Genomic DNA, 144,179 nt, shown 5'->3' with positions numbered 1-144,179 from the left:
TCCCTAAACTACCTAATACACGATCAAATCTCTCCCTGACACAGCAGCAGCTCTCCCTACACTGTCTGATCCGGAGTGAATGTGACAAGCATGGCAGCGCCAGGTCTGATATAGACCTGATGACGCTGTGCGGCCAGCCAATCACCGTAATGCCCACAACCAACATGGCTACGGCATTACAGTGCATGGCAGGCAATCCCTGCATGTTCATTGGCTCTCTAAAGAGCGCCAAACATGCAGGGAGGGGACCCAAGTTCCCACCCGAGCAACCCGGAAATACTCGGCGAGCGCTGAGCATCTCGAGCAGTGAGATGCTCGGGCGAGCACCGAGCAGTAGCGAGCATGCTCGCTCATCACTAATTATAATTGTATGACAAGAGCTGTGCAGTCATCATCATTATCTGTGATAAAAGTATGTGGCCCTTCAGTGGAGAACTTGAGTTTATGTAATTTCATCATGCAGGAAATTCTGGTAACTGAGATGGTGATCCCTGGCCATGAGACCATATGACATAAAGATAAATAGCAGAAATGCTAGCACAATTATGTACAGTACAGACCAAAAGTTTGGACACACCTTCTCATTTAAAGATTTTTCTGTATTTTCATGACTATGAAAATTGCACATTCACACTGAAGGCATCAAAACTATGAATTAACACATGTGGAATTATATACTTAACAAAAAAGTGTGAAACAACTGAAAATATGTCTTATATTCTAGGTTCTTCAAAGTAGCCACCATTTGCTTTGATGACTGCTTTGCACACTCTTGGCATTCTCTTGATGAGCTTCAAGAGGTAGTCACCGGAAATGGTTTTCACTTCACAGGTGTGCCCTGTCAGGTTTAATGAGTGGGATTTCTTGCCTTATAAATGGGGTTGGGACAACCAGTTGTGTTGTGCAGAAGTCTGGTGGATAAACAGCTGATAGTCCTACTGAATAGACTGTTAGAATTTGTATTATGGCAAGAAAAAAGCAGCTTGTAACATACCTGGTGGCGTCCTTGCATAGTGGTCCATCTCCCACTGTGCAAGAGCGCGCACTTGATCTCCAGTCCAGACTGCCACTCTGGTTTCTTTCCATGTTGTCTGCTTTGCTTTGCTCTTGCTGTTTAGGGCGACGCCCGCCGAACTTCCTGATTCTTGTAGCTGCTGCAGACACACCCCTAATGCGTCCTCAGCCTATTGCTGTCTGTCACCTGGTATTTAAACCAGCTGCTTCTTGGAATCCATGCCTGAGCATCTTGTTCTGTCAGTTGGCTTCTGTCGCTGACATGCCAGGTCCTGTCTATGTTTCCTGCCTTACGGTATCAGTTCCCATGTCTGAACTGTGTCCTGTCTGTGCACACTAGCCAGCTGTCTCTCTGCCTTCCTGGAGGCTGTATTTCCAGGCCTGTCTGAACACGCTCCTAGCCTGTTTGTCCCGCCCTCTGGGGCCGCATACCCAGATTCGCTCCTGTATTTGTTGCAGTACAGTTCCTGTCTGAACTGTCTCCTAGCTTCCTACCTGTTTTGTCTTTATGTCCATTTGTTCCCTTTTTCTGCAGTGTCTGAACCAGCTCTTGGCTTTACCTAGGCTCGTTCCTGCATTTTGTTGCAGTAACTGTTCTTGTCTGAACTGTCTCCTAGCTTCTTACCTGTTTTGTCTTTATGTCCATTTGCTCCCTTTTTCTGTAGAGTCTGAACCTGCGCCTAACTTCTGCTCGTTGTCATTGTACTTCCGTTTGTGAGTTGGAGTCTTTTCGCTGCTTGTTTGCCAGTGCCTTGTGTGTATCTGGTTCTGCCTTTCTTTTCCTGTCTGTTCCGTGTGAACAGAGCTCTGTCCCCTTTGCTTTGTCTTTGTTTACCTCTTCGGCGATTTATCTCAGCCCTGTCCACCGCGTCTGCAGTTTCCCACTGCTCTGCCTTGTCCACCGCGTCTGCGGTTTCGCTTTGCTCAGCCTTGTCCACCGCGTCTGCGGTTTCGCTTTGCTCAGCCTTGTCCACCGCGTTTGCGGTTTCGCTTTGCTCAGCCCTGTCCACCGCGTCTGCGGTTTCGCTTTGCTCAGCCCTGTCCACCGCGTCTGCGGTTTCGCTTTGCTCAGCCCTGTCCACCGCGTCTGCGGTTTCGCTTTGCTCAGCCCTGCCCACCGCGTCTGCAGTTTCGCTTTGCTCAGCCCTGCCCACCGCGTCTGCGGTTTCGCTCTGCTCGGCCCTGGCTGCCGCGTCTGCGGTTTCGCTCTGCTCAGCCTTGTCTACCGCACCTGCGGTTTCGCTTTACTCTGTTTGATTATCGTATCTGCGGCTCTGAACTCGTCTCCCAGTCTGTACTGGACCCTACCCAGCCTGCGCTCTAGCCTGCCTGTTCCTGTATTCCCCAGTGTGGGTCAACAGCCGTGTCCGGAGTCTGACCTGGAGTAGACCCTGGTCCCTCTGCTCGGTTCCTCCCTGGTGCACTGGCGTCGTATGCCGTCGTGCGACCTTGGTCGGATCGAGCAGATACTTAGTTACGCCCCTCCAGGCACTCTCCGGTTCATGGCACAGTGGAACCACTAAACACGCACACGCCAGTCAGTCCGGGCGTGTGCATTACACAGCTGAGTAAAGAGAAACGAGTGGCCATCATTATTTTAAGAAATGAAGGTCAGTCAGTCCGAAAAATTGGGAAAACTTTGAAAGTGTCCCCAAGTGCAGTTGCAAGCACCATCAAGCGCTACAAAGAAACTGGCTCACATGAGGACCGCCCCAGGAAAGGAAGACCAAGAGTCACCACTGCTTCAGAGGATAAGTTTATCCGAGTCACCAGCCTCAGAAATCGCTGGTTAAGAGCAGCTCAGATTAGAGACCAGGTCAATGCCACACAGAGTTCTAGCAGCAGACACATCTCTACAACAACTGTTAAGAGGAGACTTTGTGCAGCAGGCCTTCATGGTAAAATAGCTGCTAGGAAACCACTGCTAAGGACAGGCAACAAGCAGAAGAGACTTGTTTGGGCTAAAGAACACAAGGAATGGACATTAGACCAGTAGAAATCTGTGCTTTGGTCTCATGAGTCCAAATTTGAGATCTTTGTTTCCAACCTTCGTGTCTTTGTGCGATGCAGAAAAGGTGAACGGATGGATTCTACATGCCTGGTTCCCACCGTGAAGCATGGAGGAGGAGGTGTGATGGTGTGGGGGTGCTTGGCTGGTGACACTGTTGGGGATTTATTCAAAATTGAAGGCATACTGAACAAGCATGGCTACCACAGCATCTTGCAGCGGCATGCTATTCCATCCGGTTTGCGTTTAGTTGGACCATCATTTATTTTTCAACAGGACCATGACCCCAAACACACCTCCAGGCTGTGTAAGGGCTATTTGACTTAGAGGGAGAGTGATGGGGTGCTACGCCAGATGACCTGGCCTCCACAGTCACCAGACCTGAACCCAATCGAGATGGTTTGGGGTGAGCTGGACCGCAGAGTGAAGGCAAAAGGGCCAACAAGTGTTAATCATCTCTGGGAACTCCTTCAAGATTGTTGGAAGACCATTTCCGGTGACTACCTCTTGAAGCTCATCAAGAGAATGCCAAGAGTGTGCAAAGCAGTCATCAAAGCAAAAGGTGGCTACTTTGAAGAACCTAGAATATAAGACATATTTTCAGTTGTTTCACACTTTTTTGTTAAGTATATAATTCCACATGTGTTAATTCATAGTTTTGATGCCTTCAGTGTGAATGTACAATTTTCATAGTCATGAAAATACAGAAAAATCTTTAAATGAGAAGGTGTGTCCAAACTTTTGGTCTGTACTGTATATTGGGGGACTTGAGACAGAAATTATTTAAAAAAATTATGAACTGCTATTTTACTGTCTTCTTGTTACGAGTCCAGGTGGTGGAACCTCTGTGCTTCGGTGCAAGGAGGGACCAGAGGGACGTGACTAAGTGCCTACTTGGCCTGACCAAGGTCGCACGGCGGCTCAATCGATTCCGTGAACCAGGGAGGGACCAGGCAGGTGGACCAGGTGCCACTCTGGGACCGACCTTCTGTGAGAGCAGGTGACTCCCACTGGTCAGATGGCAGGAACTGACTGGTACAGCGGATGAACATGGCAGGAAGGCTGATGGGTGGTCCGGGTAGTTAAGCAGGCTGGTTCGGCATATAGCCAGACGGGTGGTCCGGGTAAGCAGGCTGGTGGGCACGGCAGGAAACAAGCAGGTGCTCCAGGTAGGCAGGCTGGTGGGCACGGCAGGTAACTGACAGGTGTTTCTAAGTAAGCAAGCTGGCGGGCAGGACTGTAGACAGACTGGCGGGCAGGACTGTAGACAGACTGGTGGGCGGGACTGTAGACAGCGGGACCTGAGGGCTGAAGCAAGTGTTAGCACATGGAACAACAACCTTGCACAGGCACCTCCATTTTGGAGGAGGTGCCTCATATAGGGGCAGTTCTCCGGTCATTGGCCGGGGACTCTATAGGACGGCTCGCGCTGCCCCTTTAAGAGGGAGCGCGCGCGCCCTAAACACAGGACCCGGGAAGCTGCGCGCCGTGCGCGCCACAGCAGCAGGGGAGCGGGAGGACGCCGGACCTGGACCGGCAGAGAAGCCGATGCTACACTTCTTACATGTAGATGTATATTGTTCATTATGCCTTTGTTGCCAGACTACCCAGGTCACAACACTCAATGGCAATATACCGATGCCATAACTAACCGCAGAAATTACAGTCTTATTGGACATCAGTATGAGTTAACTGTGCGATATGCGCAGTGGTGCCAATGCATTGCTCATAACACTGAGGAGGAGTAGCTCGAAGGAGATACAAGGGGCAGTGGCGGATATAAGCTTAACGGGGCCCCTGTGCAAGTACAGTACATTGGTCCCTTAAGCATCTGTAAGAGAAGGAGTTGGAAGGGGGCCACTTTATTTCTTGGGCCCTTGTGCAGCTACACAGGCTGCACTAATGATTTGTCCACCCATAACAAGGGCAGATGGGTACCCATAAATGAGAGTGTGGATGTTCCATGTGCAGTGAATATTAAAGCTATAGTTGACCTGTGAAGTAGAATATCTATCACCAGTCAGGGGCTGCCCTTTTTTCAAGAAAAGTCTAGTCAGCCTCAGACTGGTGATTTTTCTAAATTTCATCTATTAGCAAAAATTGTGTCAAGGGTCCCTAATGGCTCCTTAAAGGACCTGACTTTCATGCAAAAGTCAGGTCCAAACTTTTGTGTTGTGAAATTCTGACATGTAGAGCCAGATCCCACAACCTTCTCCAGCTCTCCTTGGTATACCAACACAAGTTCTTGCATATTAACATAATCTCTTGTTTTTTGCACTAATATAGCATGTATATTATGTACTAAGCGATTATCAAATGGTAACAGTGTAAGAAGGTGTGCCATAAGAAATGAGAATTCCCAGAGCAGTGAGGCATTTGTTCAAGAAGACTGTCATCTACTGTCCAAGCAAGACCCTGCTGAACCAACCAGAAGAGGGAGAGTTTCAGGAAGGAAGAGTTTGGATGGAGCACTGGGTCAGGTGACCTTGATAACGCAGTTCCCCAATATAAAAGGCCAGCCCACCAAAACTGGAGCAGATTGGGCACCAAGTAAAGGGATGGACAGGACTTGTGTCAGGGAAGACACTGAGACCGAGGTGACAGACCGTGACGGGAGGCCTGAGGCAGTGGGTTGTGACGCACCTGAAAGCAGAACCCAGGCGATGCCAGATGAGTCCCAGAATCCAGACAATGCTGATCTAGGCCCAAAGACCCGATTCATGCCAGGCAAGTTCCAGAGCCCAGACTAGACTGGTCACGGCCTGAAAACCAGACATGCACAGGTCAGGACCTGGAGTCCAAACTACGCCAGTCAAGAGCTGAGTCCCAGCCCTCATCTAACCGGGTATGAGAGATATCCGCCGTTGTTCAAGCACCAAAGATCCCTGAGGAGACTCCGCTCGGGGGTGGACGCCTGCGGTGACGAATGTGAGGTGTGAGTGAGCTGGGCTGTTGTTTCCAACACTAACATACAGTAGAGTGATCAGTCTAGGCTAGTACAGCAGATAGGGTGGTGGCCGGTTGAAGCGAAGACGGGCCAGCGAGTTTTGCTAGACTTTGTGAGGAGGACTTGTGGCCTAGCGGGAAAAAACAGAAACCCCCCCTAGGGCCTGTGTAAGAAGAAGAGATAATCCTGGCACCATAAAAGACACCGTACTATCACCCCTGTCAGAAGCTATGAAAACCTATAAAAACATATAACAAGAGACTGTTATAATAGTTAGAGTAAACCTGAGGATTCATTGTACTGTATATGTGACTTTGTATATTTCATGTTGTAATTACCCTGTTTTGGATTATTCACTGTTGCTATAGTTACTACAATTTCCCGCCACATCAGGGGAATAAATTGTTTAATCGGTTACTGCTGCTTTGTGTATGTCTGTGCGTTGCATCCGGTCACCTGCTTATAACCGCTCTAATGATGTTACCGCTTTGTAACCATTTAGTAAAAAATGCTGCAGCACTGGGTTTGTGCAAACAGTAAGATCTCGTGATAACACGGGCATCGCCGAGAGCTGTTTTTGATTAACTGAGCTGGCGGGTCATCTGGGCGTCATGCTGCAAAGATGACATTGCACCACCCGGCTAACCAATGCCACACAGGGGATCCTAGAAGGCAAGAAATTCACGAGCCTCCTGTCCAGCAGCCAGCCCCGTACATCGATCCGCACCAAAGGTTTTAATGGGACAAGAGGGATTTGCCAAGCCTTTCAGGAGTCTGGAAGTTCTCTTGTTTTCCGTAAGCCACCTTGATGTTCTGAGAGTAGACAGGTATTACTTGCAATATCTTTTTTGCACATACCCTAACATTTACAATCACATACTTATTTAATCCCAACTCATTGCAACTGCCATATAGCACACAGCCTTGTAAAGATAATGTAAGATGAATGTGCGTTTCTCTAATATGATCACACTAAATCTAATTTCTAGGAATAAAAAAAATAGCTGTAACAATTAAAGGAAATAGATTCTACATGACTAAAATTAACAGCATCTGGCGCACTCATTTGTGTCAAAATTAATCACATACAGTTGCAGAAAAAGGTGTAAATCTGTATTTTTGGCAGTCCACATACAGCCATCTAACTTTAAAAAAAGATGAATTAATTTAGGCTCTTTTGGAAGCAAATGATTAAAAAGTCATTAAATTATAACTGTTTCACCCTTGATCTACGTTATCTAAATCTAGACTATTCTGCTGTTTGCAGAAAATGTTCAGGTTCATATTCATCATGACTCTCAGATGTATCATCGGAAAGACAAATATTCCTGTATCCGAGCGCGCACCTGGAATACAATGCATAACCATTTTATAATCTGTGTGTTTAATAGAGATGGACCGCACTCATAGTATGAACATGTCTGAATGGTAATCCCAGCATCATAAAAATGAGACATGAGGGTAATAATTTTGGCTTTGTCTGCCTCATAAGATTAACTTTTAATAAGCTATGATTAATGGTGGAGATGCAGGTGCCCTATATAAGACACAAGGTTGGAGAAGGCAATGGTTATTTAGGGCATATAAATGTATGGCTAGGGGCCAAGAGCAGTTGTTTTAAATGGAGCTTGTTCATTGATGATAAGTCCCGGATCTCCTCGTGGGCATGTTTTTGTTAATTAAAGCAGGATTATCTTTTATCAGGAAATAGCTGGAAATTTTAGATAAAGTTTTGATTAAACCTTTTCAATATCCGTATACAGCGCTTTATCACGCCTGGACAAATAGTCTGACATTTGGCATCAGGCAAGGGACTATTACAAATGGCGCCTGATATGCTGTTACTGTTCTTACTATAGATAGAACCAAGAAAAGCAGGAAACATTGTACAATTATTAGCAGTGGCAACACTGGATGTCATCAAGGTGAAGGTTCAGGAGCATAGATGACTCGCCCCCTGGGCCGTGGGGTACTCGGTGCCGGGCCGGTCGTTGCTAGGGGAGATGTCACAGTGGCGGTGACCCGGTCCGTGACCCAGGGCGGTCAATAAAAGGGGATATTTACAGGGGATTTATACTTTTATTATACAGATCGTTACGCCACCTGTGGTATGCGGCTAAAGGGAGCCGCTGCTGCGGAGCAGGTCCTCTGGAGCTGTTGTTAATGCAGCAGAGTTGGTTCGGCTCTCCACAGGTAGAGCTTAGCTCCAGGGCAGTGTAGATGTTGCTGTTATGGAAGTAGCACTCGTGATGCAGTGTAGTGCAGAGGATGGCGCAGTTAATATTTAGTCCACAACTTAATGGCGGTTTCCTCTTATCTTTACTTGCGGTGGTTAGGCAGACCGGGGCACGGATACTAGCTGGTAGTAGAGGTCCGGGCGAAGCAAGTTGGGGGATCCACCTAGCCAGGTGGAGTTGTAGGCCTTCCCTTTGCGCTACCTCTTTGGCCCTGCTGTGTATAGCTATTCTGCGGCCCTCGTCCCTGAGTAAAACGTCTTTGTGCTCACCCGTATGGCAGGCAGCTCGGGCCTTCCTGAAGTGTCGCTCCCACGTGGCGGTGCTTGGCCCTATTGTGCTTGACCCTCCGAGTGTCTGATGGGGCCAGGAGACCTGCAGTCTCCTGCCCTCCGGTTTCTGCTGCTGGGCTTTCGGTGCCCCACAACCTCGGACTCTGGTGTCCGATTCTTCTGCGCTTCTCTCCTCTGGGGTGAACTGCCGTGCAGCTCCACTCCCTAGGTCTTTCCTCGTCGACGTCCTGACCTCAACTCTCTGCTCTCCTCACACTAACTAACCCCGCCTCCAGATCCCAGTTGCTAAGGGGAGGAGCTCCCCTTGCTGGTCTGGAGCCAGGAAGTGTTGCATGCTAGTGTAGCACCCTGAGGATTCGGCTGCTACAGGGGTATTGCACCTCAACCCAGAGGTGTGATATTCCACTCCCGGGTAAGGATGGAGTGTGGAACTGAGCTCGGTAGGCTGCATGCACTACACACATCCCATTTCCGAGGAGCAGGCCGACGGTACTCCCACTTAGAAATGTGCAGGTACGACCGAGTCTGTTCCTGGCTGGAGTGGGAGGGGGGTGGAACATCCCAAGTAGTGTAGGGGCAGATAGGGGGAGCAGCCTGGGTAAAGATAGGAGCTCATTGGGTGCTGGTCACCTGAGCTCACACATAGAGGGTGTATATAAGGTGGGCACCATCAGAGATCAGGGTCAGTCTGTCAGCCTTTGCAGAGGAGTCACAGGAAGAGGAGCAGAGCAGATCCAGAGAGAGAGAGGAGGAAGAAGGAAAGACCCAGAGGGGGAAGCAGAAGAGAGGACTCTAAGACCCCAAATTCAAGCTACGGGTGAAGAGTCGGCATTAGGGTACCGGAACCCAAGCTGGTGGGGGCAAAAACACACCCCAGCCAGAGACCGGAGGCCGTGGGCAGCGTCTGCCACGGCCACCCACCACATCCACCACGAAGGCATACCGCGTGGAGGGTCAGGGAACCCAAGGCCAAGGGTCACCCAACAGAAGGCCCGAGGGAGCTGGACCTGGGTGGATCACTAGTGGGGACGGCCAGAGAAAGGACAGAAGGAGAGCTCAGGGTCACGCTCCGGACTCGCTTGGGGGTTGGCTGGATCCAGAACCTGGTGGACGCAGCACGGCTCGGGAGGTCACTTGAAGCTGGAGTGACCGGAACATCAGCAGTGAGTAAATACCCTAAACTGCACAACCCGACTCTGTCTTCCTTTAACACCTATGCTGCACCACCACAACCCCCATCCTCTGCACCTGACCCCCTGAGGCTATACCCCACCCGTTGGGGGTTATACCATCACAAGCTGCACCTACACCATCAGCCTCAGCGGACCCTGCTGCAGCGGCGGCCATAGTGACCGCAATACAACGGGTGGCGTAGTCGACAATAAAGAACTTATAACATCTGTAGGACTGCCACATACAACTGAGTTTGACACCCTGGGCACGGACCGGGTCACAGCCACTCGGAAGACTACAACTCCCATCTGATCCGGCTCCGGATATTCCCCCTAAAGAATATGGCCCAGGGGGCGCGTCAACTTTGGCGTAGTCGGCAGGATTACGTGCCCACAACAACCGGGTACTGCGTGCCTGAAGAAAAGTGCAAGTTTACCTCAAAAAGAAGTCTCCTGCCGGTTCCGGAGGGTCCCTGCCATCGGACTCCATCACAGGTCGATTCCCGCCGGTTGTCCGCCATTAACAGCTTTTTCCCGCCATCTGCAGAGTTTCCCGCCACTGGGAAGCGATTCCCGCCATTTCCAAAGGTTTCCCGCCTTGGAAGAGCGGACGCCATTATGGGCGTGCCAGAGGGTGGCGAGAGGCCGCCTCCCATCGTGGGCCAGGACCGAAAATGGCGCCAAAAGTGGAAACCGCCCCCACCAACAGAGACTGTGATGCTAGAGGTGTCTGTCAGCGTGAAAGAACAGCCCCTGGAGCTGACAGTCACCAAGTGGCCCCGGGACCGCCCTCGAAGTGGGAGGACTGAGAAGGAGAGAACAAAGATGGGTGCCGCCTGGAGCAGTCTAGAGCGAGCGCACCCGGAGGCAAGAAGCCGGGAGAAGAATATCGGAGGAGCTTACCCGGAGATGGCCAGAAAGCAGAGCAGCACCGGCCCGTTGGCCAGGAGCCTGCTAGAAACAGAAGAGGGAGAGCAGAGCAGCACCGGCCCGCTGGCCAGGAGCCTGCTGGAGACAACTGAAGGAGAGCAGAGCAGCACCGACCCGTTGGTCAGGAGCCTGCTGGAAACAACGACCCCACTAGGCCTAGTGGAGGTCCTAGCACAGCTCCCCCGAGACCGGGAGTGTGCGCAGACCGCTCTGGAGGGCCTCGCAAGGAGGATGGCCCGGGTGCAGCGAGAGACGTTGGCGGAGTGGAGCCGAGAGATGGCCCAGCAGACCGAGACCCGTCAGCGGAGCACGCCACCCAAGACGAGGAGACCGACCGCCTCTGAGGATGGCGCGGGAGGACTCAAGGCCGGAGACGGCGCCGAGAAGGGAGCCGAACGAGTGGAGGCAGGTAAAGGGGACGTCTATACACCAAACCGGGAAACCGCGTACCTGCCCCAGCTCCCCGTCGCAGAGCCCGAAGTCTATCCTGCCGTGCCCGTCGCTGCAACGTCACCGCCGCAGACTAGGCCTCAAACGGGAGCCGCGACCCCTGTGACGTCACACGCCTCGACCCCGGGCGTGACCAAGCAGGAAGTACCACCAGCCTGGTCGCAAGGCCTAGTACCCCCGGGCGCCGCAATACCAACAGCGCCCCCTACCTCCGCGGAGCCCCCGGCCTGGTCGCAGGGCCAAGTAGCCCAGGGCGCCGCCGTCCTTACGGTGCCCTTTACCTTCCAGATACCCCAGGCCTGGCCGCAAGGCCCGGGCAACCCGGGCGCTAACACCACCGCGCCCATAAGACCAAGAGTGCCGCATCTGGGAGAGGACCTGTACGCCCAGCATACGTGCCCGGATGGGCAGCCATTTATATGGCCACCGGAGTTCCACCATCCCCGACTCCGGAGAGAGAGACCCTTGGATGAACCCCTGATCCCGGCTCCAAAGCCCGTAAAGAGGATCTCGCCCCCGCTAGCAGAAGCACAGTTCGAGTGGGACCCCACCGGAGAAGATCTCATGGGGTTCACTCAAGAGACTCGGGCAGCTGCAGCGGAGCGTGCTGAGTGCTGCCGCCAACAGCTCGAGGACTTTGAGAGGGAGCGGAGAGAGAGGCGGGTCCGGGAACAGCAAGCTCAAGTAAGGAGCGCGGAGCAGAAGAGCCGGGCCAGGAGAGACCCCCGTGCAGCGCATAGTCCCCGCACCACCGGGACTGTGATAAAGTTTAATATGCAGCATGGGTGGGGCTTCATCCGAGACCACCGCACCCTAGGCGACGTCTTCGTGACCAGGAGAGACGTTGAGTCCCACCTACCGGAGGGACACAGAGGTCGTGACCTTTACATCGGGGACGAGGTCACCTTCATCCGGCACAAGTGTGCCAAAGGACCCTACGCCCTCCATGTGCATCGCCTGACGGAGGAAGAGCTGCGGTGTGAGGAGGAAGAACAAGAGGACCCGGACGGGTCTGAAGCTAGAGCCAAAGGTAACAATAAAGAAAGAGCAGGAGGACGCCGTCGTTAAGTACAGCGAAGCAGGAGCTGTATATAGTTGCCCGTCGGGGCACCATAAACTGAAACTGTTACTGTTGCTAAATAGTCCCCGTTGGGACCAGCAAGTGTGAACTGTTACCTGTTTAACCCCTAAATCCCACTGACCGAGGACTGAGAGCGGTCATTCCTCCCCAATACCTGGCCGAGGACTGAGAGCGGCCACTTCCCCTGTATATAGTTGCGCGTCCTAAAGCGCCCCCTACCGGTTTTATAGGAAAACCAGTTTTCTAGAGAGACTGTCGCACTTTACCCGGTCACACGTTGCACAGTGACCGGAGGAGGAGCCAGAGGCGACGAGAATGTTTTATCTGCTAGGATATGTTGTTTAATATGTTTTATATGTCTATGAAAAAAAAATGTATGTTTGGTGTTGTTTTTATCTTACAGCCCGAGGACGTGCTGTGATTTACCAGGGGGGAATGTAGCACCCTGAGGATTCGGCTGCTACAGGGGTATTGCACCTCAACCCAGAGGTGTGATATTCCACTCCCGGGTAAGGATGGAGTGTGGAACTGAGCTCGGTAGGCTGCATGCACTACACACATCCCATTTCCGAGGAGCAGGCCGACGGTACTCCCACTTAGAAATGTGCAGGTACGACCGAGTCTGTTCCTGGCTGGAGTGGGAGGGGGGTGGAACATCCCAAGTAGTGTAGGGGCAGATAGGGGGAGCAGCCTGGGTAAAGATAGGAGCTCATTGGGTGCTGGTCACCTGAGCTCACACATAGAGGGTGTATATAAGGTGGGCACCATCAGAGATCAGGGTCAGTCTGTCAGCCTTTGCAGAGGAGTCACAGGAAGAGGAGCAGAGCAGATCCAGAGAGAGAGAGGAGGAAGAAGGAAAGACCCAGAGGGGGAAGCAGAAGAGAGGATTCTAAGACCCCAAATTCAAGCTACGGGTGAAGAGTCGGCATTAGGGTACCGGAACCCAAGCTGGTGGGGGCAAAAACACACCCCAGCCAGAGACCGGAGGCCGTGGGCAGCGTCTGCCACGGCCACCCACCACATCCACCACGAAGGCATACCGCGTGGAGGGTCAGGGAACCCAAGGCCAAGGGTCACCCAACAGAAGGCCCGAGGGAGCTGGACCTGGGTGGATCACTAGTGGGGACGGCCAGAGAAAGGACAGAAGGAGAGCTCAGGGTCACGCTCCGGACTCGCTTGGGGGTTGGCTGGATCCAGAACCTGGTGGACGCAGCACGGCTCGGGAGGTCACTTGAAGCTGGAGTGACCGGAACATCAGCAGTGAGTAAATACCCTAAACTGCACAACCCGACTCTGTCTTCCTTTAACACCTATGCTGCACCACCACAACCCCCATCCTCTGCACCTGACCCCCTGAGGCTATACCCCACCCGTTGGGGGTTATACCATCACAAGCTGCACCTACACCATCAGCCTCAGCGGACCCTGCTGCAGCGGCGGCCATAGTGACCGCAATACAACGGGTGGCGTAGTCGACAATAAAGAACTTATAACATCTGTAGGACTGCCACATACAACTGAGTTTGACACCCTGGGCACGGACCGGGTCACAGCCACTCGGAAGACTACAACTCCCATCTGATCCGGCTCCGGATATTCCCCCTAAAGAATATGGCCCAGGGGGCGCGTCACTAGCAAAACCTGATTAGGGGACCCCTCCTTGCTTCCAGGCATGGCATCACCCCTTGTGAGGGAGGCAATGCCACTGTGGCAACCGGACTCCTGGGGTGCCACATAGACATGGATTAACACTCATTGGAAATGGAGCGTCGCGTACACTAGACAGCCTCAGTCACTGCCTCTATAATATAGCCCTGATAGCGGGGAAATTCATCAAGCCTAAAGCACCACTCCAGTGGGGTTTTTTTATTGCAGAGCTGGAGTGGTACCACTAATCTAAGTTCCCTGCGCCTAGTATCATACTTACCAGCTGCTGTCTTCTTCTGTTATCAGCGCTACTCCGGTTGTCTTCTGCAGGTTGTGACCTGTCAGATCTCTCCAGTGTTTGCTGGGCGAGCCGGAAGTCACAACTCAATGTAAGTCTATGAGAGCCAGAACGAGGCTCTCTGTCACGCTGTCTCTGTATACTGGAGGTAGGAGGCCTAAGCTGACCCTAAGCTGGGGCCCTGACTAATCCCTCAACCTGGAGGTACTGTTAAAGGTACAGAGGTCCAGGCCGCCAGCGTAACCCCTACCTCCTGAAGATCCCTGCACCTCAGTAATCTAGTCCTGAGAAGGACCCCGATCACAACCAAAGGGAACAAGAAATAATATGCCCAAACACAGTATTTAGACGAATGAGACAGTACAAGGGAAAAACCAAAACCACCTTGCATACAAACAACTTCTCAACTACAACAGAGGGAAAACCAACGGGAAAGGAGATAAATGATAAAGCGAGGAAAGGGAAAAAACACTTCCAAATACACTTATCTCAGCAACTCCAAACACCACGATCCGCTCTGTCAGTCTGAATGAAATGCTTTCACCGACACCTCCCAAACAGACCAGCAGGTATATGAAGGAGTCTAACTACAGAAGTATTGATTGCAGCTGGGCGAGGCTGGACCTCATCTAGCCCAGAGAGAGAGAGAGAATTAACTCCCTCACTGCCGATAAACACAAAGCACCAACAAGTCAGCTGCGAGAAGTCAGGCTGTGTACTCGTGACGATCTTCGTGGCAACACACCCGTGACAGTACCCCCCCTTCTACGAGGGGCCTCCGGACCCTCAGGGCCAGGTTTATCCGGGTGAGTCGTGTGGAAGGCCCGAACTAATCGGTCAGCGTTAATATCCGACGCAGGAACCCACATCCTCTCCTCAGGACCATACCCCTTCCAATGAACCAGGTACTGAAGGGACCGGCGATTAAAGCGTGAATCAATGACCCTCGATACCTGGAACTCCAAGTTACCATTGACAACCACTGGAGGGGGAGGTAAAAGTGACGGTACCACCGGCGCCACATACCTCTTAAGTAATGATCTGTGAAACACGTTGTGAATTTTAAACGTAGGGGGGAGGTCAAGACGGAATGCCACCGGATTAATAATAGAACTGATTCTGTACGGCCCGATGAACCTGGGACCCAGTTTCCAGGAGGGAACCTTAAGTTTTATATTCCTGGTAGACAACCATACCCGATCGTTCACACTTAGGTCCGGACCAGACACTCTCCTCCTATCAGCCATACGTTTGTATCGGTTCCCCATAGTATTCAGACTCTTCAGCACCCCTCTCCATACTGAAGCGAGTGATGAGGAAAATCGTTCCTCCTCAGGAACCCCCGAAGAGCCCCCCCCACTGAAAGTACAAAACTGGGGGTGAAAACCATATGCCCCAAAAAACGGGGACTTACCAGTGGACTCGCTCCGCCTATTATTAAGAGCAAACTCTGCCAGAGGTAAGAAAGAAGCCCAGTCCTCCTGGTTCTCTGACACAAAACACCGGAGATATGTCTCCAAGCTCTGGTTCATACGTTCCGTCTGACCATTGGTCTGAGGATGAAAAGCCGATGAGAATGACAACTGCATCCCCCGCCGTGCACAAAACGCCTTCCAGAACTTAGACACAAACTGAGACCCCCGATCAGACACCACCTCGGAGGGTACCCCGTGAAGCCTCACAATCTCCCCAATGAACACCTGCGCAAGAGTTTTAGCATTAGAGAGAGCCGGAAGAGCGATAAAATGTGCCATCTTGCTGAACCTGTCCACTACAACGAGTATGACCGTTTTACCCGAAGACGGAGGGAGGTCCGTAATAAAGTCCATAGACAGATGAGTCCAAGGACGCCCTGGGATCTTCAAAGGTAAGAGGGCCCCAGACGGACGGGTATGTGAGGTCTTAGAGCGCGCACAAACCCCACAGGACGCGACAAAAGTTACCACCTCCTTATGTAAGTTAGGCCACCAAAACCGACGCGAGAGGAGATCCACAGTTGCTTTACTCCCCGGGTGTCCTGCAAAAACTGAGTTATGGTGTGCCTCGATCACCTTCTGTCGCAACTGATCTGGAACAAACAGTCTCCCTGGAGGTCCAACAGGGGCGTCCCCCTGAGCCTCCAATACCTCCTCCTCCAGCTCAGAGCATACTGCCGAGACCACCACCCCCTCCTGAAGGATAGGAATCGGGTCGTCCGTATTCCCGGCCCCAGGGAAACTACGAGATAAGGCATCCGCCTTTACATTTTTTGACCCAGGACGATATGTAACGACAAAATTAAACCTGGTAAAAAACAATGACCACCTAGCTTGTCTGGGATTCAGACGTTTCGCGGACTCCAGATATAGCAGGTTCTTGTGATCGGTGATGACGGTGACCGGATGAACTGCCCCCTCCAAAAAATGGCGCCACTCCTCAAAAGCTAACTTAATGGCCAAGAGTTCCCTGTTGCCGACATCGTAATTCCTCTCAGCGGACGACAATTTTTTAGAGAAAAAGGCGCACGGATGCCACTTACCAGGGGACGAACCCTGTGACAATACTGCTCCCACCCCTACCTCGGAAGCGTCTACCTCTACAATGAATGGCAGAGACGCATCAGGTTGAATGAGTATGGGCGCCGAGGCAAAACATTTTTTCAAAGAGGAGAATGCTTGACAAGCCTTGTCAGACCACCTAGAAAAATCCGTCCCCTTTTTAGTCATGTCAGTGAGAGGCTTAACCATGGACGAGAAATTACGAATGAACTTTCGGTAATAATTAGCAAACCCCAGGAAACGTTGTAGTGCCTTAAGATTCTCTGGCCGATCCCACTCAAGAACTGCCCGCACTTTCCCAGGGTCCATACGAAAACCGGACGCTGAAACCAGGAAGCCTAAAAACTGGAGTTCCTGTACGGCGAACACACACTTTTCCCACTTGGCATACAGTTTATTATCCCGCAAAATCTGTAACACCTGCCTAACGTGCTCCTGATGAGACACCAGATCCGGCGAGTAAATTAGGATATCATCCAGATATATGACAACAAACTGTCCCACCAAGCGGCAAAAAATGTCATTAACAAAGTGTTGGAACACCGCCGGGGCATTAGTCAGACCGAATGGCATGACAAGGTTCTCATAATGCCCCTCCGGAGTGTTAAACGCCGTCTTCCACTCATCCCCCTCCTTCATCCTAATCAGATTGTACGCCCCCCTGAGATCCAACTTAGAGAACCATTTGGCGCCCACGATCTGATTAAAGAGATCGGGAATAAGTGGGAGCGGATACGGATCTCGGACCGTAATCCGATTAAGTTCACGGAAATCCAGGCAAGGGCGTAGGCCTCCATCTTTCTTCTTAACAAAGAAGAACCCCGCAGCCACCGGTGAAGATGAAGGTCTAATATGCCCCTTAGCCAGACTTTCTGAGATATAATCCTTCATGGCCTGCCTCTCAGGACCAGAAAGGTTATACAACCTAGCTTTAGGTAACTTGGCCTCAGGGAGCAGTTTTACAGAACAGTCATACACGCGATGAGGAGGTAGTTCCTGACACCCATTCTCCGAGAATACATCCTCAAAGTCCGCCAGAAATGGAGGTAAAACCCAAGGAGTAACCGCACCAATGACCGTGTTCATGCAGTTTTTATTACAGAATTTACTCCATTGGCTTATCTCCCTGGTTTGCCAATTAATAACCGGGTTATGCTTAGCTAACCAAGGAAGGCCCAACACAATAGGAGTGGGAAGACCCTCCAACACGTAGCAAGACAACAGTTCTTTATGTATTGCCCCCATTTGAAGTTTAACGTCATGCACAGCTTGCAAAAAACTTCCCTGCCCGAGAGGCCTGGCATCGATCGAGAATATGGGAATGGGTTTAGCCAACTCACTCAACCGCATACCTTGAACCCGGGCAAACCGAGCATCAACCAGATTAGCCCCGGCCCCACTATCCAGAAGAACAGATATCCTCTCAGTTCTCGTACCCACCACCACCTCCGCCGGTACGAGAAACTGAGACGAACCTAGGGACGAAATACCTACTCCCAGATTGCCGTCCACCACACAACCTGGGATCAACAGTTTTCCGACGACTCTTCACTCTGCAAGGGACGGGATGGACACCCCCCAATAAAATGTCCCTTTCTCCCGCAGAAGAAACACCTTCCTGCCTTATGGCGCACCACCGGTCCCCTCCCCCGAAATGATGTCCCTCCTAATTGCATAGGCTCCTCAGGACTGACCAGGGGAACCACCATATGAGGGGACCTTGTAGGAGGTGGAGTCATAACAGGGGGTAGAGTTATCCCGCACCTCTCCCGAAGCCGCCTGTCCACGCGAATAGCAAGGGCCATAGCGGCTTCCAGAGACACGGGAGAGTCATACTGTGCCAACACATCCTGCAATTTGTCGGATAAACCATGACAAAACTGGCTCCTAAGAGCCGGGTCATTCCACTGGGTGTCCGTGGCCCACCTACGGAACTCCGAACAGAATTCCTCCGCCGGACGATCTCCCTGCTGGATCCTACGTAACTTAGACTCAGCAAGGGAGATCCGATCTGGGTCATCATATACGAGTCCCAGGGCAGCGAAAAACCTATCCACTGACTGGAGAGCCGGGGAACCCGGGGGAAGAGAGAACGCCCAAGATTGTGGGTCCCCTTGTAGGAGCGAGATGACAATTCCCACCCTTTGTTCTTCACTCCCCGATGACCGAGGCCGCAGCCGAAAGTACAATTTACATGCCTCCCGGAAAACAAAAAACTTGTCCCGCCCCCCAGTGAACCTATCAGGGAGAGCTACTTTAGGTTCTGGTCCGGCTTGCTCCTGAGGATGCCAAACCTTGGACCTAACGTCCGCCAGCTCCATGGACAAACTCTGCAATTGCCGAGCTAGACCGGCTACTGAATCCATGGTAGCTGGAGAAAAACTAAGCGGGTCGGTGAAAATGTCACGCTGTCTCTGTATACTGGAGGTAGGAGGCCTAAGCTGACCCTAAGCTGGGGCCCTGACTAATCCCTCAACCTGGAGGTACTGTTAAAGGTACAGAGGTCCAGGCCGCCAGCGTAACCCCTACCTCCTGAAGATCCCTGCACCTCAGTAATCTAGTCCTGAGAAGGACCCCGATCACAACCAAAGGGAACAAGAAATAATATGCCCAAACACAGTATTTAGACGAACGAGACAGTACAAGGGAAAAACCAAAACCACCTTGCATACAAACAACTTCTCAACTACAACAGAGGGAAAACCAACGGGAAAGGAGATAAATGATAAAGCGAGGAAAGGGAAAAAACACTTCCAAATACACTTATCTCAGCAACTCCAAACACCACGATCCGCTCTGTCAGTCTGAATGAAATGCTTTCACCGACACCTCCCAAACAGACCAGCAGGTATATGAAGGAGTCTAACTACAGAAGTATTGATTGCAGCTGGGCGAGGCTGGACCTCATCTAGCCCAGAGAGAGAGAGAATTAACTCCCTCACTGCCGATAAACACAAAGCACCAACAAGTCAGCTGCGAGAAGTCAGGCTGTGTACTCGTGACGATCTTCGTGGCAACACACCCGTGACACTCTCATAGACTTACAGTTGAAACCAGAAGTTTACTATATAAAAAGAGACACATACATGTTTTTCTCAAAATCTGACATGAAATCAGAATAAACCTTTCCCGTTTTACGTCAATTAGGATTACCATAATTTTTAATATTTGCCAGAATAATGAGAGAGATAGAATGTTTTAAGGCATTTTTATTACTTACTGCAAAGTCAAAAGTTTACATACATTTCATTAGTATTTGGTACCATTGCCATTAAACTGAATGACTTGGGTCAAGCGTTTGGGATATCCTTCCACAAGCTTCTCACAATAGTTGGTCGGAATTTGGGCCCATTCCTCCTGACAAAACTGGTGTAACTGATCCAGGTTTGTAGGTTGCCTTGCTTGCACCTGCCTTTTCAGGTTTGCCTATAAATTGGGATTGAGATCAGAGCTTTGTGATGGCCACTCCAAAACATTGATTTTGTTATCCTTAAGCCACTTTGTCACCATTTTGACAGTATGCTTCGGGTCATTGTCCAATTGAAAGACCCATTTCCGCCCAAGATTTAACTTCCTGGCTGATGTCTTGAGATGTTGCTTCAGTATTGCCACATTATCTTCTTTTCTCATGATGCCATCTATTTTGTGAAGTTCACCAGTCCCTCCTGCAGCAAAACAACCCCACAACATGATGCTGCCACCCCCATGTTTCACAGTTGGGATGGTGTTCTTAGGCTTCCAAGCTTCTCCCTTTTTCCTCCAAACGTAACGATGGTCATTATGCCCAAAAAGTTCAATTTTAGTTTCATCAGACCACAGGACATGTCTCCAAAAATTAAGGTCTTTGTGTTAGAACCCTTCTGTTAGTTCTTTTTCTATTTTGTTGGTCACATGACTTTCTGCCTATATAATCCAGCTCCGCCCTTCTGGCCTGGCTGGACTTACTGTTATGAACTGCTACAAGCACTAAGGAAAGAAAGGAAAACTATCCCTACAATAGGACTAAGCTGATTCCCTACGATGCAGCGGGGGACCTGTTCCTTGTGAACAGACCCGCCTAAGTCCTCGGCTAGTCTGAACGCAGACCTATAGATATAAGGGAGGGGTCCCTACAAGAACTAAGGACTGGGATATTGATGGACACCTCCTAGCAGAAATTGTAGCAGAGCAAAGACAAACAAACAAAAGTACTAGTGGTCCAAGGACCAAGCAAACTACTGAGTTAGGTACAAGGCACCTGGCCTTGCTGGACTTCAGTGTTTCATTTACTCTTAAGCTAGACAGGTGCCTTGTACCTAGCTCAGTAGTTTGCTTGGTCCTTGGACCACTAGTACTTTTGTTTGTTTGTCTTTGCTCTGCTACAATTTCTGCTAGGAGGTGTCCATCAATATCCCAGTCCTTAGTTCTTGTAGGGACCCCTCCCTTAAATCTATAGGTCTGCGTTCAGACTAGCCGAGGACTTAGGCGGGTCTGTTCACAAGGAACAGGTCCCCCGCTGCATCGTAGGGAATCAGCTTAGTCCTATTTTAGGGACAGTTTTCCTTTCTTTCCTTAGTACTTGTAGCAGTTCAAAACACTTTGTTCCTGAGTGCATTTGCAAACATTAATCTGGCTTTTTTTATGTTTCTTTTGGAATAATGGCTTCTTCTTGGCAGAGTGGCCTTTCAGCCCATGTTGATACAGTATTCGTTTCACTGTGGATATTGACACAATCTTACCAGCTTCCGCCATCATCTTCACAAGGTCTTTTGCTTTTGTCTTTGGGTTGATATGCACATGTCGGACCAAAGCACGTTAATCTCTGGGACACAGAACCCATCTCCTTCCTGAGCGGTATGATGGCTGGACATTCCCGTCTTGTTTGTACCTGCGTATAATAATTTGTACAGATGATGGAGGCACCTGCAGGTATCTTAAAATTGTAACCATGGATGAGCCAGACTTGTGCAAGTTCACAATTCTCTTCCTGATATCTTGGCTGATTTCTTTAGACTTTACCATGATGCTACACAAAGAAGCAGTGTGTTTCAGGTGTGCATTAAAATATATCCACAGGTGTGTCTCTAATTAACTCAGATGTTACCAAAAAAACAACCAAACAAATGACATCATCATATGGGCAGTCCAGAATTGTTTAAAGGCATAGTAATCTTAATGTATGTAAACTTTTGCCTTTGCAGTAAGTAATAAAAATGCCTTAAAACATTCTCTCTCTCTTATTATTCTGACATTTGGCAAATATTAAAAATTATGGTAATCCTAATTGACCTAAAACGGGAAAGGTTTGTTCTGATTTCATGTCAGATATTGAGAAAAATATGCATGTGTGTCTTTTTATATAGTGTATGTAAACTTCTGGTTTCAACTGTACATTGAGACCTTGTGACTGTTACTTCTGGTCAGTCAGAAGTTGTGGTCACAAGATGGCGGCGCCAGGACTGGAGTGGCACCAGGGGAACTTACATTAGTGGCTCTACTCCAACGCTGAAATAAAAAAAAATGCTGGAGTGGTGCTTTAATGGGCCAGATTTAATGTGCAATTTTTCTCAAGAATTGTCTTTTATGACTTGAACCATGTTCAGTATGGCTTTTAGACACTTTCTGTGTCTTGTCTGACAAGGGGGCATGGTCTAGTTAAAAGAGGTGTGACAGCATACAACACATGAGCAAAGTAATGCACCAAAATTCTGGTGCAAACTTCAGGAAAAAAGTAAGCCACTTTGATTAATCTTGAACATTTTAAGACTTTTTGTGGACCCCCGTTAACGGGAATCTTTCACCCCCCTGGGACTTTTCAGACCTCTAATATGGACATACAGGTGATAGAAATGTAAATCTATACATACATATATGACCCATATTAAAGGTCTGCTTGCTGTGATATATCTTTTTATAAAATCCGTTTTCCTAGGCTTAACGACAGGGGGACGCCAAGAAATTCCGGCCTACCTACTTAATTTAAAGATTCCCCCTGCCCTCCCCTGCACGTCACATGGCCCTGTGATGTGCACTCTAGATCTGCACATCCCGCGCATGCACAATGCGCCTATAACTTAAGCCGCGTTTTTTTTTCTCCCTGCCGTATTTTACTGCTGTGCTCTAGTGCGCAGGCGCCGGGGAGTCACTGTGACTTCCGCTGCAGTGACCTCTGGCGTGTGCAACAATAACGTTTGGGCCCTACTTCCTCCAAGATAGTTCCTAACTATCAGGATGTGGAGACCAAACCTTATTGTTGTGCATGCCGGAAGTCACAGTGACTCCCGGCGCCTGCGTACTAGAGCACAGAAGTAAAATAGGGCAGGGAGTAAAAAAACGAGCCTTAAGTTATAGGCGTATTGCGCATGCGGGGGATGTGCAGATCTAGAGGGCCCTGTGACGTGCAGGAGAGGGGGGGGAATATTTAAATTAAATAGTTAGGCGTCCCCCGGTTGCCAAGCCTAGGAAAACGGATTTTATAAAAAGATATATCAAAGAAAGCAGACCTCTAATATGGGCCATACAGGTATGTATAGATTTACATTTCTATCACCTGTATGCCCATATTAGAGGTCCGAAAAGTCCCAGGGGTGACAGATTCCCTTTACGTATGCATTGTACTGCAGAGATCTTGTACGCAGGCGCCGGGAAGTCAGAGTGACTCGTCGCCACCTGCGCACAAGATCCCTGCTCTACAATGGACATAGACGGCAGGAAGAAGTATGCACGGTGTAAAAGGTGAAGTACGCAGGTGCGGGATTTGGCCTTCACAACTGCACGTTGCAGGGCACTATGACGTGCAGGGGAGGGGGTAAACATTATAATTCACACAGTAGGGGGGATTTCTTGTGGGCCCCGGGACGGGAACGCATCAGAAACTTATAGGAATAAAAAGACATTTCACAGAAACAAGACCTCTAATATGAGGTATAGGTAGGTAGGTGTAAATTTACATTTCTATCACCTGTATGCCCATATTAGAGGTCAGATAAGTGCCAGTGGGTGACAGATTCCCTTTAAGACCATCCTTTATTACATGGACCCTGTAACAAAATCACTGGCAAAGTACTGGAGAGGAGATATGTAGCATTGAGATTGTTAGCTCCAGTAATATAAACATAGGAAAAATGCTCCCGCACACGAAGTGTAGATAGGGGGTTAATCAGCCATGTTTAGTGTTAGGGTGATTAAACACCTGTAGAGAGGGAGGAGGTCAGAAGATGACTCCAATGTCAGCTGATGATTTCTCTGTCTGGAAGGCGGTGAGCAGAGCCTTGCAAAAAATGACCCCGGGAGACGACGTAGAGGCCTTTTTAACCATTTTTGAAAGGGTCACCGATAGGGAGAAACTCCCGCCAGAGCAGTGGGTGGAAGTCCAGGCACCATACTTAATGGGGGAGCCACAAAAATTCTACTATGATTGGGCCTTACAAGACGCCAAAGAATATGAAAAATTTAAAACAGAAATTTTGGAGCACTTGGGGGTGACAATGTCTGTCAGGGCACAACGTGTCCACCGCTGGGCATATCACCGTGACAACCCCCCCCGCTTCCAAATGTTTGATCTGCTGCACCTCATCCAAAAGTTGTTACAGCCCCAGAGTCCTCTACCCCAGAGCAGATGGTGGAGCGAGTTGTAATGGACCGGTTCGTGCACTCCCTTCCGAGCCCGATGCAGACTTGGATTGCCCATCAAGGAGATCCCCGGAACACCGATGACTTGGTTGGACTGGTTGAAAGGTATCAGGGGGTCAACGGGTCCTTGGGAAGGCAACCCACTCCATACTGGGGGGACGGAGGTTAAAAAGGGGGTGGGGTATCCGAAGTCCAAGGGGGCGGTGGAGATCATGCCGGGGGCCCCATTGGGGGATGTAATTTGCTGGAGATTTCAAGGCCCAGGTCATATAGCTTCCCATTGTCCCCTGACAACTTAGCAAATGGACTGTAGCATGGGATGCCGGTGTTCATGTTACGCATATCCAGCTTGCAGTGTGGACTCTCCACCTGGCAAGGAGCCCCAAACTTTTCCTGTAAAAGTGAATGGCCTGCAAATGACTGGACTACTAGACTCAGAGAGTTTGGTGACTCTCGTGAGGGCAACACTCCCTCTCCAATTGATCCTCGGGAAGAAGGTGGGCGTCCGCTGCATTCACGGGGATGCTAAAGACTATCCGGTGGCCAGAGTGGTCATTGAGATGGCCCCAGGTACTGAGTCCTATGAGGTCGGCGTGGTCCAGGATTTCTTGCACCCAATTATCATAGGTCAGAACTTTGTGTTGTTTTGGGACTTGTGGGGGAGGGGTGGAAACTTCGATTGCTCAGATAAAAAACGGGTTAACTCTAGATAACTCTCACCAACCCCAGAGTCTGATGAGTTTCCCTTCTGTGTTATGGTTGAAGAGGAGAAGATAGTATCCTCTGAGGCAGACATTCCTGAGATATGGCTGACGAGAGAAAATTTTGGGTTCACACAACATAGGGACCTAACTCTAAAAGAGGCGCTCAATAAGGTAACTGTTATAAACCGCATAACACAGGAGTCAGGAGCTGACACCAGGTTTCCCTATTTCATGTCGAATGGGGACTTATTGTACCGGGTTACTAAGGTGAGGGAGGAGATGGTGAAGCAATTGTTGGTACCAGGACCCTATAGACAAAGGGTGTTGGAAAGGGCCCATCACATGTCTTGGGTGGCCATCTGGGGGTGGACAAAACTCAAGAATGGGTCATGCAGAGGTTTTATTGGCTCGGATGTCAAAGTGAAATCCTAAGATATTACAAGTCCTGTCCCACTTGCCAGTTAACCACTACCACCTCTCCTTTCCAAAATCCTCTTGTGCCGCTATCCATCAAGGCAGGGAAACCACATTGAAACTCCATGTTAGCTGAACAGACCAGAAGGTGACACTAAGGGTGTCACCATGACAGAGACACTGTCACCGGCCCAGAAACAACAGTGCCGAGAACTGCTTCAGCGGAATCAGGACCTGTTTTCGGTGTTGCCAAGACGTACACAGGTTGGTAAAAATGGAATCCTGACGGAATGACATGTGCAGGTGAACCAAAAGCTATATAGAATCAACGAAGCCCGCCGCAAGATGATTTAGAAGGGGGAGGCTAACTTTGACTCATATCCGATACCCCGCAAAGATGAACTCATAGAGAAGCTAGGGTCAGCCAGATACATCACCTCAGTGGACCTAACAAAAGGTTACTGGCAAATCCTTCTCTCTCAAAGTGCCAAGAAGAAGACAGCCTCTTTTACACATGATGGTTGCTTCCAGTATGACAGAAGCCCATTTGGGCTGCAAAGAGACACAGCTACCTTCCAGAGGGCCATAGACCAGCTCTTAGCCCCTCACAAAAAGTATGCCGCAGCTTACCTCGACGATATTGTGATATTCAGCCCGGATTGGGGAAGTCATCTGCAGAAGGTCCAGACCGAGCTGGATACGCTGAGGAAGGGGGGGGGGGGGGTATACCATAAACCTAAAGAAGTGTGCCATTTGGAAAAAGAAGGGAAAATACCTGGGCTACATTTTCGGAAGAAGCAAAATAAAGCCACAAGTAAATAAAATGGAGGCAGTCCAAAATTGGCCGAAACTGGTCTCCAAGGAGCAGGTTCGGGCATTTCTGGGAATGATGGGATACTATCAGCGGTGTATCCCAAATTTTGCCATGATAGCCACACCCCTGACTCACTTTCTTAAGGGCACGAACATGTCAATGGCCAAAAAGTCTCCTGAAGTAGAGATGGCGTTCCAAGAGTTGAAAATCAGGGCTACAGGTCTTCATATTTCATGTGGAACACAGGCCTGACAAGCTGCACATTAATGCAGATGTCCTGTTTAGACTCTCCTTTTGATGACTAAAGGTGACAAAACCTACGGCTTTGGGCAGAGGGGGGGATATGTAACAAAGTCAATAGCAAAGTACTGGAGGTGAAATATGTAGCACTGAGATTATTAGCTCCAGTAATATAAACATAGAAAAAATTATCCAGCACATGAAGTGTAGAGAGGGGTTAGTCAGCCATGTTTAGTGTTTAGAGGAAAAATTTCTTTTAGAGCATTTGGTGTGGGGTTGTTCTGGAGGCACAAGCAGCTCCGAAGCTGTATAGTCATGTGAAGGAAAGCTAAACCTTGGGTTGTTTGTTCCTGAAGTGAGTGGTTTCCCGTAGCAACAAGGACTGCGCCATATGTTATGTTTTGTTTTCCTGTTAGGTCAAGAAGGCCGTGTTTGTTTTGCTAACATTGCCGTGGTTTATGCAGTACACTTAATAAACCCAGCAGAATATTTAAAGAGACAGTGCTCCTGTGTCTATTTCCATGTGCAGCCGAGTGAACCGATCCACCACAACTCATATGACAATGCATGTGTATTACAGAGAGATTTTTGTCCTTCCTGCTCTGCCTGTATCTGCTCTAATGCCTAATGTAAGAATTTCTGTTAACAGATGCCGTATGACAGAATGCCATACTTGCCTCCAGTCTCAATGTTGCCAGGACAGTCCCATGGTCCAAAGAGCAAAAGTGGCTGGACACAGTGGAAGAAGATTAGGTTCCATAGGACTAGATACATTTATTTCTAAGAAAAATTAAGGAAATATTTTTGTTTAATAATTCTGTATTAGTAAAAATCTGTATTATTCTGTATTTTGCCTTATAAAAAATGTTAACAAAGAAGGACTAAAAATGGACCAAAAAGTTTGTTTCAAACAATTATGGCTGAGGAGGGTTTACATTCCAAGGACCACTCAAATCAATAGCAGTTTGCTTATAATGTCTAACGCCTGCTGCAGACATAAGAGGTCATTGGCACTTCGTCAATTTAAACAGCATTGACCCAACATCAATAAGACTATGAAGCAACTTTTTTACATCTGTGTTTATTTGAAAAAGTTTTTATATATTGTAATTTGTTTTAATGTAAGAAGCACATGGCCGATTAAATACTGTCCCTCATCTAAGGCCAGATTTCCAATTAGGATCAAAATGCCTGCTGGTCTGGATGACAGGTGGTGCAGTGGAAGTTACTACAGTAATTTCCATCTAATCAATCATAAGAAATCAATTTTAATCAACTTTATAGTGGCTGCAATGGGGGGTATTCTAGATCCACGCCTATTAAATAGGGGTGAATGTGTAGTATCCGACTGCGACCACTATACATCTGATCACTTCCAGCTACTGCCGGCACCAAGAACAGCTTATCGGTTGGGGTTCTGAGTGTTGCACTGCCACCAATCTGATATTGATGACCTGTTTGTTTTTTTGTAGCATTTTTAGTGCTGTGTTAGTGACAATTTTTTCTTGTAGGTTTAACATCTGTGCCGGGTCATGTACCTTTTGTTCTTACGTTAGCCACTAGACGGCGCCGTGCCTTTGTTGCGGTTGATGTGTGACAGTATCGATCTTGTTTATTTCCAGGAAATTTTAGATCAAGGAGCTATGGGGCTATGGGGTTAAATGTCTGGGCCGGGCTACCTGCTATTTAAACCCCTGGGTCTCTGACTTCCATTGCCAGTCAATTAGTTTTGCTACCCGACTTGTGCTCTAGTCCTTGCTTCTGCTGGTTTTCTGATTCCTGTTTTCTGACCTCTGTGTGAATTTTGACCATCGTCTTGTTTTACTATTCTGTTTGTGACTTGGCCTCTTGGGTTTGACCCGGCTTGGCGACCCTTCCTGCCTCTAGTTTGCTCCTTCAGAAGGCAGTCCTTCCATAGAAGCAATCCACTGGATCCCGTTGTAAGACCAGATCCCTGTACAGATGCTAAATGTTAAATTTAACTTCTGAAACTTTAACTCATGGTTTATGTAAAATTAGTTAAAATACTTAGAATATTGTCAATGGCAAAGCTTGCCATTTATTTATACAGTAATGATAAATCTGAAAACAAAGGAAGACATTTCATATATAAACAAGGGAACACAGGCATCTGCTCCCCGAAAGAAAGAAATGTACGGGATGATGTATCAACTAATGAGGGACATGCGCTATTTGTGCAAAGTTCGCATCAAAATAATTAATTTGGGACAAAAATGTAAGGCTTCTTCAGAATCCAATTATAAAAAAAAAAATGTCAGAAAATGCATGCATGAAGTCCTACTGTCCCAACTGTAAGAGGCCACAGGCTCAAAAAGGCTACCTTGGACAGACTTCACACAAAGCCCTTCGCCTGGCAGATTACAGAGGTACTCTGCCTTCTTATTCCTTTGCATGTTTGTCACACTTAAATGTTTCAGATCACAAAACAAATTTAAATATTAGACAAAGATAACACAAGTAAATACAAAATGCAGTTTTTAAATGAAAATCTGTATTATTAATGGAAAAAGAAATCAAAACCTACAGGGCCCTGTGTGAAAAAGTGATTGCCCCACCCCTAAAACATAAATTAACTGTAGTTTATCACATCTTTCTTTCCGCTGTACCGACAATCCGCTGCCTCGGAGTAACCCTTGACTCTGCCCTGTCCTTCAAACCCCACATCCAAGCTCTCGCCATCTCTTGTCGCCTCCAGCTCAAAAATATTTCCAGAATCCATCCTTTCCTCAACCCTCAATCTACTAAACTGCTTGTGCATGCCCTCATCATCTCCCGCCTCGACTACTGCAACATCCTCCTCTGTGGCCTACCTGCTAACACTCTCGCACCCCTCCAGTCCATCCTCAACTCTGCTGCACGACTTGTTCATCTCTCGCCTCGCTACTCCTCTGCTACCCCCCTTTGCAAATCCCTTCACTGGCTCCCATTTCCCCAGCGTATTCAGTTCAAACTACTAACACTGACCTACAAAGCCATCCATAGCCTTTCTCCTCCGTACATCTCTGAACTAATCTCCCGATATATTCCCTCACGTAACCTCCGGTCCTCCCAAGACCTCCTTCTCTCCTCCACACTTTTTCTTTCCTCACGCAATCGCCTCCAAGATTTCTCCCGAATATCACCCGTCCTATGGAATTCTGTGCCTCAACACATCCAATTATCCACCACACCTGGATCCTTCAGACGGAACCTGAAAACCCATCTCTTCAAACAGGCTTACAGCCTGCCATGACTTTGCTTGCTGCCACCCCCAACACCGGAGCTACTGCAACCCCTCAACCTATTGTCTCCTCCCCCATTCCTGTAGAACGTAAGCCCGCAAGGGCAGGGCCCTCTTCCCTCTGTACCAGTGTATCATTGTTAGTTTGTTTACTGTAAGTGATATCTGTATTTTGTATGTAACCCTTTATGTACAGCGCCATGGAATCAATGGCGCTATATAAATCAATAATAATAATAATAATCTTTGGGAACAAAAGGAATGGGGAAAGGGAGCCCAGACTCTAGGGAAAGGGGGGGAGTGGAGACCTCCTAGGCTGATCTGATACCACCCTGTTTCCACTAACGTCCCTATATTGGTTCCTCACCAATCGCCACACACGAACCAAAACCCTGTATTTCCCTAGCGCTAGGCCCTAGTCGAGCCCCACTAACGACTAAAGACAACAAGGGAGACAAACACAGGGAAAGTAGCTTAGCTCTAGCCAACTTCAGAGCGATAATGCCAAGCGTCCTCCTAGCACCACAGAGGAAGATAGCAGTCTGAGAGCTCCAAGCATTCACAAGGAAACATGTGAGTATCATCGGCCCCATCCTGCTGCAAAGTGAAACTATTTAAACACCCAGGCCAGGGTGTCAATTAGCAGAAAGGAGGTAGCCGCTGGGTCCTAGAGTGAAACAGCTAAGAAGATGTCTGTAATGCCAATCGAAGAGATCTTCTGCAACCAACTGCAGGGCGACTGTCTGTCACATCTGACACACCCGTGACACCTGATTTCTGCCACACCTGTTCTCAATAAAGAAATCACTTAAATAGGACCTCCCTGACAAAGTTAAGTAGACCAAAAGATCCTCAAAAGCTAGACATCATGCTGCATTCCAAAGAAATTCAGGAACAAATGAGAAACAAAGTAATTGAGATCTATCCATCTGGAAAAGGTTATAAAGCCATTTCTACAGCTTTGGAACTCCAGCAAACCACACTGAGAGCCATTATCCACAAATGGTGAAAACATGGAACAGTGGTGAACCTTCCCACGAGTGGCTGGCCGACCAAAATTACCCCAAGAGCGCAGCGACAACTCATCCAAGAGGTCACAAAAGACCCCACAACAACTTCCAAAGAACTGCAGGCCTCACTTTCCTCAGGTAAAGTCAGTGTTCATGAAAGAGAAAGAGACTGGGCAAAAATGGCATGCATGGTAAAGTTACAAGATGAAAACCACAGCTGAGCAAAAAGAACATAAAGGCTCGTCTGAGTTTTGCCAGAAAACATCTTGATGATAGCTAAGACTTTTGGGAGAAAACTTTGTGGACTGACGAGATGAACGTTGAACTTTTTGGAAGGTGTATGTCCCATTACATCTGGCTTAGAAGTAACACAGCATTTCAGAAAAGGAACATCATAACAACAGTAAAATATGGTGGTAGTGTGATGGTCTGGGGCTGTTTTGCTGCTTCTGGACCTGGAAGACTTGCTGTGGTAAATGGAACCATGAATTCTGCTGTCTGCCAAAAAATCCCAAGAGAGAATGTCCGGCCATCTGTTTTTGACCTTAAGCTGAAGTGCAATTGGGTTATGCATCAGGACAATGATCCAAAACACACCAGCAAGTCCACCTGTGAATGGCTTAAGAAAAACAAAATGAAGATTTTGGAGTGGCCTACTCAAAGTCTTGACCTTAATCCGATTGAGATGCTGTGGCATGACCTTAAAAAGGCGGTTCATTCTCTGAAACCCTCCAATGTGACTGAATTATGACAATTTTGCAAAGATGAGTGGGTCAAAATTCCTCCAGAGAGTTGTAAAAGACTCATTGCCAGTTATTGCAAACACTTGATTACTGTTGTTGCTGCTAAGGGTGGCCCAACCAGTTATTAGGTTTAGGGGGCAATCACTTTTTCACACAGGGCCCTGTAGGTTTGGATTTCTTTTTCCCTTAATATTAAAGACCTTCATTTAAAAACTGCATTTTTGTTTACTTGTGTTATCTTTGTCTAATATTTGAAATTATTTTCTGATCTGAAACATTTAAGTGTGAAAAACATGCAAAAGAATAAGAAATCAGGAAGAGGGCAAACACTTTTTCACACCACTGTAAATACCCTGGCCAAGCTATCCAAGTTGCCCCCTGTAGCTATACCCCTTCTATAAGATGATAAAATCTTATAAGATCTTTTTAATAAAAATAATTCTGTAAACCTAAGTATAAGGAGGCATTTTTGGACATTTTGTACCTATATACCTCAATGGTTACTGGTAGGGAACAGATATCAATGCATTTTTTATTTTTAAGCTCAAAGTTCTCTATTTTAATGCAGATTGCACTATCATCTACCTGTGTGACCAGTATTACAGTTTTTGGAATATTTTTTACTCCATTTATAATTCTTTCTGAGGCATGCCATATTTGTATGCCTCAGAATTAGTGATGAGCGAACGTGCTCGCCACTGCTCGGTACTTGCCCGAGCATCACGGTGCTCAACAAGCTCGGCGAGTATTTCCGGGTTGCTCAGGCGAGAACTCGGGTCCCCACCCTCCATGTTTGGCGCTTTTTAGAGAGCCAATGAACATACAGGGATTGCCTGCCACGCACTGTAATGCTGTAGCCATGTTGGTTGTGGCATTACAGTGATTGGCGGGCCGCACAGCATCATCAGGTCTATATAAGACCTTGCGCCGCTATGCTCGTCATAGTCTACCCCGGAAACAGGCACAGTAGGGCGAGGGGCTGCTGCGTCAGGGAGAGATTAGCTTGTTTATAGTTAGTATAGGTATTCCACAGCATATATATATACATCTGAACTAACAGTCCTTCTGAGGACTACTCAAGCAGCATATATTCAGTGGTGATAGCAGGAGTTAGGCAGGGTATGTGGCAGACTGGAGTGCATATAGTGCAAGAGGGTCCATTGAACGTCCTGTTAGTATAGGTATTCCACAACATATATATATCCAGCTGAACTAACAGTCCTTCTGAGGACAAATCCAGCTACATATAATCAGTGTTAGGCAAGCAGGCAGTGTATGTGGCAGACTGCAGTGAATATAGCGCAAGAGGGTCCATTGAACGTCCTTTCAGCAGCTGCTGTAATAATTACAGATATTTGTAGGCCCAGATATCAGGGCAAATTTTTTGTTTTATCTTAATCCTGGTTATTTGCTTAAAAAGCAATCCATTTATCTGCTCCATTTGCTTGTTAGCACTGCAGAATACAGCCAGATCTGTTCCATATTTCAGTGATAACAATCCAAAAATTTGAACTGAACGTGGAAAATATTTGCCTCCTTTTCCATTCTGTTGCAGTGTGTCGGTCAAGCTATTTACACTAGGTCTCTGTGAAAAATAGTATTAGTAAATTACAGGCCTGCTATTTAAAACCGTGGTTCTCTGTCAGACATATCACCTATAACAGCGTTCCAAAATCAGCCATTTCTGCCTTCCATTTCGTTGCAGTGTGTCAGTCAAGCTATTCACACTAGGTCTCTGTGTAGAACAATATTAGTAAATTACAGGCCTGCTATTTAAAACCGTGGTTCTCTGTCAGACATATCACATATAACAGTGTTCCAAAATCAGCCATTTCTGCCTTCATTTCGTTGCAGTGTGTCGGTCAAGTTATTCACACTAGGTCTCTGTGTAGAATAGTATTAGTAAATTACAGGCCTGCTATTTAAAACCATGGTTCTCTGTTAGACATATCACATTTAACAGTGTTTCAAAATCAGCCATTTCTGCCTTCCATTTCATTGCAGTGTGTCGGTCAAGCTATTCACACTAGGTCTCTGTGTAGAACAATATTAGTAAATTACAGGCCTGCTATTTAAAACCGTAGTGTCAGACGTATCACATATAACTGGGTTCCAAAATCAGCCATTTCTCATGAACGTGGAAAATATTGTCCTCCATTTAAAATGGGCAAGGTGCGTGGCAAGGGACGGGGAAATGGACGTGATGGTGACGGTGCATGCAGAGGTCGAGGACGTGGCCGTGGGCAAGCTGAAATTGTGCCACAACAAACACCCACATCTTGTCGCTCGACCGTCCTGTCCCAATTACTAGGGGATCACAGTACACCACTATTGAACCCAGAGCAGTGTCAAAAGGTTGTTGGTTGGATAGCAGATAATGCTTCCAGTCACTTTGCCACTACCACCAACCTGTCTTCCACACGGTCAAGTCTCAGTAGCCGTGAGTCTGGACTGCATATTACTCACCCTGATCCTCCTTCCTGCCACCATGCCGAGTGCCTGGAGACAATTGATCCCACACTTGGACACTCAGAAGAGCTGTTCACTTTTCCATTTGTAGATTCGGGCCTCTCGCCCGGTCAGCTTCAAGCGAGTCAAGAGGAAAACGCGTGTAGCGATGCCCAAATATTGAAGCAGCCATGGTCACACGAAGGCAATGGTAGGAAAGCGCAATTACTGTCGCAAGAGGTGGATGATGATGATGAGACACAATTGCCAGAAAGTCAGGAGGAGGACCAGGGTGCGGAAGTGGAAGACAAGGTGGTGGATGATACAGTAACTGACCCAACCTGGCAGGGGGACGTACAGAGCGAGGACAGCAGCACACAGGGGGAGGGAGAAAGAGCACCACAACAGGCAGGAAGAAGCAATATGGTGGCCGCAGACACAAGGCGGTAAAGCGCTCCTCGTAACGCCAACGCGACAGAAGTTGCCAGTACAACTGTTAGGTCTTCCTGAGTCTAGTTGTTTTTTAAAGACTCTGCCGATAAACCCAAAAAGGCCATTTGCACCACCTGCCAGGCCAGAATCAGCAGGAGTAGCAAAACTAGCAGCCTGACCACCACCAGCATGATCAGGCACATGGCAGCAAAACACCCGACTAAGTGGGCCGAACCCCAGTGTCTGCGGGTGACACCACTGCTTCTTCCGCTGTTGTGTGTGCACGCCAATCACCTGTCTATGGCGCATGCCAAGATGCCTCCCGCCCTGCACCTGTCGTTACACACTCTCAACTAGCACCATCAGCAAGCATGTCCACGTCCTTGTCCCAGCACAGCGTTCAATTGTCCCTACCCCAGTCCTTGGAACGCAATCGCAAATACGCCGTCAATGCCCCACAGGCCACACTACTAAATTCACACATTTCGCGAATGCTTGTGCTCGAAGTGTTGCCTTTTAGGCTCGTGGAGATGGAAGCTTTCCGCAACCTGATGGCCCCTGGTACTCAGTCCCCAGCCGCCACTATTTCTCCTAGTGTGCCATCCCCGCATTACATGAGCACGTGTCCAACAACATTTGCCGTGCCCTCAACAATGCAGTTACTGGGAAAGTCCACCTAACCACGGACACATGGGAAAGTGCTTGTGGGCAGGGACGGTACATCTCGCTGACGGCACACTGGGTTAATATAGTGGAAGCCGGGACCCAGTCGGACCTTGGGACGGTACACGTCCTCCCGATGCCGAGGATTGTGGGCCCTAGGTCAGTCAGGGTTGCCCCCACATTCTACAGCTCCGGCACCTCCTCCTCCTCCTTTTCAGTCTCCATCTCCGAAATGACCACATCAGTCGCAAGCTGGAGGCACTGCAGCACTGCCTTGGCCAAGCGGCAACAGGCTGTGCTGAAGCGAATATGCTTAGGTGACAAACTGCACAATGCTGAAGAGTTTCGGACAGCTATGAAAGAGCAGGCAGATCTGTGGCTGACACCTCTGACCCTACAGCCAGGCATGGTCGTGTGTAACAATGGCCTGAACCTGGTGGCGGCTCTGAGGCGAGGCGAGCTCACACACGTACCATGCCTGGCCCTTGTGCTTAACCTCGTGGTTCAGCGGTTTCTCAAAACCTACCCGGATCTGCCAGATTTGCTTATAAAAGTACGCCGCATGTGTTCCCATTTTAGAAAGTCAGCTACAGCTTCCGCCGCCCTTGCCGTGCTTCAGCAGCATTTGCAGTTTCCAGCTCACTGACTGATCTGCGATGTCCCCACGCATTGGAACTCTACATTGCAGATGTTGGGAAGGATTTGTGAGCAGAAGAGGGCAGTTGTTGACTTCCAGCATTAACAAGGCTGTCAGTATTCAGGTCAGACTCCACACATAAAACCTCAGGAGTGGACATGGATGTCAGACATCTGTACCATCCTCCAAAACTTTGAGGACTCCACCAAGATGGTGAGCGGCAATGACACCATAATTAGCGTCACAATCCTGCTTCTCTGTCTTCTGAAACGCTCTCTGCTCACAATTAAAGAGGATGCATTGCAGGCGGAGCACGATGAGATGGAGCAAGGAGCTATACAGGGTGATTACACACAGCCCAGCCTCATATCATCCCAACATGGATGGGGTGACAATGAGGAAGAGGAGGAGGAAGAACAGGAGCTAGTTTCCTGCGCTATAGATGGTACTACCTGCACAACTGTCATACCGTCTGTTCAGTGTGGATGGCCTGAGGACAGGGAGGAGGAGGAGGGGAGGATGAGGAGGAGAGCATGGTCAGTCATCCTCTTGGTGAGGACATGGAAGTCTTGCCTGTTAGCAGTCTGGCACACATGGCTGAGTTTATGTTAAGCTGCCTTTCCCGTGACTCTCGCGTTGTCCAAATTTTAGGTAACAGTCATTACTGGTTGGTGACACTTCTAGACCCACGCTACAAGGAGAACTTTCTGTCTCTTATTCCCTTGCAGGACAGGCCTAATAAAATGGTGCAGTACGAGAAGGCCCTTGTTACGTAATTATTTAAAAAATTCCCATCTGAAAATGCTGGCAGCAGATGTCACAGTTCATTGGACAACCAAGGAGTACAGGCGAGAGAGACACAAATGCAATCCAGCAGAGGCAAGGGAACACTGTCAAAGTTCTGGGACAGTTTTCTCAGACCCTCCCATCGCACAGGCCCTGAGGCGTGGGGTACTCTCCCAAGGAGGGAAAAGTTTCGAAGATGGTGAGGGAGTACCTTGCCAACGTCCTCCGTGATTCCTCTGTGCCTTATAATTATTGGGTATCCAAGTTGGACACACGGCATGAACTGGTTTTCTACGCCTTGGAGGTTCTGGCCTGCCCTGCCACTAGCGTTTTGTCAGAGTGGATTTTTAGTGGCGCCAGTGGAATTATAACCGATAGGCGCATCCGCCTTTCAACTGAAAATGCTGACAGGCTGACTCTTATAAAAATGAACAAGGGCTGGATTGGGCCAGACTTCTCAACATCACCGAATGATAGCTGTGTAACATAAACTCAAATATAGTGTCTTTTTTTTGGAAGGTCTAACTCTATTCCCATGCACCTCTGTCTTCACACCCAGACATGGGTATACGCTTCCTGATTTTGTCTATTTGCTTTTGTCCTCCTCCTTCTCTTCATCCTCATCCTCCACATCCTCCTCCATATCACCACCATATCGACCATGTCACCATATCTACGTCTCTTGCAAGGGGCATTGGAGTTCCTCTAAATTTTTGGCAGCCGTTGCTTCACTTCATAGGCAAACAGTATGGGAGACCCACTTCCTAATAATGGGAACATTGTTTTCAGGAGGCCCTCCGACCTCTACGTCTCTTGCAAAGGGCATTGGAGTTCCCCAAAATTTTTGGCATCCGTTGCATTCACTGCATAGGCAAACAGTATGGGAGACCCACTTCCTAATAATGGGAATATTGTTTTCATGAGGCCCTCTGACCTCTACGTCTCTTGTAAGGGGCATTGGAGTTCCTCCAAATTTTTGGCAGCCGTTGCTTCACTACATAGGCAAACAGTATGGAAGACCCACTTCCTAATAATGGGAACATTGTTTTCAGGAGACCCTCTGACCTCTACGTCTCTTGCAAGGGGCATTGGAGTTCCTCCAAATTTTTGGCAGCCGTTGCATTCACTGCATAGGCAAACAGTATGGTAGACCCACTTCCTAATAATAGGAGCAACGTTTTCAGGAGGCCATCCGACTTCTACGTCTCTTGCAAGAGACATTGGAGTTCCTTCAAATTTTTGGCAGCCGTTGCATTCACTCCATAGGCAAACAGTATGGGAGACTCACTCTTTTTTAATGGGAACATGTCATACTCGTTACTGTAGCCCATCTCTATGTGTCTATAAATTTTTAGTAGGGTTTTCATAAATTTTGACAGCCGTTGGACTCACTGCATACCCTATAACTGTATAGCAGACCCTCTCCTTCCTAATGGGAACATGTCATTACTGTGGCCCAGCTCTATGTGTGTTTAAATTGTTAATGGGGTTTTTCCTAAATTTTGGCAGCCATTGGACTCACTGCATACCGTATAACTGTGTAGCAGACCCTCTCCTTTCTAATGGAAACATGTCATTACTGTGGCCCAGCTCTATGTGTGTTTAAATTGTTAGTGGGGTTTTTCCCAAATTTTGGCAGCCCTAGTAGTCACAGCATGGGCATTACCACTATAGGAGACCCACTCCTTTATAATGGGAACATTTTTTTTACTGAGACCCTCTTCTATGTCTCTTCAAAGGGGTATTGGGGTGCGTCCAAATTTTTGGCAGCCCTTGCAGTCACTGCATACGCAATAACAGTATAGGAGACCCACTCTTTAATAATGGGAACAACAAAGCATAGCCGACTGCTGGCCCTTTAAGAATAGTAAGGCATAAATGAAACAGGATGTGTCTGGTGATGTTTCACACACCACATGGCCAGATAAAGTTGTAAAATGTTAAAATGACATTTCCCGGTGAATGCATTTGTCACAGTTGAAAGCAATGCAAAAGTGCAAAAATGCATCAAAAACGCTACGTGTGAACATAGCCCAAAGTGTGGAGGAGCATTTTTGTTTTGGGGTATTTATTTTGCCTTATATACAAGTCATTACCCTGAAAAGGATGTTCCTTAACATATTTCCCAGGAAAATCCATTCTGGTTTCGTTTTTGTATGTTTTATTGTCCGTAAAAGTGGCGTATTACCTCTGACAACATTGTTGACAGCAGTGACCTGGGAGTCAGAAATGCTTCCAAGGGTCTTCTCCATGATGTTCCCATGTCATTTGAGCACTGTTCCCATCAATTTGGACGATTTTTAGGCTCTCTGCAGACCGCCGGGGGGAGCTGCCTGAAAAATGCTCGAGTTTCCCATAGACTTACATTGGGCTCGTTACTCGGACCGAGCACTCGAGCATTCTAATTTGCTCGACCCAAGCAATGAGCACCCGAGCATTTTAGTGCTCACTCATCACTACTCAGAATACATTCTTAAGTTACCCACTCATTATGGTTTGTACTTTTTATGCAATTGTACCAATTAATGAATGTAACTTCTGATTGAAATACCATATTCTGGAATGAATCACATCCCTTTAATTATTGCTTAAACACGACAAATATCAGATTGAGCATACAATGGCTGCATTAGAAGGGCATGAAGCACTGGAACTGAAAGATGATGACTTTAGTATGCAGGTTACAAGTCATTACACATTTTAGGTTGTACATTAGTGCTTGAAAGTTTGTGAACCCTTCAGAATTTTCCATACTTCTGAATAAATTGGATCTAAAACTACATCAGATTTTTGCCCAAGTCCAAAAGTAGAAAAAGAAAATCAAATAAAAAACTAGCTAAAAATATTACATTTTGTAATTTTTTAAATTAAGAAAATTATCCAATATCACATGTCTGTGAATGGTAAAAGTATGTGAACCTTTGCTTTCAGTATCAGGTGTGACACTCTTGTGAAGCAATAACTACATCTAAACTTTTCCGGAAAGTGTTGATTAATCCTGCTCACCAGCTTGGAGGAATTTTTGTTCATTGCTCCCTTCAAATACTTTTAACTCTGTTATATTGGTGGGTTTTCTACCATGAACTGCTCATGTCATGTCCTTCCAGAACATTTCTATAAGATTAACGTCAGGACTTTGACCTGGCCATTTTAAAATTTAACCTTTATTATTCTTTAACCGTTTTTTTTGTAGAACAACTTGTGTGCTTTGGGTCATTGTCTTGCTTCATGACCCACTTTCTCTTGTGATTCATCTCATGTAAAAATGTCCAGAAATTTTCCTTTAGAATTTGATGATATAATTATTCAATGATGACAAGCTGTCCTAGCCCAGATGCAGCAAAACAGGCCTAAACCATGATACTATCATCACTCTGTTTTACAGATGGTATGAGGTTTTTATACAGTAATGCAGTGCTTTTCTTTCTCCAAACATAACGCTTCTCATTTAAAGGGAATCTGTTAGCAGGTTTTTGCTATGTAATCTAAGGACAGCATGTAGTAGTGGTTAAACACAGAATTCAAAGATGTGTCACATGTCAAGCTGCAGTGCTGTTGTTTATTTACACTGAAGCTTTTATTGCCTGGTGATTATCATTGCTGTTACTAGCTGGCAGTCATCCGACTCCGCCCCCTCCTGTGATAAGTAGTTCACTCTCTATAGACTATATACTTATATAGCCTGGTGTGGGCGGGGCTTCCTCAGCTCTGCTGCATTGCTAAATCTAAAAACTCTGATAGTTTACAGGGTGCAGTGGTTCTGAAACAAAGTGATACATCCTTGTATTAAGGGCTTCTTTTCCTACATCATGTTGCTCTCAGATTAGGTAGAAAAAACCTGCTGACAGATTCCCTTTAAACCAAAAAGCTTTATTTTGATCTCAGCTATCCATAAAACATTGTTCTAATATCCTTCTTGCTCATCCAATTGATCTTTAGCAAACTAAAGATGGGCAGCAATGCTGTTTTATGAAAGCAGTGGCTTTTTCCTTGCAATCCTGCCATGCACACCATTGTTGTTCTGTGTCCTCCTGATGCTAGACTCATAAACATTATAATTAGCTAATGTGAAAGGCCTTTAGTTGCTTATTGGTTAACTTGAGTTACTTTGTTACCTTGCAGAATGTTATACGCAGGGCCGGACTGGCCACATGGCAATTCTAGCAAATGTCAGATGGGCCAGACCGACCATGAGCCGCATCAATTGCGACTCTGTTAACAGTATCTGTGGGGGACCATCATATTGTGTGGGGGGGTGATTCTATATGGGGGGACTATGGAGGGACCATCACACTGTATTGGAGCTGTGGGGGTATCATCATACTGTATTAGGGCTCCAATTTTGGGGATTAGCATACTGTGTGAGGCAATGTGAGGGGACCATCATACTGTGGGGGAACCATAATACTATGAGGGAGGGCCTTGGAGACCATCATACTGTATGGGGGACTGTGGGGGAACCATCAACCTGTGTGGGGGGCTGTGGAGACCATCATGCTGTGGGGTGACCATTATACTTTGTAGAGGCCGCGCTATAGAATCAGGGTCGTGCTGAACTTTCAGTATTGTGAGTGACAGCTCAGCCATCCAATCTAGGGCAGAGGTGGGCTGAGCTATCAGTATTGTGAATGACAGCTCATCCGTCCAATCTGAGGTAGGGGCGTGCTGAGCTGTAAGTATTGTGAGTGACAGTCTAACCGCCAATCAGGGCGGGGGCTTGCTGGGTTTCTTCCAGGTGTCTCCTATTCTGGGTGATTACATGGCTATTTAGCTGGCTGTCAGTGTCTGAAATTATTGCCAGTCATAGCCTTAGCTCAGTGGTGCATGTGTGCCTTGTTTTCCAGTGCTTTGTTTCTGATATTTTGTTGCCCAACCTTGGACCTTGCCTTTTACCATCTATTTGCCAAGCACCTTTGTCTTGATCCATTACCTTCCTGGAATTCTGACCTTGGCATGTGACCTGACTACACCTTTGTCTAACCCCTCTGTTTATGATGAACTCTTGGTATCTGACTCCGGACGTCTTGACTACCCTGTCTCACGGCTTGTCTGTGAATAGTGACTTAGCATCACATTTGTGACTCGGCATCACAGGGAGACCATCATACTGTATTGGGGCTGTGGGGGACCATCATACTATGTGGAGGGCTGTGGGGGATCATCATACTGTGTGTGGTGACCATCATACTTTGTGGGAGCTGTGTCGCAACCATTATAGTGTGTGGGAAACATCATACTTTGTGAGCTGTGAGGTAACCATCATACTGTATGAAGGATTGTGTGGGAGCCATCATACAGTGTGTGGGGCTGTGGATACTATGATGCTGGTGAGGGAGCATTATACTGTGTGGTGACCTATGGTGGACAACATTCTGTGTGGGCGTCTGGGGGGACGAGTCAGCGAGGCTGACCATCATACTATGTGGGGAGCTGGGCTGACCATCTTACTGTCTGGGATTCTTGGGGCGATCATGCTGTATAGGTGGAGGAATGTAGGAACATCATTCTGAATGGAGGCATTTTTTGGGGAATCATACTCTATTGGGGCCATAGAAGGGGTATCATAGTGGGCAAGAACACTAAGGGGCTTTAGTAGGGGTGAAATAACTGTGTAAGTGCCGCAATACATATCCTTCTCCATGTCTTAAAAGTTTGGAGATATGACCTTCTATTACTGTGCCTATGATAGGACTTTTAGGACTGTGATAGGATAGGACTAGGTCCGTGATAGGACTTTTACAAAGGAGTCTTGTGATTTCTATGTACACTCATTCTCATGGGCAGTATTATAAGGAGTCACAGTAGGAGGGGAATATTATAAGGAGGCACACTTGGGAATCATTGTCATTATAGAGAGAGCACAGGAGGCATTACTATTATTATTATTATTATTATTAGAATGCACAGGGGTGTTTGTATTATTGTAAGTAGGTTCATGATCATTATTATAAGGTTTCAAGGGGAATATTATTAAAGGGAATCTGTCAGCAGGATTATGCTAACTCATCTGACAGCAACATGATGTAGACAAAGACAAACTGAATCCAAGGATGTATTATTTAGTTTAGTAGGTGCAGCAGTTCTGACACAATCAGAGCTTTTAGATTTAGAATGAAGAAGAGATAAGAAAGCTAACCGCGCCCACACCAGCCTCTCTGTGTACAAAGTCCATAGGCAGTGAATTGCTTATTACAGGAGGGAGCCTTGTTGGACTAGTCCGGCAGTGTTAATCTCTTAGTGATAAATCCTTCACAGTTAATAAACAAAAGCACATACTTTGACAAGTGACACATCCCTGAATTCTGTGTCTCAGCCTCTATCTTCAGCTGTCTTCAGATTACACAGTAAAAATCTGCTGTCAGATTCCCTTTAAAGGAGACACAGGGGAATTTTTATAACAAGGAGGCACATGGGGACATTATTTTTATTGGATGCTGTATAACTGTAAGGAGGTGCAGGGGAGCATTATTACTATGAGGACGTACAGAGTGAACATTATTACTGAGTATGGGTACAGAGCGTACACTCAATGTGTGGGGCACAAAAGGAGGGTAATATTACTATACAGGGCACAGAAGGGCATCATTACAGTATAGGGCATTGGTTATAGCAGTATATGGTTTGTGTAGAGGTGATGAAATGTGAGGAGGTTCTTGGAAAAGCAGGATGCCAAAGATGTCTCTGTGTTACATTTTGCAGGGATTAGTTATGGATAGAAGACATGGTCAGGATGGTCTGGACCGAATGGAAAAGAAAAGGAATAATGAATGACACAGTCAGCAAGAACGTAACTGGTGAGAACCTGCAGTCCTAGTACAGTGGTTTTGGTTAAAGAAGCACTCCCATTTATACTTTTTTATTAAATGTGTGTATATGTGTAAAAGACACAAGTACAATTGAAAGCTGTGAGCCGCATGTTACATCTTCTCTGAGCCGGCTGTCAGCTTAACAGCCAGCTAAGGAAACAGCGGAATCCCACTTCTGGGGAGCAGCAAAATGCAGCCGCTGGTGAGACATCTCAGACAACCACATCAGGTGGCCCCCCTGGCGGCTGCACCAGGGGAAAATGCCCCACCGTCCACCTCTCCTATATTTGCCTCTGACAACTGGTATGTCATTGGTCGGCAATGCAAAGGGAGCTTCCAGCAGTGGATCTTGATGATTTGGCCAGGTGCATTCACTGTGGCAGAATATGACTCAGACAACCATTAATAACCCCATTGAGAGGTGTGTAACTTAATGTTTTTTTCGCAGTGTTTAATAAATCGAGATGTTTTGAAACTTTTGTTTCCATTTTTTATCATTGGCTTATTCTGCGATTTCCTGATTTTTCCTTTTTGGTGTTACAGTTTCAATATTGAGCATTGTATGTCAATACCTCAATATGTATTTGCACCAAGTAATTGCAACTTATTTCTTATAATGAAAGGTATAGATAGGAATACCAGATAGATGCAGAGAAATAATCTCCATACCATAATCCTAGTTTCTTCTAACTCTTGTCTTATGTTGTATGTATGGAATTTCCACCCAATAGGCAGCAGTGTTTGCACATCTGTATGACATAAATTGTGTGCTACCTAGTCATGTCATTGGAACCTATCAAATATTTGTTTTAACTAATCTTCCAGAAAATGTAAATTCTGTCATAAATGGAAAATACATGTGAATAACACAGGTCATAGGAGAGTCGTGTAGCACAGTAATGTCCTCTGCCACTGACAGTCATCTGTGAGACTGTGTCATTGTAATACTGTATAACAAGAATCTGGATTATCCTGCAAGTAATAAGATAATTATATGCTACATATCAACATATACTGCGCAGCAGCACTGATTAAAACATTTCTTTGCATATATTAATATTAATTTAAACAAAAAGTTTTTCTTCATTTTCTTGTAAATTTAAGCTAAATTTGTCAGCAACATTATCACTGCACCAGCGCAGGAAGTGTAAAACATTATGAAAGATACCTACCATGGCACCTTTTGCTTTGCCATAGTGACAAAATTCGACTTTTTTTCATATGCAAATTAGGCTTGCAAGTGCACTGGTGGGCGTATGGTTCTTCCTAACTTCTCTCGGCCTGCACCACCCACTGCTCTTTGAGTGATAGTGCAGATCAGAGGTGATATTACGTAGCAAAGCATCTACTTCTACTGTTAAAAAAGAAGCGGCAGTGACAGGACAGGAGCTAAGAGGATCCATAGACTGCAAGTTGGCTGATATTTACACCAGTGCACTTGCAAGCCTAATTTTCATATCAATAAGAGTTGATTTTTGGTGTAATGGCACAGCGAATGAAGCCGTACAAGGTATCTTTCTTACTGTTTTACACTGCCCTATCCTGCACTACCTCTTCTTGAACAGTAGTAGTGTTACTGACGGGGTCCTTTTAAGATTTTTGACCCACCAAACCGTATACATGGGCATGCAGGTCTTTGAAATATAACTCCATTGACAGTTATATCTTCTATCTGTTGCTACATTCCCAAGTAGTTATCATTTTCAGTCATACACACATGAGGCATTAAGTGCTCTGGGAGTGAATAGACATTCACAAGGGAACATCACACTGGTCCTACTCCTTGATGAACAGCAGCATGAGAGGATTTTGGAAGGGAGAGGTGGTAGCGGTTAACTGGCAGGTGGGACAGGACTTGCAATATCTTAGGATTTCACGGTGAAATCTGGGCCAATAGTACTTCCGAATGACCCATACTTGAGTTTTGCTCACCCCCAGCTGGCCACCCAAGACATGTGAATGGGCCATGTCCAACACCCTTTGTCTATAGGGTCTTGGTACCAACAATTGCTCCACTATCTCCTCCATCACCTTAGTAACTCGGTACAATAAGTCCTCATTCAACATGAAAAAGGGAAACCTGGTGTCAGCCTCCAACTCCTGTGTTATGCAGCTTATAACGGTAACCTTATTGAACGCCTCTTTTAGAGTTAGGTCCCTATGTTGGGTGAACCCAAAATTTTCTCTGGTCACCTCTATCTCAGGAATGTCTGCCTCCAGGGGATACTATCTTCTTCTCTTCACCCATCACACAGAAGAGAAACTCGTCAGACTCTGGGGATGGGGAGACTTTAGTGCCAATCCGTTTCTTACTCGAGCAACCGAGGTCTCGGCCCCTCCCCCACAAGTCCCAAAACCACACACAGTCCCGACATGATAATTGGGTGCAATAAATCCTGGACCACGCCGACCTCTCGGGACTCAGTACCTTGGGCCATCTCAATGACCACTCTGGCCACCGGATAGTCTTTAGCATCCCCGTGAATGGAGCGGATGCCCACCTTCTTCCCGGGGATCAATTGGAGAAGGAGAGCAGCCCTTACGAGTGTCAACAAACTCCCTGAGTGTAGTAATCCTGTCATTTGCAGGCCATTCACTTTTCCAGGATAAGTTTTGGGTCTCTTGCTGGGTGGACAGTCCACACTGCAAGCTGGATATGCGTAGAAGGAACAGCAGCGTCCCATGCTACAGTCCATTTGCTTGGTGGTCAGGGGACAATGGACAGTTATATGACATCTCCAGCAAATTACATCCCCTGATGAGGCCCTCGGCATGACCTCCGCTGCCCCCTTGGACTTCGGACGGCCTATCCCCTTTTTAATCTCCGCCCCCCTGTATATGTGAGTGGGTTGCCTCCTCAAGGACCCATCGACCCCCTGATACCTTTTCGATCAGTCCAACCAAGTCATCAGCGTTCCAAGCATCTCCTTTGGCAACCTAAGTCTGCATTGGGCTTGGAAGGTAGTGCATGAACCGGTCCATTACAACTTGCTCCACCATCTGCGCTGGTGTAGAGGACTCTGTCTGTAACCACTTTTGGATGAGGTGCAGCAGATCACACATTTGGGAGCGAGGGGATTTGTCACAGTGATATGCCCCGGGGTGGACCCGCTGTGCCCTGAAAGACATTGTCACCCCCAAGCGCGCCAAAATTTCCATTTTAAATTTTTCATATTCTTTGGCATCTTGTAAGGCCAAATCATAGTAGGCTATTTGTGACTCCCCCATTAATTATGGCACCAGGACTTCCGCCCACTGCTCTGATGGGAGTTTTTCCCTATCCGCGACCCTTTCAAAAACGGTGAAAAAGGACTCTATGTCGTCACCCGGGGTCATTTTCTGCAAGGCTCTCCTCACCGCCTTACGGACAGAGAAATCATCAGGTGACATTGGAGTCGGAGCTGCCGCCATGCCATGAATCGCATGTAAATCAATCTATTGCTGCTGTTGTCAGTGCTGTTGCTGGTGTTGTTGCTGCTGCTGCAGCTGTTGCATAAGCAGCTTACTTGTCTCCTGTTGTACCAGCTGTTGCTGCTGCAGCTGCTCCCGATGCTGCTGCAGCTGTTGCAGGTGCTGCTGCTGGCTTTGAACCAGGTACTTGATCAGCTCCTCCATTTTGTCTGACCGCTGTTCCATCCTTACAGCTGCCTTCTCCCTTAGAGCCTGACCACAGCTGTTACACTTGCTTCCTAGGGATCTTGCCCGCACTTCTAACACCATCTGTGGTAAATCGGTTCACTCAGCTGCAATTGGAGGTAGACACTGGAACACTGTCACTTTAAATCTTCCTTTTTGTTTATTAAGAGTACTGCATAAACCACTGCAATGTTAGCAAAACAAACACAGCTTTCCCGGCCTAACAGGAAAAATAAAGCATAACATATGGCACAGTCCTTGTTGCTACTGGTAACCATCCACGTCAGGAACAAACAGCCCAAGGTTTAGCTTTCCTTCATATGACAATACAGCTTCAGAGCTTTCACCTCCAGACCCACCCCACACCAAATGCTTTAAAAGGATGTAAAATTATCCTCTGACCTCCTCCCTCTCTACAGGTGTTTAATCACCCTAACACTAAACATGGCTGATTAACCCCTCTCTACACTGCGTGTACTGGAACATTTTTTCTATGTTTATATTACTGGAGCTAACAACCTCAGTGCTACATATTTCCCTTCCAGTGCTTTGCCAGTGACTTTGTGACAATGTATATCAAGATGCTTTTTCTCCCTTTTGCATCTCAATTAGGCCAAGTGTGAGCATCGGTTTTCATGTCGTATCATGCACATATCTTGTATAGTGGTAAGCCACAGAATTAGACCCTTCACCTAATGAGTGTTTGGCTGATATGGTTTGTACAGAGTCTATGATTACTCGCTCAGTGATTATCCCCTTCCATATTTTCACGAACACTTAGGAAATTGGATAATTGTGCTCTGGCAATTTTGTTTCCGCAGTCACGAAGCTGTAACTAAACCAGAGTTCTTAAGGATGAGAGATGAACTGTAATTATTTCTGTAAAACAAGAGGTATTGCTCCCATATTCTTATATATTACATTGATATATTATTTATATTATCTTAGATATAGTATTTGAAGACAGTAATTTAACATATAACAACACTTGCTTAAAAGGGTTGTTCAATATTAGAAAAAAACATGGCGACTTTCTTTCAAAAACAAATTCATACTTATGCACAGTTTATGTGTGGTACGTCAGCTCAGCTTATTTAAGTATTTCTATGCAGTTGTAACGCTTGGATCAGGGGAGCAAGTCCGAGCATTGTGTTGCGATCCTCATCTGAGTTATATGGCCGTGTGACACTTCCCTTACAATAATTTTCTGCTAAGTGATGGTAGAATCGTGATCGAATTGTTAATGAGGTAATTCTTCTATAGCTGACATTGTTCAAAAATCTGTTGTTGTCGATATTATTAGCCTACTACTGTATTGTGTAGAGAATAGTGGCTGGTAATCAGGCTCAGACTGGCAATCTACCAAGGCGGGCAGATGCCCGGTGGGCCGGCGGCAATTGCAATATAAAATGCAATAAGTTTGCTTCATTTATAATAAAAAAAAACATTATTGGTAAAGAAACATTAATTGCAAAACATTTACAATAACAGAAAACTCTAAGAGAGCTGCAAATATTTTTTTATTTAATTGTATAAAATTATGACCCCCCCCCCCCCCCCAATGGGCTGTGTTTCCTTGTAATATCCAAGAAGAGTTTTCAGATGTTGTATCTATATTAGTCACTGGTTGAAGTTACACATGAAAGGTTATTTTATTGATGATCGTACCCATACATGTCCCTGTAATGCTTCTATTTATTCCAACTGAATAAAGCAGTCTTGAAAAGGTCAGATCCTTCAGAACAATTATTTCAGAAGAACAGATTTCATTTCATAAAGCAAATGTGAAGCGTCCGATTCACAAGGTTATTTTTCTGTAAATAACTCAGAAGACGATGGAATTTTTACCGATGAGCAAGCAAATGACGTAATAAATTCATGGGATATCTCACAACTGGTCACATTTAGTGAATTTATCTGCATTTTCCAGCATGCTGGATTTTTACTGATGATTTCACTTGTTCTCTGCACTTCACAGTATTTTATACGCAGGAATCAGAGGCACTAATTGGCCATAAGATTAATCTTTAATGTTGGTTGTAGAAGATAGCTCAGGATAAATAATCAATTGCTTATGTTTCTAATTAAACTCTATACTGAAGCATTCCCTTTTTTGTAATTTGTTTCATAAAACAATGGAACACACATGGAAATAAGAAATCTTAAACCAATTTTTTTACTGCTATGGAGGAGTGTTGTGGGCATGCTCTGTGCAGGGAAGTGAGGATGGGGGGGACTGTCCCTATCTTACGTGAATTGTGATGTTGCTGGCCTCCACATTTATGTTACAGATGTTAACTTAGGGGCTCGCTCACCCGAGTGTATAACACGGCCAAGTGCTATCTGATGTTTTATCTGATAGCACTCGGTCCAATGTTATACTATGGGGCAGTGCCAACCAACGCTTTTTATCTCATGCGGATTCAACATGAAACACCACGGACATAGAGAATGGAGAAGAAGGAGAAATTAAGTTCTCTGTCTTCTCCACACCTGTGATACGATTCTCTCATGCAAGAGAATAGGATCACACTAAGGTGACACTCAGATCAAACTCTGACAGCCCGATTCTCTTGCATGACAGAATATACGGCTTTATGACCCTAGCCTTATAATAAAACTGCCCTCTTATCAGAATGAGATGAACCCGCCACACAAGGTGAAAAATCATCATTCCAAAACAAATGAGAACCAATATGGAGATTGCAATAATTCAAGATATTTTAATATCCAAACATGACAAGTATAAAACAGCACTCTCAATTTTTTTAATTTATTTTTAACTGAAAAGCTTTAAACAAGTTTATTTTGCAATAGTACATTACCTTTACCTGAGGTATCACACTATAGGGCTGATTCATTAAACATTTTTCAGCAGAAATCTTGTTTTAAAGGGAACCTGTAAGGCAATTCATACAGCCCAAACCACAAGCAACAAGATCCACAGCTTGGTTAATAGAAACATATAAAGGTAGAGTTGGAGAGGACCTCCAGGGTCATCGTGTCCAACTCCCTGCTCAATGCAGAATTCACTAAACCATCTCAGACAGATGTCTGTCCAGCCTCTGTTTGAACACTTCCATTGAAGGAGAACTCACCACCTCTCGTGGCAGCCTGTTCCACTCGTTAATATCACTCTCACTGTCAAAAAGTTTTTTCTAATATCTAATCTGTATCTTCTCCCATTCAGTTTCATCCCATTGCTTATAGTCTTTCTTTGTGCAAATGAGAATAAGGATGATCCCTCTACAGTGTTGACACCCCTTCAGATATTTGTAGACAGTTATTAAGTCTACTCTCAGTCTTCTCTTTTGAAAGCTAATCCCAAATCCTCTAATCGTTCCTCATAGGACATTGTTTGCAGACCGGTCACCATTCTGGTTGCTCTTCTCGGAACTTGCTCCAGTTTCTTTATGTCTTTTTTAAAAAAAAAGTGGTGCCCGGAACTGGACACAGTATTCTAGTTAAGGTCTGACCAAAGAGGAGTAGAGGGGCATAATTACTTCACGTGATCTAGACTCTATACTTCTGCTAATGGAACACAGAATTGTATTTGTCTTCTTTGCAGCTGCATCACACTGTTGACTCATGTTTAGTCTGTGATCTATTAGTATACCAAAGTCTTTTTCACATGGGCTGTTGCTTAGCCATATTCCTCCCATTCTGTATATGCTTTTTTCATGTTTCTTGCCCAGATGTAGGACTTTGCATTTCTCCCTGTTAAAAACCATTCTGTTAGTTGCTGCCCACAGTTCGTTTATTTAGATCTATTTGAATCCTCTCTCTCTCTAGTATCAGCTATCGCTCCTAGCTTTGTGTCATCAGCAAATGAAATCAGTTTACCCTCAATTCCTTCATGTCAATCATTGATAAAGATGTTGAACAGAGGGCCCAGTACAGAGCCTTGTGATACCCCACTTGATACATTCTTTCAACTGGATGTGCAACCGTTTATGACCACTCTTTGGGTCTGATCACTAAACCAGTTATGAATCCACTGAACAGTTGCCTTGTCCATTCCATTGTTGGTCATTTTTTCAATAAGGATGGTATGAAATACTTTGTCAATAGAAACATAGAAAGGTAGAGTTGGAAGGGACCTCCTGCTGCATAATTGCAGCCAGGTAAACCATTATATGAAATGCTGTAGTGTTTCAGAGAAAATATACTTTGAAGATCCGACCGGGGACTATAGCAACAAATGAGACTAGACTGATATCGTTCTCAGCTGGCTTTTCAAAGCACCAGTGCAGGTGATTGACAGGTCTGTCCCTATGTACTCATGAGGGAGTGACTTATCAATCAGCTACAGCAACACTGGGAAGAGGCCCAATACATGGGTATGCATCTCATACATTACTTGTGCTATATTAGGGTAGGGTCATGGTCTTCTTGTCTGTTGATGGTTTTAGCTGTTTTTAAATGTTCCTGTCTTTGGTCCTTGTATTGTATCCTTAATAAAAAAAAATCTTAAAATATTGGATATGCTGTCACTTGTGTGTGTGACTTTTTCATGATTTTTGATATTATGCAATTTTTATGTCACTTTTGGAAACTTTTTGATTGGTGGGCAGAGCTTACCAGGATGGTGCATGGCTAAGCTTGTGCTCCAGTACATTGCTGATGTTATCGCAGCTGAAAGATGTACCAAATTCATTAAGATGCACAAGCCTCCTACGGAATTTAGTGCATCTTAATACAACGCACCTTGGATCAAGACTACAAAATGCCAGTCTTAATGAATTAGTCCTTTTGTTGATTAAAGATGTCTTCCATATTTGGTGGTGACATATAATACACTGCACAAAAAAATAAAGGGAACACTCAAATAACACATCCTAGATCTGAATGAATGAAATATTCTCATTGAATACTTTGTTCTGTACAAAGTTGAATGTGCTGAGAACAAAATCACACAAAAATCATCAATGGAAATCAAATTTATTAACCAATGGAGGCCTGGATTTGGAGTCACCCAAAAAATTAAAGTGGAAAAAAGCACTACAGGCTGATCCAACTTTGATGTAATGTCCTTAAAACAAGTCAAAATGAGGCTCAGTACTGTATGTGGCCTCCACGTGCCTGTATGACCTCCCTACAACGCCTGGGCATGCTCCTGATGAGGTTGCGGATGGTTTCCTGTGGGACCTCCTCCCAGACCTGGACTAAAGCATCCGCCAATTCCTGGACAGTCTGTGGTGCAACGTGACTGTAGCGTCGGTGTCCCTGTCTCCTGCTAGGCAGGGACGCCGTTCCCCTCACCTCTCCGCTCTGTGCCCGGCATCTTCCTCCCGCTCTGCTGGCAGCGCGCGCTGCTTCCTGGCCTCTGTGCTTAGGGCGCGCGCGCGCTCCACCTCTCTTAAAGGGGCCGCGCGCGCCGTCCTAAGGAGTCCCCGGCCAATGGCCGGAGGACCTCACCATATATAAGGCACCTCCTCCAAAATGGAGGTGCCCGAGCAATGTTGTTGCAAAGCCTTTCAACTCTGCTTCAGCCCTCAGGTCCCGTTACCAGTTACCTGCCAGTCACCTCCCAGATTCCTGCTTGATACCTGCCTGATATCTGCTTACCTGCTTGCTATCCTGTGGTCCGACAGTCTGCCTACCAGCACCTGCCAGTCTGTCTATGGATCAGTCCAGGAAGTACCTGCCAGATACCTGCCTGATACCTGCCTGCCTGTCCAGAGACTCTTACTCCCTCACCTGGGAGCGCTCACCTGCTACCTGCCTGCTAGCCTACCTGGAGGCTTAGCCGTCACTTGCTGTGACCACCTGCCTGTCCAGAGACTCTTACTCGCTCACCTGGGAGCGCTTACCTGCTACCTACCTGCTAGCCTACCTGAAGGCTTAGCCGTCACTTGCTGTGACCACCTGCCTGTCCAGAGACTCTTGCCCGCTCACCTGGGAGCGCGCACCTGCTACCTGCCTGCTAGCCTTCCTGGAGGCTCTGCCGTCACTTGCCGTGACCACCTGCCTGTCCAGAGACTCTTGCCCGCTCACCTGGGAGCGCTCACCTGCTACCTGCCTGCTAGCCTATCTAGAGACTCTTCCCTGCTGTCACTTGCCGTGACCACCTGCCCGTCTAGAGACTCTTTCCCTGCTGTCACTTGCCGTGACCACCTGCCCGTCTAGAGACTCTTACCCTGCTGTCACTTGCCGTGACCATCCGCCTGTCAAGAGACTGTCCCCGTCACTTGCCGTGACTTCCTGCCCTTCTACCCAGAGACTGTCCCTGTCACTTGCCGTGACTACCTGCCCGCCTTCCCTGGGAGCCACCCGCTTCCTTACAAGGACTGCCCCTTTGTATAGTTGCTCAGAGGTTCCACCTCCCAGACCCGTTACAGTTTGCTCGGGCCATGGATCCCGGTGGCACCCAAGCTCCCTCGCTCTCGGACCTATGCCATGAACTGTCCCGTCAGAGGTCCCAACAGGAGTCCATCCTGAGCCACCTGCGTAGTGTTAACTCCCGCAAGGACTCACTGACTACATCTTCTGGACCGGCTTCCAGTCGCACGACTCCTACCCCGGCAGCGCCGCTGCCCATCAATTCCATGGCATCTCTTCCCGGTCCCCGCTTCACCGCCCCGCCTCATTTTGGCGGAGATCCTGGTCAGGCACGGGGCTTCATTAACCTGTGCACTCTGCACTTCGAACTGTTGGCACACCAGTTTTCCACCGACCGAGCCAAAGTAGCCTTCATCATGTCCCATCTCACGGGGGAGGTGCTGGCTTGGCTAAATCCTCTATGGGAGAGAGGAGACCCACTGGTGTCAAATGTGCCAGCCTTTCTCTCGGCTTTCCGGAAGGTCTTCGACGAACCAGGAAGGAGGACCTCATCTGCCTCATCTCTGCTACACCTCCGCCAAGGAAGTCTCACCGTGGGCCAATATGCCATACGGTTCCGTACCCTTGCTTCGGAGCTTGCCTGGGATAACGACGCCCTGGTGTCCGTCTTCTGGGAGGGTCTGTCCGGCCGTATTAAAGATGAACTCGCCGGTCTGGACATTCCTACCACTCTCGACGACTTAATTACACTTGCCACCCGGATTGACATCCGGTTCCAGGAGCGCACCAAGGAGGTCACCCGTGAGAGGAAGTTTCCACGCCTTGCCCCTACCTTCCAGAGATCCGTCACTTCCTCCGTTCCTCCTCCGGCGCACTCACCCGAGCCTATGCAGGTCGACCAGACCAAGATGGTCAAGACCCGTCAAGAATTACGCCGTGCCGAGGGGAGCAGCTTCTACTGTGGCAGTAAGGAGCACCGGATCCGTTCCTGCCCGGAGAGGTCGGCAAACGCCTGTGTCTAGGATCACTCAGAGAGGTCACCCTAGACAGAAATAAACCCTCTCCATCTCTAATGCTGTCGGTCTCTATCATCTGCGGGGAGAACTGTTATTTTGAACTGGCTCAACTTGACTCTGGAGCTGCCGGAAATCTCATTTCTCAGTCCCTGGTAGAGAAATACCACATTCCCACCAAACCTCTGGCTGTACCCTTATCTCTCGCCGCCGTGGATGGGGGCCTCTTACCACATCCCATCCAACTCATCACCGAATCCATAACTCTGCAGGTGGGAATGCTGCACTCTGAGAGCATCTGCTTCCATGTTCTGCCTGGACTCTCTCACGCCCTCTTGCTAGGCCTACCTTGGCTCCAGAGACACGCACCCGTGCTTGATTGGCAGACCGGAGAAGTTCTTCGCTGGGGACAGGACTGCCATAAGACTTGTTTAGTTCCCGTTCATCCTGCTCGTCCTTCTCCTACCCCAGCCAATCTACCCGGCCTACCGGCTCCCTATTGGTCTTTTGCGGACGTCTTTAATAAAAGAAAAGCAGAGACATTACCCCCTCATAGACCATACGACTGCCCAATTGACCTGATGCCCGGCGCTACTCCTCCCCGTGGGCGTATTTACCCTTTGTCCGCTGCTGAGACCCGGTCCATGTCTGAATATATTGAAGAGAATCTAGCCCGGGGATTTATCCGGAAATCTACCTCCCCGGCGGGAGCAGGCTTCTTCTTCGTCAAAAAGAAGGACGGCTCACTGCGTCCCTGTATAGACTATAGAGGCCTTAACCAGATCACAGTGAAGAATAAATACCCCCTTCCGCTCATTCCTGAATTATTTGACCGTCTGAGGGGGGCTAGAATCTTCACCAAGCTGAACCTCCGTGGCGCGTATAATCTGGTCCATATCCGTCAGGGGGATGAATGGAAGACGGCATTCAACACACGGGATGGCCACTATGAATATCTTGTAATGCCCTTCGGTCTCTGTAACGCTCCCGCCGTCTTTCAAGAGTTGGTCAATGACATCTTCCGTGACCTTCTCTACTCCTGCGTGGTGGTGTACCTGGACGACATCTTGGTCTTCTCTCCGGATCTTCTCACTCACCGGAGGGACGTTCGTCAGGTCCTGCTCAGGCTCAGGCAGAACCACCTCTACGCTAAATATGAGAAGTGCCTCTTTGAGCAGACCTCGCTTCCGTTTCTGGGCTACATAATCTCTCAGACCGGCCTACAAATGGACCCTGAGAAACTGTCTGCCATCGAGAAGTGGCCCCGACCAGAGGGGTTGAAGGCTATTCAGCGGTTCCTGGGCTTCGCCAACTACTACCACCTCTTCATTCCGCACTTCTCTTCCCGGACTGCCCCTATCTCGGCGCTCACCCGTAAGGGCGCTAATCCCAGAGAATGGCCGCCCGAAGCAGAGGAGGCCTTCCTTTCCTTAAAACGAGCTTTTTCCTCCGCCCCTGTGCTGCATCGTCCGGACGGCAACAAACAATTCTTTCTAGAAGTCGACGCTTCCTCCTCCGGAGCCGGAGCAGTACTTACCCAAAAGTCGTCTTCCGGAAGAATGGTAACTTGCGGCTTCTTCTCCAAACTCTTTTCCTCTTCTGAGCGCAATTATTCTATAGGAGTCCGAGAATTGTTGGCCATTAAGCTGACACTGGAGGAGTGGCGTTACCTGCTCGAGGGGGCTCTTCACCCGGTAATAATTTACACGGACCACAAGAACTTTGCTTACCTCCAGAGTGCCCAGAGACTTAACCCGCGCCAAGCCCGGTGGTCCTTGTTCTTCGCCCGCTTTAATTTCATTCTTCATTTTCGCCCGGCTGACAAAAACATCAAAGCTGATGCCTTATCCCGATCCTTTTTGGTCTCTGATCTTGAGCAGGAGCCTAAACACATCATCGACCCCGCCAAAGTAATGCAGGTGGCCCCCGTGAATCTAAATCATCTTCCACCCGGTAAGACGTTCGTAACTGTTCCTGATCGTGAGAAGGTTCTACACTGGGGACACTCGTCCAAGCTAGCTGGCCACGCTGGTCAGAAAAAGACCCTCCAGCTTATTACCCGGCATTACTGGTGGCCTACGCTGCACAAGGACGTAATAGACTTTGTTTCAGATTGTGTGTCCTGCGCCCGCAACAAGGTTCCGAGACATCTGCCAGCCGGCCGTCTCCTTCCTCTTCCTGTACCTGCTGCCCCGTGGCAGCATATACCTATGGACTTTATAACGGACCTCCCTGTCTCTGCCGGTTGTACGGTCATATGGGTGGTCGCTGACCGCTTTTCCAAAATGGCTCACTTTATTCCCCTGCCGGGTCTCCCGTCTGCATCAGAGTTAGCAAAAGACTTTATCCATCATGTCTTCCGTCTTCATGGTCTTCCTCTCCACATCGTATCAGACCGAGGGGTTCAGTTCACCTCTCGTTTTTGGCGAGCCGTGTGTAAACTGCTGGGGGTCACCTTGGACTTTTCTTTTGCTTATCACCCACAGTCCAATGGCCAAGTAGAACGGATCAACCAAATTTTAACCAGTTACCTCCGCCACTTTGTTAATGCTCACCATTCCGACTGGGTGGATCTTTTACCGTGGGCCGAATTTTCTTACAATAATCACGAGAGCGAATCTTCGTCCAAATCCCCGTTTTTTGTAGTCTTCGGTCAGCATCCTCGGATCCAGTTTCCCGTCTCCGCCTCGGTGGACAATCCGGCTGCGGAATCTCTCGTTAACGAATTTTCCTCCATTTGGAAAGTACCAGATCCGCACTTCTTCAGTCATCCAAGCGGATGAAAAAACAGGCTGACAAGAGACATCTGGATCCACCACAATTCCGTCCTGGAGATAAGGTCTGGCTCTCGTCCAAATATGTCCGGCTCAAGATTCCTTCCTACAAGTTAGGGCCTCGGTTCATCGGCCCACTGGAAGTTATCAAACAAATCAACCCGGTAGCCTATAAATTGAAACTCCCGGCCAATTTACGGATTCCTAACTCCTTCCATGTATCTCTACTCAAACCCGTGATACTTAACTCTTTTTCCAAGTCTACAGGTACGCCTCCTGCTCCGGTTTCCGCTGAAAACGAGTTTGAGGTAGAGAACATTCTGGCCACCAAAAGGGTAAGAGGAAGGACCTTTCTTCCAGTGGATTGGAAGGGGTTTGGTCCTGAGGAGAGAACATGGGAGCCCCGGGAGAACATCCATGCCCCGCTCATCCTTGATAAATTTCTGTCTGGCCTAAAAAAGGGGGGCCTAAAGGGGGGGGGGTACTGTAGCGTCGGCGTCCCTGCCTCCTGCTAGGCAGGGACGCGGTTCCCCTCACCTCTCCGCTCCGTGCCCGGCGTCTTCCTCCCGCACTGCTGGCAGCACGCACTGCTTCCCGGCCTCTGTGCTTTGGGCGCGCGCACGCGCTCCCCCTCTCTTAAAGGGGCCGCGCGCGACGTCCTAAGGAGTCCCCGGCCAATGGCCAGAGGACCTCACTATATATAAGGCACCTCCTCCAAAATGGAGGTGCCCGAGCAATGTTGTTGCAAATCCTTTCAACTCTGCTTCAGCCCTCAGGTCCCGTTACCAGTTACCTGCCAGTCACCTGCCAGATTCCTGCTTGATACCTGCCTGATACCTGCCTGATATCTGCTTACCTGCTTGCTATCCTGTGGTCCGACAGTCTGCCTACCAGCACCTGCCAGTCTGTCTATGGATCAGTCCGCCTGCGGACCAGGAAGTACCTGCCAGATACCTGCCTGATACCTGCCTGCCTGTCCAGAGACTCTTACTCGCTCACCTGGGAGCGCTCACCTGCTACCTGCCTACTAGCCTACCTGGAGGCTTAGCCGTCACTTGCTGTGACCACCTGCCTGTCCAGAGACTCTTACTCACTCACCTGGGAGCGCTTACCTGCTACCTACCTGCTAGCCTACCTGTAGGCTTAGCCGTCACTTGCTGTGACCACCTGCCTGTCCAGAGACTCTTGCCCGCTCACCTGGGAGAGCGCACCTGCTACCTGCCTGCTAGCCTTCCTGGAGGCTCTGCCGTCACTTGCCGTGACCACCTGCCCGTCTAGAGACTCTTTCCCTGCTGTCACTTGCCGTGACCACCTGCCCATCTAGAGACTCTTACCCTGCTGTCACTTGTCGTGACCATCCGCCTGTCAAGAGACTGTCCCCGTCACTTGCCGTGACTTCCTGCCCTTCTACCCAGAGACTGTCCCTGTCACTTGCCGTGACTACCTGCCCGCCTTCCCTGGGAGCCACCCGCTTCCTTACAAGGACTGCCCCTTTGTATAGTTGCTCAGAGGTTCCACCTCCCAGACCCGTTACAGTTTGCTCGGGCCATGGATCCCGGTGGCACCCAAGCTCCCTCGCTCTCGGACCTATGCCATGAACTGTCCCGTCAGAGGTCCCAACAGGAGTCCATCCTGAGCCACCTGCGTAGTGTTAACTCCCGCAAGGACTCACTGACTACATCTTCTGGACCGGCTTCCAGTCGCACGACTCCTACCCCGGCAGCGCCGCTGCCCATCAATTCCATGGCATCTCTTCCCGGTCCCCGCTTCACCGCCCCGCCTCATTTTGGCGGAGATCCTGGTCAGGCACGGGGCTTCATTAACCTGTGCACTCTGCACTTCGAACTGTTGGCACACCAGTTTTCCACCGACCGAGCCAAAGTAGCCTTCATCATGTCCCATCTCACGGGGGAGGTGCTGGCTTGGCTAAATCCTCTATGGGAGAGAGGAGACCCACTGGTGTCAAATGTGCCAGCCTTTCTCTCGGCTTTCCGGAAGGTCTTCGACGAACCAGGAAGGAGGACCTCATCTGCCTCATCTCTGCTACACCTCCGCCAAGGAAGTCTCACCGTGGGCCAATATGCCATACGGTTCCGTACCCTTGCTTCGGAGCTTGCCTGGGATAACGACGCCCTGGTGTCCGTCTTCTGGGAGGGTCTGTCCGGCCGTATTAAAGATGAACTCGCCGGTCTGGACATTCCTACCACTCTCGACGACTTAATTACACTTGCCACCCGGATTGACATCCGGTTCCAGGAGCGCACCAAGGAGGTCACCCGTGAGAGGAAGTTTCCACGCCTTGCCCCTACCTTCCAGAGATCCGTCACTTCCTCCGTTCCTCCTCCGGCGCACTCACCCGAGCCTATGCAGGTCAACCAGACCAAGATGGTCAAGACCCGTCAAGAATTACGCCGTGCCGAGGGGAGCAGCTTCTACTGTGGCAGTAAGGAGCACCGGATCCGTTCCTGCCCGGAGAGGTCGGGAAACGCCTGTGTCTAGGATCACTCAGAGAGGTCACCCTAGACAGAAATAAACCCTCTCCATCTCTAATGCTGTCGGTCTCTATCATCTGCGGGGAGAACTGTTATTTTGAACTGGCTCAACTTGACTCTGGAGCTGCCGGAAATCTCATTTCTCAGTCCCTGGTAGAGAAATACCACATTCCCACCAAACCTCTGGCTGTACCCTTATCTCTCGCCGCCGTGGATGGGGGCCTCTTACCACATCCCATCCAACTCATCACCGAATCCATAACTCTGCAGGTGGGAATGCTGCACTCTGAGAGCATCTGCTTCCATGTTCTGCCTGGACTCTCTCACGCCCTCTTGCTAGGCCTACCTTGGCTCCAGAGACACGCACCCGTGCTTGATTGGCAGACCGGAGAAGTTCTTCGCTGGGGACAGGACTGCCATAAGACTTGTTTAGTTCCCGTTCATCCTGCTCGTCCTTCTCCTACCCCAGCCAATCTACCCGGCCTACCGGCTCCCTATTGGTCTTTTGCGGACGTCTTTAATAAAAGAAAAGCAGAGACATTACCCCCTCATAGACCATACGACTGCCCAATTGACCTGATGCCCGGCGCTACTCCTCCCCGTGGGCGTATTTACCCTTTGTCCGCTGCTGAGACCCGGTCCATGTCTGAATATATTGAAGAGAATCTAGCCCGGGGATTTATCCGGAAATCTACCTCCCCGGCGGGAGCAGGCTTCTTCTTCGTCAAAAAGAAGGACGGCTCACTGCGTCCCTGTATAGACTATAGAGGCCTTAACCAGATCACAGTGAAGAATAAATACCCCCTTCCGCTCATTCCTGAATTATTTGACCGTCTGAGGGGGGCTAGAATCTTCACCAAGCTGAACCTCCGTGGTGCGTATAATCTGGTCCATATCCGTCAGGGGGATGAATGGAAGACGGCATTCAACACACGGGATGGCCACTATGAATATCTTGTAATGCCCTTCGGTCTCTGTAACGCTCCCGCCGTCTTTCAAGAGTTGGTCAATGACATCTTCCGTGACCTTCTCTACTCCTGCGTGGTGGTTTACCTGGACGACATCTTGGTCTTCTCTCCGGATCTTCTCACTCACCGGAGGGACGTTCGTCAGGTCCTGCACAGGCTCAGGCAGAACCACCTCTACGCTAAATATGAGAAGTGCCTCTTTGAGCAGACCTCGCTTCCGTTTCTGGGCTACATAATCTCTCAGACCGGCCTACAAATGGACCCTGAGAAACTGTCTGCCATCGAGAAGTGGCCCCGACCAGAGGGGTTGAAGGCTATTCAGCGGTTCCTGGGCTTCGCCAACTACTACCACCTCTTCATTCCGCACTTCTCTTCCCGGACTGCCCCTATCTTGGCGCTCACCCGTAAGGGCGCTAATCCCAGAGAATGGCCGCCCGAAGCAGAGGAGGCCTTCCTTTCCTTAAAACGAGCTTTTTCCTCCGCCCCTGTGCTGCATCGTCCGGACGGCAACAAACAATTCTTTCTAGAAGTCGACGCTTCCTCCTCCGGAGCCGGAGCAGTACTTACCCAAAAGTCGTCTTCCGGAAGAATGGTAACTTGCGGCTTCTTCTCCAAACTCTTCTCCTCTTCTGAGCGCAATTATTCTATAGGAGACCGAGAATTGTTGGCCATTAAGCTGGCACTGGAGGAGTGGCGTTACCTGCTCGAGGGGGCTCTTCACCCGGTAATAATTTACACGGACCACAAGAACTTTGCTTACCTCCAGAGTGCCCAGAGACTTAACCCGCGCCAAGCCCGGTGGTCCTTGTTCTTCGCCCGCTTTAATTTCATTCTTCATTTTCGCCCGGCTGACAAAAACATCAAAGCTGATGCCTTATCCCGATCCTTTTTGGTCTCTGATCTTGAGCAGGAGCCTAAACACATCATCGACCCCGCCAAAGTAATGCAGGTGGCCCCCGTGAATCTAAATCATCTTCCACCCGGTAAGACGTTCGTAACTGTTCCTGATCGTGAGAAGGTTCTACACTGGGGACACTCGTCCAAGCTAGCTGGCCACGCTGGTCAGAAAAAGACCCTCCAGCTTATTACCCGGCATTACTGGTGGCCTACGCTGCACAAGGACGTAATAGACTTTGTTTCAGATTGTGTGTCCTGCGCCCGCAACAAGGTTCCGAGACATCTGCCAGCCGGCCGTCTCCTTCCTCTTCCTGTACCTGCTGCCCCGTGGCAGCATATAGCTATGGACTTTATAACGGACCTCCCTGTCTCTGCCGGTTGTACGGTCATATGGGTGGTCGCTGACCGCTTTTCCAAAATGGCTCACTTTATTCCCCTGCCGGGTCTCCCGTCTGCATCAGAGTTAGCAAAAGACTTTATCCATCATGTCTTCCGTCTTCATGGTCTTCCTCTCCACATCGTATCAGACCGAGGGGTTCAGTTCACCTCTCGTTTTTGGCGAGCCGTGTGTAAACTGCTGGGGGTCACCTTGGACTTTTCTTTTGCTTATCACCCACAGTCCAATGGCCAAGTAGAACGGATCAACCAAATTTTAACCAGTTACCTCCGCCACTTTGTTAATGCTCACCATTCCGACTGGGTGGATCTTTTACCGTGGGCCGAATTTTCTTACAATATTCACGAGAGCGAATCTTCCTCCAAATCCCCGTTTTTTGTAGTCTTCGGTCAGCATCCTCGGATCCAGTTTCCCGTCTCCGCCTCGGTGGACAATCCGGCTGCGGAATCTCTCGTTAACGAATTTTCCTCCATTTGGAAAGTACCAGATCCGCACTACTTCAGTCATCCAAGCGGATGAAAAAACAGGCTGACAAGAGACATCTGGATCCACCACAATTCCGTCCTGGAGATAAGGTCTGGCTCTCGTCCAAATATGTCCGGCTCAAGATTCCTTCCTACAAGTTAGGGCCTCGGTTCATCGGCCCACTGGAAGTTATCAAACAAATCAACCCGGTAGCCTATAAATTGAAACTCCCGGCCAATTTACGGATTCCTAACTCCTTCCATGTATCTCTACTCAAACCCGTGATACTTAACTCTTTTTCCAAGTCTACAGGTACGCCTCCTGCTCCGGTTTCCGCTGAAAACGAGTTTGAGGTAGAGAACATTCTGGCCACCAAAAGGGTAAGAGGAAGGACCTTTCTTCCAGTGGATTGGAAGGGGTTTGGTCCTGAGGAGAGAACATGGGAGCCCCGGGAGAACATCCATGCCCCGCTCATCCTTGATAAATTTCTGTCTGGCCTAAAAAAGGGGGGCCTAAAGGGGGGGGGTACTGTAGCGTCGGCGTCCCTGCCTCCTGCTAGGCAGGGACGTGGTTCCCCTCACCTCTCCGCTCCGTGCCCGGCGTCTTCCTCCCGCACTGCTGGCAGCACGCACTGCTTCCCGGCCTCTGTGCTTTGGGCGTGCGCACGCGCTCCCCCTCTCTTAAAGGGGCCGCGCGCGACGTCCTAAGGAGTCCCCGGCCAATGACCAGAGGACCTCACTATATATAAGGCACCTCCTCCAAAATGGAGGTGCCCGAGCAATGTTGTTGCAAATCCTTTCAACTCTGCTTCAGCCCTCAGGTCCCGTTACCAGTTACCTGCCAGTCACCTGCCAGATTCCTGCTTGATACCTGCCTGATACCTGCCTGATATCTGCTTACCTGCTTGCTATCCTGTGGTCCGACAGTCTGCCTACCAGCACCTGCCAGTCTGTCTATGGATCAGTCCGCCTGCGGACCAGGAAGTACCTGCCAGATACCTGCCTGATACCTGCCTGCCTGTCCAGAGACTCTTACTCGCTCACCTGGGAGCGCTCACCTGCTACCTGCCTGCTAGCCTACCTGGAGGCTTAGCCGTCACTTGCTGTGACCACCTGCCTGTCCAGAGACTCTTACTCACTCACCTGGGAGCGCTTACCTGCTACCTACCTGCTAGCCTACCTGTAGGCTTAGCCGTCACTTGCTGTGACCACCTGCCTGTCCAGAGACTCTTGCCCGCTCACCTGGGAGCGCGCACCTGCTACCTGCCTGCTAGCCTTCCTGGAGGCTCTGCCGTCACTTGCCGTGACCACCTGCCTGTCCAGAGACTCTTGCCCGCTCACCTGGGAGCGCTCACCTGCTACCTGCCTGCTAGCCTACCTGGAGGCTCTGCCGTCACTTGCCGTGACCACCTGCCTGTCCAGAGACTCTTGCCCGCTCACCTGGGAGCGCTCACCTGGGAGCGCTCACCTGCTACCTGCCTGCTAGCCTATCTAGAGACTCTTCCCTGCTGTCACTTGCCGTGACCACCTGCCCGTCTAGAGACTCTTACCCTGCTGTCACTTGCCGTGACCATCCGCCTGTCAAGAGACTGTCCCCGTCACTTGCCGTGACTTCCTGCCCTTCTACCCAGAGACTGTCCCTGTCACTTGCCGTGACTACCTGCCCGCCTTCCCTGGGAGCCACCCGCTTCCTTACAAGGACTGCCCCTTTGTATAGTTGCTCAGAGGTTCCACCTCCCAGACCCGTTACAGTGACGTTGGTGGATGGAGCGAGACATGATGTCCCAGATGTGCTCAATCGGATTCAGGTCTGGGGAACGGACGGGCCAGTCCATAGCTTCAATGCCTTCATCTTGCAGGAACTGCTGACACACTCCAGCCACATGAGGTCTTGCATTATCCTGCATTAGGAGGAACCCAGGGCCAACCGCACCAGCATATGGTCTCACAAGGGGTCTGAGGATCTCATTTCGGTAACTAATGGCAGTCAGGCTACTTCTGGTGAGTACATGGAGGGCTGTGCGGCCCTCCAAAGAAATGCCACCCCACACCATTACTGACCCACGGCCAAACCGGTCATGCTGAAGGATGTTGCAGGCAGCAGATCATTCTCCACGCGTCTCCAGACTCTGTCACGTCTGTCACATGTGCTCAATGTGAACCTGCTTTCATCTGTGAAGAGCACAGGGCGCCAGTGGCGACTTTGCCAATCCTGGTGTTCTGTGGCAAATGCCAAGCGTCCTGCATGGTGTTGGGCTGTGAGCACAAGCCCCATCTGTGGACGTCGGGCCCTCATACCAACCTCATGGAGTCAGTTTCTAACCGTTTGTGCAGACACATGCACATTTGTGGCCTGCTGGATGTTACGGATCCTGGTGGTGGAACCTCTGTGCTGCGGTGCAAGGAGGGACCAGAGGGGCGTAACTAGGTATCAACTCGGACCGACCAAGATCATACGGCGGCTCAATCGACTCCGTGACCACGAGCAGAGGGACTAGGTGCTACTCTGGGACCGACCTTGTATGAGAGCAGGTGACTCCCACGGGTCAGAAGGCAGGGACAGACTGGTACAGCAGATGATCATGGCAAGGAGGCTGACGGGAGATCCAGGCAGACGGACTGGCCGACACGGCAGGTAACATGCAGGAGCCTCCAGGTAGGCTGGCTGGTAGGCACGGCAGGTAACAGGCAGGTGCTTCTAGGTAAGCGGGCTGGCAGGCACGGCAGGTAACGGGCAGGAGCCTCCAGGTAGGCTGGCTGGTAGGCACGGCAGGTAACAGACAGGAGCCTCCAGGTAGGCTGGCTGGTAGGCACGGCAGGTAACAGACAGGAGCCTCCAGGTAGGCTGGCTGGTAGGCACGGCAGGTAACGGACAGGTGCTTCAGGTAAGCAGGCGGGCTGAGCCCATAGACAGACTGGCGGACTGACTGTAGACGGACTGGTGGGCTGGATAGTAGACAAGCTGGCGGACCGGACTTGTAGTAAGGCTGGCGGACTGGACTTGTAGTCAGGCTGGCGGGCTGGACTTGTAGTCAGGCTGGCGGGCTGGACTTGTAGTCAGGCCAGCAGTGGGACCTTAGGGTCCTGTGGTAGCCATGCTGGTTCAGTATGCCTTCAATTTTGAATTTCTCCCCAACAGTGTCACCAGCAAAGCACCCCCACACCATCACACCTCCTCCTCCATGCTTCACGGTGGGAACCAGGCATGTAGAATCCATCCGTTCACCTTTTCTGCGTCGCACAAAGACACGGTGGTTGGAACCAAAGATCTCAAATTTGGACTCATCAGACCAAAGCACAGATTTCCACTGGTCTAATGTCCATTCCTTGTGTTCTTTAGCCCAAACAATTCTGACTCCTGCCCTGGGCCGTGGGGCACTCGGAACCGGGTTTCGGGGAAATGCTGGGAGTAGTGGTGGCAACCCGATCCCGTGGCTCAGGGTGGTCAGACCAGTGGCAGTCTTCTATATGTTTTGCAATGTACGACTACGCCACCCGTGGACTGCGGTCAGAGTGAACCGCCGCTGCAGAGCAGACCGCTGAGGCTGGTGTTGTGGGGGCAGCAGGGAATAGTACAACTCCCCACGGGAGGAGTGTAGCCTCAGGGCAGTGAGCGTAGATGGTGGGGGTTGTGGTGCAGGGCGTCCCAGTACCGTTAGTGCTGGCGCGGTAAGAAACACAACGACAATATGTTGCAGTCCAGGGTCTTTTACTCACAGTTCGTATACTCCAAGCCACTTCTGTACAGGTAGTGACTACCCAAGCCGTGCTGCGTCCACCAGATGAGGGGCTCGGTCAACCTTCAGGCAATTCAGGAGTATGGCACAGGACTCCCTTCTGTCCTTTCTCTGGCTCGTGCCCCACCAGTGACCAAACTTCTGTCCAGCTGCCGCGGATCTATGCGGGCAAACGTGGTCCCCGTTTCCCGCTATCCTATATGGTGCCTTCCTAGCAGGTTTGGCGGGGGGTCGCACCAATAAATGATCACAACCTCCGGTTCTTGGCTGAGGGATGATTTACCTCCACCAACTTGGGATCCGGTACCCTTATTCTGCCTGACCCTTCACCCGTTATCTCGTGGGTTCTTAGGGTCCCTTCTTCCTTATTGTTTCTGAGCCCTTCTGCTTCTCTGTCTCTTCTCCTTCTTTCCTGTTCCTTCTTCTCCTCCTTCCCTCGGCCTCTTCTCCAGGTCTACTCCTCCTTCCTTCCTCCTCTCTGGCCCCGGCCTTTTCTCTAGACCTGCCTCTGAGCAGAGCTCCTACAGAGCCTCTGTTCCCTGTCACCTCCCCACTGGACTTCTCTTCTTCTTCTCTCTCTGAACTAAGATGGTGCCCACCTTTTATACCTCCTCCTCTGCTGTGTGAGCTCAGGTGACCAGCACCCAATGAGCTCCTTCCTATGCTCAGAACCCAACCCCTATCTGCTCCTACACCACTGGGTTTTCCTCCCCCCTCCCCACTCCAGTCAGGGACATAGTCAGATGTGCCTGCATATATATATATATATAAATGGGAGCACCATAGAGCTGTCCCCCGGAAATGGGGTGTATGCAGCTAACTGAGCCCTGGTCCACACTCCATCCTTACCTGGGAGTCGAATACCACACCTCTGGTTGAGGTGCAATACCCCTATAGCAACCGAACCCTCGGGGCGCTACAATTCTCTTCTGCTTGTTGCCTGTCCTTAGCAGTGGTTTCCTAGCAGCTATTTTACCATGAAGGCCTGCTGCACAAAGTCTCCTCTTAACAGATGTTGTAGAGATGTGTCTGCTGCTAGAACTCTGTGTGGCATTGACCTGGTCTCTAATCTGAGCTGCTGTTAACCTGCGATTTCTGAGGCTGGTGACTCGGATAAACTTATCCTCAGAAGCAGAGGTGACTCTTGGTCTTCCTTTCCTGGGGCGGTCCTCATGTGAGCCAGTTTCTTTGTAGCACTTGACGGTTTTTGCAACTGTACTTGGGGACACTTTCAAAGTCTGCCCAATTTTTCGGACTGACTGACCTTCATTTCTTAAAGTACTGATGGCCACTCGTTTTTCTTTATTTAGTTGCTTTTTTCTTGCCATAATACAAATTCTAACCATCTATTCAGTAGGACTATCAGCTGTGTATCCACCTGACTTCTGCACAACACAACTGATGGTCCCAACCCCATTTATAAGGCAAGAAATCCCACTTATTAAACCTGATAGGGCATGCCTGTGAAGTGAAAACCATTTCCGGTGACTACCTCTTGAAGCTCATCAAGAGAATGCCAAGAGTGTGCAAAGCAGTCAACAAAGCAAAAGGTGGCTACTTTGAAGAACCTAGAATATAAGACATATTTTACGTTGTTTCACACTTTTTTGTTAAGTATATAATTCCACATGTGTTAATTCATAGTTTTGATGCCTTCAGTGTGAATATACAATTTTCAAAGTCATGAAAATACAGAAAAATCTTTAAATGAGGTGTGTCCAAACTTTTGGTCTGTACTGTACATAAACCAAACATGGATTAAAACTGGATAAAGTATATTTATGAAAAACAGTCAATTTTTCTTGCACTCAGATATCTGAATGAGTCCTAAAGGTAATTGGACTGATTATATTTAACCTTTATATTGTTTAGTGGTGTAGTTTGTGTATTTATTACCGCCTTTAGGTTCACAATCCAGATTTGAATGATCGATTAGGAAAAAGTGAAACGGAAGAGTTTTCTTGTATGTGGATTAGGTCGGGTCCTTGAATTTGACTGTGTAAATTCTGTTTATATTAACTGCAGTGCAAACAGGAGCCTGACAGCGGCCATTATCTTGTTCAACTGCTAATAGAGCAGAGAAAACAGTCCAAAATCGTTAGATTGTATTTGATGCATTGAAAACATTTTGTGTTTTATTTTTCTGTTTCCATTTTTTAATCACAGGTAGGTTTTAATCATCGGTTCATAGCTTACATTGTACTGTATGTTACCAACTGTCTAAGAAGCAAGTTTGTATCTCTATCTATTGACCAATGTGAAGCCTAATCTTTAATTTTAGAGCATGTTATCCAAATTTCAGAATTTTATTGGTTGTAAATAACTGTAATTACTATATCAAGATTAGGTTGATTGAAGGGGTTTTCTCATGATTATTCTTTGGGACCGCACTGAAGACTGACAATATGTGCCGGCGGCATAGTGGCGCTGCTGATCTAGGATGAGCACTCACCAATGCTGCAAGCAGGGCAGCGATCTGCAGCGATCCGTCCAGCTTCAAAGTGATGGGAGCAGGCTCTAGAGCATAACCAGCCATTTTGAGACCACAGGGTGGCCAATAACCATGAAAATTAGCTGTACATTATGAAGTTAAATATATCTCCATTCTTGAGAACAGAGAGGATTTTTAATAAGAGGTTAATTGTAGAGATGAGTGGATCACTTTGCGCAACCCCAATCCACGGTCAAGATCAATGGTCTCTGCCAATGGACAGGAGGCAGCTAATCATAAGCCGAGCCTTGGATCCTAGAAGGTAAGGAAATTCATGCAGCTCCTGTCCACGAGCAGAGAGCACTGACCAGGAGTGGGTGTTGGGGATGGGTTAAACGATCCTCTCATCTCTAGTAAATTGCAAAGTTGTTTGTTTTTACAAACACTTTGCAATTTTACCCCTTTAGGAACTTGAAACAATCCCTTTAAAGTTACTTTCATGAAATCATGAAATTAAATGACATATAATGTTCATTATTAAACACTAGAAGATTATGATTGTGTCTAGTATTAGACACATTGTAATTAAATTACTTTTTCTATTGAGTTGATGAAATATGTGTATCTATAGCGTAAAAGATAGTGACATTCAGAATTGACAAAAAAACTAGCTACATAGTTGTAACATCAGGAAAAATCCTACCTAAACTAAATCCTACACACGTAGTTATCTGAAGCCACACAGGAACCTGAACCCACCATGATAGGTGATAAATGACTGATCACTGTTGTGACACAGTCACTGGCAAAGTGCTGGAGGGGAGGTATGTTTCACTGACGCTATTAAGGGTTAAGCAGCCATTTTAAAAGGCCATAGAGCAGGTGGGAGGTCGCATATCTCCACCCCAGGGTGTCATCTGGGGTTTAAATAGACGGCCTGCTGAGGCATTGAGTGTTCAGTAAGTCTGAAGAGAGTAACTCCAGATCTGTTTGTGTTGAGCTAACCTGAACCATGGGGAGTTGCTAAACTCTGAGCGGGTGGATCCATGCTACCACAAGGACTCTGCTTTGTGTGACCACTTTGTTTTATTTGTTTTCCTGTTTTGCCCAAATAGCTGTGGTTATTTTTACTTCACTATGGTTTATGATGCCTGTACAATAAACCAGGGAAGAATTTAAAGATACAGTGTTCCGGTGTCTACCTCCATGTATCGCTGAGTGAGCCTATCTACCACACTGTATTCATCAGCCCCATGCTGGATTATCATTTGTTCCAAATGATAACCCCACTGTGGTTGTGCAAAGAAGAAGAGCATGGAACTCAGGACTTTTATTCTAGTACTTAGCATGAGACTCAGTGGTGGGGACCCAGCAATCAAATATTTATCACATATCACTATGGATATATGATGAATGTCATATGCATGTTGACCTTGTAGACAATGTTCTAGAGCAATATTTGGAAGCTTTATTCGGTTTGTAGACCTCATGTGTAAGGCCCTGAGACTGTTTGCCCAGAACTGAATGCAACTGGTACTTGATTTGTCCTAGCATGTTTGTAATTTATATCTTGATCAGAACAATACTACGGTTATTAAAGAACACCTGTCACTTGCCATAAATATGTAATTTTTTTACCCGGTTTAAATGACGCTGCTCCCCTGAATCTGGGACGGTTAATTTTTTGTTCTTGCCCCCCTCCATTCCTGATACATGGCTGCTCATTCTTGTGTGTAAATGTAGTCTTGTTAGCCAAGGGGGCATGGTCCATAAGAATACACAAAAAGAGGAGAGTAGAAGACCCCACCCACTTGCTAACCAGACTGATGAACATATATATATATATATGGAAGTAGGTTATACAGTTGAAACCAGTTTACATACACTATATAAAAAGACACATCTGCATGTTTTTCTCAATATCTGACATGAAATCAGAATAAACCTTTTCCGTTTTAGGTCAATTAGGATTACCAGAATTTTTAATATTTGCCAAATGCCAGAATAATGAGAGAGAGAGTATAGTAAAAACAACAACATAAAAATTAGCACTAAAAAAGCCCATATCTCTGCAACTGTATAGTGGATTAAAAAAAAACCTGAATACTCATGGGAGAAGCAGAAATAAAATAAGTGCTAAAATTTGTCACTTTTAACCTGGTAACAGGTTTCCTTTAGGTTAAGTTCACACGATAAGTTTTTTGTGAGTTTTCGATGCAACTTGTTTTTGCTATGCAAAAAAGGCAGCAGATCGGCGGGGTTATGCACATCTCATGGTTATGCAGAGCCCATGAATATGCTTGATTACCTGGCAGCAGGTTTACTAGTCCTCTAATGATAATCTCCTGCTGATAAAACATTGATTTTATCAAAACTACAGCAAGTAGCCCATTTGGTGACACATCACTGGAATCAGGATCTCTTGCTCTACATCAGGGGTGGGGAATCTTTTTTCTGCCAAGGGCCATTTGAATACTTATACCATCCTTCGGGGGCCATACAAATTGTACACTAACTCCGCCCACAAAGTACGTCCTGACGATGGCACTGGCATCAGGATGTAATCTTTCATTGCATTCGTAGTGAATGACTCGCCCAGGGGGGTTAAGGGTCAGACTCGGTACCCGGGCCTTTAGCTTCTTTGTAGGATGTCATGGCAGTCGGCTCCCGGGCCTGTCCTCTGGGGTCACTCTTTAAAAGGGGGTTTTTGTTAACAGTTTGTCTCGTGACGCCACCTGTGGTTCCCGGTAATGAGTGTCGGCGCTGCTACAGACCTCCGGGGGTGATGGGATGGCAGCTGGGATGTTTCTGCTCTCCACAGGCGGAGCGGGCCCCCGGGGCAGGGTTGATGGAAGGGATGCAGGGCGTTGTAGTGTAGGAGGGATGATGGCGCAGCGGCAATAACCGACAGAGACAGTTAAGTGAAGTCCTTTGATTTTTACTCACAGTTGACAAGTTCCTCAGGTTACACTGCACAAGTTACCGCTTCCCGTGTCGCGCTGTGTTCACCAAGCAGGGGTTCAGAAGTCCCTCCGGCAATTCGAGGGTACGTGTCAGGACCCCCTTCTATATGCTCCTTTCCTCAGCCGACTTTCCGCACTGAGTCTCTCCCTCCTGCCCTACGCCTCACAAACTGAGCCCGAAGATGGCGTCCTCGGATCCTTCAGGGTCACCTGGAGTTCCCTGATCCTTCACGGCTACCTTTCTTGGCTACTCGACTGCGAGTATGGCAACTGCACCATAGAGGTCAGAAGCCTCCGGTTTCCTAGCCGAGACTTGAAGTGACACGACTAGCCCAGGGACCGGTTCCCTTCTTGTGGCCTGGTCCCTCTGACACTTGACAGATTAGAGCGTACGGGTGGCTTCCTGCTCCTTCCGTACCCCTGGGACCCCTTCAGTTACCGGAGCCTTCCTCCTCTGCTCCCCTCTTCTTCACTCCTCTGCTGGGCCTCATTCACTAGGCCCACTCTGGAGCAGAGCTCCTGCAGAGCACCTGCTCCTCTCACTAGACACAGAACCACTCTCTAAGATGGCTTCCTTTTTTTATACTCCTTTCAAATGCTCCCCTTAACTCCTTCCTCCACCCACACCCACTACTTGGTTCCCCCTCACTCTGGTTCCCCCCCACTCCAGCCAGGGACAGGGCTCAGCAGAACTCAGTGCATCTTGCCCTTCCAGTCGGCCTGGAGCAGTGTAGTGTTGGATGCAGGTGTTGGGGTCCCGGGCTGTAACCTTTCCTTACCAGAGTGTGAACATTGCGTGTGTGCTCACAGAGCAGGAAGAAATTAACGCCTGGCAAGTACTGCGGTCCACGGGAATCTGCCCGGGGGCCGGATAAAAGGTCATTGAGGTCCGGGTCTGGGGTTCCCCACATCTGCTCTACATTATGCTGCTCTCAGATTATGTTGAAAAAAATGGTTGACAGATTCCTATTAACAAAAGTAAAATTTCAGTAAAGTCTTTACAGTGCCTGGGACAGACATTTCTTTTTCTCTTTATACTCAGGGTGGCTCAATCCTGATCATTGTACTTGAACGTAGTTTATAAGCTAAAAAAGCATGCTGGCTTCTGTACTAGACATAGATTAACAAAGTCGTCTTGAGCTACCTGAAAACTCAGCTGTCATGAGGATCTACAAGTTAGTGAAAACTTCTCCTTGCTCAGATACATTGGGTTACATCTTCCATTACTGTATAATTCTTAGATTGCGCAAACTTAGTTTAAACGGTCTTAACGTGTGCCGGATTGATCATAGTGGTTCATGCTGTTTGATAAATTTGGCATATCTTTAGACTGCTTAGTCTAACTTTAGACCATCTATTAGTTGTCTTACTTTGTGCCAGAATTTTGGAAAAAATGGATGTTGGATGTTAGATTATGCCCTCCCCACAAAGTAACGCCCCTTTGGCAAAGCCACACCCTATTGTTGGACAATACACAGAAAACACCTAAAGTCTAAAGTTCAGAAAGACATTTAGGCATAAATTAGGCCAGTATTCTGCAGCAATTAGCTTGATAAATCGCCCCCATTACATCTGTCGTGCAGCTGCTAAAAATAAAGTCTGTTCTATTACTTACTTTCATCTACTGAAGACAAGAAGGTTATTGCCAACGACTTGCCCAGAGTAACATCACATCAAATTCTGCTACAGTTTCTATTAGCTTTTTATATACATATCTGACATCTCTGATGGTGTACAGTATCCTGCGTCGTGTCTGTCCCAATTAACTACTTCTCCTTTGTGACTCTATCCTGCAGTGTTTGCCCTTTGTCACCGCATGATGTCCTGTAGTAAGCATTTTCCATTGCTTTCGGTTAAATGGCCCATAGAAGACAGAGCAAACAAAGGCAGATTGGTTGCTATGAATGAAAAGGCTAAGGCTTCTTACTAACCGCTTCCTGTTTGCATGAACTGTAGGCAAGAGGCAATATACCCTGTCGTTAAAATCATATTCATTTCCATGTTTTGCTAGAAAAGCACATTTGTGTCTCATTTATATACTTTTCGAACGTATTTTGTCATAGTTCTATATAATCACAACACATTTAATTGTACATACTGACGTCAGCATTCCAGGAACTTCATTTCATCTGCCGGGATGCAACAAATTGATGCCAGGTCAAACTGCTCCGTAAAGCTACCAATGTAACCAAGGTCGCGGCAAGTCTACCTGTGCGCACTCCGTATCCAGAATATAATATACATGATATTTTATTTACTCCGACACTAAAAGTGCTACTCCATCTACAAATATTCTCCAGTGTGCTCAGGTCAATATCTTTGTGCATAGGGACAGGATTATGGCCAGTAGTGCTGCTGTATTAAATGTCAATTTTGCCAAGGAAATGCCTCAATGGGTTTGAGAGTCATGGCACCTTTAAGGCAGCCGAACCCACTAAGACTGCCTGCCCATGTAATGTGTATGTACTGGGGTCTTCTGACTCTCCCCAGACAGATGGGGACAATAAGGATAGTGTATGCTGAATTTTCATACATGATCTTTCTGTTCTTCAGGGAAAAAAACTCTACTGGAGGGATTTTACTCCACTCTCCCCATGCAAAGCAAATGCATGCTCACTCAAACCAAGAGTACATGTTACAGTTGTGCAAAAAATTCTTAGGATCCAGGTCCAGTGGCCACATTACTAATCTGTCGCTGCTGGACCAGAGCACTGCAAATACTTGCAACCCCCTCCCCCTTGCCTCTTCTGGTTAGTAGGACTCTAAGTAATCATGTTTGCATTGTGATGCAAAATAATGACATCTTTCAGCTTACTAATCATAAGAGGTATGGGGATGTCGCGAGAGTATTAGGGTATGTTCACATGATGCATTTTTGCCTCGGGAAAAAAAAACACCATTCTACTATCCCAGCAAACTGAATGAGATTTCTGCTGCTTATTTTATCCTTGCAGATTTTAAGCAGTTTTAAATGTGCAGTATGTCAAGTTTTTTCAGTATATTTGAAACGTTTTTCACTCATTGTAATAAATGAGAAAAAAAAAGAACAATAAAATAACGTATCAAAAACACATGCAAAAAAAGTGGCAAAATAGCAAAAAAATTTTAATGCAACATTTCTCCTGCCAGGAGACACATTTTTTCTGCAGAAATGTTTGCTGCATACACTTGACTTGTGCACATACCCTTAGGAGGTTTGCAGGGCTCTGATCCAATGTCAGAGGGCCCACATGAAGCAAGAAGAAAGCAGAGTGAATTAATAACTAATCATATTTTTTTGCCTTCATTTAAACAGAATTATAGCATGAAGCAGCAGTTTTGCAGTCATTTTTCACAAATCACAACAAAATGCATGAAGTCAGTGAAGTGTGTGAATATACCATATTTTAGAGGTTGTCCACTACTCATTGATGATCCATGGGTTTATCATCATCAAGGACATCATCTGCAAGGAGTTTGTATGTTCTCCCCATGTTTGCGTGGGTTTCCTCAGGTTCTTCGGTTTCTTCCCACACGCCAAATAGATACTGGTAGGAAATCTAGATTGTGAGCCCAAATGGGGACAGTGCAATAATGTCTTTAAAGCGCTGTGGAATTAACAGCGCTATATAAGTGAGTAAAATAAATAAGTAAAAAACAAACAAACAAGCCCCTGGACCAGCATTGCTCCAGCGATGTCAGTGGTGGTCCCGTGAGCACTGCCAACTATCATCTGCTGGCTTCACAATTCTGTCAGATAAAGCAGTTTTGTATCATGCAAGTGTGAAGGCTGCAGCAGTCGATGCTGGAATGGAGCTAGGCCAGAAGGTGAATAAGTGTTTTTTTATATTTTACTTGGGGCATTTAAAATGGTAATGTAATAATGTCTATGGATTTAGAATGGGATATCATTAGTGATGGGCAAGCGCGCATCGGGGAGCTTGGGTCCCCATAAGAAGCTCATTTGAAAAAGAGAGAGAGAAATGCTCGAGTCTGCCATTCACTTCCATTATGCTCGCTACTGGAGTCGAGCACGTCCGAGAGTCCAACCTGCTTGATTCGAGCACTCAAGCATTTCAGTGCTCAATCAACACAGGGCAGCATTGTGGCTCAGTGGTTAGCACTGTTGCTTTGCAGCGCTGGGGTCCTGGGTTCAAATCCCACCAAGGACAACATCTGCAAGGAGTTTGTATGTTTTCCCCATGTTTGTGTGGGTTTCCTCCCACACTCCAAAGACATACTGATAGGGAACTTAGATTGTGAGCCCCAATTGGGGCAGTGATGATAAAGTCTGTAAAGCCCTGTGGAATTGATGGCACTATATAAGTGAGTAAAATAAATAAATATCATATAAGCTCATGTAGGTGTCCTAGTTCTTTTGTCCATATATTGTAAAGTTGGATAATACTTCAGTATGCAAGGAATCACCTGAAACTGGAATACGCTTAAAACTTTATTCCACTTTAGATATTGTGGGTGTAAAATGTAAAGAGAATTCATCATCAAAAAAATGACAATTTGTTTTAATCAAGTATTCAGAATACGGTGACACAAATCACAGTGTCACAAAGTACTGTTGCTTTGCAGCGCTGGGGTCCCTGGGTTCAAGTCCCACCAAGGACAACATCTGCAAGGAGTTTGTATGTTCTCCTCGTGTTTCTGTGGGTTTCCTCCAGGTTCTCCGGTTTCCTCCCACAATCCAAAGACATACTGATAGGGAATGTAGATTGTGAGCCCCAATGGGGACAGTGTCCATAATGTCTGTAAAGCGCTATGGAATATGATGGCACTATATAAGCAAACAAACAAAAGTATTTCTTTTTACAAATTTCAGAATTTTTTTTAACACAAACAGAAAAATCTATGCAAGTTTAGTATCACCTCTATGGTTCGGACCTAAATAGTTTTTCCAGGTCATCTTTACAAAGAATACCGCAAAAAAAGAAATAAACTATGGCAGAATTGCATTGTAAACATGTCCTCATACGTCTACATGTACGGACAAATAAAAAAGTTATGGCTCTCGGAAGCTGCGGAGGTAAGGGGCCATTCAGCCATACAAGAATTCCCCATTGAGGCATGGGTTACTACCTAAACACATGTAAGTGTCATTATATCAATTCGAGCCATGTACAGACAGGTCTTCCACATGGCTGCTCATGAATTTCCTATTGCACAAACCGCTGCCGGTGACGCAGAATTACTCCATCATACTACCTGCTTCAGATATCAGAGAACATATAATTGGGATGGAAAGTGTGACATAACAACCGTGGTGGGAATACAATCTGAGTCAGCCTGAGAGGAACAGACGAATGCATCCTGGTCCCTTCCTTCACATAACCAAGGAATCCAAATAAATCCATATGCTGCTGTATGATGTCTCAGTTAGGGGCTTCATTAAGGTTGGAGCTCACGTTCATTTGTTCTTTGCTGCTCCTACCATAGGACACATCACATTTCAGAGTTACAAATGTCAGATCCAAGGCTTATTAGGAAATCAGCGGAGCGAGGAGCTGCAGACACCCACCCATGATATCTGGGGTAGGGGAGCTTCCCATGCTGTCCAATGCTCTGGTGCTGAAATAACTCTCCATCCACAGCCAGATGGACTTGGCATATGCTACAATAAATACATTAAACATTTAAAGGGACACTAAACCTATTGTCTTACCTTATCTACAATCTATTGTTCTGTGTTATCAGCCACTTCCGTTGACTAGTGTTTTTTTTTTAATGGGATCATTCACAAAATTCATGTCTGATCAGCCCTTTAAGTCACATACCTCCAGTCCTCAGAGCCTCAAAATACATTTTTACGTATATGTGGGAGTAACATTAGCAGATATTATATCCCCAGCTTTTTAAATAAAAATTTAGCAGAAACGCATGCGTTAATTGATTCTGAAATTCTTCATAACTCCCTGACAAAACATAGAAATGAGTCTGGCAGATGTATCAGGGATGAGTTTATTATTTGGAAACCCCCTTTTGTGATGTCTCAATGTCTTCCCTCCTTTTACATTGGAACCTAATGCAATGATTTACAATGTGATCCTAAATTATTATTATTTATTTATATAGTGCCATTGATTCCATGGTGCTGTACATGAGAAGGGGTTACATACAAAATACAGATATCACTTTCAGTAAGAATTAAACAATGATAGACTGGTACAGAGGGGAGAGGACCCTGCATTCTAAATGAATCACCTATGCATCTGCATCCAGAAGCTGCTGTATGTGCAGCCCCATGTAACACGAGACATGGGCAAGATATAGTGGAGAAAATACATGAGACTGTGTTAAAGAATGATACTTCTCAATCATTGTATGTATATATATATATATATATATATATATATATATATATATATATTGATATACCATATGCATAGTATCTGAGCAAGTTCTATCAATGTTGCAGTGCCTTTTCCGTCCTTGGCTTGTAATCACAGTGGTGTCTTGCATGTATCTGTTCCGGGAACATATGTAGCACACAAGCATAGAGAAGCCTACAGTCTGTGCCGGCCAGGCGTTCTATTGACAGGCAGCAGTGGAAGCAGCTGATCTGTCGCCTGTTCCAGCGTGATATTGCTTTTCTTTCAGTCATTGTGGGCGTCTCTTTGCCTAATTACACGGACTGATCTCTCCGTGGGCAGTGCAGCTACGTGAATCCCTGCTTTCTATTTTAGCATCTCTCCTCCCTTTGGGAATACCGTATAGATTTAAGACGCTGGAAGTGTGGCTTGACGTAGTTTTGACGTGTAAATACTCATTTCCATTGAATGTGGAGAAAGGTTCGTGTTGTGGGGATTTTTTTTTTTCCAGCTATAGACTCCACAAGAGAAACCTGCTCCTGACATTTGCTCACTAGGCAACAAGGCGAAGGCAAAGGGTTTTATATTTAATACAGGGTTTTTTATTTTTAGAGAAGTAATCATTGGTGAACATTACCCAGATACGTGTTGCAATGGAAGGAGGATGCCGGCCTTACAAGTACATTGCTGTAGTGTCTATCTTATCATCATGCTGCTTACTACTTGTGTCTGGCATAGAGAGACGATATGTGAATGAATGGGCTGTAGAGGTCCCGGGTGGTCCAGAAGAAGCAGAGTTACTAGCCAGAGAACTGGGCTACGAATTACTTGGTCCGGTAAGACAAAAATACTTGAATTTTGATGTATTTGTGTTGTGAAAATGCATATAACCTGTGTTAGAGGGGGGTATCAATACTGACACTTCATTATTAGTTTGCCATATTCTTCAAAATGTCACTTATAGAACCTGGCGCAGAATTGGCACTGCATGCCTGTGCTGCAATATTTTAATCAGTTGCCTCATTAATTATTCTTATTTTATTTTTAAAATACCATTAATTCCAGAGTGCTATACATATAACATATATAAATCATGTATAGGCAGACTGGTGCAGATTGATACAGAAGGGTATAGGACCTGCCCTCATGGGGTTACAATCTACAGGGAATACAACCTGTAGGTGCCTGCAGCCTTCAGAGAAAGGCATCATTCATTCATAAGTATTGCACTTATTACTAGCACCATCTTTATGCCATTCAATTGCATGTTTGTTGCATGCCAGGGTATCTCAATATTTTTAATTAACCATACAATGCAAATGATATGTGTATGTATTGTCAGGATTCTTTTTATTTGTATCAAACATGTGATTTTAGCAGATACAAATACATACACTGTATAAGTAAAGAAAACCAATATACCCTGGGAAGGTTTATCTGCATAAGATTGTTATGTGCCTGCCAATACAAACATTTTATACAGTATACACTTTCATATAGTGAATGCAATGAAGCAAACTAGGAGCCATTATAAGGTTAAAATCTTGGATAAGATTGTGATATTTCTTCGTCATGTGGATTTAAAACATCTTCTTCATCCAACGCTGATGTTTGCAGATGAAAGGAAGGATTTGGTGATGTGACGGAGTCATCCAGTTCCCAAGGTGTCAATTGTAAATCAGGATCTTTATATAGAGTATATAGTATATATAGTAGGGATTCGATCAGGTGGCATCACCCTTACTCATACCCATCTTTCCAGAAGTGTTACAAAGGCAATTACAACCTGAGAGTCCGCAGCTTGCAAGACAGATGTCGTCTTCATTAACATTAATCTCTGGAGAAGTATCTAGCATATATTATTTTTCCATATTCAATATGGCTGTGCTTGTTACCAGCATCTGCTTGCCGGAGTCACTAATCTGAGTCACACACATAAGCTGTATGAGATCTTGGCACCGACACGTTTTGGTTTATATTAAAATGCAGAATTCTTACAAGGTATAATATTAACTATATGAGTGACAGCTCATTTCTCTGATAGCTAAAGTATATGTTTTCATGCAAATACAGAAAAATAGATGGTACATTAAAGTAGAAAGCAAGCATGAAAGATAACTTTTTAAAAGACAAAAAAATTGTAGGCTTTAGGCTGCTTAGAATTTTTTGATCTTAAGATAATATATTGTAGACAGTGTTCCCAGGAGATTAATCTTATACTTATTCTTGTATCCTACATTCATTTTGTTACAATGTACAAAATTCAATGTTGAAAGAAAACTTTACAACCAAAAACGACAAATGTAACTGCACTAATGTCCCTCTTTACCAGAAAATGACATAATAGTCCAAGAAGCCAAGACATAAGGAGAAGCTAAGTTGGGTCTTCACACTGGAGAGAAGTCTTAACTGTGACTGGGCCTCGTCGGCAGAATGGAGGGAGATCTATAATTTTCTTTACCTGACCAAATAGTCCCTGACCTTGCTGAACCACTATTTTGTCTGTCAGGATAAAAATCACCAGTGAGATGAACTGTTATGAACTTTTTTCAAGCTTTGGTGTGCATAGAAAGTAAGGGAAGGGATAGGGAGATAGGTTGAGGAAGTCAAAAATAAGGGTTTCTAGATGCCTAGTTATTTGCTCAGTTTATTGGTCATGCTATTTTTCTACCATTTTAAAAAGGTGTCTCAAGTTCAGAAAAGGGTAAAATTGCAAAGTAATAGCAAGCAACATTGCAATTTACCCTTTATTAAAAATCCTCCCTGTTCTCAAAAACAGAGGAATTTTTAATTTTATAGTGTAGAGCTTCTTGTTTAGGTTTCTGGCCACCCTGCAGTCTCAGAGTGGCCGGTTACCTAGGCAAGGAACGCGCACCACTAGCATGGTGCAGAGGAAATGCTGCCTCAGCTAGCGGCTTGGAAGGGCGCTCTGTTTGGACTTGCACCATAACCATGCTTCTGGTCCATACTGTCAATCTTCAAAGTTCCCCGCCCCCAACAAAGCAGGAAGCTGGGGCCTGGGGAGCGGTGTACTCCTGAAAATAAATCTTGAGAACACCCCGTTAAGTAATATTTAATCGTTTCTTAGCCTTAAAAGGGTATATGATATATTCACAGGCTATTTAAAACAGATGTGGTGTCAAGGTGTAAAATGCCCATCTATGCAGACACCTGAAATTTCTGGCAGGTAATGAAGCTACTGGTCACTTTTTTGGGCAAAAATTGCACCTCCACCTTGATTTGATGATCAGCATTCATATTATTTGGTGGAATAGAGGAAAAGGGACCCTTATTGCCCGAGTAGGTTGGATCCTAGTGGTGGCATACCTACCCATAGACTTTGAATATATTATATGTCTATGTTGGGAAATCCATGTAAAGTAATTCACAAGCTGTGAATTGTTTTTCTTCACAATTTCACAAAACCATGATTACACAGACTTTCCATGTCATAGACAGGTACATGAGAGTTTAAAGAAGCCGTAAGGGCCTCACCAAACTACTCATAATAAGCTTATTTCCGCATGCGGGTGTCAAGCTCTTTCCAAGCGATTTTAGCATCACTTGGAAAGTGCTTGACAACTAGGTCACACTATATAAATCCATGCAAACGGCTTGGATTTATATAGTATGACCCGAGAGAATGGTTAAAAATAAAAAAATAAACCTATACTTACCTTCCGATGGCCCCCGCAGTCTTGCTGCGCTCCTGTGCTGGCTGCCGGCAGATCGCGGTACGCTGTACTGAAAGACCTTCAGTCCTGCACTGAAAGTCCTTCAGTCCTGCGCGATCTGTCAGCAAGCACAGAGAAGGAGTCCGGGGGCCGTCAGAAGGTGAATATAATCTTTATTTTTTATTATTTTTTTTACAGCTTTTAATGGTACCTGGGTGTGGAGGAGAGTCTCCTGTCCTCCATACTCGGGTACCATCCACACATTAGAACGCGCCAAATACGCAAGTACAGATGCAGTCTTGCGGAATTGGCGCGTTCTAATGCAAGTCAATGGCTGCTAAAATGTAGTGCTTCTGCAAAATTAATGGACATGCTGCGGATTTTTGAGCGCAGCATAAACGCTGCGGAAAAATACGCGCAGCATAAACGCTGCGGAAAAATACGCAGCATGGGCATTGAAAGTGCGGAATTGCATTGGAGACCATGGGGGAAGGTTTACCAAGCATTTCCCAAGCGTTTACGCTGCGGAATTTCCGCAGCGTAAACACTTGGGAAACGCATCGTGGGCACACAGCCTTACGACACAGAAACACTTAGCATTACAGACTAAATGCCATTCACTATTTCATTGTCTCAAACCTTGCTATTCTGACCACAGACAGATTCTGAGGTAAGCTGGTGTGGTCAATCACGGCAGGTTACTATAAGGCGTACCTTTTCTTGTACTTGACCAAGGGTCTAAAATTTAGGTAATGGCGTTCATCTAATTCTTAAGTTCCCTCTCAGGTAGTCATCAGAGTGTAGTCCGCAACTATTCTCTCAGCAAGCTCTTTTATATCAGGAGGTCTCAAGGTCTCCTGTTGAGGTAACTAATCATCAGGTATGCATTCAACTTGCCACGCTATCACACAGATTTAAGTAACTACCATCTACTTCTTCTGACCACAAGGTGCAGTAAATCACTTATTTGATACATTCTACCCACCTACAGTAGGGCTTGAGTAGCACCACAAACTTGTGTCCTACACAAATGATCTGTGTCCTCAGCCAGCCTTTAGAGGGTGGTTTGCCGGCTCAACTTCTCATAAAAGCCACCTGCATTCATTTAAAACATGAACCTAGCATAACATGGATTGACATAACCCAATTCGGCCAGTTACAATATTTACCTGGTTCACTACAATAAGACAGTTCAGGTGTACATTTTTCTCATTACGAGGTGTAGTGATAGTTATGCTCACTTGGTTTCTCAGATCACCCCCTGTACATATTATCCTGGCTTATAGACTTTGATTGGAATAAGTTCTTCATAATTGACATTAAATATTTCAGTTGTCATACCCAATACTGTAAACTAGGTATTGACCAATAGATGTTTTTTAATGTCCTTCACATCATTGTTGGTTACTCCAGCTGTTCGTCTCATAGGAGCAAACATAAAAATAAGCATGAGCTGGACCCCATATATGACAAATAGTAATGGTGCACAACGGACCCCACTGACTATAATGCTGTGCTATTTTGTTGGATCTATTTAACAGGATCGATGACAAAGACTCCTAACATAATCTTTATAAAGTAATGTGTTTTCCTGAAAAGTTTTTCGTTTCTATTAAATCTTGGAATTTTGACTTGAGGCATGACAGGGCTTGAAGTTAAACCACTTGCATGATTTTTGTTAATGGTTTTGTTATATTTAAAGAGCATTTTAAAAGCACAAAAATCACAAATAGAGAGAACCTTACTTGTATGTTTAAGTTTTAAGGTTCATTTACACTGCATGATTACCGGGAATGAGTGCTCCTAGGAATGTTCGTTTCCCGATAATCCTGCAATGTAAACAGGTTGGTCAATCACTTGACAGACAAGGAAAATGCTTGTTTGTCGGGTGAAATGATGTTTTGGTTTGTTTAAAAGGTCGTTCTCAGCAGCGTATCATCCTGTGTAAACAGCACCTGCCAAGAGCAATGATAGCCTATGCACAGCAAAAGATCTATTACTGATCGTGCTCATATTATTATGTGGTCCCTCTGTCTAAAAAGGCTATTAAACAATCGCCAGTCGGCAAATATGTTACGATTGGCAGACATTTAACAATGCACATCAGATATTGTAAATACACCTTTAGGGGAAAAAAAAATACTACAAATTGTGGAGCTCATGTGTATTTAAATAACAAAATAAATCAATTGGTTAATATTAAACTTGCTACATATCTGGTCAGTTTTATACAGTTAAGTGCATATTAAATACAGAGTAAAGATAAACTGAAGACAAGCCAACAATACATTTTCTTTATGACATTAATGAAAAATTGTGTAATCTATTGTAAGGTTGGACAATGGAATCTGATTAAGTGATGACTTATCTGAGTAAAAAAATCATTAAGGTATCACACATGGAAAGGATACTATACACGACTACACTAGTAGACTTGTATGATGGCTCAGACTGGTATGATGGCTCACGTAGCCGCGTCAAAGTAAAATTGTTCACACAAATGCAAGCGTACCACATACCAATACTAAACCCTATGTCCTCAGCCTCATAAGTCAGTTATATAATATTCCTATGGAAAACACTTGTTTAGGTATTTATAACAAGAGGTAATGGTCAGTGTATCGACAAATTAAATCCTAAGAGTTTACACCTGCCTGTATAATACACTGCATGAACAGAACGGCCATCCTGGAGTGTGCCAACTTCATTAATCCTCTACAAACCTGAATCAAGAGTTTATGGCAAAGAAAATCATATTAGGGAAATATTATGTCATTCTCTTATTTATGAGAATGGCACTAAACTGAAACGACATTGTAAATGATCCAAATATGTTTTGCTGCTGAAATCTACATTAATGAATGACATTTCTAGTTTCTGTTACATGTTGGAATTTGTCTTCAGTTATGACAACAGGGCAAGATGCTAAACCATTTGATTTTGTTATGGTTTTATTATATTTTAAGGGCATGCAACATGAAAAACAAAAATCCCAAGTAGATGTAAATAATATATTAGCTCATGGATAGTTCTTGTCATTCATTATCATAGTTATTTCATACTTGTTTTTTTTCTCCCTTTTGGGTTTTCCAGATATTTGACCCATTATAGTTCTTATTGAGAGGCAGTTCTGTTTTGCCACAAATATTCATGCATTTTTTTCCAAATGCATAATGTTGAAAATCTGTTTTTCCAAGTTGTTGAAAAAAATAAAGCCCCCCTCCCTAATTTTTTTTTACCATTCTAATGTTGTAAACATATTTAAGTAAATATAAAGATATTTATTTACTAATGTGAATGAGACCTCACACCTAATAGAATACATTGTGACCTAAATATTACATATTTAACTACGTTTGGGAATATTCTATACATTTTTAAATTAAAGATATTCATAATATTTCATTATTTTGGAGGAAGTATGATCCATTGACAGTATATCCACTTTGGTTGGTCTGATATTTTTCCTCCTAGCTCATGCAGCATATGAAAGGAGATAAACATTTTAAAATTACCTTTTGACGTTGATGTTATTTTGCATTAAATAATCCTCATTTTGCAGTGACTATTGTGGTATTCTGATAAGACGAAGTGGTATTCCCGTTTTAAGACGTTAACAATTATCCACAGTGTAGGTAATAAGTTCTAGATTCTAGGTGTCCAACTTCTGAGACCCCCACCGATTACTTGAAGGGCACACCTATTTCCTATCTGAATGGAGTGTCAGGGTGCATGTACGACCACCACTCCAATGTTTCTCAAAGGAACAGCCTGAAAGCTGTGCTCAACTATCTCCCATAATCCTATACAGGATGTACACCGCGGTGGGTGATCATGTGCACTGCTATGCCATTTAGAATTGAAGCATTGGTACCTATTCTGGAGATTTGGTGGGTGCCTCATTGGTTGGACCCCCACCAATCTAGCAGTTATCAGTAATTACTTTAAGCCCTGTCAGTGCTTCGGGAAGTAAAAATAGATAGGGTCTGGTTCAATCGAGGTTAATTGGAAATCATTGTGTTCATATGCAAATACTACCAATAATTGCAATTACAATAGGATATGAAAGTAAAGAATTTGCGCAAGACCACTTATAGATGGCTACTATGCAGGCACATGTTAGTATCTGTGTTACAGCTGAAATACTCAGACCTCCCCAAGTACTAATGTGCTGTAGCTAGATAACTATACAGTGGTGGCCAAAAGTATTGGCACCCCTGCAATTCTGTCAGATAATATTCAGTTTCTTCCTAAAAATGATTGCAATCACAAATTCTTTGGTATTATTATCTTCATTTAATTTGTCTTCAATGAAAAAACACAAAAAGAATTGTCCTAAAGCCAAATTGGATACAATTCCACACCAAACCTAAAAAAGGGGGTGGACAAAAGTATTGGCACTGTTTGAAAAATCATGTGATGCTTCTCTAATTCGTGTAATTAACAGCACCTGTAACTTACCTGTGGCACCTAACAGGTGTTGGCAATAACTAAATCACACTTGCAGCCAGTTAACATGGATTAAAGTTGACTCAACCTCTGTCCTGTGTCCTTGTGTGTACCACATTGAGCATGGAGAAAAGAAAGAAGAGCAAAGAACTGTCTGAGGACTTGAGAAACCAAATTGTGAGGAAGCATGAGCAATCTCAAGGCTACAAGTCCATCTCCAAAGACCTGAATGTTCCTGTGTCTTCCGTGCGCAGTGTCATCAAGAAGTTTAAAGCCCATGGCACTGTGGCTAACCTCCCTAGATGTGGACGGAAAAGAAAAATTGACGAGATATTTCAACGCAAGATTGTGCGGATGGTGGATAAAGAACCTCGACTAACATCCAAACAAGTTCAAGCTGCCCTGCAGTGCGAGGGTACAACAGTGTCAACCCGTACTATCCGTCGGCATCTGAATGAAAAGGGACTGTATGGTAGGATGCCCAGGAAGACCCCACTTCTTACCCAGAGACATAAAAAAGCCAGGCTGGAGTTTGCCAAAACTTACCTGAGAAAGCCTAAAACGTTTTGGAAGAATGTTCTCTGGTCAGATGAGACAAAAGTAGAGCTTTTAGGGAAAAAGCATCAACATAGAGTGTACAGGAAAAAAAAAGAGGCATTCAAAGAAAAGAACACGGTCCCTACAGTCAAACATGGCGGAGGTTCCCTGATGTTTTGGGGTTGCTTTGCTGCCTCTGGCACTGGACTGCTTGACCGTGTGCATGGCATTATGAAGTCTGAAGACTACCAACAAATTTTGCAGCGTAATGTAGGGCCCAGTGTGAGAAAGCTGGGTCTCCCTCAGAGGTTATGGGTCTTCCAGAAGGACAATGACCCAAAACACACTTTCAAAAGCGCTATAAAATGGTTTGAGAGAAAGCACTGGAGACTTCTAAGGTGGCCAGCAATGAGTCCAGACCTGAATCCCATAGAACACCTGTGGAGAGATCTCAAAATGGCAGTTTGGAGAAGGCACCCTTCAAATATCAGGGACCTGGAGCAGTTTACCAAAGAAGGATGGTCTATAATTCCAGCAGAGCATTGTAAGAAACTCATTGACAGTTACCGGAAGAGGTTGTTCGCAGTTATTTTGGCTAAAGGTTGTGCAACCAAGTATTAGGCTGAGGGTGCCAATACTTTTGTCTGGCCCATTTTTGGAGTTTTGTGTGAAATGATCAATGATTTGATTTTTGCTTCAATCTCTTTTGTGTTTTTTCCTTGCAAGCCTATTAAATGAAGAGAATACCAAAGAATTTGTGATTGCAATCATTTTCAGGAAGAAACTGAGTATTATCTGACAGAATTGCAGGGGTGCCAATACTTTTGGCCACCACTGTAGGATTCTATGGTGAATTATGGGTCGTCATGCAATTTTCAGAGCTTCCAGCCAAACGATTGTCCAAACTAAAGCTATCTCTCCGGACTACCCCATACACATTTATGCTTCCATCAACCAAACGTGCGCATGTTTTGAGGTAATGGAGTAAGCTGGCGCTGACATACAACCTTAAATCCTGCAGGAACAAGAGGATTACGTACTGAAATTCAACATGTCCTCTCCTACTCTCCCCTATATATTGAGTGGAGTTGGAAAGCCCACTTAGATATTAGAAGACTGGCAGATGTGACCAAATTTTGCAGGTTCAAACAACATTAATCTAATGTTCATTGGGGTCTTAAGTCTGGAGGTCCATGGGAGGTCCACATGTTATGGCCATAAAATGGAAGCTACTGTAAATGTAAAATGCACCCATATAATGGCCATCTAAATGGACATTAAGATGCCCATATACCTTGGATAACTGACTTCTCCATATACATGAATACCCTGCACCATCAGGGAAAGGTCAGGAGGCCTCCATACACATCAAATGGTTGGCCAGGTCCATCAGAAACAGCAAGTTAAGCTGATTTGACTCCGATATGAATGTTTTGTACTGCCATTTCTTCCCAGGTTAATATATTACTTTACCTTTGCTCAGCTGTTTTCATTTGGGCAGAGTTCCTGGTTTCATTTGATTCATTATTTGCAACTTATTGAAAAGTCACAAAATTTGTTGCAAATGTACTCTAGTCCCTTCTGGGAGTGATTTTATATAGGCCAGATATTTTGGCGCAATATTTGTGCCATTTTGTGAAATGTTCTCTTATTGCTCTAAAAAATGAAAGAACATAAAAATAAGGGCCATTTTTTACTTTGTGGAAAATTCATTTAATCATGTGGGCCACTTTGTAGAATTTGGTGACAAAAATGGCAACGGATACCAAAAGACAAAACATAAAAATGACTTTAAAACATTGTATGTGATCTCCATATCACAGTGACATTACTTCAACTTGACTTCAAAAATATTAGTTTGAGAGGCGTCCAATGTCTTTTCCCAACCACAAAATATTCTGATGTGTTTAAAAAAAACGTAGAAAAATCTCTGCTGGATATGGTTCCAAATAGAGGCAAGGTCTCATACATATGACAGTTCTGTATACACCGATCCTCTAGAATACATGTGGCTCTAACCTGAAACATAGTTCAGATGCGTTCCACTACTTTCGTTAAAAATCCAAACTTCTTTATTATATAAATCCATGAAACTATAATTTACAGACAGGCAGACCTCTTAGCAGTAGGGTGAGATAATCTATGCATTTTGAACCGTTATGTTCTTAGTCATGGTTCTAAATTCGTATCCCACCCTACCCCTAAGATATCTACGTGTTTGTAAAATATGGTTTTGTGGCTTTATAATAAAGAAGTTTGGATTTATATCTGATGAGCTCGAGCATGTCTGGACTATATTTCAAGTCAGAGCTTGCAATCTGTGTGTCGCCATACAGCCTCACATATTTCTAGCAGTAAACTAGCTCCATACATGACATCCAAAGGAATATGGTAGAATTTTTTTTTTTCATGTTGGATTCATACTAATGCCTCCATATGAAATATGAGATATGAGATATAAAGAGATACTATAGGGACCTATAGAAGTCAATCAGTGCTGTATTATGACTCCTACAACTAGGCCACCAGAATATGATCTTGTGTATGAGTTCCTACAGCACTAAAGCCCCCGTCTCACATAGCGAGATCGCTAGCGAGATCGCTGCTGTGTCACGGTTTTGGTGACGCAACAGCGACCTCACCAGCGATGTCGCTATGTGTGACACTTTGCAGCGATCAGGCCCCTGCTGTGAGGTCGCTGATCGCTGCAAAGTGTCCTGGACCATTTTTTGGTCGTTGCCCTCCCGCTGGTCAGCACACATCGCTGTGTGTGACCAGCGGGAGCAGCGATCAGGCTGGTAACCATGATAAACATCGGGTTACTAGGGGCACACGCGCACCTAGTAACTAGTGTTGAGCGATACCTTCCGATATCAGGAAATATCGTATCGGATTGGATCGGGCCGATACCCAAAAAGTATCGGATATCGCCGATTCCGATACCGGAAACCAATGCAAGTCAATGGGACACAAATATCGGAATGAAAATAAACCCTTTCTTTCCTTGTAGGTTAATTCTACATGAAGTAAAACAACTAAGAATAATGTAGAATGACAAGAAAAGCCGGCAATTCAGCAGCGGCATACACCGGTACCCGACAATTTACAACAGAAAGAATAGAGCTTCACACATAGATTAGATAGATAGAAACATGTCAGTCACATATATAATAAGTACAGTGATAGTGTTGATTACTGTACTTGTCATTTAGTGTAAAGGATTTATTAAAAAAAATATTAGTGTTTTCGTGCACCGTCTCTTTAAAAAAGCCGGCCGGCAATTCAGCAGCGGTACCCGACAATTTATAACAGACAGAATAGAGCTTCACACATAGATTAGATAGATAGAAACATGTCAGCCACATATATAAGAAGTACAGTGACAGTGTTGCTTACTGTACTTGTCATTTAGTGTAAAGGATTTATTTAAAAAAATAATAGTGTTTTCATGCACCGTCTCTTTAAGAAAGCCGGCCGGCAATTCAGCATCTGTACCCGACAATTTAGAATAGAAGGAATAGAGAATCACACATAGATTAGATAGATAGAAACATGTCAGTCACATATATATGAAGTACAGTGACAGTGTTGATTACTGTACTTGTCATTTAGTGTAAAGGATTTATTTAAAAAAATAATAGTGTTTTCATGCACCGTCTCTTTAAGAAAGCCGGCCGGCAATTCAGCATCTGTACCCGACAATTTAGAATAGAAAGAATAGAGAATCACACATAGATTAGATAGATACAAACATGTCAGTCACATATATATAAAGTACAGTGACAGTGTTGATTACTGTACTTGTCATTTAGTGTTAAAATAAAGGATTTATTTAAAAAAAAATTGGCGTGGGGTTCCCCTTAATTTTAGGCTCTAGCGGAGGTTAAGCAGACAGCTGGGGCAAATGTTTGAAGCCTGGGAAGGGGGTAATACCCACGGAGCTTCCCAGGCTACTAATATCAGCCCCCAGCTGAATACCTAGCCTTTATTAGCTATTAAAATGGGGGAACCCCCCCAAAAAAATAACGTGGGGTCCCCCCTAATTTAATAGCTAGCACAGGCTAGGCAGACAGCTGGGGGCTGATATTAATAGCCCAGGAAGGGTGCCATGAATATTGGCCCCCTCCCAGGCTAGAAACACCAGCCGTCAGCCGCCCCAGAAATGGCGCATCCATAGGATGCGCCAATTCTGGCACTTAGCCTCGCTCTTCCACGCTGCCCTGGTGCGGTGGCAGGGGGTAATAGGGTTGGGGTTGATGTCAGCTTATAATGCCAGCTGACATCAAGCCCAGGTTAGTAATGGAGAGGCGTCTATAAGACACCCCCATTACTAACCCCATAGTCAAAGTTAAAAGAAAACACAAACACCCAGAATAAAGTCCTTTAATTGAAATAAAGACACAATTCTTTATTGTTCTAAATTAAACCATACTTACCATCACGCCCATTCCAGCTGAAGCCAACGATCTCCTGCAATAAAAGTAAAATAATAAAGCAACCTCATCCTTACCTTTCCATGGTTCCCACGACAGCTTCAGCTCTGCTACATCGAGATGACAGGCTGGACCGCAGCAGAACGCTGCCATCCATCCTGTCATCCCGCAGACACTGAGAAGCGCAGGCATGCTTGCGCTCCTCAGTGTCTCTCTGTGACGTCATCCAGATGAGCCGAGTTCATGTCCAATGAACTCAGCTCACCTCATGCACGTCACTGACAGCGTGGGAAAATTCTCCTGCACTCAGCGCTTCAGCGTCAGAATTCTCCCACGCTGTCAGTGACATACATGAGGTGAGGTCATGTCCAATGAACTCAGCTCACCTCATGCACGTCACTGACAGCGTGGGAAAATTCTCACGCTGAAGTGCTGAGTGCAGGAGAATTTTCCCACGCTGTCAGTGACGTACATGAGGTGAGCTGAGTTCATTGGACATGACCGTCACAGCCAGACACTGAGGAGTGGAAGTATGCCTGCGCTTCTCAGTGTCTGCGGGATGACAGGATGGATGGCAGCGTTCTGCTGCGGTCCAGCCTGTCATCTCGATGTAGCAGAGCTGAAGCTGTCGTGGGAGCCATGGAAAGGTAAGGATGAGGTTGCTTTATTATTTTACTTTTATTGCAGGAGATCGTTGGCTTCAGCTGGAATGGGCGTGATGGTAAGTATGGTTTAATTTAGAACAATAAAGAATTGTGTGTTTATTTCAATTAAAGGACTTTTTTCTGGGTGTTGTGTTTTTTTAAATACTTTACTAGAAATTCATGGTGGTCATGTCTAATATTGGCGTGACCCCATGAATTTCGGGCTTAGGGCCAGCTGATAATGCCAAGCTGGCCTTAACCCCTTTATTACCCAGTGAGCCACCGCACCAGGGCCCTGGATGAGTTGGGTACAGCGCCAGAAGATGGCGCTTCTATGAACGCGCCATTTTCTGGGGCGGCTGCGGACTGCAATTTGCAGCGGGGGTGGCCCAGAAAGCTTGGGTCTCCCTGCGCTGCGGATTCCAGCCCCCAGCTGCCTAGTTGTATCTGGCTGGGCACAAAAATAGGGCGAAGCCCCACGCATTTTTTTTTTTAATTATTTCATGAAATTCATGGAATAATTAAGAAAAAAAGGGCTTCCCTATATTGTTGTGTCCAACCAGGTACAAATAGGCAGCTGGTGGTTGGGGGCAGCCCATTCCTGCCTGCTGTACCTGGCTGGACACAAATATAGTGCGAAGCCCCACGTCAATTTTTTTTTAATTATTTCATGAAATAATTTTTTTAAAAAAGGGCTTCCCTATATTGTTGTGTCCGGCCAGGTACAAATAGGCAGCTGGTGGTTGGGGGCAGCCTGTTCCTGCCTGCTGTACCTGGCTGGACACAAATACAGGGCGAAGCCCCACGTCAATTTTTTTTTAAATAAATCCTTTATTTTAACACTAAATGACATTTGAGGAGTTAATAAAGATGCAGTCCCTAAATTATTATTTATTTTTTAATTAATTTTTCCCAAAACTTTTGACGTGGGCTTCGCCATATTTTTGTATGCCAGCCAGGTACAGCATCCAGCTTCTATGAACGCGCCATTTTCCGGGGTGGCTGCGGACTGCAATTTTCAGCGGGGGGGGGGGGCAGAAAGCTTGGGCCTCCCTGCGCTGCAGATTCCAGCCCCCAGCTGCCTAGTTGTACCTGGCTGGACACAAAAATAGGGAGAAGCTTCACGTATTTTTTTTTTTTAATTATTTCATGAAATTCATGAAATAATTAAGAAAAAAAGGGCTTCCCTATATTGTTGTGTCCAACCAGGTACAAATAGGCAGCTGGTGGTTGGGGGCAGCCCGTTCCTGCCTGCTGTACCTGGCTGGACACAAATATAGTGCGAAGCCCCACGTCAATTTTTTTTAAATCATTTCAGGAAATTCATGAAATAATTAAAAAAAATTGATGTGGGGCTTCGCCCTATATTTGTGTCCAGTCAGGTACAGCAGGCAGGAACGGGCTGCCCCCAACCACCAGCTGCCTATTTGTACCTAGCCGGACACAACAATATAGGGAAGCCCTTTTTTTCTTAATTATTCCATGAATTTCATGAATTTAAAAAAAAAAAACGTGGAGCTTCGCCCTATTTTTGTGTCCAGCCAGGTACAACTAGGCAGCTGGGGGCTGGAATCTGCAGCGCAGGGAGGCCCAAGCTTTCTGGGCCCCACCCGCTGCAAATTGCAGTCCGCAGCCGCCCCGGAAAATGGCGCGTTCATAGAAGCGCCATCTTCTGGCGCTGTACCCAACTCATCCAGGGCCCTGGTGCGGTGGCTCACTGGGTAATAAAGGGGTTAAGGCCAGCTTGGCATTATCAGCTGGCCCTAAGCCCGAAATTCATGGGGTCACGCCAATATTAGACATGAACACCATGAATTTCTAGTAAAGTATTTAAAAAAACACAAACACCCAGAAAAAAGTCCTTTAATTGAAATAAACACACAATTCTTTATTGTTCTAAATTAAACCATACTTACCATCACGCCCATTCCAGCTGAAGCCAACGATCTCCTGCAATAAAAGAAAAATAATAAAGCAACCTCATCCTTACCTTTCCATGGCTCCCACGACGGCTCCAGCTCTGCTACATCGAGATGACAGGCTGGACCGCAGCAGAACGCTGCCATCCAGCCTGTCATCCCGCAGACACTGAGAAGCGCAGGCATACTTCCACTCCTCAGTGTCTGGCTGTGACGGCATCCAGATGAGCCGACAATGAACTCGGCTCACCTCATGTACGTCACTGACAGCGTGGGAGAATTCTCCTGCACTCAGCGCTTCAGCGTGAGAATTTTCCCACGCTGTCAGTGACGTGCATGAGGTGAGGTCATGTCCAATGAACTCGGCGCACCTCATGCACGTCACTGACAGCGTGGGAAAATTCTCACGCTGAAGCGCTGAGTGCAGGAGAATTTTCCCACGCTGTCAGTGACGTGCATGAGGTGAGCTGAGTTCATTGGACATGACCTCGGCTCATCTGGATGCCGTCACAGCGAGACACTGAGGAGCGCAAGCATGCCTGCGCTTCTCAGTGTCTGCGGGATGACAGGCTGGATGGCAGCGTTCTGCTGCGGTCCAGCCTGTCATCTCGATGTAGCAGAGCTGAAGCTGTCCTGGGAACCATGGAAAGGTAAGGATGAGGTTGCTTTATTATTTTACTTTTATTGCAGGAGATGTTGGCTTCAGCTGGAATGGGCGTGACTGTAAGTATGGTTTAATTTAGAACAATAAAGAATTGTGTCTTTATTTCAATTAAAGGACTTTTTTCTGGGTGTTTGTGTTTTTTTTAAATACTTTACTAGAAATTCATGGTGGTCATGTCTAATATTGGCGTGACCCCATGAATTTCGGGCTTAGGGCCAGCTGATAATGCCAAGCTGGCCTTAACCCCTTTATTACCCAGTGAGCCACCACACCAGGGCCCTGGATGAGTTGGGTACAGCGCCAGAAGATGGCGCTTCTATGAACGCGCCATTTTCCGGGGCGGCTGCGGACTGCAATTTGCAGCGGGTGGGGCCCAGAAAGCTTGGGCCTCCCTACGCTGCGGATTCCAGCCCCCAGCTGCCTTGTTGTACCTGGCTGGACACAAAAATAGGGCGAAGCCCCACGTATTTTTTTTTTTAATTATTTCATGAAATTCATGGAATAATTAAGAAAAAAAGGGCTTCCCTATATTGTTGTGTCCGGCTAGGTACAAATAGGCAGCTGGTGGTTGGGGGCAGCCCGTTTCTGCCTGCTGTACCTGACTGGACACAAATATAGGGCGAAGCCCCACATAATTTTTTTTTTATTATTTCATGAATTTCCTGAAATAATTAAAAAAAAATTGACGTGGGGCTTCGCACTATATTTGTGTCCAGCCAGGTACAGCAGGCAGGAACGGGCTGCCCCCAACCACCAGCTGACTATTTGTACCTTGTTGGACACAACAATATAGGGAAGCCCTTTTTTTCTTAATTATTCCATGAATTTCATGAAATAATTTAAAAAAAAAAAACGTGGAGCTTCTCCCTATTTTTGTGTCCAGCCAGGTACAACTAGGCAGCTGGGGGATGGAATCTGCAGCGCAGGGAGGCCCAAGCTTTCTGCCCCCCGCTGAAAATTGCAGTCCGCAGCCCCGGAAAATGGCGCGTTCATAGAAGCTGGATGCTGTACCTGGCTGGCATACAAAAATATGGCGAAGCCCACGTCAAAAGTTTTGGGAAAAATTAATTAAAAAATAAATAATAATTTAGGGACTGCATCTTTATTAACTCCTCAAATGTCATTTAGTGTTAAAATAATGGATTTATTTTTAAAAAAAATGGCGTGGGATCCCCCATAATTTTAGTCTCTAGCGGAGGTTAAGCAGACGGCTGGGGCAGATGTTTGAAGCCTGGGAAGGGGGTAAAACCCACGGAGCTTCCCAGGCTACTAATATCAGCCCCCAGCTGAATACCTAGCCTTTACTAGCTATTAAAATGGGGGACCCCCCCAAAAAAAATGACGTGGGGTCCCCCCTATTTTAATAGCTAGCAAAGGCTAGGCAGACAGCTGGGGGCTGATATTAATAGCCCAGGAAGGGTGCCATGAATATTGGCCCCCTCCCAGGCTAGAAACACCAGTCGTCAGCCGCCCCAGAAATGGCGCATCCATAGGATGCGCCAACTCTGGCACTTAGCCTCGCTCTTCCACGCTGCCCTGGTGCGGTGGCAGGGGGTAATAGTGGTGGGGTTCATATCAGCGCCAGCTGCCATGAAGCCCAGGTTAGTAATGATGGGCGTCTATAAGACACCCCCATTACTAACCTACAAAGTGTTAAAAAGAAAAAACACACTACACCCAGAAAAAAATAATTTATTTGAAATAAAACACACAATTTTATTTAATTCTTAGTTTACTAAAAATAATAGTTACCTGTCCACGTTCCTGCGCTGATCTCCCATGCACAGCTGTCACATCTGGAGATGGTGACAGCTGTGCATGGCTGCTGTAAGCTCACGCTGCCGGGAACACGTCCGCTCCCGGCAGCGGGAGCCACTGACTGAGGTCACCGGAGTGCATTCAGGCAGCGCAGCTCCGGAGACCTCCTTTACGGCACTGCTGTACCGTGGGAATTTCTCACGATACAGCAGGGCCGTAAAGGAGCTAACCGGAGCAGCGCTGCCTGAACTCCGGTGAACCCTTACGGCCCCGTCATTCTAGCGGCGGCAGCGGTTCAGAGCGGTCACATTCTATGTGGCTGCTCTGAACTGGAGATCTTCGTGGGACACTCGTGGACTGCTACGGAGGGGTAAGGATAAGGTTGTGGTTTATTATTTTATATTTCATTACAGGAGATCGATGGCTTCGGGGAATTAGGTGTCTAGGTGAGTATAGGTGTAGTTTTTTATTTTTTACTTTATTTTAGGTGGCGATCGGCAGGGACAGGTAATGTATGAACTAATTTATTGTAGGTAACCACTGGCCACCAATGACATGTATTTAACATTTATTGGGGACACAGTAGGGCAATTTAAATAGCAGGATCAGTCTGATGGGAACTACTGCTCCCATCGAGCTGATCCTGCTGGCACGAGTGGACGGGGGACAGACATAGGCCGATGGGAGTAGTAGTGTCACATCGGCCTATGTCTGCCTGCACGCACACACCCGCACACACCCGCACACATCGCACAGACACCGCGCACACCCGCACAAACATCGCGCACACACCCCGCACACACACCCCGCACACACACTAATCATGACGGGTCTGAGAGGTGAGGCTGACCTGTGCGGCCGTGGGAAAGTTCATGTGAGTTCATGCAGTCAAGCATGAACTCACATGAACCCTCTGAGGGCACCGCGGCTACTTCAAATGAACAGCTGATCGGCATCACCTGATACCTCAGCTGTTCATTTGAAATAACCGGCGGGAAAGCGCAGCACAGAACGGGAAAGCCGGCGGTGAAGTCTTTTCACTGCCGGCTTCCCCGCCCGGGTCCTTCACTCCCCGCTCCTTGGAGCTGCGCTCCCCGCCCGGTCCTAACTTACGATCGGGATGGGAGGTGGCGAGGGGAGCGGAGGATCGGGGTGGGAGGCTGCGGGGAAGCAGTATGGGGCTGTGTGATTGTTTAAAAGCCGGCGGCTTTATACCGCCCGCCGGCTTTTAAACAATCAGGAGAATTCTCCCCCGCTGGGATGGCATTCTGATGACAGGCTGGATCGCGCTGCCATCCAACTTGTCATCCTTCACAGACACTGCAGAGCGCAGGCATTATGGGAACTTCCGATTCCGGTATCCGATATTGTAAAAGTATCGGAATTAAGTATCGGAATTCCGATACCGCGAATATCGGCCGATACCCGATATTACAGTATCGGAATGCTCAACACTACTAGTAACCCGTTGTTTATCATGGTTACGAGCCTGCTAAAGTGAGCGGTAACCTCCCGCTCACCGTAGCAGAGTGGTAACCATGATAAACAACGGGTTACTAGGTGCGCGTGTGCCCCTAGTAAACCGATGTTTATCATGGTTACCAGCCTGCTCCTGCTTCAGCAGGCTCGTAACCAGGAGCAGGACATCGTGGAAAGATTCTTTCCACGATGTCGCTGCTCCCCTGATCGTTGGTGAGCCTGCCTGTTTGACAGCTCACCAGCGACCACATAGCGACGCAGCAATGATCCCTGACAGGTCGTATCGTTGTCGGGATCGTTGCAGCGTCGCTAAGTGTGACGGGGCCTTTAGGCTATACACTGATAAGTAATAACATCTGCATGGAGTTTGCATGTCTCCCGGTGTTTGCTTAGGTTTCCTCCCACACTACACAGATCATGGTTAGGTTAATTGGCTTCCTATGAAATTAGCCATAGATTAGGAGTATGTGTGTGTCTGTGTATGTACAGCATTTGAGATACTGTAGGGAAATTACATTTTAAGCCTTATCATAAACAGGGTTTGAAATGAGTCAATGAGTCACGACTGCAGAGATATGAATAATAGAATATATCTCTATATCTATATACAGTACACTATCTACTTATCTTTCTCTCATTATAGATGTGTTATTATTGAAATTACCACTGTACCTGTGGTTGCTAAAACGTTTTTATGAAATAGGCAATTAAGAACAGGCATATGTGTATGGCAAATTAAGAGCAAACATTGGTTTATTTATTAGAAACTTTGTTATATATCTTACTAGAGAAATCCGCTTCTTTCTTCTACTGAAGTGATCATTCATTCTCAGAAGTCTCAACTCACAGGTAAAATCTGTCTCCAGTAAATATTTTCCCCTTCCTGAGATAGATGACATTTGGTGCTCATAAAGTTCTATGGAGAACAGTAAATGTTGTATCAGGAGATCTTGCAGCAGGATGTCTGTGTCCGCATCTAGCTCCTCCCTCTCCAAATAATTTTAAAAGCATCAACTGTGATCTCCTGTCTCTATAATGGGAAAAATCTGTCTTCACTGAATACAGATTTTACCCATGAACTGAGAGTGAAAGATCAGTCCAGGAGGAGAAAGAAGTAGATTTATCTGCTAAGTTATATTGCAACGTTTCTTATTTTAATGAGTATTATTGATTTATGAAATAAAAATTTAAACGACGGGTATTCTTTAACACTGCCTGTCTTGCAATTATGTTCTCTTGCTATTTGAGCAAGGATTGAAGTATTTACTTTTGGATGTGTTTACCAAGTGCCAACATATTTGGTCGCATCTTGCTGTTGTTTAATCTTCACAACCAAAGTAAAATAAAATATTATTACTGTAAGATGTGGAGTTTTTAAACCTGTATATTTCTATTTTCCTATAAAATTGCAGTTTTATTTTTTATAGTTTTAACTCCTAACATTGCAGTTTATCTTTTTAAATAATTACTACAAATAAATATATAAACCATATATTTCCAGAAGTATTATTAAGTTTAATACAGCAGTCTCTGAAGTTACTATGGCTTTTAGTGATAAGACATATCGGTATGTTGCAACATTTTCTTACATGGGCCGTTGTAACCTTTAGCCACATTCAACATAAAATATCAAAGAAATAGCTGATCTGTAGAGCCAGTGATTAACTGGAAGATCCAGACAATAATCACAGGCATTTCATTGGTAAAACAACTTTATTACTGATGTGCATGCACTGATTGGCTGTCTAGTAGCATCTCTCTACTGCACTAGGGGTACTACATGGTCTGGACTGCTATATACTGTACATGTGTGAGGATGGGCTGCTCTATTGGACATCAGATGAGAGAGGCACCATTATACTGACAGCCAGGATCTTGCTGGAATGGCCGGGATCGGAGAAACCTCTGATACCACCCATTTAACCCCCTTGGATGCAAAGGTCAATATCAGCATCTAAACAGTTGGTATAAGGAGAGAGGACAGGATGTTGAAGGTTTGCAATGGCACCATGTCTTTACCAAAGACCCTCAGATCTGTAAAGGCTTTAGGCGTATTAGGCAGTGCCAAAGGCACTAGACCACACATGTTAATGAGCATGTCATCCATTATAACACACGATACAATAAACCACGAAGAGAAGAAAGGCAAAGCATCGTTCCACTTACACACGTAATGAAGCTTCTTCTCACACAGAAAGACCTTGCAATTCTTGTCACTCATTAACAATCAGAGACAAGAATATACCGTACATACTTTAGTTTTTGCAGTGAATATTAATTTTCTTTAACAGCAGGCACACATGATTGCCCAGACGCTGCAGGAAGCGGACAGCTATGGCTGACACTGTGCCCACTATTGGAGGAAATGAATAAGAATGCCCATAGTCCCAGGCATGGGGAGCAGTGAATATTCCGGCAGCTGATCTCGGCGTGTGGGAGCGCATGGCAGTGACGTCATGCGCTGCTTACGCACTGAGATCAGCTGCTGGCAGCCGAACAGGATGCAGCGATGGAGCAGAGGGAAGGAAGGCGAGTAGAAGAGTTCATTTTTTTATCTGTGCAGCATGATTGGGGCCATATATACCAGGATGTGGATGAGGGGGCCATGCAGACCAGGATGGGAATGAGGGGGCCATGGATACGAGGATGGGGACGAGGGGGCCATGTATACCAGGATGGGGATGAGGGGACATGCATACCACGATGGGAATGAGGGGGCCATGCATACCAGGATTGGGGGATGAGGAGGCCATGCATACCAGGATGGGAATGAGGGGGCCATGCAGACCAGGATGGGAATGAGGGGGCCATGTATATCAGGATGGAAATGAGGGGGCCATGTATACCAGGATGGAAATGAGGGGGCCATGCATACCAGGATGGGGATGAGGGGTGCCATGTATACCAGGATCGGGATGAGGGGTGCCATGTATACCAAGATGGGAATGAGGGGGCCATATATTCCAGGATGGGGATGAGGGGGTCATGCATACCAGGATGGGGATGAGGGTGCCTTACATACCAGGATTGAGGATGAGGGGTGCCATAATACCAGTATTGGGAATGAGGGGCCATGCATATCAGGATTGGGGATAAGGGGGCCATGTATACCAGGATGGGAATGAGGGGGCCATATATTCCAGGATGGGGATGAGGGGGCCATGCATACCAGGATGGGGATGAGGGGGCCATGCAGACCAGGATGGGGATGAGGGGGCCATGCAGACCAGGATGGAAATAAGGGTGCCATGCATACTAGGATGAGGTGGCCTTGTATACCAGGATGGAAATGAGGGGCCGTGCATATCAGGATGGAGATGAGAGTGCCATGTATACCATGATGGGGATGAGGAGGCCATGTATACCTGGATTAGGATGGAGGCCATGCATACCAGGAAGGGGATGAGGTGGCCATGCATACCAATATGGAAATGAGGGGGCCATGAATACCAGGATGGAAATGAGGGGGCCATGTATACCAGGATGGGGATGAGGGGACCATGCATACCAGGATGAGGAGTGCCATGCATACTAGGATGAGGGGTGTCATGCATACCAGGATGAGGGGTGACATGCATACCAGGATGGGGATGAGGGGCGCTATGTATACCAGGATGGGAATGAGGTGGCCATGAACACCAGGATTAGGATGGGGCCATTTATACCTGGATTGGGGGTCATGTATACCTGGATTGGGCGCAATATATACATGGATTGGGGGCCATCCATACATGGATTGGGGGACATATATACCAGGATGGGGGGACATATATACCAGGATAGGGAATATTCATATAGAATTGTGGGATATTACCCATATAACAATGTCAGCACCAGACCTTCCCCCTTCCCCCATAAGAGGGCATCATGACCACATTTTTTGCTCAAATTCTTTTTTTCTAGCTTCCTCCTCTAAATCCTAGGTGCGTCTTATAGTCTGAAAAATACGGTAATACTAGGCGTGCTTGCAGTCTGAATAGAGTTGCTTTCGGCAAGCTGCAGCTGCCTATGTGACCTTATATATGCATTACAATATAATAGACTGAGCATGAGGGATCTCATGATCATTTCAAGACAATCCGGGCATTTATCATGTGAGGCAGATTATGTGTTTTTCCCATTATGTAATTGTCTAAAGCTACCTTTTTGCTTTTCTTCAGCTGTAATACTGCATCTGCACTGGTATGATCTATTTGCTCCATTCTTTTGTCAATATAGACTGAATTTGTGTCATTGATAGACATGATAAACATGGCTGAACTTTGTCCACAGGAAAACACATGCACAATGTTCACTGTCTCTGAGTAAGCTAATTATTGTTATTACATATGCGTATGCAGGTGTATTCTCTATATGGTGCAGTTAGGGTATGTAAAGTGCATTGTGATGTGATTGTGAAGTATTTTGCCCCCTTGAACTTTTCTACCTTTTGCCACATTTCTGGCTTCAAACATAAAGATATAAAATTCTAATTTTTTTGGGAAGAATCAACAACAAGTGGGACACCTTCGTGAAGTGGAACGAAATTTATTGGATATTTTAAACTTTTTTAACAAATTAAAAACTGAAAAGTGAGGCGTGCAATATTATTAGGCCCCCTTGAGTTAATACTTTGTAGCGCCACCTTTTGCTGCGATTACAGCTGCAAGTCGCTTGGGGTATGTCTCTATCAGTTTTGCACATCCAGAGGCTGAAATTCTTGCCCATTCTTCCTTGCAAAACAGCTCGAGCTCATTGAGGTTGGATGGAGGGCGTTTGTGAACAGCAGTTTTCAGCTCTTTCCACAGATTCTCGATTGGATTCAGGTCTGGACTTTGACTTGGCCATTCTAACACCTGGAAACGTTTATTTTTGAACCATTCCATTGTAGATTTTGCTTTATGTTTGGGATCATTGTCTTGTTGGAAGATAAATCTCCGTCCCAGTCCCAGGTCTTTTGTAGACTCCAACAGGTTTTCTTCCAGAATGGTCCTGTATTTGGCTCCGTCCATCTTCCCATCAATTTTAACAATCTTCCCTGTCCCTGCTGAAGAAAAGCAGGCCCAAACCATGATGCTGCCACCACCATGTTTGACAGTGGGGATGGTTTTTGAGGGTGATGAGCTGTGCTGCTTTTACGCCAAACATATCGTTTTGCATTGTGGCCAAAAAGTTTGATTTTGGTTTCATCTGACCAGAGCACCTTATTATGTGTCTCCCAGGTGGCTTGTGGCAAACTTCAAATGAGACTTTTTATGGATATCTTTGAGAAATGGCTTTTCTTCTTGCCACTCTTTGATAAAGGCCAGATTTTTGCAGTGTACGACTGATTGTTGTCCTATGGACAGACTCTCCCACCTCAGCTGTAGATCTCTGCAGTTCATCCAGAGTGATCATGGGCCTTTTGGCTGCATCTCTGATCAGTCTTCTCCTTGTTCGAGATGAAAGTTTAGAGGGACGGCTGGGTCTTGGTAGATTTGCAGCGGTCTGATACTCCTTCCATTTCAATATGATTGCTTGCACAGTGCTCCTTGAGATGTTTAAAACTTGGGAAATCTTTTTGTATCCAAATCCGGCTTTAAACTTCGCCACAACAGTATCTCAGACCTGCCTGGTGTGTTCCTTGGTCTTCATGATGCTCTCTGCATTTGAAACAGAACCCTGAGACCTTCACAGAGCAGGTGCATTTATACTTTAATTTTAGACTTGATTACACATAGGTGGATTCTATTTATCATTACCAGTCATTTAGGACAACATTGGATCATTCAGAGATCCTCACTGATCTTCTGGAGTGAATTTGATGCACTGAAAGTAAAGGGGCCAAGTAATATTGCACGCCCCACTTTTCAGTTTTTAATTTGTTAAAAAAGTTTAAAATATCCTATAAATTTCGTTCCACTTCACGATTGTGTCCCACTTGTTGTTGATTCTTCCCCAAAAAATTAGAATTTTATGTCTTTATGTTTGAAGCCAGAAATGTGGCAAAAGGTAGAAAAGTTGAAGGGGGCCAAATACTTTCACAATGCACTGTATATTATAGACTATCCATTTTGAGCTTTTGTCAGTGCTATTTCTTAGTTACTTTAGTGTGGTACAACACAGTTCCTGGAGTTCTTATATATATACAGTTAGGGCCAGAAATATTTGGATCGTGACCAAATCTTTGTGATTTCAGCTCTGCATGCCACTATTTTGGATTAAAAATATAACAACTGAGTATAGACTTTCAGGTTTAACTAAAAGGGTTGAACAAAAATATCCTGTTAAACGTTTAGGAATTGCAACCATTTTTCTACAAAGCCTCCTCATATCAGGGGCTCAAAAGTAATTGGACAAATTAACTTTATCAATATAATGTTCATTTTTAATACTCTGTAGAGAATCCTTTGCAGGCAATGACTGCCTGAAGTGTGAAAGCCATGGACATCACCAAACGCTGGGTTTCCTCCTTTGTGATGCTTTGCCACCTTTACAGCAGCTGACTTCAGTTGTTGCTTATTTCTGGGTCTTTCTGCCTTAAGTTTTGTCTTAAGTATGTGAAATGCTGCTTGATGAGGCTGAGATCTGGTGACTGACTCGGCCATTGTAGAATATTCCACTTCTTTGCCTTAAATAATTCCTGTGTTGCTTTCGAAGTATGTTTTGGGTCATTGTCCATCTGTATTGTGAAGCGCCGTTCAATCAATTTTGCTGCATTTGGTTGAATCTGAGCAGAAAGTATTGCCCCGTACACTTCAGAATTCATCCAGCTGCTTCTGTCTTCACCCACATCATGAATAAACACTAGTGACCCAGTGCGACAGGAAGCCATGCATGTCCATGCCATCACACTGCCTCCACCATGTGTTACAGAGGGCGTGGTGTGCTTTGGATCATGAGCCATTTTAAGCCTTCTCTATATTTATATATGGATTGTGGTATCACAATTTTGCCCAAATTCCAAAATGATCAAATTAAAAAGTTAAGGCATTTTAGGCCTCATTCAGAAGTCAGGGGTTTTTTTTACGTATGAGGAAAACGGACCGACTTTCATCAGTAATTTACTTCAGATTTTCATCAGAGTTTCATCATGGATTGGTCAGACTTTCATCAGATTTTTTACTAATGTGAAAAAAAAGTTTCTCCAGCTTCTCCTATCAGTCAGTGAAAAGCGGACACTCGGATGTCATCTGAATGCTGCCATATTTTTTCATGAATTATGGCACAGAGACCACCCCAATATATAAAAAAACAGTTTTCCGATCAACTCTGCAGTATGGACACCAAAACAACTTATTAGGATAGATTTCTATAGCAGAGGGACAGTAGAACAACAGGGCTCAGCACAGCAGCCCTGTATCAACCAGATACCTTCTAACGTATAGATTTTTTATAAACATAATAATCAAGATAATCATTCAACATGGACCCATGGACCACATATTTACTCAGTGTCCAAGAGTACATGAAGTTGACATATGAATTGGATTATATATTATGTAGTCTGAGTGCAGAAAAAAACATAAAAATCACAATTCATTTATATAAAAGAAGAAAATGGAATTTTCTCACCCATTTGTCTTTGTTGTCAAGATATTCTATCTGATCAAAATAGTTACAAAATCCTACCAGCTAACCCCACGACAATGTACGTTAAAGAATTGAAGGACATTTTATTGGAGGGACTGGCGATGGGTGTAATAAATAAAACAGAATATGAATTTGTTCTCCCATCAAATCCAGTCACAGCGACGTTCTACTGCCTTCCCAAATTGCACAAGAGATTATCTCCTCTCAAGGGGAGGCCCATTGTATCTGGGGTGGGCAGTATTTGCCAAAATGCAGGAATCTATTTGGATTCGGTGTTGAAGCCTTTTGTTTCTGCCCTACAGTCATATGTTCAGGACACACCAGATCTGTTGCATCGTTTGGATGGTCTTACAATAGATCCTCAGGCCTTATTGGGAAGTGTGGATGTTGAGGCTCTCTACTCCTCGATCCCACATAGTAAGGGCTTGGAGGCGGTCAGTTATTTTCTGGGGATGAGAGGTTGTCAGTATCAGACACACAACACCTTTATACTGAAATTGCTACAATTCTGCCTGACACATAATTTTTTCTGCTTCAACCGAAAGCTCTACTACCAAATAAGGGGTACTGCTATGGGGAGTCCATGTGCCCCCGCATATGCCAATCTCTATCTGGGCTGGTGGGAGGAGACTAGAGTCTTTAAAGCGGAAGCAGGAGAAATAACAAAAAAGATTGACATCTGGACACGTTACATAGACGATGTCTTCATAATATGGAGGGGTTCAAAAGAGGAATTTGACAATTTTGTAGGAAAGCTTAACCAAAATGAACTTGGCCTTTTTTTCACCTCAATTTTGGAGTCTCATACCTTACCAATTTTGGATGTAATGATAACCAGGGGTACTAATAGTGAATTGAAAACCTCAATATACAGAAAGCCCACTGCCACCAATGCGCTACTCCAATGGAATAGTAGTCACCCAATACATGTTAAAAAGGGAATACCTAAGAGTCAATATTTTCGGGTACGCCGTAATTGTTCGGATGAACAGCTCTTTGAGAAGCAGGCAGGTGAACTCAGAAATAGATTTACAGAAAGGGGATATCCACAAGGCATTTTGAAAAAGGCATATAAGGACGCGAAGGTGAAGGACAGATCTGAATTACTTGTTCATAGACCGAAACCAATAGAATCAGGTAAAATCAGATTCATTACGACATATGACAACGGAGCCAGTAAGGTGCGAAAAATCCTGAATAAACATTGGCCCATCGTCTTAATGGATCAGCATTTAGGTTCCCAACTTACTAGTAGCCCCCAAATAACTTACAAAAAGGGCAGGTCACTGAATGATAGATTGGTACACAGCCATTTTAAAAGAGAGACAACGAGTACTTGGCTGGCTAGTGACATCAAGGGATGTTTTAGATGTGGTCATTGTGTGGCTTGCCCATACATACAAGTTGATAAGGTTTTTTCCAGTAATGTGACTGGCAAGAACTATAAAAGCAAAGACTTTATCAACTGTAGTACAAGAGGTGTTATTTATAGGGCCTCTTGTGAATGTGGGATGGAATATATCGGATAGACAATTAGAGAATTCAAAAGATGGATAGGTGACCATGTTGGCGATATCATCCACAAAAGGGACACACCTGTGTCTAGACACGTCAATAACCATCATGGGGGCAATGTAGGTGTTCTGAAATTTATGGGAACCGAAAAGGTACCGAATCCAATAAGAGGAGGTGATTGGGACAGAATCATTTTGCAAAAAGAAGCAAAATGGATATTCTATATGAAAACGGTGTCACCATTAGGCCTCAATGAACAAATTAATTATGGGTGTTTTATATAAGAGAATATTGATCTTTTCTCTCCTTCCTCATTTACCATAGTTGGATTCCCAACTTTTGATTTTCTGGCCAATATGCTCTGTCTAATTTAATACATGCCACTTGTGCTAATGGATAATATATTAACTAAAGTCATGATAATTTGGGCATTTTACAGCTTACCAAGGGGGCACTGGTATTAATACCCCTTTTCCCCCTGTTGATTCCCCCCCCCCTACAATTATCCTTCCCCCCTTCCCCCCTATTATCTCCAAGCATCAGTGGGTTCTATGAAGTAATGAGTAATCACAGTCTACTGCATGATGGACTTAGTTGCAACGGTCCCAATATAGTGTTAACTTAAAATACAGAGTGATTGATCCTATATTCTGCAGTGGCTGTGTATGGATATTGAGTGTGGATGCTGAGCGCAATATGCGCATTTCCGCTCTTTGGAGGTGACGGGGGACATATAGGCATTGTTATATTGTGCCCCTTGTCTCGGAGGTGATGTAGGAGGAGCGCAGCGCCTGGAGTCAGGCAGCTGGGTGACGCAGAACGGTTGTTCGCGAAACTGGAAGTGGGAGGAGTTTCATGCGTTCCACGAAGACAGGAAGTGCTCGCGCGTGCGGTCCAGAATACCGGATACAGCGCTGAAGCGCTGACATGTGTTGGTACATTGAATGGGGACGATATAATCATAAGGGGGGTGTCCCCAGGTGAGCCAATTGACACCAGCAATCTATCTTTCATACTGATAGGTATATATGCAGACCCTGCTTCACATCCCATTCTCTGCAGGTTAGGACAGAGAGTGGAGGGACTCATGTTTGATTATATGCACTTAGCACTTTAGTTCCCTGGATACAAGTTAGTCACCTGAGGATTTTACTTGGATGAAACGCGTTGGGACATGAAAAAGGGAAAGTACAGGTTCTCCATATAGGGCTAGCTGTGGACTGTCCTTGTAAGGGCAGGAGTTTTGTGGGGTCAGTAATATTGTGAGCTGACAGGGACTAAACAGGGTCAGCTCATGTCCCCACATTGTATCCAGAAGGTACCTCTGGATAACAATCTCCTCCCTTGACAACAAAGACAAATGGGTGAGAAAATTCCATTTTCTTCTTTTATATAAATGAATTGTGATTTTTATGTTTTTTTCTGCACTCAGACTACATAATATATAATCCAATTCATATGTCAACTTCATGTACTCTTGGACACTGAGTAAATATGTGGTCCATGGGTCCATGTTGAATGATTATCTTGATTATTATGTTTATAAAAAATCTATACGTTAGAAGGTATCTGGTTGATACAGGGCTGCTGTGCTGAGCCCTGTTGTTCTACTGTCCCTCTGCTATAGAAATCTATCCTAATAAGTTGTTTTGGTCTCCATACTGCAGGGTTGATCAGAAAACCACTTTTTTTATATATATATTGGGGTGGTCTCTGTGCCATAATTCTGGAAATTATCAGGTTGGCCGGGTGACTCTCTCCATATTTGTTGTAAGTGGTATTTTATATATATTTTCGTATTAAAAGTTACGTTTTAGAATTCACAATTTTTCTGTCAAATCTTCTACATAGTGAAAAATTGGGTTGAGTGGCAGCTGTACACTCCCACTTAATTGTTTATTAACATTTTTTCATGGACCCATAGACCTGCATTGCCAATTTTAGACCATGTTCACATGTTCAGTTTTTGGTCAGTATTTTACATCAGTATAAGCCAAAACCAGGAGTGGGCGAAAAATGCAGAAGTAGTGCACGTGTTTCTATTATACTTTTCCTCTGATTTCTTTACTCCTGATTTTGGCTTATAAATACTGAAGTAAAATACTGACCAAATACTGAACAAGCGAACATGGCCTTAAGGTTCATCCTCATCTGCGAGAAATATGGAAGAGTGCAATCCGATAAAAAATTGGATTGCACTCTGACTAATGTTATTCTATGATTGCCTGCTCATCTGCAATTTTTTTCTCAGTTCAGACAGGATTGAGAAAAAAATTGCAGCGTGTTGTGTTTTGCCTCGTATATTGGATGAGACTCGCCAATGCAAGTCAATGAGTGCGATCAAAAAAATAAAAATAAAAAATCTCACAGCACTCGGACCATGTGATTGGTGTCCGATTTTTAAGCACCCATTTCCTGGAAAACCCGACATTTCATCAGTCAAGTAGGGTAAAATCACAGCGTGACCCATCAAAATAGAATAAATAGGATAGATAGAAATATGTGAGTGACATATAGAATCAGTTCAGTGCGTGTGTAGCTTACTGTACATGTATTTTAGTAATAGATAAATTACAGATAAAATTGGTGTGGGGTCCCCCGAATTTTTATTAACCAGCTGAGGGAAAGCAGACAGCTGGGAGCTGATGTTTATAGTCTGGGAAGAGGGTAATACCCATGGAGCTTCTCAGGCTATTAATATCATCTCACAGCTGTATACTTAGCCTTTACTGGTTGTTAAAATGGGGGACCCCCCAAAAAAAATGACGTGGGGTCCCCCTATTTCAACAACCAACAAAGGCTAGGCAGACAGCTGCAGGTTGATATTAATAGCCTAGGAAGGGGCGATGGATATTGTCACCCATTTTAATAGTCAGTAAAGGCTAAGTATACAGCTGTGAGCTGACATTACTAGCCTGGGAAGCGTTATGTTTATTTTCCCCTTCCCAGGCTATAAACATCAGCCCCTAGCTGTCGGCTTTCCCTCAGCTGGTTATTAAAATTTTGCCATTTTTTTCTTTAATTTATTTATTAATTAAATACATATACAGTAAGCTACACACGCAAAGCACTTATTATATATCTCACTCACATATTTCTATTTCTATCTATGTTTAGAGGAATATTTATTTTGAAAACTATCTTTAAATAACATACAGAATTACTCTATGTAAAAGCTAATGTTAAAATCGCATTGCATATGGATTGCATTCACATGTCATTCAGATGTTATTCGGATGCTAGGTGGAAAAAAAAAAAAATCGCATTGTACTCACATGACACTCATCCAACTTTTCGGGACCAACATCAGACTGTTTTTTTTAACGGTGATGGGAATGAGCTCTTAATCCGACACTTGGATCAATATCAGATTGTCTCCATGATTTTGCATGGACCACTCAGTCTGAGGAAAAAATCTTCCATGTGCACTGCCCCACAAGATGTCATAGGTACGAGTGGTATCCGTGCAAAACACCCAATAGCACTTGTATGTGAAAAACTGACATGTGAATGAGGCCTTACATGAATGCAATACACAGCTGTCCCTACTAATATGTTGACATCTTTCACTCTGGCTTTATTCTCACAGTTTAGTGCCAATGAGACCTATAGGGGAAAAACAAAGATTTGGTGCAGAAATTTTCAGCATGAAAATAGACCTGTCAGTTCTTTCTGCAACATTATATTGTAAATTTTATCCTTTACAATGCACATGTGGATTTTGATATGGATCTATTTACACCGTCTATTTGCACTACAGAAAACCTGCATCAAATCCGCTAAGGCTACGGTCACACGTTCAGTATTTGGTCAGTATTTCACATCAGTATTTGTTAGGCTGTGTGCCCACTATGCGTTTTTCAAGCATTTTTGATGCGGAATTTCCACAGCATAAACGCTTGCAAAACGTTTGGTAATCCACCCCCCATGATCCCCAATGAAAATCTGCATGTTCTGTGCCCATGCTGCGGAATTTTACGCAGCGGAAAATCCGCAGCCTGTCCATTATTTGTGCATTTCTGCATGTGGATTTGAGGTCTCAATGCATTTGAAAAACGCAAGTCAAATCCGCATGTAAAAACGCTGCAAAAACGCGTGTAAAATCCGCAAGCATTTTTGACTGCCAAGAACATGCAGAAACGCTGCAGAAATTTTCTGCTTCATTTCTGCATCGTGGGCACATACCCTAAGCCAAAAGCAGGAGTGGGTGATAAATACAGAAGTGGTGACGTGTTTCTATTATACTTTTCCTCTAATTGTTCCACTCCTGGCTTTGGCTTACAAATACTGAGGTAAAATACTGACCAAATACTGACCATGTGAACAGGGCCTAATTGTGCAAATCTTCTAAGGGGACACTCACACACTGCTATAGTAGTGACACAGACAGCTGCACCATTATCATATTACAAACACCACAGCAAAGTCTATAAGGCAGGCGTTTGTTGAAATTTTAGGTGAAGATTTTGCTGCATAACTGGATTTAACAGGAATTAGAAGTACTAGGGTATGTTCACACTGCATTTTTGGGAGGTGGTCAAAACGTACTTTTTTAAAGCAGAAGATTCTTCAAGAATCGCTCTTTCTCTCTGGCGTTTTCTTGTCATTTTCTTCTCTCAAGAGCACTCATAGCATTTTTTGCCCATTTCCTGAAGAGCTTTAACGTTGTTTTTTTTTACACCAACATTACTGCTTAATGTTTTTCCATTGTTTTTTGGCTGTCTTTTTATGGGTGTTTTTCGAAATATTTTTGAAATCTATTAAATAAAATGCTAGCGTTTTTTAGGTGAAAACACTTACAAAATGCTCATGAACATTGAGCTATGTTGTAAAGCATGGAGTGACTTCATAGTGGAAAACACAGAGATCTGCGCCACAGTCAGGTCCCTCACCGTTCCAGCTGCTTTGCACTGTAGCTCGAAACGCTGTTGCGCCCCAATGGGCTATTAAACCCCAGTTTTTTCTAATTCCTTAATGGAGTGCTGCTTTAGTTTTTTGTGCTAACGTTTTTTCTGGAGGACTGGTAATTGCACCAGTGTTAATTTTGTTCTTCTTGCTGTGTGGCTTCTTTTTTTCTTTTTCTAGATAGACAGATAGATCGATATCCATCAGATATATAATTTGCACCTTGCATGTGTAGCTTACTGTACTGTACTGGACTACGTCAGACCTGCGTGGGATTTTTGTTTTTTTTTAAATTGGTGAACCAGGGAAAGTGTCGAGGAGTGTTTAGTTAAATAAAAGTATTCTTTGTGTGTGTGTTTCCTTTTAATTACTGGGTTAGTAAGGGGGTGTCTGATAGATACCTCTCCATTACTAACATCAGGGTTTGATGTCAGCTGTGTTTTTGGACAATTCACAGCTGACATTAATCCCAAACACCATTACCCGGATTACCAATGCACCAGGGCATCGGCAGAGCCAAGGAAAAACGCCAAAATATGTGATGCTCCACTTTTGGGGTGGCTGATGGCTGGTATTTTTAGGCTGGAAAGGGAAGAATAACCAAGGACCCTCCCAGCCTGATATCAGCTGTCTGCTTTACCTTTGCTGGTTACAAAAAAATGCGGAGGACACCACGTAATTTTTTTACTTATTTATTAGGTTAATACATGTACAGTAAGCTACGCATGCAAGGTACAAATTATATACAGTACAGACCAAAAGTTTGGACACACCGTCTCATTTAAAGATTTTTCTGTATTTTCATGACTATGAAAATTGTACATTCACACTGAAGGCATCAAAACTATGAATTAACACATGTGGAATTATATACTTAACAAAAAAGTGTGAACAACTAAAAACATGTATTATATTCTAGGTTCTTCAAAGTAGCCACCTTTAGCTTTGATGACTGCTTTGCACACTCTTGGCATTCTCTTGATGAGATTCAAGAGGTAGTCACCGGAAATGGTCTTCCAACAATCTTGAAGAAGTTCCCAGAGATGCTTAGCACTTGTTGGCCCTTTTGCCTTCACTCTGCGGTCCAGCTCACCCCAAACCATCTCGATTGGGTTCAGGTCTGGTGACTGTGGAGGCCAGGTCATCTGACATTGCACCCCATCACTCTCCTTCTTGGTCAAATAACCCTTACACAGCCTGGAGGTGTGTTTGGGGTCATTGTCTTGTTGAAAAATAAATGATGGTCCAACTAAACGCAAACCGGATGGAATAGCATGCCGCTGCAAGATGCTGTGGTAGCCGTGCTGGTTCAGTATGCCTTCAATTTTGAATAAATCCCCAACAGTGTCACCAGCAAAGCACCCCCACACCATCACACCTCCTCCTCCATGCTTCACGGTGGGAGCCAGGCATGTAGAGTCAATCCGTTCACCTTTTCTGCGTCGCACAAAGACACGGTGGTTGGAACCAAAAATCTCAAATTTGGACTCCTCAGACCAAAGCACAGATTTCCACTGGTCTAATGTCCATTCCTTGTGTTCTTTAGCCCAAACAAGTGTCTTCTGCTTGTTGCCTGTCCTTAGCAGTGGATTCCTAGCAGCTATTTTACCATGAAGGCCTGCTGCACAAAGTCTCCTCTTAACAGTTGTTGTAGAGATGTGTCTGCTGCTAGAACTCTGTGTGGCATTGACCTGGTCTCTAATCTGAGCTGCTGTTAACCTGCGATTTCTGAGGCTGGTGACTCGGATAAACTTATCCTCAGAAGCAGAGGTGACTCTTGGTCTTCCTTTCCTGGGGCAGTCCTCATGTGAGCCAGTTTCTTTGTTTCGTTTGATGGTTTTTGCAACTGCACTTGGGGACACTTTCAAAGTTTTCCCAATTTTTCACACTGACTGACCTTCATTTCTTAAAGTAATGATGGCCACTCGTTTTTCTTTACTTAGCTGCTTTTTTCTTGCCATAATACAAATTCTAACAGTCTATTCAGTAGGACTATCAGCTGTGTTTCCACCAGACTTCTGCACAACACAACTGGTGGTCCCAACCCAATTTGTAAGGTAAGAAATCCCACTTATTAAACCTGACAGGGCACACCTGTGAAGTGAAAACCATTTCCGGTGACCATTTCTCTTGAAGCTCATCAAGAGAATGCCAAGAGTGTGCAAAGCAGTCATCAAAGCAAAAGGTGGCTACTTTGAAGAACCTAGAATATAAGACATATTTTCAGTTGTTTTACACTTTTTTGTTAAGTATATAATTCCACATGTGTTAATTCATAGTTTTGATGCCTTCAGTGTGAATGTACAATTTTCATAGTCATGAAAATACAGAAAACTCTTTAAATGTGAAGGTGTGTCCAAACTTTTGGTCTGTACTGTATATGTGAAGGATATCTATTTATCCATCCTGTTTATCCAAAAATAAGACAGGTTCTTATATTATTTTTTTGCTCCTAAAGATGTGCTAAATCTTATTTTCAGGGGATGTCTGGTATTCCATGAACAATAATCCCCAAAAGAAGATTTATTAACAATATTTAGATAAAATATATATAATTTATTAAAAAATGCAAATTAAAATATAAATTTATGAATTAGTCAGTAGATGGCACAACATAAAAAATAAATAGGGAAAGGTATGAATATATAAATTACCGTTGCAACCACGATCATCAAATGATAAGACTTACAATTTCTAAAAGGAATTTTACCTAACATGTATATGACAAATAGATGTGGTATAAATTCCTTTTTTAAACTGTAGGTCTTATCATATGATGAATTATTTGTTGTTATGTGGTGCCATCTACTAGCTTATTTATATATTTATATTTTCATTTTTCAATAACTTATATTTTATCTAAATTTTGTTAATAAAATTTGTTTCAATCCTATAATTGGTTCAGTTGCACATTTTCTTATCTGATCTGCAGTACTCATGGTGCAGACCATAAACACAAGTGCTATGGTGGAGGGTACATACTGTATTTACTATGGTTTAAATTACCTACTTAAATTTACAATTATTATTCTCTAAGTACTTGGACTGATTGCTACTATTGGTTTACCTCCAAAAGAATTGCACTCACCAGACCGCAAACAATTACGGTAGAGTTGGCAAGTGGATGGGCTCTCACACACAAATCGCAAATCTGCATCACTGTCAGGTCCCCCTGACAGCGGTTGGCTCCCCCTGGTGACCAAAAGCAAAAAGAACACTTGCGCACGGGTGCGGAGTGATACTGGTACCCGATCTGTGTATGAGAGCTACAGTGCAAAGCAGCTGGAACCGCGAGGGATCGGACTGTGGCGCAGATGTCTGTGTGAGAGCCCACCCACAATCAGCACTTGCCAACTCTAATTGTTTGGGGTCTGGTGAGTGCGATTTTTTTGGGGGGTGTCTGCTTTTTTGGGGGGTTCTCTGCTTTCTTTAATAAAGGGTCCTGCTGTATTCTTTAACTTTTTTAGCTGCCTGGATACTTTCTTATTGAATCGCAACTAGGGCTAGTTTTTGGAGTAGGGCTTATATTTTAAGCATTCTCCCAAAAGCCCGAAAAATCATGCTAGGGCATATTTTCGGGGTAGGTCTTATTTTCATGGAAATATGGTATCTATTTATTATCCATCTTTCTATCTATCTATATCTTTGCACATCTTTAACACATAAAAATCTGTAATTTCTATTCTGCATTCAATTCTGGTACGTGTCACATGGAGGTCATCCATGCGCTGTATGTGTTTACGCGGACCCATAGACTTTAATTGGCCCTTGTCATCCGAGCTGCCGGAAAAAAACGGATATGTCTACTAGTGATGAGCGAGCGCACTCATTTAACCCTTTCGCCGAGCGCTCTCAGGTGCTTCCCAAGTATCTTCGATGTGCTCGTATATTATGTTCGAGTCCCTGCATCTGCATGATTTATGGCTGTTAGACAGCCTCAACACATGTGAGGATTCCCTAACAAACAGGCAATCTCTGCATGTGTTGAGGCTGACTAACAGCCATAAATCATGCAGACACAAGGACTCAAACATAAAATACGAGCACGCCGAAGATACTCGGAAAGCACCCGAGCGTGCTCGGCGAAAGGGTTGAATGAGCATGCTCGCTCATCACTAGTGTCTACGTGTGGGTCACATGGACAAACAGTCCGTGTGAAAACACGGACATGTGCTCAACCCCATAGGTTATAATGGGTACGTGTGAAAACGGATGCCACGCGTACCGTACATGTGAAGGAGGCCTAACAGACAATGTACACAATGCTTTATTTTTATTGTCCTGTATTCACTGCTTTTTCCAGTCTGAACTCTATCAATAGCAGAACTGTTTGATTTTTATATTATTAAACACTGATACCTCTCCAAAAGAACAACTCTTTGAGAAGATCACCCCCTAGAAGACCACTTGTTAATTTTCAGTGCTTGTCCCTGTAATTAGGATTCTGAATAGCCATAGTCCATCAGCCGCAGCTAAGTAGAAGAAGAACTTAAAAAATGAGCTTTGTTCAGGCTCACATGAGTCAGGGAGCAAATGGCAATCATCCATTGTGCTGTAATGTATCCGTTCCATTAAATGACTCTCATCTCATAAAGCCATGATGTCAGCATAGTGCGGAATGACTAATTGGTTTTATATGAATATGGCGGAAATAACACTTTCTTCGGAGATAACATACTGTATAATTGTCTAGCATTGCTTGCCTGTGGCTAGAAGAAACGATGAATGCACAGAAACAGATGTGGATAGAGGACACGCAATGCAGCCAATGTCATCCATTTACTCAAGCCATTACAGGAGTTTTCCATCAGAGTTATACCATGAAATGGCACCCTTGCTGCATTATTGCTCACGCGTGTGAATAAAGATTGCTGCTACTTGTAATTTTATCATTCTATCTATATATATCTAGATATTTTTTTTGTTACAGATCGGATCTCTTGAAAATCACTATTTATTCAGACTGTCAGCACATCCAAGGAGAACACGGAGGAGCGTGCCGCACATAACAAAGCGGCTGACAGATGATGATCGAGTAAGTGTTTTAGTTCTAAGAAACTATATTATTTTTAGAGAAAGCATTGGGAATCTTGGCAATGAATGATAAAGAGCTCACAGAAAAAAAAGTAAAATAATTTAATCTAGTTTAGAAGGGAAATGCATATGTTGAAAAAAAATGTCATAATAATGAATATTATTTAGGGCTTGTGAAAATGTACTTTTGGACCGAGTGCGATCCAATAAAACATTGGAAAAAATAACAGGATACAAGTACGTGGAAAACATGAGACTGCACTTGGATGACATCTGAGTGCAGTTCGATTTTCACAGACTTACAGAATGGAGAAGATGGAGACATTTTTTCCCCCATCTTCTCATCTGAGAAAATCGGATCACACTCTGATCTAACATATTCGGCCCATTCCTCTCAGATGAGAGAATATACGCTGGTGAGACCCTAGCCTTACCAATGTCACTTAATTCTGAGAATCCGACCTAAAACCAGAGCAACCAATCAGCATCTGTTTTTTTGGTGACGTGGTTGTCCTCTATGGAAAAGGGTCCCTTTAAAATTAACTAATCACAGGTATTCTGATACTTGGACCTTCAGGAACCCCAATTATTTTGCTGCTGGGATCCTCTGGTTCATTGATAGATGTCCGAGATCAATCCTCAACTATCTCTTCTCTTTTAAATTAAAATAGCCTAATAACATACTTTAAATTAGGTTTTATGAACCAAACAATCCATTTAAGCCAACAGTATCTTATTTTTTTTCCTGCAATGATTTTAAAATGTGACAGATTTCGGTTTCTAGACGTTGTTGAGTTCTGCAAGATTAATGACGTCTGTCTGAAACCCTCAAGACTTTAGAGAAAAGAGTGCAGAGGAGGTTGATAAATGAGCCCAGATCTTTACTGTGCTTAGTCTTGTATCACTCAATCCGTATTTATCAATATTTGTGATTCACATTGTAATAGCACATTTACACTATCACGTGATGTATCATTGATATCTCTAGGTGTCGTGGGCAGAGCAACAGTATATTAAAGAGAGGAGTAAACGTGCGGTCCTCAAGCAAAGCACAGAGGATCTTTTTAACGATCCCATGTGGAGTCATCAGTGGTATTTGGTAAGTAACATGGAAAAATTGCATTAAAGAAGCATTTGACCACAATATGAAAATTCATTACATGTGGACAACTACAGATAAGTAAAGCTGCTGCCAGTATATACACTCCTGGCTTCTTCAGTCAATTGAATTAAAGTTTTTGGGGGAATTAATAGCATAATAATGTCTGTACAATTTTAAATTACACCCTGTAAAAATTGCTGACCACTTCTGAGATTCAGTTCCTCATCCTCGTCTCTATTGATTACTCCCACATGAACATTATTGATGTCACAGTCACCTCTAGACCAGTTTTAAAACTGTCCTGTTTTGAAACAAGACTACAGGTGGCACAATGAGGGGCAGCATGGCGTGCACCCCTGCTGGATCCTAGCTAGCCACCTGGTATTGCCATACTTACCATGCAGTACTCAACGTCAGTCCAGTCACTGGCTAAGGAGGCACCCTGTGAGTCCGTGGTGGCCAGCAGCGGTGGTCATGGCCTGTATTTCCCTTCCTCCAGTTGTCTAGACAGAGAAGGAGGCTGAGAAGGAAAGGGATGGACACAGTGCTGAGTTGGCTGCACTCACTATCGGGAGATGATCTGGGTGGTGTTGGTGTACTTCCTGCTCTTTTCTACTTTTTTGGGGGGCTAGGCAGGCTGATACCTCCCCACCTGATTGTTTTCCCTCAATCTCCACCCCTCTCTTCTTTGATTGACAACTCTGGTTTCATAGGGGCAGAGAAGGGTGGAGATAGATGGGAAACAAGCAGGTGGGAAGGTGTTTTGAAATTATTGGCCCCGCCATGGAGCACTGAGCGCCTGTACTTGGTTAGAACAGTCATTTTTTGCTGACAGAGACCCTTTTATCCTCCTCCTAGCATTAAATTCAGGGAAGAGGAAATGGTACAGGAGGTGCATGCCACGGCCATCTACCTTACCTGTGTGCTGCACTTCTATGGTACTACATGCTTCTGCTATGGCAGTAGTGATGGTGTTGGCGCAGAGATCTTACATATAAAAAGAGGTCTTGAAAAAACTTAACTCGCTTATGTCTCTGTCCCATTGTTATGTTTAAGAGCAAATCAATCAAGTCCATATTGTTATACTCAGGTGTCACAGGGACCACATCTTTAGGATCGCTTTATTATTGCAGTACTTAAGTAGCTGGAACTGGGTCCAGACCTTGTATTTTGGGGTGGCACACATTGAAACCAAGTTACAAGTTTAATGATACTGGGTTAAAAAAAAATCTGCATACCGCCATATAGAAATAGTAGGCACATGGTAAATGTTACAGGCTTGTTGTGCATGGGACCAACAAATGAAAAAAGTTAGAGAAATGCACTTGGAATTGTGCGATCATTAAACCTCTCAACACATAATGACACAAAAGACACATTTATTATTGACACTTGACATCATAACACTCAGATATAAAATATTCAGTGTTAGAGATGATATAAGAAACGTGCTTTTATATCCCCAGCAAGACACAAGAGTGAACCCAACAATGCCAAAGCTGGATCTCCATGTGATCCCGGTATGGAGGAAAGGAATAACGGGAAGAGGAGTTGTCGTGACTATATTAGATGATGGATTGGAATGGAATCATACCGACATCTATGCAAATTATGTACGTTTGTTGTTTGTAGTCTGGCATCATAAAAATGGTAGATATTGTAATGTGTGTCTTAAAACAGTAAAACAATTCAATGCTGTGTCTGCTTTTCAGGATCCAGAAGCAAGTTATGACTTCAATAATAATGATAAAGACCCCTTTCCACGATATGATATCACTAATGAGAACAAGTAAGTATATTGCACTCCTTATCTCTGTGATATAATCTAAGGCAGACCTGGGCAAAGTGCATCCCGCAGGTCACATCCGGCTCTCTGGCTGTTCCAGTCTGGCCCATGGACCGAGACAGGTGAAGGGCTAAAAACAGTGGCCCACGGACTGCACCATGCTCTCTGCCCCCCACCACCTACACCCTGATATCCTAAAGATGCAGATAATAATAATAATTTTTATTTTTATAGCGCCAACATATTCCGCAGCACTTTACAAATTTTAGGGGGGGCTTATACAGACAATACAGAATAAGCATATCTCATATTGAAAGGAGTGAGTATATTGTATAATGCAGCCTTGATATACTAAATAGGATAAATAATACATGGACTGGTCGCCTGCCAGTATGTGTGCAGTCCTGACAGAGGCTATTATGTGCATGGTTGGTATGAACCTGAAATTGAAGAAGATTTTAATATGGGGGAAAACTGGGATGGACAGATAGTGTGTGGAGGCGATACGCCAGTCTAAAGAAATGGGTTTTTAGGGCACGCTTGAAACTGTGGGTATTGGGAATTAATCGAACTGTCCTGGGTAGTGCATTCCAAAGAATTGGCGCAGCATGCGAGAAATCTTGGAGACGGGAGTGGGAAGTTCGAATTATGGAGGATTTTAGTTTTAAGTCACTGGCAGCAGATAGCTGTGAATACATTGGTGGCTATCACTGCTGCTTTCTTTTTTTAATTTTACTTTGTTTTTTAGACATGGCACCAGATGTGCAGGAGAAGTTGCAATGGTTGCAAACAACAAGAAATGTGGAGTTGGAGTAGCATATAATGCTAAAGTAGGAGGTAAATTCCATTCCTTTGTTGGCTGCTGTATGATAAATTATATAGGTATCATTGTTATATATTGCATTAATATTCATTGTCATTAGTGGTCACTGTTTCTGGAGGTTTGTAAAGCCATGAAAGTTATTAGTATGTTCTGTTTTTTCTTATTTATACTTGTTAATTTATTTTCTACTTTTTGTGAACAGTAAAAGGATTAAATACGGTTATTGCTATGTTACAGCCTAACATATACAGTGGTGTGAAAAATTGTTTGCTTCCTTCCTGATTTCTTATTCTTTTGCATGCTTGTCACACTTAAATGTTTCCGATCACAAAACAAATTTAAATATTAGACAAAGATGACACAAGTAAACACAAAATGCGTTTTTTAAATGAAGGTCTTTTATTAGTAAGGGAAAAAGAAATCCAAACCTACAGGGCCCTGTGTGAAAAAGTGCTTGCCCCTCCCCCTCCTTAAAACATAAATTAACTGTGGTTTCTCATATCTGTGGGAAGCAGAGTTCAATTTCCCTAGCCACACACAGGCCTGATTACTGCCACACCTGTTCTCAATCAAGCAATCACTTAAATAGGACCTGCCTGACAAAGTGAAGTAGACCAAAAATCCTCAAATGCTAGACATCTTGCTGCGATCCAAAGAAATTCAGGAACAAATGAGAAACCAAGTAATTGAGATCTATCAGTCTGGAAAATGTTCTAAAGCCATTTCTAAAGCTTTGGGACTCCAGCGGACCACAGTGAGAACCATTATCCACAAATGGTAAAAACATGGAACAGTGGTGAACCTTCCCAGGAGTGGCCGGCTGACCAAAATTACCCTAAGAGCGCAGCGACGACTCACTCTACAGGTTACAGGAGACCCCACAACAACATCCAAAGAACTACAGGCCTCACTTGCCTCAGTTAAGTTCAGTGTTCATGACTCCACCATAAGAGACTGGGCAAAAATGGCATCCATGGCAGAGTTCCAAGACGAAAAACCACTGCTGAGCAAAAAGAACATAAAGGCTCATCTCAGTTTTGCCAGAAAACATCTTGATGATCACCAAGACTTTTGGGAGAATACTCTGTGGACTGACGAGACAAAAGTTGAACTTTTTTGGAAGGTGTATGTCCCATTACGTCTGGCATAGAAGTAACACATACCAATAGTAAAATATGGTGGTGGTAGTGTGGGGTAAATGGAATCATGAATTCTGCTGTCTACCAAAAAACTATAAAGGAGAATGTTCGGCCATCTGTACATGACTCCAAGCTGAAACGCGCTTGGGTTATGCAGCAGGACAGAGATCCAAAACACATCAGCAAGTCCACCTCTGAATGGCTTAAGAAAAACAAAATTAAGACTTTGGAGTGGCCTAGTCAAAGCCCTGACCTTAATCTGATTGAGATGCTGTGGCATGACCTTAGAAAGGCGGTTCATGCTCGGAAACCCTCCAATGTGGCTGAATTATGGTAATTTTGCAAAGATGAGTGGGTCAAAATTCCTCCAGAGAGTTGTAAAAGACTCACTGCCAGTTATCGCAAACGCTTGATTGCAGTTGTTGCTGCTAAGGTTGGCCCAACCAGTTATTAGGTTTAGGGGGCAATCACTTTTTCACACAGGGCCCTGTATGTTTGCATTTCTTTTTCCCTTAATAATAAAGACCTTCATTTAAAAACTGCATTTTGTGTTTACTTGTGTTATCTTTGTCTAATATTTAAATTTGTTTTGTGATCTGAAACATATAAGTGTGAAAAACATGCAAAAGAATAAGAAATAAGGAAGGGGGCAAACTATTTTTCATACCACTGGTACACTGGTACATACACAAACACATATACACATAGTATATACACGTCGTTATGTATTCATACATTTACATAAACACATCTGAACATATATATTGTGTATTAAATACACAGAACACATAAGTAGGTGAAATTTGAAGACTATTCCAAAGCACCACATCTACACCTTTGCTGCTCTATTACATTATATGTAGAACTTCACACTGTCCATAAATAAAGTCAGATAAATTAAAGAAAAGATACAGGGCTTATACTATAACAAGCCCATGCAACCCCCAAACAGGGAACACAACCTTGATACAAGCCCACACAGTAGACAAATATATATATGTACATGATGTAAAATCCTATTACAGGTAAAACTGCTGCGTATACACATACTGACCTCAAAATGCATAATTGGTGGAGAAAGGTTGACCTTTATGGACCTAGGTCTTTTTTCAACATATGTAGCTATATATGTAAAAATATACCATCCAATGAATTTTTGGAATATCCATATAAATTTATGATGTTCCAATAAGCGGAATGCACTCTGTTCCATCATTTAGATTTCACACTTGTGCACACCATTAGTCACATCCACCATTACATTTATGCATATTTTTATTAATATAGTAAATAAGGATATTCATGTGTAAGTTCCATGAACCAATCACCAGCCAGTATCTTTTTATGCACAGGTATGAAGTGCTACTGAATGCATGAAGTGTGTGGAAAACTGATGAAAGGCAGCATGATTTGAGGAAAAATTTAGAAAGGAAGAAACTAAGAGAAATTAGATTAGCACGCTTAAAACTGTGGACACTGAGAAATAACAGGATTGTCCAGGGTAGTGCATTCCAGAGAGATGGTGCGGCACAGAAAAAGTCTTGAAAACAAGAATAGGAGGTTCAGATTATGGATGGATGTTAGTCTTGGATCATTAGCAGAAAGGAGAGCATGGGTATTATGGTAGAAAGAGAGAGGAGATTTAGGGCACTGCAGCACTGTGGAGAGTTTTATGGGTGAAAGTGATAAGTTTATATTGGACTCTGTAGCGGATGGGTAACCAGTGCGATTACTGACACAGGGTGCAGTCACTAGTGTAGAGGCTGAACAGAAATATAAGTTTTGATGCTACATTTGGGATAGATTGGATAGGGGAGAGTTTAGTATGAGGGAGACTGATTAGTAGAGCATTGAGTAGTCCAGTTTAGAGTGAATAAGAGTGACAGTAGGAATTTTTGTAGTCTCAGGCAAGTAGAAGTCTGATTCTGGAGATGTTTTGAGGTGCAGAAGATATGTGCGTGCAAGCGACTGGATATAGGGAGTGAAGGAAAGATCTGAGTCAAATATAACTCCAAAACAGCGAGCATGCTCCCTGGGAGATATGTAAGAAACACACACGGAAATAGAAATATCAGGTTTCGGTAGGATAATACAGGGAGAAAGTTCAGTTCTGGAAAAATTCAGTTTCAGATAGAGGGAGGACATGATGTTAGAGACAGTGGACAATCATTGATGTGTTTTTTTAATACTGGTGTGAAGATGTGTATAATTGTGTGTCATCAGTATAGAGATGACACTGAAAGTCAAATCTGCTGATACTTTATCCAATAGGGGCTAGATAGAGAGAAAAAAGGAGGGGACCTAGATCTGAACTCTACAGTAAAGTGAAGAAGAGTCGGCAAATGACACAGTGAAGGAGCTGTCAGAGGACAATCCCTTTAAGGCTGATAGAGCAGAGTATAGTGCGGAGAAGGAGTCAAATGCAGCAGAGAGATCCATAAAAATCAGAATAAAGTAGTTACCCATAGATTTGGCTGTTAGTAGAACATTAAGCTTTAGTAAGGGCAGTTTCTGTAGTGTGTAAAATGCGGATTGTAAGGAGTCAAAAAGAGTTATCTGGAAAATAGCAGATTAGGTGAGAGTAGACCGAGAGAAAATATGACAAAAATACTAGATTATACTGTACACTAGTTGACTATATAGTCAGTATAGATTCAGAACTAGACATGTTATAATGCAGTGATAATGGCGTAGCCTGGAGATGAGGGGTTAAAATGGGATGATCCCAGAGCTTTATTAGAAGAAAATGTTGAGCGCTTCGGAGGGGAGCAGAATTTCACAAAACATCATGAGTCCAACCATGAACTAAATGGTATTATACAGATACATGACACTGCTTAACAATGTACATTAAAGCTTCATTTTATTCAAGAGCAGCATTTATTGCACCATCTGCACATTGCACAAATGTGTTAAATATTAATTAGCGCTCTGGAAGCATTTGCAAAGAACACTAAAAGCCACTTTAGCTTACTTAGGGTTTATATGTATAGATCATGTATAAATGTTGGAACAAGCGGAAATTAAACTCTTCAATATTGAAATTGCAACACCAAGAAGGAAAAGTGTTGAAATTATGCACATAAATCCCCGCACTTATATGCACATAAATCCCCGCACTTATATGCACATAAATCCCCGCACTTATATGCCTTGGCTGCTGTCAATCAGGTAATTAATGGTTGTCTGAGGAATTTTCTGCCTGAGTGAATGCACTGGAAAGCGAGTTCCTGAGACACTGCAGGCCACAATAGCACGTTTAGGCCATGCAGGCTGCTCACAGTAGCACGAGCAACATGCGGCCTGGCACTATTCTTTTGAAAAATGGCCTCTGGGACACTTTGGAGAAATGGCTGTAGCAAGGTTTGCACCAACAAATTCAATGTCAGGCCAAGCTGTTAGTGTACCAGGAATGAAGACTAGAGGAGTCTAGCAAGCGTACATTATGCCACCCCACATCATAATCCCAGGAGTAGGACTGGTGTGTCATTCCCTCCTGAAGGCCTTTTCATGGCGTTGCCCATGGGGTCTTATCAGATTCGAAGAATAGTGCCTAGTGATCCATTCTGTACCACAAGTGAAATTAGGCATCACCTACCAAGTTTAAGGCATCAAGCAGTGTCTACACAAACCTTCAGAAGGCATTTGCATGGCATTGGGCTACAAGCCAGACATCCAGTTGCAGGAGTTCCATTGACCTCATTCCACCACTCTCAAAGGTTATCATCAGGCAGAGCAAGAAATCATGTTCACCTAGAATGGAAGTCTATCCTTTTCAGCCAAGAGTTCTGTTTTGCCTTGGATGCAATGATAGCCAGAGGTTGGTCTGGAGACCATGTGGGCAACACCATGAAGAAGTCTTCGTGAGGGAATATGGAAGTGTCCCAGGAGCTGTTTTTCAACACAACAACACCAGACTACAAGTTGCTAGTGCTACTGTGAGCAGGCTGCATAGTCTAAATGTGCTACCATGGCCTGCAGTATCTATGGACTTTGCTTCCATCTAGCACATCATATACTGACAATTACAAAAGAAGCTGCCAGCAGCGGATCTTGATGATTTTCTGTACAACTGAATTCAGTGTGGTAGAACATTGCTCAGACAATGAAATAACCTTATTGGTAGCAGCCAAGGCTGTAAGTGCTGTGATTTCTGCACAAAGTACTCATACTCCATATTGACAAAATTGAGATGTTTTGAAAAAAAAATTCTATTTTTTTCATAATTTGCATCTCATTAATATGTCCATCCATACTGTAATTTCAATAATTCCACGACTTTTCTTTCTGGTGTTGCAATATCAATCTTAAGTATGTACAGTATATGGTTACAACAATACATCTTGCTACAATCACTTTGTGTAATATACAACTCGTGCTGTTTATTGTAGGGATTCGGATGCTGGATGGTGTCGTGACTGATGCCATTGAAGCAAGTTCTATTGGGTTTAATCCGCAGCATGTGGACATTTACAGTGCCAGCTGGGGACCGAATGACGATGGAAAAACTGTTGAAGGCCCTGGGAAACTGGCCCAAAAAGCCTTTGAGTATGGTATCAACCAGGTAAGACTGCAAAAAACATGTGCAATAAAAGACCATTAAATAGACGATCACATTATCAAAAGAAAGCATTTATATGCCATTTTCTGCATTAAGATATATTCCAAGATATACATATCCTTAGGAGAAGGTTCATTTAGCTCTCAGTATCACTGTGGTTTCTTCTGTATAGTACATGACCCACCGACACTCTCTTTCATTCAGTCATGTCTGGAAGTATAGCTCAGCCCCAGGTCGGCCACATTCACATAACGATAGCCTATCCATACCGTACATATAAGAACATAGTCGGCTGAATAAAGCCATTTTGACAGGACCAGACAAATAATTTATGTGAATCGTTGCTTTTCGGCCACCTCCCTGATAGGTAATGAATGGGTATAAAAGGAACAGGGATGTTGGATTTTAAAGGGAATGTATCAGCGGAGAACTACCTTTTCTGTAAAAAAAATTTTTTGTTTCAAATATATATATATTTTTTTAAATGCCATTTTTTTCATATCACAATCTGGTTTAAAAAATAGAAATCTTGCAATTTTCACACTGGCCACTGGGACTACAGTATATTAGACACATACTTCCTTTCATTTCACAACGAGTTTTCATCAGGCTCCTTGTCATCAGAGGCAGGAATGCAATGACAGGTAACACCTCTATATACAGGGGATAACACAAGATCCACCAATCACAACAGGTGATGTCACAGCTGACCCTGCTCCTCTTCCCTTCACAAAGACCTTTGCACATGCTCATAAAAACGTCAATACAAGAGATGAGGTCAGAGTCAGTCTATTGCTACTAATTTACATAGGTATTTCCTAAAGGTATGGAAAGTATGTGTATAAAATAGCCCCATTGGCCAGTGTGAAAATTAGAAAAAACATTTTTACAGATTGTGATCTGAAAAACAAAAAAAATACCCAATTTTGAAAAAATATATTTAACATAAAAACCTGATTTAATTTCTTCTCATAGCAGCAAATTTGTACTTTTGTATTTTCATTTTCACCTTCCCTTCTGCCATAACTTTTCTTATTTTTCTGTACACATAAATGTATGAAGACTTGGAGTTTATTTTTGCATGATGAGTTGTAGTTTTGAATGACACCATTCATTTCACCATATAATGTACTAAAAAATGGAAACAAATTTCCAAGTATAGTGAAATTGAGAGAAAAAAAAAACACGCAAATTCCGACATTGTTTTTTATTTTTATGGCATTTACTGTGCAGTAAAAATGACCTGGTACCAAAATTCTCCAGGTCACTGGGATTAGCCCATTTTTTTTATTTTAGTGGTGAAAAAAAATCGGAAATTTGTAAAAAAAATAAATATCTGTAACGTTTTTATTTTTTTATCCATGGAGCTGTGTAGGGGCTTTTTTTGCAGGGTGAGCAGATATTTTCATTGACACTATTTTGGGATATATATGATATTTTGTTTGCTTCCTATTTCAATTTTTGCAGCATTGCAGATATCAAAATACCTCAATTTTGGAGTTTGTTTTACATTTACAGTGTTTACTAATCGGCTTAATTCATTTTATATTTTGATTGATCAGAATTTTATAGATGTGGTGGTTCCAAATATGTGATTTTCTATTTTTTAATACTTTTATTTTTAATAGGAAAAAAGGGAGTGATTTTACTTTATTTTAATATGTTTTAAAACTTTTTTTCCTTTTTATTGTATTTGTTAGTCCCCTGAGGGGACTTGAACCTGAGATTGTCTGATCACCTATGCCATATAACATATGCAACAGTATTACTGTATATCCTAAAAACCATGGTCTCCTTTGAAGCCCAGAGACAGAATGGGTTTCAGAGGAGTGCATTGATGGCAGATACAAGGGTCTTCAGCAGACCCCTGGCTGACATAGCAACCCATATTCTCCCCACGATCACCTCGTAGGGGCTGATGGGTATCTAGAACAGCGCACCCCAATGCTGGCGTGGGAGATAAGCTGCAAAAGGAAGTGTCTAACAGAAAAATCTGGTCTATATGGTTGTAATCTTGTCTGCAAAATTTGTACAAGTTTCATTGTTACCGCACCCATGAATAAGACATCAGTAAATAAATACTGCTTCCTCCTCAGTCACTAGAAAATATGTTTAAAATTAATCTTTTATCAGAAAATTACCTGTTGTTTAAATCTGATTTTTGTGTTACACGTATGAAAAAATGGCAATTTTTACATCACAGTTTTTATAAAAAATGACAGATAACACCTTACTAAACAGCTGATAACGCAGGATCCACCATTGACAATAGGCGATGATGTCACAGCTGACCCTTCTCCTTTTCCCTTTACAATTACATTTGCACACGCTCATTAGATGCTTTAATACAAATGATAAGTCCAGAGTCGGTTCCTGTTGACTAATATTTGTGTTCTTTCTTGAAAACAACAGAAAGGTAGCGTTTAAAATAGTCCCAGTAGCCAGTGTGAAAATTGCAAGATTTAGATTTTTTATTTCTAATCTAGATTGTGATATGGAAAAAAAATGGCAAAAATGTAAAAAAAATTAATAAATTTAAAACAAAAAACAGATTTAAACAAAGGTCATTTTATGATAGCTTCCCTTTAAAAGGTTAATATACTTACATTTCAGTACAGAAAATGTAGCCCTTATCTAAGATCTCTAGGGATCCTTTTGTACATTGTATTAGTTTGCACACCTACTATATCTGTACAGCAGCATTTTGGTCCCATTGAGCACAGTGGACAGCACACAATGGTCCAGTATTGTCTGCTGTATGGACCTACATGGGCACCTCCATACAGAGAACTCGTCAACATTATTATTGTAATTTGCCTATTGAATTTAGTTGAAAATTGAAATTCAGAAAAAACGGGAAATTGGACATTTCAATAAAAACTGAGTCTGATTTTGCCTTTCAAATACATCACTTAAATTCAATAGACTGGCGTGGTGCAGAAGAAAGACCGTCTATAAAATACACAATATGTGGAGCACAGAAAGAAAATGACGGCATAAAGAAGTGGGAAGGATGAGGACAAAATGACACAAAAGACCTTTCACTAACCCAATTACAAGAAAATAGTGGTGAACAGAATAGAACTCTGAAGTGAGAACATGCGAAAAGCACTTGGGCAGCTGGGTCATGTTGTTTAATGTACTTCAATCAGCAAGAAAGGAATTACTAGGTCAGATCAAGCTTTGCAGTTATTCCAGCAATGAACAATGCAAGAACATGTGGCTTCTATACAGTAGATAAAAGAATATTCAACCAGTGGTTGTATGTCATTCCATAACTAGGATTTCCACAACTTCTGATGAATGAATTCTACCTAAATACAAGGGCCCAATTAACCAAGACCAGCATTGCTCATGCCAGTCAAGATGAGGAGGCGTGCTGGAGTCAGACTCTCCTGATTCATGACGCATACGCCTCTCCATGAATCAGGAGCGTTGGACGAGTGGCGTACACCTCTTTGTTTGCATCACCATAAATCCTACTCCAGCAGTACGATCTGTGGCATAACAAACACTGCTGCTCATCATGAAATTGACAAGCAGCGGGCGCCATGCTCCCCCCCCCCCCCTCCGTAAAGAAGCCAAGAGTTGCAAAATTTATGCACAACTCCAAGTTGCTCCTAAATTTTGAGAGTTTTTAAACCTTTTATGCCAGAATTCTGTCATGAAAGCTTTGATGCATCCACCCCATAGAATTCTCTTTGATGTATTTTTTCAAATTTATTACATCTACTGTATGTAGAGATGGGAGAATTGATTCACAGGACTTTGGTCCATCGTTCAGATCAGTAATCTGTGACCGCTGTATGGGAGGCCTCCTTACCTCCCAACATTCCCGGCTCCTTTTTTAATCAGCCTGGGCTGGTATAATGTTGTGTGTGCATCACGCCACAATGATAACATGGTGGCAGCCCGGCTATTCAAACTAAGATCTGTGAATGTTGGAAGGTAAGAAGATATGCAGTCCTCCAATCAAGTGGTCATAGATTACTTACCTGGCCAATGAATCGGAATCCTGAGAATCGATTTTCCCGTCTCTAACCATAGGTGACAAGTTCATGGGTAATTTCTAGCTAAATATAAAATTATAATATAAAACATTGAGCTATCTTCTTGTAGGAAATACAATAATGCATTGATTAGCTATTTTTGAGTATTTTTAGTCTTCAATGAAACTAATAAACTAACAAATGTTGAGTGACAGCTATGGCAAGGTTGTTATTTAGCTATTCACTGTTTATTCCTGTCCTTGGTAGATGCCACCCAGCCATATCTTACATGTGTAGTATGTACAGTATATTCTCAGTAGATTGAGTAGATTTCCCTCATCATACTATGTATCTGTGCAGCAAAGTTACGTAGAGGCCCCAATTCATCAATTGCGTTTAAATCATTTTTCTGTCTTGTCTTTCTGTTTTCCCTTGTGTACTGTACTTTGCACATAATTGAGCAAAATGCTATGCAATGTTTGATAAATTTGTTGCAAAATTAAAAATGCTGTTTTTGCTATTTTTCATTTTTTTAAATTTTTTAGAACAAAATGTTGCATAACAATAGGATCTAAAATGACCTACATTAGTTTTCAATTGCACAAACAAGTAATAGGTTTTGTATTGCACATGGGCATGGAAGGACCATTGCACAAAAATTTAGCATCATTTTGAAAAATTGTAAATGATCAAATTAGTTGACAGCATCAGGATAAAGAAAATCACACCAACGTGACAAGGACTGAAAAAAGTAATATCAAATGGTGCTAAAGTCATTATGAATAAAAATACCTTAAATCCAAACTTTTACTCTAAAAAAAAAAGATGCTGAACAGGGGACAAAGTGTTTCTGTGCATTGTATTCTGTGGTTGTCTGAGTCCATTATTCCCTATATCAATTTTCATTACAGGTTGTACGTCCTAACTTTTTACCATAAGAAGATGATTTGTAATGGAAAAAATCTATAATAATCTTCTAAATAAAAATAAATCTTCAGAAATAGCAAAGTGCAATAGTGTCCAATATATCATGCATGAGAGTAGTCCATTCAGATATGGGACACAATACATAATTAACAAAAATCAGAGTATAATGATGTTACAATGTTTCTATTCATAGGGTCGAAATGGAAAAGGTTCCATCTATGTCTGGGCTTCTGGTAATGGTGGCCGACAAGGGGATAACTGTGATTGTGATGGGTACACAGACAGCATCTACACCATCTCTATCAGCAGCGCCTCCCAACAAGGGCGGTCACCCTGGTATGCAGAGAAATGCTCATCGACATTAGCTACAGCCTACAGCAGCGGGGATTACAAAGATCAGAGAATTGTAAGTAGAAAATATATATTTAAACATGATTCCTACTAAAAACAAATGCATGGGAAGAGATATTTAGATTTGTTGATCACGGTTTCTGGTATAAAAAGAAGTTGACAGGTCAAGTTATAAGCGACTGCTGAGATTCTACTGCTGGACCCTTCTACTGATCGCAGAGAGATTCTACTGCTAGACCGTTCTACTGATCGCAGAAACAGCAATCCCATGTCCCCCTGCTTTAATAGAGAGGCAGTCGCTTAAAGTGGTTGGCCACTTTATCTTTATATTAACAGCTGTGTTGGGGACAGAATTTTTGTGGCACTTACTAATATATAAGTATTACATGTTCTTCTCTTACACTTGTTAGTTCAGCCTTCCTCACTGACTGCACAGCTCTCCAGTTCTCAAAACGGGTGCCGATGGAGGAACATGTGACCAGATGTGTCCAACCGCCTCGTCCAATCAAAAAAACACCTTTCCCATGTGAAGTGTTTTTAACAGGAGAAGAATCATGCACAGGGATGGTCACATGTTCCTGCACAAGTAGCCATTTTGTGGACCAGTACTGTCTATGATAAAAGCTGTACCAACACGTGCAGGAGGAGAACCTGTAAAACTTATGTAAAAGTGCCACAGAAATCCTATCTCCAATAGATCTGTGAAATAATTTAATCAAAAGACTGATGAACATAACTGAACATTTATTACTTGGCAATCTCCTTCAGTGCCATAGACTTTAAATAAAGGGGCAGGGTGCATGTAAAACTACCATTCTATTTAACAGGGGACATGGGCCCTTGTTCTCATGATCCGAACGGGACCCAATGGTGGGATCTCCAGTGGTCAAACACTTTTCACCTATCCTGTGGATATGTAATAGCTTGTGATTCCAGGAGTATTCCCTTTAGGCCACGGCCCCACTATCAGTATTCGGTCAGTATTTTTTCTCAGGAGTGAGAGCCAAAACCAGGTGAGGAACAATCAGAAAAAAGGTATAAGGCTGCGTGCCCACTATGCATTTTTCAAGCATTTTTGCAGCGGAATTTCCGCAGCGAAACTGCTTATAAATCGCTTGGTAATACGTGCCCCATGGTCCCCAATGATAATCCGCATGTGCTGTGCACATACTGCGGAAATTTCAGCTGCGGATTATCATTGTGGAAAAATATGCAGCATGTCCATTAATTTTGTGGACACGCAGTGTAATTGCCGCCATTGACTTGCATTGAACCGCATAATATGAGCAAATTTGCACAAGCGGATATTATGCGATTCTATGTGCGGATGGTACCCGGGTCTGGAGAAGAGGAGACTCTCCTCCAGACTCTGGTACCATAGAACCTGTTAAAAAAAAGAATTTAAAATAAAAAATAATGATTATACTTACTGTACCTTCTGATGGCCCCCCGGTCTCCTCAGCGATGCGTCCGGTCTGTTGTATGGGTTGAGGTGGTGTGAAAGGACCTGCCATGACGTCATTTAGTCATGTGACCACCGACGTCAGCGGTCGCGTGACCTGTCACATGACTAAATGACGTCATGGAAGGTCCTTTCACACCACCGTGAGCCATACAACAGACCGGACGTAGCGGAGAAAACACCGGGGGCCATCGGAAGGTAAGTATAATCTTCATTTTTTATTTTTTACCATTCTTATTCTTTTTTTTAACTATTACTTGGTCACACTATATAAATCCATGCCGGTTGCATGGATTTATATAGTGTGACCAAGTTGTCAAGCACTTTTCCAAGTGATGCTAAAATCGCTTGGAAAACCGCTTGATAACCCGCATGCAGAAATACATGCAAAAACGCTTGACAAACGCTTCTACCTGGCAGGAAAAACGCATGTAAAATCCGCATGCGTTTTTCCTGCCAGGGAGAAGTGGAAAAAATATTCAGCATTTCAGCATCGTGGGCACTTAGTCTAATAGAAACAAGTCACCAATTCTGCATTTATCACCCACTCCTGAGAAAAAATGCTGACCAAATACTGATAGTGGGGCCGTGGCCTTAAAGGGAATCTGTCAGTAGGATCAACCCTCTTAAGCCGTCTATATGGGCATGTAGGTCATAGGAAGCTGAATAACATGGCACCTTAATAAGTGCGAACCATCCTGCAGGATTTATTAAAAAACATATTTTTAATAAGGTCTATGGCTGACAGTTGCCATCTGTCAGAGTCTCCATTTAACATACACGTCAGAAGCCTTTCCGAATATATAAACTAATCAGTGTGAGAACATGGCCTAAATTTTTTTAATTCTTTTAGTACTAAATATTTATTTGATTTACTATGCTGCTTTTTCTTTTTTCAATCTTTAGATAAGTGCAGATCTACATAATGACTGCACGGAAACACATACAGGCACCTCTGCGTCCGCTCCTCTGGCTGCTGGAATCTTTGCTTTAGCTTTGGAACAAAAGTAAGTACAAAAGTATACTGCAATTGACTGTTTGTATGTTTTTTTCCAATAGTCACAGTAGAATAGAAATGAACAAAATATAATAATATATAATAATCTCTAATCACTTATACCTTCCGGAAACTTGTGTTTTATTTTACCTTTATTAAATGTCCTCTGCAAGGACAATTCTTTGCTCTATTACAGTAAAATGTTTTGAAAAGTCTTCCTCCTTGAGATGATCACCCCTTTGTTTAGACCAGATTTCAGTTTTATTATACATCATTCATTTTGGCTTATCTTCTCTTAGAGGACCATACCTTCAGAAGATCATTTTAATGCAATTTGAAGTGGTCAACCCAAATAGGTTGAATATTTGTAATTTAATTCACAGTACTCCTGTCTTTTAAATTCAGAGTGCTATACATGGAGCTTTTATTCTGTTATGTCACGTGAAGCTAAGACTGTTGCTTTACAGTCTTGGACTGGCCCACCGGGGAGGAGGTGAATCCCCTGGTAGGCCCAGAAGAAAACTATTTACCCCCCAATATGAGTAGTAGTTTATCCAATTTATTTGATTTATTATGTATAAACAAAAGTAGCATCTCATCATACATTCAACACACTACCTAGCTTATTATTATATAGAAGCATAGGTAAATTTGTGAATAAGGGTAATGTACTGTAATACTTGCATGTAGCTGACTAGTGGGCCTCCAGAGTCAAGATTACATGGCCTTCCCAGTATAACACTGTTGCCATACGTTGATAAAGCTAAATGCTATTGTTATTGTCTTCGAAAAACTTGGGTCTTACATTTTTATTTGTTTTCTTCTTTTTTTTTATTAGCCCTAATCTAACTTGGAGAGATATGCAGCATCTTGTGGTCTGGACAAGCGAGTATGATCCGTTAGCTAATAACCCTGGTTGGAAGAAGAATGGAGCAGGTCTCATGGTGAACAGTAGATTTGGATTTGGCTTGCTGAACGCTAAGGATCTTGTGAATTTAGCAGATCCTAAAACATGGAAAGGAGTTCCTGAGAAGAAAGAGTGTATTGTTAAAGATAGTGACTTCATACCAAGGTAGGATTAAAGAAAATGACAGACAAATGGAGTGTTGATTATCTTTGTGCACCTTATTTCTATGTTCATCATGCGATTAGAATACCGGTCATGTCTGCATCAATAATGTGTGTAAAGGGGCATTTACACTGCAAAATAATCATGAAGAGTGCTCTTAAAAATGCTCTTTTCATGATGTTCATTGGGTGAAAAAATCTTTTGTGTAGCACGAAAGATTATCATCCTCGGTGGTGCATTTTCCTGTGTAACCAGGACTCGCACTGCAAAGAACAATGGCAGCCTATGTGCCCCAAGCAATTTATTATAAATCGCTTGCTGCTCATTGTTTTCTTTGGTCTACCTGTGTAGGCAGGCATTCAAACGATCGGCAGTCGTATCAAGACGGATCTTAAGACTAGGTGCACACTACATTTGTGGCCATTTTCAGGCATATAATTTCAGCAGGTATGCGCCCAACAATGGTCACTGTCAGGATGGATGCTGAGGCATCTCTCCACCACAGGGACCCATTATAAAGAAACGTATGCTGCATTGTATATATTTCTTTGCAGTGGCCCTCTGTATAGGTAAACCAGATAGAGGTTGAAAGTCTCTGTCTAATGAATGATGGCCTATAGAAAAGATACAGTATATGTCAGGAAAAGCTCCAAACATATACTGTAGCTTAGTGCACAGATGCAATGGGCACCTAGCCTAATCAGTACAGAGCCACAGCACTGGCGACAGGCACAATAAAAAATATATAGTCGAGACAAGGCACTTCCGTTAATGGTTGGTGCTCAAGGAGAGTCCCATGCCATCAGAAAGCTATGTTGAAAAACTTGGCACTCATAGAAAGTTACAAAGTAGAATGTTTCATCTGCTGTTTTCTCCTCTATTCCCATTTATGGCAATCCGTGCATCTGATGAAGGTCAGTGGTCTGACCGAAACGTAGTACATTAACTGTGGATTGCATCGGTAAATAAAACATTCTACTTTGCAACTTTCTATGAGTGCCAAGTTTTTCAACATTGAAAGACACAATAAAAAGCCTGACTTTATGTAGGTATCCTAAAAGTACAATAAAATAGGCCATTTAACTTACTTTTCAGGCTGCATTTCTTTGTACGTAGGTTGCATGCATAGTTTTGCAGTGCAATATAAAGCATATACAGTATATATAAAATGGCGGCACATTTTTTTTTAAATAATTTTAAATCTCTTTAATATTAGTGTTGATATGCTATAATAAATATATTGCTTGTGACATATCCATGCTTTACCACTGCCTGCCTGCTAACTTGTCCATACTATACAGTTATCTAGATCAAGTCTTCCAAAACTTTTACAAGTAGGACCTCACTGGAAAGACCAAAGTGATGCTTTGCCCGCACCTAGTCAAAGAATATGCTAAAATGAAAAATATTGCTCAATTTACATAAGTTAAAACAAGTACAAAATGAAGAAATTACATTGCTAATCCAGACACTGACGCTATTATGTGAAGGACTATGCAATTTAGACCACGGCCCCACTATCAGTATTCGGTCAGTATTTTTTCTCAGGGGTGGGATCCAAAACCCGGAGTTGGTGATAAATGCAGAATTGGTGACTTGTTTCTATTATACCTTTTCTCTGATTGTTCCTTACCTGGTTTTGGCTCCCACTCCTGGGAAAAAATACTGACCGAATACTGATAGTGGGGCCGTGGCCTTAAAGTCACTTCTGTGAAAACTGCACCCTCTCCAACAGCTAGGAGGCGTCTCACATGTGAGGTCAGCCTCCAAATTGGAGAAGCAGTGACCTCTAGAATGCATTTAATTAGCCATTTCACACTGTTTTATCTCTAAAGCTGGAATTTACTATAATGGTACCAAATATGACTCATGTGTATTGTATGGCTGTTATTAGGGGACCAGTGGTTGTTACTGAGTAATTGAAGATTACTTTGGTATACTCTATCAAACAATTTCTCTGGGCTCGTTATAGGCTACAATAAATTAGCAAGATATATTTACCAAAATATTTTGCAGAATTTTCTATGGCATTATTCATTTTGTTCCATTTATATCAAATCTCTCATTATGTATTCACAGTTTCACACGCAATAAGTAACTGTACAAGTCAAATAAAGATAATTGAGTGAATTATGTTGATGCTTACACTCCTATAATTCCATGTCATGGGGTAAATTAATGTCATGGAAGTTGGTAACATATCATTAGTCTATGAGGCTTAAAATAAGTAGCTGACACTGAGAAAATGTAATCAGTAGAGCCGCAATATCATTCTTATGACAATAATATCATAGTAAAACAGTTAATCAACCACTTAGCACACGACATCTTCCCACGGTATCCCCTTGTACAATTTCACATAATATATAATATTCAACTAATTGCTTCACAATTACCTATTGTAATCATTTTGTGCACTTTTGTAGTAAATGAATCGCTCTTGCGGCTTGTAGGCATACGAATACGCTTTATCATATGTAGAAATTTTATGTGACCCCATAAATCTAAGCGAGGGTTCAGTGCCGGACTGAGGTGCCAAGGGCCCACCAGTAGCCAACTCCAGGGCCCCACATTTCAGCTACATGCAAATGTAACATTATCCTCACAAATTTCTTTAGCAATAAACTGCGTAGATTGATAAATGAATATAAGAGGGTGGTGGCCCACTCCTACACAGCCCATCAGAGGATTCTCCAGTTCTCCTGTGGGCCAGTCCAAGCCTGGGAGGGTTCTCGTTACAATGGTGTCTAAACTTGACTGTCTTTTTACTGGGCATAATAGTGTGTTAGCACTCCTTCATTAAAGGGAAGCTATCATCAGAAAATGACAACTTGTTTAAATCAAGTTTCTGTGTTACATGTATTTCTTACAACATTTTCAGCTATGTTTTTTTTTTCTTTTCACATCATGATCTTTACTAAAGAACACAATTTAGTATTTCTGCAGGTTCGTACAGTGGCCACTGGGGCTGTTTTAGACTTATAATTCCTGCCCTTTCAGGATAAGTTTTCAGCAAGGCTCCTTGTTATCAGAGGTAGAATTTCAATGACAGGGAACATCTCTATACACAGCTGATAACACAGGATTCTTCAATCATAATAGGCGATGTTACAGCTCACCCTCGTACCCTTCCCCTCACAATAATCTTTTCACATGAACATTAGATGCTTCAATACGAACCATAGGGTCAGAGTCAGTGTACTGTGGCTAATGTAAATGTGTTCTTTCGTGATACAACATGAAGTTAGAGAACAGGTATGTTCACGCGTCATGTTTTTTTCACTTTTTTTCCTTGGACAGGAACAGTGCAAATTTCCTGACCTTTCCTGGCTCCTCGATGCATTGTTTGACTTGCCGCCACCCACCAATAGAGCGCCAGCACAGCAAATCATAACAGCCTGGGATCCCGGAAGGCCAGGAAATCCGCACAGCTCCTGTCCACAGCCAGAGAGCACTGACCTGGACTCTGGACCTGGGGAGTGAGATGCAATCAGCTTATCTCTATCCAGTGGCCAATGTGAAAATTGAAAAAAATCTATTTTTTTATTTTTAAAGCACATTATAGTATGGGAAAAACATTGGCAAAAAAATACATTTAACACAAAAACATGATTTAAACGATAGCTCATTTCTGATGACAGCTTCCCTTTAAACCTGTGTGACAGGAGCTGTATAATCATCATTAGTAACTGAGAGTTTTGAATGTCCCCCCTATTCCGCCTGCGGAGAACTTTTCTGATACAAGCTTTGCAGTTTCATCACACAGGATCCTCAGGCGACTGATATGGTGACCCCCCTGTGAGAACATAAAGTTATGTAATTCCCAGAGGGTCACCAAGAGATCACATGATACAATGAATTTTCAGATACGGTATATAAAACAAGCTGAATAAAAAATTACTTGGCTGAATTTTAAATATATTGGGGTACTAGTTACAGAATAAATTTACTTTAAAGGGGTCTCTCAAAGGCATTAGAGGAAACCAATATTATAAATGGATCATGGTAGGTGGTGGACCCAGGAATTGTGTTTAGTACGGACTTTACTACTACACAAAGGTTACACTATTTTTCTTCTTTCATTTCTGTTATTTGTGGTCAATTACATGATTATTTAAATATAGGAAACATAATATCTAATAAAATCCTTATTTTATAGACTTTTAAAATCAGAAGATGAAATTACAATTGAGATCCCCACAAAAGCTTGTAAAGGGCAAGACAATTACATCAAGTCACTAGAGCACTTGCAGCTGGAGGCCACTATTGAATACACGCGCCGGGGAGATCTTCACATCACACTAACGTCACCATCAGGTATCTCACAAAACGCACAAGTGTGACGCACCAGCAATATAGCCATATGAGACTTTAGGAAAATACGCCCCGATCTAACAATTACTGCTTTTGTATTCAGGAACCAAAACTGTTCTGCTGACTGAGCGACAGAGAGATACATCTACTAATGGTTTCAAAAACTGGGACTTTATGTCTGTCCACACCTGGGGAGAAGACCCAGCAGGAACATGGACAGTCAAAATCTCTGATGTCGTAAGTACTAGTACAATCTGTGTCATGTACGTTATTACATGGAGAAGCGAGACATTGTCACAGTATTGTGCTCTGTCCTTTGATGTAAGTTATGATAACTAAATTTGTCAGCCAAAATGTGAACATACGTTTTTCTTTCTACAACATAGTCTGATAGAAAGCAAAATGAAGGAAGGATTGTTAGCTGGAAGCTGATTCTGCATGGAACATCAACCCGTCCAGATCATATGACTCTTCCCAGAGTGTATACTTCCTACAATGTTGTACAGAATGATCGAAGAGGCGTTGAGAAAACCGTAGATGCTGAAAAGGTATGTAAAGGCTGAGTGATGTGCCTCACCCATAGCACTTATATGCTCGCTTATTGATTTTCTTTTATAGGGATATTCACATCTCACACAGGATACACCATAAATGCCTAATAGATCTCAGTCCCACCTGCACCTCTCTCGAGAACTGGGGTATCTTTACACTAATCGCACAGAAGAGATGGCCGTGCATGTACAGCTTTCTCCATTCAATTCTATGGGAATTCAAAAATGTGTTTCAAAATTTCATTACATTGCAAAAGTTGTGCCGGCATGGTCAAATCTTCATTTACAGCAACTGTGAGATGGTTGATAGTTTTCTAAATAGCTGTGAATCCCAGGGGTGATTATGTCATAAATGCCTAATGCCTGTATTGATAACGTACATAATTCAGTTTTCGGTGAGGTGTGCAGCAATCATCTGCCAGCAAGTTTCATTTACGTGAAGTAAGCGGGTTGCAAGACCTCTTTTTTGTGCTTAGGTACTGGAGTGTCTCATAATCAATTATCCTTAACCCCTTCATACATATATGTCAAAAGTCGTGTCCCTGCCTTTGATGCGGGCTTGCACGCTGAGCCTGCATCTTTCCCGGCAGATGATGGCAGATTTAATCAGCCATCATGTGCCCTTAACAGCTGCAGGTGAAGAGAAGCTCTGCACAAATCTGTTAACATGTTAAATGCTGCTGTCAATCTCTGACAGTGGCATTTAACACGAACCGGCAGGGGAGCGCATCATTCCACACACCTATTAGGATGTATAGATGTCAAAATATAAGGTAAGGGTATCTCTCAGTATTCAGTCAGTATTTTTCTCAGGAGTGAGAGCCAAAACCAGGAGTGGGTGATAAATACAGAATTGGTGCACTTGTTTCTATTATACCTTTTCTCTGACTGTTACTCACCTGGTTTTGGCTCCCAATCTTGAGAAAAAATACTGACCGGATACTGACCAAATACTGATAGTGGGGCCGTGGCCTTAGTCAGAGCTCCTGCATGTTCCCTTTAAAGAAGAAATGCATGCCAACCCAGAAGCAGTGTAAAAAATGAACTATTAGTTATATAAGATAAACTATAAAATTATACGTTACGGTAGCATTCTAATACATGAGGTAGCATGAACCATGATCAATAAGTAAAACATGTTTCATATCATTTCAGGAACCCTCTATGGAAAAAATAACTACAGCGAAACCAACAACTTCTCCAGAAAGTGACGGACTGGAGGATGCAGTGAAATCAGAAGCAATGTTACGTCTTCTGAAGAACGCTTTTGACAAAGAGGCGGCTTCATATGCACAGGGGCAAACAGAAATTCCTAAGCATCACTATTATTATGCCCTGGATAAAATAAGCCAGCAGCCAGATGTAAAGGACAGAGAGAACAGTCTATACAATGACTATATTGATCGATTCTATAAAAACAAGTCGTACAAGCATAGAGATGATCTTCTATTGCAAGCTTTACTGAATATTGTAGACAAGGAATAGTAGAATTTTCAATGTTGGAATCATGCCACCACCCATTATTATTTTGATCTTTGCAAACCTAAAATTTCCATGAAATTGCCAAAAATCAACACTGTAAATATACTATATGCATTCCAGGGAGGATACAGTTTGACCAATAAAGTATAAAACCTTGATATAGTCAATGACTGAACCCTTGATCATCTGATATATCAAGTTCTATAAATGTTCTACAAATCTTTACAACTAGTGCAAATGAAAATAGATGTAAACCGATCAGATTTCACCAATTTATGAGTGTGGATCAGATTTCTGCCGGGGTCACACAAGTGTATATTCTCTCCTCCGAGAGAATCGGATCAATTATGTTAATGACTCTCCGGTCAAACTCTGATCCAAGTGTCAGCTTAGTGTGATCCGATTCTCTCGGATGAGAGAATGTAGCACACTGTCAGGAGAAGATGGAGAACAAAAGTTCTCCATCTTCTCCATTGTGTGAGTTTGTGGAAATCTGACTGCACTCCGATGTCGTTGTAGTGTAGTCTGATGTTTTCCCACGACTTGTTTGGTTGTACGTGATCCGATTATAAGAGCCATTCGCAGCACCGAATCAGTGTGAGAGAAAAAAAAGCTGATCGGCACTGCCCCATAGAATAACATTGGTCCGAGTGATATGTGATAAAACATGGGATAGCAATTGTCTGATGTATACGCTCGTGTGAGCGAGCCCTTAAAGTGATGTTCTTGTACGTTGCTATTAAGATGTCACACAGGTGATCCACAATGGTGGTTCCACTGATTTCCTAAATTATGGAGCAGCAAAAAATATTCTTCCTAAAAATCTCTAAGGCAACATTGTAAGCAAATGTTTTAGATGAAATATTGTACAAGATGGCAAAATATCTGGTCTTATATCTAAAGAAATATCATCTATATTTTCCTTGTTGTGTCAAATGACAGAATGAGCAGATATGTCTCTAAAATTATAGTGCAGACCAAGTGATGCAACAAGGACATATAACCTCTGTTAGTGGTATTCAATAAGTGTAGAATGAATCCCGGATAATTTATTGGATAACGGAGATAGGGCTCGTACACACGACCGTAAAAATTGGAAGAGTGCCATCCGTTGTTTTGACAAAAAGCACTTGTCCCCACGTTATTCATTGAGGTCGTGCACATGTACGTTTTTTTCCTCGGATGGAGTGGTCTGAAGAAAAAAATCACAGCATGCACAAATTGCGTTTGATTGGATCACACTCGGCCATTCATGTCTATAGGTCAGTGAAAAAAAATCGGACCACACTCTGATGACATCCAAGTGCAGATCGATTTTCACGGGTATACTGAATGGAGCAGATGGAGATATTTTTGTTTTTATTCACCACATCCGAGAAACTCTGGCCACACACTCTGGCCACACACTCTGACCACACACTCTGGCCACACACTCTGACCACACACTCTGACCACACACTCTGGCCACACACTCTGGCCACACACTCTGGCCACACACTCTGACCACACACTCTGGCCACACACTCTGGCCACACACTCTGACCACACACTCTGACCACACACTCTGGCCACACACTCTGGCCACACACTCTGACCACACACTCTGGCCACACACTCTGACCACACACTCTGGCCACACACTCTGGCCACACACTCTGACCACACACTCTGGCCACACACTCTGGCCACACACTCTGACCACACACTCTGACCACACACTCTGGCCACACACTCTGACCACACACTCTGGCCACACACTCTGGCCACACACTCTGACCACACACTCTGGCCACACACTCTGGCCACACACTCTGACCACACACTCTGGCCACACACTCTGGCCACACACTCTGACCACACACTCTGGCCACACACTCTGGCCACACACTCTGACCACACTCTGATTAGCATAGCTGGACCGATTTTCATGGATAAGGGAAAAACGGTCATGTGACTCTAGCCTTATAGTAATGTAGACGAAAAATCTTAAGATTCATGAACATGGCAAAGCCCTATGCACAGGGCCTGCAGTACAGGGCACCGCCATATCAGTTCTATTGGACTACATGCACATGGAACTCCATAAACAAGGACTTCAATAGTTCCTGTATGAGAATAACCCTAAAGATATGGAGTCCAATGGAGCATTCTATATGTTACTTATTCTAACCCTGTACCTCCAGGGCAGGACACGTCCATGATCTTTACCAATACAGGAAGGGATGATGCCCCATACTTTGGTCTCCTGAGTAAGGGCTGTGGTTGACTATGGCAGTCAGGTGACTTGAACAGAACATCAGCATTTTTGTAACTCTTAACCCCTTTAAAGATATTAATCCTGCAAAACAATAAAGTTCACACAGAGCCCAGTTATAGCAAATTCTAAAAATAATTTTTTCTTTATTTACTCACAAAACATACATAAATGATGGGTTAAAAAGTAAGTCGTTAAGTTGATAACGACATGACTCACTCAGCAGCTCTATATGCACTTTGTTCTTTTCTGAGATTTATGGTATTGGATTGTCCTGAGCCTTATTTATCCTCTAAGATGAATAAAACCTGGAAACATGCACATAGTATTAGGCTGTGTGCACACTTTGTGCTTTGGCTGTGTTTTTTCAGTGCAGATTTGTCATGAAATCTGAACGCTTTACTGATGCCAGCAAAGTGAATGAGAATCCTGAAGTCTCATGCGCACGTTGCTTATTTGTGATTTTCAGATTTGGTGCAGTAGGATGTCAATACTTTCAGCGTTTTTGCGGCAGATTTCACTCATACTTATGAGTGGGAAAAATCTGCACCAAAAACGCAAGTAAAAAACGCAGCAAAAACATGGAAAAAATGTGCATTTTTCCCACCAAGAGATGCAGAAATGGTACAGAAATGTCGGCACCAAATATTTAACATGTGAACATACCCTTAGATATTTTATTTACTTTAGGAAAAAAACGTTTTGCTTGGTGTGTCATTGCTGTATGCACCATTTGATTGAGCCCTATATTAACCTGGGGAAATATTCAAATATATATATTACATCATTTATCTACTGTTTCCATCGACTATATTAAAGTTTCTTTTACATTTATTTTTGCAAACAATCTTTGCTTTTCTAATTAATAAGATATTTATCTACATCTTGACACTATTTATCTAACATTCTTGACACATATCTTACCAAACAAGTCTGCCGTCATACATCTTTTACTTTGATGAATTAACAAAAATTATATTCTCTTATTCTATATTTTAAAGGGAACCCGTCACCAGAGAAAAAAAACATTATTAACTTGCAGATATGGGGTTGATCTGCAGGTTAATGACTTCACTAATCTGCCCGGCGCCTGCACTTAGCCGAACGCTGCGGGTAGAAAATGAACTTTATCCCCCCGCAGAATTCCGACTTCAGTCATGGGGCAGCACAGGCACAGATTCAGTTACCACTCTGAGAATACAGAGCGGTGTGTGTAACTGCGCCCCTGGCCCTCACTGACACTGGCTCTGCATTAGGGCCGGCTGTCAGTCAGGGCCAGGGGCACGATTACAGCTCG

General features: G+C 44.4%; 1 protein-coding gene across 1 annotated transcript; it reads left to right on the top strand.

Annotated features, from left to right (window-relative positions):
- Window positions 1–77,719: 77,719 nt before the first annotated feature.
- On the top strand, window positions 77,720–143,716 carry PCSK1 (proprotein convertase subtilisin/kexin type 1). Its single transcript, XM_073678258.1, has 14 exons — window positions 77,720–78,349; window positions 115,972–116,076; window positions 117,064–117,174; window positions 118,644–118,790; window positions 118,890–118,966; window positions 119,712–119,800; window positions 125,317–125,489; window positions 130,596–130,808; window positions 133,122–133,222; window positions 134,051–134,284; window positions 138,441–138,598; window positions 138,699–138,832; window positions 138,982–139,143; window positions 140,302–143,716. The coding sequence occupies exons 1-14, from the start codon at window positions 78,167–78,169 to the stop codon at window positions 140,629–140,631; spliced, it is 2,217 nt and encodes a 738-aa protein (XP_073534359.1). The 5' UTR covers window positions 77,720–78,166; the 3' UTR covers window positions 140,632–143,716.
- Window positions 143,717–144,179: the final 463 nt, after the last annotated feature.

The sequence above is a fragment of the Phyllobates terribilis genome, unplaced genomic scaffold (genome assembly GCF_046119375.1).
Source record: "Phyllobates terribilis strain yellow unplaced genomic scaffold, ASM4611937v1 Scaffold_1__5_contigs__length_1240528914, whole genome shotgun sequence".
NCBI classification, from domain to species: domain Eukaryota; kingdom Metazoa; phylum Chordata; class Amphibia; order Anura; family Dendrobatidae; genus Phyllobates; species Phyllobates terribilis.
Note: the sequence above shows the minus strand (reverse complement) of the source record. Positions and strands in the feature narration are given on the sequence as shown.

Coding starts and splice junctions, on each gene's coding strand:
- PCSK1 (XM_073678258.1), top strand. CDS start 78,167: ATGGAAGGAGGATGCCGGCCTTACAAGTACATTGCTGTAGTGTCTATC. Junction 125,490..130,595: donor TTGAGTATGGTATCAACCAG/GTAAGACTGCAA, acceptor TTCTATTCATAG/GGTCGAAATGGAAAAGGTTC. Junction 130,809..133,121: donor ATTACAAAGATCAGAGAATT/GTAAGTAGAAAA, acceptor TTCAATCTTTAG/ATAAGTGCAGATCTACATAA.